This window comes from Pseudophryne corroboree, chromosome 6, assembly GCF_028390025.1.
Source record: "Pseudophryne corroboree isolate aPseCor3 chromosome 6, aPseCor3.hap2, whole genome shotgun sequence".
Taxonomy (NCBI): Eukaryota; Metazoa; Chordata; class Amphibia; order Anura; family Myobatrachidae; genus Pseudophryne; species Pseudophryne corroboree.
The window spans coordinates 803656219-803800397 of record NC_086449.1 but is presented as its reverse complement, the minus strand read 5'-3'; the positions used below and the strand labels follow the sequence as shown (position 1 = coordinate 803800397).

The window sequence follows — 144179 nt, the reverse complement described above, 5'->3', positions numbered from 1 at the left end:
ATCGACAAGCCTGAGGAACCGCGTCCCTCTTTTGTCCTCACTATAGGGACCCTTTGCTGAGGAGACCAGACAGTCTATGAGACAGGATTAGCAGCCGTCTGCCTACAGTCACCCCCTTCATCTCCAAGTCACATAATCGCCATTATTGGGGTTGAGTAGAATTTCCTGGTAGTCAGCTCAAACTGCTGACAGACAGAGGCCTGCATACACTTGGCCCGTGTGTGGTCCGGGCTCTTTCATGAATAATACTCATTGGATACCCGCGGCTAGGAAGGGTATCTAACCAACAGTTACAGACTAGGTTCTATATTTGCAAAACAGATTCTCTTTGTCTGCTTTGCACATGTAAAGGTGTTTTCGCTCTCCCCATAAATAACGCTTGAACAAAGCAAGAGATTAGTAATTGTGTCATTTGTAACCTTGATTCTTTGCCTAATGCTGTTGTTAGCAGTGGTATCTAAAATCTGTTTGGGTTAATGTGTAATCTGTTAGCATCATATATAAACCATCTGGAAGATAGAATGTCATGTAGCCCAAATACACCAAAGCAGAGTCCGGGTCACACCTGTACTGAGACTGCTGAGGCCCTGTAGTGATGCTGGTGATACTACCTCTGCTGCTGGGGGTCGCTGCCGCGCTTGCAGCACCTGAAGGTAACAATGGCATTTACTAATATATATATATATATATATAATATATATATATATATATTGGCTGCTGTATCCCCTCCTGTATATTATGAAAACGATGAGGATATAATTGCCTGAGTGTATTTATACAGGTCATGGATCTCCAAAGTGACTCATCTAATACGATCTGATAAGCATTATAATCTACAGTAGGCTATTACGTTATTCCATATAATGCTCATGTTTTCTTCATGAACATAAGCGGTGACATCAGAACTCACTGATTATACAAGCAAAGGCTTCACAACTTGATGTTCATTGTTATACAAATATTAGCATCCCCTGTAGATTATATTTATACGGGGGATGGATATATTATATATTAAACTTTAAAGCCTTGAATCCAATGTCACATTACTTGTAAAGTGGTCTGTGTGCAAATCACCACAGTACTCTGGAGAACTGCAGAAGTGTTTCTTTACTCACTGCATCTGTATATCTCAGGCCCTAGGTATGCCTACACATGCTGGGTCCTAAGAGAGATATATACTGTACATGTAAAGATATGAATAGATTTACATTATATACAGTGTTAATATTCATATTGATGTTGTTTATTTACTGTGCTGGGCAGAAGTGAGTGATGGAGGGGTGGGCCAGCAGCGGTCACATGACATAGAAGCTGCTGGAACCAGCAGCAGGGGGCGGAGGGGTCAGTTAGGGCAGTTACAGAGTCTATAAATAGCTGCTCTCCCCAATGGCCGGAGCGCAGTCTGTGGTAACTTTCTGTGGGGAGAGGCCGTGACAATGGAGATTATTTCCCTTCTGAGAGCCTCCCAGTGACTACTGATTACCCGGGGGAAATCAGCTGGAGCATTGGCGTTTCTACCATGGGTGAAATGTGTGCAGTGCACACGGGCCCCAGGGGGCCCACACCGCACACACTGCACTCATACTGTGTTAATACTCATCTTTCCGGAGTCCCGGGACGGGTGCTGAAGCCGCAGCAGTCGCGGGAAAAATCAGTCACAAAATGGCTGCCGCGCCTGTGCAGTAGAAATTTAGTCTCCAGATCATGCCGGGAGCCATGTTTATGGAGACTTGTGAATGCGCAGTGGACTCCGGCTCACTGACAGAGCTTACAGCGCCGTGGAGAGAAGAGGGACCACCCGGAGTCTGCCCCCTTACTTTCCCCACTCACTGATTGCACCTCTAATTCCCATTATTACACCACTCAGTTATTTCATTTCAGATCAGTGTTGCCCTCACGCAGGGGCGGATCCAGAAGAAAATGATAGGGGGGCACCATGGAAGGGGCAAGTACATTTGATTGCGGCTTCGGTGCATGTGAGGTGGCGCTTCTTATACAATGCCCACAGTTGTAGCGCTCATTATGCAATGTCCACTGTACTGGTAGTGCCCCTTATATAGACCCCATAGTAGTGGTGCCCCTTATGCAATGCCCATATTGCCCCCAGTAGTAATGTTGCCTGTAGTAATGCCCCCAGTCATTTAGCGCCCTAGTAGTTATGCCCCCAGTGGTAATGCCCCTGCAGTTATGACCCCAGTAGTTTACCCCCCCCCCCCTTTAGTTTAGCCTCCCAGTGGTAATGCCCCCAGTAGTTTGTCTGCTTGTAGTTTAGCCACCAGTAGTAATGCCCCCCTGTAGTTTGCCCCATTGTAGTTTAGCCCCTGTAGTTATGCCCCCCTTGTAGTTTAGCCCCCAGTAGTAATGCCCCCAGTAGTTTGGCCCCTGGTGTTATCCCACAGTAGTTTGGCCCCTGTAGTTATGCCCCCCTGTAGTTTAGCCCCCAAGTAGTAATGCCCCTGTAGTTACGCCGCCAATAGTAATGCCCCTGTAGTTACGCCGCCAGTAGTAATGCCCCTGTAGTTACGCCGCCAGTAGTAATGCCCTCCTGTAGTTTGCCCCCAGTAGTTAGCCCCTTTGTAGTTGGCCCCCAGTTTTAATGTCCCCCAGTAGTGTGCCCCCAGTAGTAATGCCTCCCCCAGCAGTAATGCCCCCAGTAGATGCACCCCAGTAATAATGCCCCCAGTAGTTTGCCCACAGTAGTAATGCCCCCCCCAGTAGTAATGCCCCTTGTTGATGCCCTCCAGTAGTAATGCCCCCAGTAGTAATGCCCCTTGTTGATGCCCCCCAGTAGTAATGCCCCCAGTAGATGCTCCCCCAGTAATAATGCCCCCAGTAGTAATGCCCCCCCCACGCAGTAGTAATGTCCCTTGTTAATGCCCCTCAGTAGTAATGTTCCCCCCGTAGTTTGCCCCCAGTAGATGCCCCCACTGCACTGAGGAAGAGAAAACAGAACATACTTACCAAGCCCCTTTCCCGCTTCCAGACCGCTGCAGTCCTCCTCCTCCCTGGGCGTCCGCTCCTCAGTCAGCACTATGAATGAGACGCAGAGGCGGATTTAGACCTCATGGGGCCCTAAGCGAAATACCGATTTGGGGCACCCCTACCTCAAACAATCCATAGCACTATATTTTTGTTCTAACTTATGCCCCCTTACATTACAGATGGAGTTCCGTCTGTGCCTGGGCCTATCACCGCGTCTGGGGCGCGCACGTGTCTGTGACACGCACACACCCCATTCACTGGAATGAGAGCGTCTGTGTGCACTCCCGGCGGGGCTAAGCGGCGACCAATCAGACAGAGAGTGCCCCATAGAGGTACTGTGCCCCACGGCGCGCGCGCGCCAAAAAAATGGGTGTGGCCAATTAAAATGGGACGTGAAACATAGACATATGCCCCCAATAGTGCAGTGCCAGATCCACAATTGCCCCCACAGTGCCAGATCCACAATTGCCCCCACAGTGCCAGATCCACAATTGCCCCCACAGTGCCAGATCCACAATTGACTCCACAGTGCCAAGTATACAAATGCCCCCACAGTGCCAGGTATACAAATGCCCCCACAGTGCCAGATCCACAAATGCCCCCACAGTGCCAGGTATACAAATGCCCCCACAGTGCCAGATCCACAAATGCCCCCACAGTGCCAGGTATACAAATGCCCCCACAGTGCCAGATCCACAATTGCCCCCACAGTGTCAGATCCACAATTGCCCCCACAGTGTCAGGTAATACCTGACACTGTGGGGGCAACTGTGGATCTGACACTGTGGGGGCAATTGTATACCTGACAGGTATACAAATGCCCCCACAGTGCCAGGTAAACAATTGCCCCCACAGTGCCAGGTATACAAATGCCCCACAGTGCCAGCCAATTGCCCCCACAGTGCCAGGTATACAATTGCCCCCACAGCAGCCAGTGCTGCAGCTGCTTACCGCTGCTGCACTGCTGCTGCTGCTCCTCCTCCGGGCTCCGGGTGTGAGGGACGGGTGAGTCAGGAGAGGAGAGCGCCCGCCAGCGCGGCTGTGTCTGGCGCGGCGGCGTATAGCGGACTTCATGCAAACCAGCCGCCGGTTCGTGAGCCAATCAGAGCTCGCGGACCGGCGGCTTCTGATTGGCTGCTGGTCCGCGAGCTTTGATTGGCTCACGAACCGGCGGCTGGTTTGAAGTCCGCTATACGCCGCCGCGCCAGACACAGCGCTCTCCTCTCTTGACAGCTGAGAAACGCTACCGCCGGACTGAGCGGCAGCGTGTCTCAGTGACACAAGCGGGGGGCCCGCTTCGGGCCCCCTGACCCGGTGGGCCCTAGGCAACCACTTAGGTTGCCTATCGGCAAATCCGCCACTGGTGAGACGTCATGACTGACGTCTCTCCCATAGCGCACGCACAACAGTGACAGCGCTGGAAGCTGGAGCTCAGTACTGAGCTCCTGCCTCCGGCTGCCGCTGTGCAGGGAGACGGGCGCCCGCTGGTAACACAATCTCAGCGGGCGCCCGTCATCTCCCTGTGCGGTGCCGGCGCTGGGGGGGACGGAGGCCACAAATGACAGGGGGGGGCACGGGCCCGAGTGCCCCCCTGGATCCGCCACTGCCCTCACTGAATGTAGCAGGCAGTGTCATACTGGAACATGAAGGGCCCACCAGGGAATGCAGTAGTAGAGGCCCAAGCTTAAGGGGTGTGGCCAGCCACCAGAGGGAGTGTGGTCTGCCTCCAAAGAGTGAATTGGTCAGCTAATAGAGAGGACGTAGCCTGCAAAGATAGCGGACCCTTTATAAAGGAGACGACATGGGTGTGTCAGGACCGCCAACTTTCATTGGCAGGAGGGCTACTATTGGTGGAGTTTCCATAGAAGTAAACCAAGCACCTAAGTTCATCCATGGTCCTGTTTCACCATGTTACTGACCCTCTAGTAGAGTAACAATGTCTACAATGTCTAATTTGAGTGTAGGGTGTCGAACCTGGCTTATAGAGGAGGGGCCCACAGACAGTGGGGCCCACTGGGGATTTCCTCTGCACACCTGTGGGCCAGTCCGATGCTGGTAGCAGGTCCCCATACCCAATTATTACATCCTCACTCACTGACTGTATTGTATATGAATGATCCAGGCTTACTGATTGCAGCAAACCACATCTAAAATACTCATTATTATCCCCCCTCACTCACTGACCGCATTTTATAACAGCATTGTAAAATACCCATTATTACACCCCTCAGTCAGTGACTGTATTGATTATACATCAGTGCCCCTCTCCCCCTCACTGATTGTAGTGCCTGCTACAATCAGTGAGGAGGGGGGAGGGGGAAGCACACTAAATGTGTGGTACCCCTGTCCCAGCAGGGACCCCTGCAAGATTGCCTTAGAGACATCAGAGATTCCCTCAGACTATTCAAGATCCTGACAACACAGGGTTAATGGAACAAGAGGGGCACTAGGGCCCAGGGAAGGCAGACTCAGCTCTGTAAAGCAGGAAGGAAAAAGCCTGCTGTTATGATAACCTCTGACCTGTGTGAGGAGTGAGCTGAACAGCGGGAGCAGGACATGTGTGCAGAGGAAAGAGCAGGAGCTGCAGCGTGGAGAGCGCGCAGGAGAGCCAGTGTGTGGACACACGTGGCGCAGACCAGGAGTGATGCAGCGGCGGTGTTACCAGAGCAGGACAAGGGGTCAGAGCTGAGTGCGGTAACGCATAGCGCCCACACTAGCGTGACTCGGGATTGGAGACAGCCAGGAAGCGATCGCTTCCACAGAGGCCTACTACGCACAGGCAGCTGCCATGTGGGCATGTCTAGACGAGACTACAGTGACCAAGGGATACTGTGTGAGTCAGGGACCGCGATATCCAGCTGGAGATGGCAACTGGGGAAGTTACTGGGCACCCTCACGACCACAGCAGGTTTGGGCCAGGGACACTGGGCATCAGTACTACCACCACAGATTTGAACCAGAGCTATTGGGTATCCTCTTAGCCACCGCAGAACTGAGCCAGGGCTATTACAAAGACAAATGTGCCCCCTTCTGTCCTTCCATATCTCACATTAACACTGGGTTACCTGCCCAAAGGCAGATTCTGCTACCCAGCAACGGTGAATGGGACAGTGACTGTGGGTGTAAACCCTATTTACAGGAATAGAGACTTAGGCCCTCATTCCGAGTTGTTCGCTAGCTGCTTTCATTCGCTGAGCAGCGGTCAGGCAAAAAATCGGCACTTCTGCGTATGCGGCGCAATGCGCACGCGCATCGTACTATTACAACGAATGATGTAGTTTCACACAAAGTCTAGCGTAGCTTTTCAGTCGCACTGCTGGCCGCAGAGTGATTGACAGGAAGAGGGCGTTTCTGGGTGTCAACTGACCGTTTTCAGGGAGTGATCGGAAAAACGCAGGCATGCCAGAAAAAATGCAGGCGTGGCTGGCCGAACGCAGGGCGTGTTTGTGACGTCAAAACAGGAACTGAATGGTCTGAAGTGATCGCTAGCACTGAGTAGGTCTGAAGCTACTCTGAAACTGCACAAAATTATTTTGTAGCCGCTCTGCGATCCTTTCGTTTGCACTTCTGCTAAGCTAAAATACACTCCCAGTGGGAGGCGGCATAGCGTTTGCACGGCTGCTAAAAACTGCTAGCGAGTGAACAACTCGGAATGAGGGCCTTAAATCCCTGTGCACAGGTCGGGTTTTGTTTACCACACACTTGCAAGTGTTAGTGATAAAAGGTATACCATTGCTAGCCTAAAATAGTGATTGGGACATACTAGTATTAATCGCACTGTTGTGATATGTTATTTTAAGCTATAGATAAAGTAACTCACTTACTGTTGATGAGACCACTGTACTAGACGTGTTGAGTTTGTTACAAGTGCAGAAGCATTATTGAAGTGACCTGTTTATTAACCAGATATCTGACAGCATAGAGAAATTTAGGGGTTCTCGCCCCAGTGACGTAGTACACATGCAGATTGTAACAATTCTGGAATAATAAAAGACCCTGATTGCATAGCTTTATTGTTACTTGCTCCTTGAGTCCCCAGCAGGTGTCTCTGAACTGCCAGGGGTTTCCCCGCACCGATAAGGTAATTACATCTACACTTGGGTCGTGTGCACCACATCTCTCTTTTGGCATCACGAACAGCATCCGGAGCCCAGTTCAAAGAAGTAACCCGGGAAAACATTAATGGAACAACAACAACCACAGGCCGGGTATGGAGCACCAATAGGTGGAGCACCAATAGGAGAACAGAGGGCAGAACAACAAAAGCCACCTGCCATGGCAGCAGCCACGCCGATCATGCTCCCATACTACTTTGGTGCCCCGTGGCTACCTACCCACAGCGGAGATACTAACAAGCCGCAAGGAGCCACATTCCTCGAATTCAAAAATAAACTGAAGTCGATGTTTCGGTTATACTCATTACAGGAACATCAGAAAGTGGAGATCCTGATAGGTCAGCTAATGGGGTCTGCCCTCCGCGAAGTGATATTGTGGCCCCCAGACAATAAGAAGGACGTGGAACAAATATTGAAAAGACTATCTACCACCTTTGAAACAAAGTCTCTCCCAGAATTAAAAATGAAGCTTTACGCAAGGAAGCAGCAATCAGGAGAGACGCTTCGAGATTGTGCTCTTAGTTTACAAGAGACCCTGAGGGCAATCCAGGCCATTGACCCAGAAGAAGCTAAAAACTCGGACGAAGTGTTGACGGTCCAATTGATAGAAGGGGCATCGAGAGAAAATGTGCGAGCACAACTTTGATTATTACACAGACAGATGACATGGAAACCATTCCTGGACTTCAAAGAAGCCGCTATCGCAGTAGTTGGCACACAAATAGAACGCGAAGAAGAACACCCAGAATTGCTGGGTTTCCGCAAACATCAAAACCCACATGGACCAGGGCCTACCAGTCCTGATAGGATGAAGAGAAACAAGGATACAGTGATACAAGGTGGACAGAACCCCTCCGGGGACCAGTTACAAATGTTGCGGAAACAAATGGAGGAACTAACAGCCGGAATGGCAGACATGCAAAGAGAGATGAGTCAGATGGCAAGGCAACCAACGTACAACACCGGAGAGTACGGATGGAGAACAGAACGGCGTAGGCCAACTGGGAACCGATGGGACCCTCAGAGAGAGTCTGGAAGGCAACCCACCGACCAGTTCGATGGACAGGGACGTCCTATTTGTAGGCGGTGACAAGAGGCCGGTCATGTCGAGAGAAATTGTTACCGCTTGGATCCTTTAAACTCCAATGCCCCGAGGATGGAGACCGAACCTCGGGGAAGACAACAAGAGTAAGGTCAAGCACTGAAGACTGGTGGCCCTACTATAGTAGATAATGCCATACAAAGGCAGACGGGTTTAGATAATGCCATACAAAGGCAGACGGGTTAACCCCCAGAGTAAACACTGACACCCCAGTTTGCGCAAGGAAAATTTCGGGGAAGGTTGTCTGGTTTCATGTGCATAGCGGATATGGATTCATCAGCCGTAATGACACCAAGGAAGATGTGTTTATTCACCATACGGCCATCAAGAAAGACAACCCCAGAAAATATTATCGAAGCTTGGAGGATGGGGAGACCGTGGAATTTGATGTCATCAAAGGAGCAAGAGGTCTACAGGCAGCAAATGTAACTGGTCCTAGTGGTACTTCAGTTAAGGGGTGCCAACATGCAGCAGGTCGCAGGCGTTATTGGCGCAGGCCACAACGAAGAGGCTTACCGCAGCACTACCAGGAAAATAGCCAATACTGTGCAATCAGAATAAACCCCAAAGAAAGGGAAGATGTGAACGAAAAAGCGCTAATCAGAGGTCTGATGGATGTGATCATCTGTGTTCTGATACCCAAATGTTGGATGAGTGGTTGAAAAGAACAGCAGAGCTAGAGGGACTGAGTGTATATACGTGGCGACAGCACCGGGAAGAAATCATCAGACCACTACTTTCTCAGGAACTATCGTCTCAGTGTGAACCTACATTGGACAATACCGACCGCAATCAGGCAAGTTCAAGTGCAGTTAATGAGAAAAAGGACACCCAGAAAGTGTTCCATATGGTTGCAGCAGGAATTTTGGGGGTCCCTCCTCAACTGGATGGATCAGAGTCAGTTATGTCGATGTCTGAACCTCTAAGATCCTGTGAAGTCCTCGAGTGAAGCTACAAAGGACGTGAAATGGCTTTACCCAGAAAGGCACCAGCCAGACAAAGAGTATGCCACGATGAGCAGTCCAAATTTCACCTTACTATTGCAGCAGGCATTTAGACGGTCAGAAAAGAGAAGCCAAGGGATTTCAGCCCGTTAGACCTCCTGTTTCTAGATATGTTGCCTTTTCTTGTGTATATATTGCATACGTTATGTTGATATGTTCACTGTTTATACTACACAAAACGGGGGCAATGCACTTCCCGTCCCCACCCACCAATGTCAATCAGGCTGTGGCTTAATGGGCATTAGGTCCGGCAATGCGGGACCCGTTCTACATATGAGCAGTACTGAAACCATCGGAGGTGTACGTAAACCATGGATTTGCATACATCTCTGAATCAGGCCCCATGTTCAGAAATAACCCCTACCCTTCAATAGAGAATTGTGTATTTTCTGTGTTATACAGTATACTGTAGTGCTAATATAATAATATATAATATATATTTTCTTCCCTTTAGAAAAATGGGTCAATAATTATGTTCCAGTGCCAACGTCACCAGAGCATTAGCCTAATTATCAGGTAATAAAAATGGGTTTCAGAAAACTATCCTCTTATTTCCACACAGTGGATTTCAGCAGTCATTTTATGGGCTGAACCAATATACAGATGTGTCCTCTTGCCTGTGGATTCAGTCACGGCAAACAGCCCCTCTCAGCAACCCTGGTCTCTGGGGACTCGGCAGAACCGTCTTAACAGCAGTGTAGGCCCCTGGGCACAGCAATGCACTGGGGCCCCTACCCATCCTCCAGCAGTAGGGGTGGGGGGTACTGGCAGTGGCAGCTTTGATGTCCCGCGGGCGGTAGGGGGTGTTCTATCTGTCGCTCAGCTTGTAGGACCTGGAGAAATAATTTCTGCTAATTACTCCTTTACTGCACAGATGGGGCAGGAAGGAGAACACTAAACTGTAGAAGGGGACATTGGGCTGAATGAAAGGGCCCTGGTACATGACTTCCAGGGTAGTAGGGGATGTTTAATACATAGGGGAGGGGTCGATAGTGGAGTGGGCTTAATATTCATAATTTTCTGGTGGGAGGGCAGCTTGCTTGACTGCAGATATCTCAAGTTCCTGAAAATAGATTTCTTAGCTTTGGGATAAAAAGCTAGAGAGTCCCGCCTTTCAGTAGGTGCTGGGGACTTGGGGATCAGAGTTCAGGAGCCAGAGTAATCCACCAATGAAAATTTAAAACTGCATATTGGGCATGTCGAGCTGGAGCAGGGACCAACTACTGGAAGGGTGATATCTCTGGTTCTGGGCATAGTATAGACAAGCTGCCATTGTGCACCGAAAGGGGAGAGTCCCAGCTTTTGGAATATACCCTCATAAAAACTCTAAGTCAGACAGAACCTGAGATATCTGGCTGGGAAGAACAATTATCAGGCTAGGATGGGGACCACTGCTTTGAAGTCGGATATCTCCGGTTCCCCAAGGCCGATTTTCAAAAATCTGGTACCCCTGAAAAGAGGGGACCATCAGCTATCAGCCTAGGGCCCTTTTACTCTTGGGGCCCTTGGGCAAGAGCCCATTGAGCCCATACGAAAATACAGCCCTGGGACTCGGTCATGTAGAGCATCTTTCTCACTCAAATTGTGTGTCTTATTCGCATAAAACTAAAACAACTGGAAGCAACAAAAATAAACTTAGGTATATGAGGATACATCTGTATGTCAAAAAGCAGCTGATCATTCCACTAAGAACCAGTGACACCTCTAAGACATGACAAATGATGTAATTGGTTCAGTCTCAAAATGGCCGCCTCACCTGTGAGACAACGCGTACACATTAAATTACAGTTTTGACTCCTATTATTCTAATTTTTATGTTGGCATTTTAACAGTGTAACACATTGAACAGACCTGCGTAATTTCAGGGCCAGTTTAAGTGTGGTGGCGGCCCAGGGCAATAAAAGGTGTGGGGGCCACCACTATTAAAATTGTATATTTCCACAGCAGATCTTCTCACACACACCAATTTAATTATTTGTATTATAGTGATGTATGCAATGGGAATATAGGCTATAAAATATATTTTTCTGTCATTCTTTATCTTCCTACAGTAATCATGATAATACATACGAAGATCGTGTCTGGGACTTCAGCTGTAAGAACACTTTTAACAACCCAGCGACGTGTGCTTGGACAAACTATGTCAATTGCTTTGATGACGAGTTCACCTTTGTGTGTCCATTCGGCTCTGTCCTGAGCGGCATGCAAAGTTACCATGACAATAATACAGAGGACAGGAGGTGAGTGAGCCTAGTAAAAATAGGATTTAAGGTTTTTACTTGTTAAAACCTTTTCTCATCCATGGGGGACACGGGAGACCTTGGGTATAGGGTGAGCCATGGAGTCTGGGCACTAAAGGGTTAATTTGTTTGAAGAAGCAGCAGCAGCAGCACAGGTCCTGCCTCCCTTATAGCCCCTCCTCTGCCCCAGCAGCCAATTAATAGCAAACCCAAGGAGAATGGAAGAGGAAAAACAAGCACACAGATAAAACAGGAACACATTGTGAGCCCTATATGTGTAGGGCTACAACCCTTAGTAAGCACAGGGTGAAAGGATGGGAATCCAGTGTCTCCCATGGACGTCGAGAAAATGAATAACAGGTAAAAACAAAAAAAACTATTTTCTATAGCATCCATGGGGGATACTGGAGACCTTGGGACCTCCCAAAGCTATCCCCATAAAGGAGGGAATGCCCCTGTGCTGAGCTGAGGACCCATTGCCCAAAACTAGCATCATTAGAGGTGAAGGTGTCCAAGTGGTAGAAACGATTAAAGGTATGCGTAGACGACCATGTGGCCTCCTGGCAGAGTTGCTCCGCAGAAGCACCACGGCGAGCCATCAGAAAACCCCTTAGCTTTCAATAGGGCTGTTTCAATAGGCACCCTGTCAAAGCTAGATGCGCGAGGTCTGGGTGGAGGCAAGGATCTTGAGAAGGAAGGTCCCGCCTGAGAGAAAGACACCAAGGAGGAGCCACCAAGAGACAAAGAAGATAAGCATACCAGGCTCAGTGTGGCCAGTCCGGAGCCAATAGGATGGCTGTCCCTCCCTCCAACTGCAGCTTGCAGGGAAGCACTACTATTGAAAAGAAGAGGTAAAGGAGGGGAAACCCTCCATGGAATAGAGAGGGCATCTACCAGAGGAGCTCCTGGACCTCGAGTCTCGGAAAGCTTGTGATTATGGTGGGAGGCCATAATGTCGATGTCGGGATGACCCAAGCGTTTTACCAACATCTGAAAAACTGCGGGGTGGAGAGACCATTCACCTGCCTGACGTCCTGGTGGCTTAGAAACAAGTCCCCCTGCCGGTTTTGGACGTCCGGGACATAAATCGTGGCAAGAAAGGGAAGGTAATGCTCCGCCCACAGCTGAATGCGAAAAAATGTATATATATATATAAGGATGTTATGTGTATAGCATTATCATATTTTTAAATATATGTTTGCAGGAGTCAGCTGTAAAAGACTTGTGCCAGCTGACAATGGCCAGGAAGAGCAGCTGCAACAGGAGGAGGAGGAGCTGAGGATCATCCTCAAGAAGAGGAAGAGGAGGAAAATGTGGAGCAGCAGCAACAGGAGGAGGAACTGAAAAGGATCCACAAGAAGAGGAAAAGGACGTGCTCATTTCACTTTCCCCAGCCAATCTTCAAATTTTAGTCCACAAACCATCAATACACCACCTATTCCATCATCACCAGTATCCCAACAAACCATGGTGATTTGTACCCACCACCTAGCTCAAGATGGCCTCCATTATTGTCCCTGATTAGCACACACCTTCCAAAGAGAAAGCACAGTCATTGTGGGGAAAAAGGAAATATGTTTGTGCTGGAAAAGTATATAAAGAAGGTGCATCAAGAAAACATGCAGTGCCAAATATTATACAAAGCATGGTGCAGTGAAAGGAAAACACATACCTTACAATATGTAAAGTCTTGAGTATTGTGTGTTCCCTTTAAAATCATGAGGTGGTGAATTTGCTTATGTGCCTTTTAAAGGGATTCCATGTGCGTGCAATTAGGTGCTTTTGCGTATATTCATACACAACTTGCTGCGTATGTATGCAACAGCAAGTATAAGGGGCGTCAGAGCCACTATGCAACATTCGCCACAATATGGACCCCATACAAAAACATTTATCCAGGGCACCGAATGGATTCATGCAGCAGTCACCAGACGTGCCAGGGAAGCCGAAAATGCTCCACAAGTGCCCACTAATGAGCAACAGCAGGAAAGGGATGGGAACGACAGTGTGGCCGAGAATGTGCCTGAGATGCCTGGGACAAGCTAGTCCACTCATGACTCCATTCCATAACAGCACAGAAAAGAAGAAGACAAACCTGTTTCAGCAGGAAGGAGCTTGATATTCTGGTGGGATTGGCCATAGAAAAAATTCATCATGCATTTGTTATAGGTTGGTGACTTATTTTGTACTATCTTGTGCTGCTTCATTTTGCAGTGCCATTGGAGGATTTGTTTTTTCTAAAATTCATCATGGGCCCAGGAATATGGGTGCAGCAGCCAAAGTCCATCTCTGTAGGGATGGCCATCGTGGGTTAGCCATCGATGGTCACCCCTGCATACTGTAAAATGAACTGCAGGCCAATCAGCGCCCAGGGGTATGGCTTCATGGGTGTCAGGGGGCGGGGCTAAGCTCAGTGCCCTGACACTGTTGAAAAATAAAATAAAATCGGTAGCACTGAACCATTGATGGCGGGGAACCATCTGGTTCTCCCCCATCAATTTTAAAAGTATTCGACATCGGTCATATATCATCGATGGCAGGTGATCACAGAAGCAGTTAACAATGAGGACCCCATTGTCCACACAGTCAGTGAGGTGCACAGGCGGTGAGTTACATTTAGCATTCTTCAACACTATAATACATTCGTTTTTATTTGTCCTATGTAGCAAAAAAATTTATAAAAATGTACTGTTGCTGTTATCCTAAATGGAAATGTAGGTAATGTTATTACGCAAAGGAATATTTGCAACAACATAAAGATGCAATGTGATAAAATTTATTTAAAAAAACATGGAAAATGTTTATAAATGTAGTAAAATAAGGCTTTTGGAATTTTGTTTATGATTTTTGCATCCTTACAGATGGGCAGACTTCTGATGCAGGCTGAAGCTGAAAATGAGAGCCCGCTGGATATATACAAGGGGGACTGGTGGTGGCCCAATCCCTCAATCCTTAGTATACACCCCTTTGGAGGAGCTAGCATTGAGGTGTATTGAAGAGAAGGTGGTGGTAGATGTAGATAGTGACATGCCTACCATTGAAGTCAAGCATGCTGTTTCTGGTATTTAAAAAAAAAAAAAAACAATTAACAATAAAAAAAAAATTGCATGCAATTTATGTATTTTACATTACAGATGTTGTGGGATGGGTTTCTGAGAAGCATGTGGCACCAGCAACACCTCAACAGCCAGCAGCAACACAAATGCCAAGCTCTGAGGCCGTACTTCAAGGGATTAGAGCAGAAGCCATAAGAAAGTTGGCAATTATTTGAAGAAATTGCAAGTTCACTGAAGGAGCTCATTCTCCACTGGGAGGAGACCAACATGCTCAAGCGGAAAGAAATCAACATAAGAGAGAAAGACATGCGGGAAGTATCTGCCCTTCACCAAGGATTGAGGGAGATTCTGTCCAGGTTGTCATCACCTGGACCTCCAGCAGCTTCACCAGTTGGAGAGGCCACCACTGCAAGTCCCCAGGGCACTAATCTACTGTAGGTGGGGGTCTTGCATAGAATCAGCTCAGCCTGCCGGGAAGCTGCCTAAAAACAAATAAGGGCATCTGTGATCTCTTGCCACAAACTGACCTTGCCAGCAGCCCCCATATTCCTGACAGCGTGATGCATTTGGTCCATGGCCCTTTCCACAACTATAGCAAGTTCATTTCTGCTGTAACGTTTTTTTGAGAATGGAAGATATATTTGAGTTAGGGGTTCATACATGTGCATTTGTGTTGTGATTAATATTATTCATGTTTGTGCTGAAAATAATCCAAAAGCAGTATAAAAGAAGAATACATTTAACTAAAAGAAGAAGAAAAACATGATTGGTAATGTAACAAACGTGTGTGATAAACCAGTGTGTGCATATAAGGGGTAGACTTTTGGTTAATTGTACATTTTACAAAACACATCCAACCAAAATTTACCAAACCATTAGTAGTGTGTTTTATGGTCATTTAGGTTTGTGTTTAGGTTAATCATGATTTAAAAAATAGCTGCATTCCAAAACAGGGCCTATTCATGAGGAAGACCAGAAGTCCAGACGCAGAAGTTTAGGGATTGAACAAAATCACAATGCTATTTGATAAATTATACTTTTTAAAAATTTTTTATAACATTGCCACTGTATCACTCTTATTGATAGGGGCCCCACAGACCTTAGGGGGTCATTCCGAGTTGTTCGCTAGCAGATTTCGGTCGCTGCGCAGCGATCAGGTAAAGAATCGGCACTTCTGCACATGCGTATGCGGTGCAATGCGCACGCGCGTCGTACTATTACAACGAATGATGTCGTTTTACACAGGGTCTAGCTAAGCTTTTCAGTCGCACTACTGGCCGCAGAGTGATTGACATGAAGGGGGCGTTTCTGGGTGTCAACTGACCGTTTTCAGGGAGTGTTCGGAAAAATGCAGGCGTGCCAGGAAAAAAGCAGGCGTGGTTGGGCGAACGCAGGGCGTGTTCGTGACGTCAAAACAGGAACTGAACAGTCTGAAGTGATCGCAAGCGCTGAGTAGGTTTTGAGCTACTCTGAAACTGCACAAAAATTATTTTGTAGCTGCTCTGCGATCCTTTCGTTCGCACTTCTGCTAAGCGAGAAAATACACTCCCAGTGGTAGGCGGCATAGCGTTTGCACGGCTGCTAAAAACTGATAGCGAGCGAACAACTCGGAATGGCCCCCTTAATCCGGCCCTGCCGAGGACTTACTCCTACAGTGCGATACAAACAGGCTGATCGGGGCTGGAGTTGACATCACACACCCGCCCTGAAAATGTTTGGGAACGCTTGCGTTTTTACTGACACTCCCAGAAAACGGACAGTTACCACCCCCAAATTCCGGCTTCCTGTCAATTACCTCGCTTGCGCCAAGCGATCAAAAAAGACGCAGGATTTTTTAGCAGTTTGGTCTTGTGCGTGCACACTACTATCCGTACGCATACGTAGTCGATCGATGAACGGCCGCCTTGCAAATTCGCACAACAGCAATCAGGTCTGAATCGGTCCCCTAACACAGCTGAATTGTTTGCAATCAATACATCAATGGTGGTCATTCCGAGTTGTTCGCTCGTTGACGATTTTCACTACGGAGCGATTAAGGCAAAAATGCGTATGCGCATGGTACGCAGTGCGCATGCGCTTAGTAATTTTACTAAGAACTTAGTAGATTTACTCACGGCAGAACGAAGATTTTTCATTGTTGAAGTGATCGTAGTGTGATTGACAGGAAGTGGGTGTTTCAGGGCGGAAACTGGCCGTTTTCTGGGAGTGTGCGGAAAAACGCAGGCGTGTCAGGCAAAAACGCGGGAGTGTCTGGAGAAACGGGGGAGTGGCTGGCCGAACGCAGGGCGTGTGTGTGACGTCAAACCAGGAACGAAACGGCCTGAACTGATCGCTATTTGTGAGTAAGTCTGGAGCTACTCAGAAACTGCTAAGAAATTTCTATTCGCTATTTTGCGAATCTTTCGTTCGCTATTCTGCTAAGCTAAGATTCACTCCCAGAGGGTGGCGGCTTAGCGTGTGCAATGCTGCTAAAAGCAGCTAACGAGCGAACAACTCGGAATGAGGGCCAATGTTTGCTATTCCTAATGCTGCTGACATCATTAGTAACATAGTCTGTGTATAGGTTTACCGTACTATCCCTTTAAACCAGGAGGCTCATGGATTACACAGATTCTGTGTCAGATTAAAACCAGGTCAAATTCAGGCTTGCAGACAGCCACAGAACCTGTGTAATTCATGCTGTGTCCTGGTTTAAAGGGATAGTATGGTTGGTAAGCCTACCTAAATCTGTCCGGTCCAAACAGAGGCGTATCTAGAGAGGAGCGGACACGTGTGCAGACTCCGTGTGTGGGCCCCCTCCTCTCCCGTAACCGTCACCGCCGCTGCTCGCGCACTGAGCACTAGAGACTCTGGCACAGTGCCAGAGCCTACAGCGCATGTGCAGAACTCCGGAAAAATGGCCGCCGCACCATTTTTTCGGTGTCCTGCGCATGCGCTGTAGACTCTGGCACTGTGCCAGAGTCTCTAGCGCTCAGTGCGCGAGCAGCGGCGGTGACGGCTACAGGAGAGGGGGGGGGGAGGCCCGCACACAGTCGCCGATGGATGCCGGAAAAGTAAGTATAGCCATACCGGAACCATATCAACCTTGCGGGCAGGTGCTCCTGTGTCTTACAAACAAAAGGTCAGAAGTTGTGTTGACTAATATGCATGTTTGGACCCAGTGGTGTATCTATATTATAATGGGTGCAGTGTGTGTGATGCACACGGGCCCCTGAGTCCAGAGGGGGCCCACGCAACACACACTGCAGCAATTTCGGTTCCGGTATGAAAGATAGATAGTGTCTAGTTAGACAGTCAATAGATAGACACCATATGTTAGATGGACATTAGGTCGACAGGGTCAAAAGGACAACAGGGTCAAGAGGTCGACATGGAAAAGGTCGACAAGTCAAAAGGTCGACAGGTCAAAAGGTCGACATGAAAATGGCCGACATGAAAAAGGTAGACACCATGTTTTTTGTGGTTTGTGTGGATAGTTTTGTCATCTGGGACCCCCAATTGTAGAAAGGCATACCCTCGCGGGGCTTGCTGCGCTCGCCACTAGGTTTATAACCAACTCTATGCCGACATGGATAGAGAAAGTATGAAATAATCCAAAAACATGTTACATAAAAAAAAAATTGTCTATCTTTTTTATGTCGACAATTTTCATGTCGACCTTTTGACCATGTCGACCTTCTGACCTGTCGACCTTTTGACCCTGTCGACCTTTTGACCCTGTCGACCTAATGTCTGTCTAATATATGGTGTCTATCTATTGACTGTCTAACTAGACACTGTCTATCTATCAAACGGATAGGGGTTGATATGATGTTGTTTAGCTATTGCCCTGGATAATAGATACTGCACAGCGGCCACGAGACTGACTGGTCCTCTCCCCCCTTTTCCAGTGCTCATTCTGTGTTACCTGTTCTGCAGCTGTTATCAGGAGTGTCTATGCAGGCTGCAGGCAGTTGTGATGATGTCACATGGAAGACAGGAAATTATTTATGAACAGTTTCTTATATAGCGCAGCATATTCCGCTGATCTTTACAATTGGAACAACAGTAATAGAACAAAACTGGGTAATAACAGAGAAATAGATGTAGGAGGGGTTGGGGCTGCGTGACCGGGATCCTGGCCGCAGAATCCCAACTACCGAGAATGCTGACAGCCACTTCAGGGCTATTCCCACCTGTGTCCGCAGTGTGGCGAGAACAGCGAGAACACAAGGGGCTTCATAGCGCTCGCCCCACTGCCGGCATTCTGGTGGGCGGGATGCCGCTGTCGGGATAATGGCAGCCGGCAGGCCATCCTCTGGGATTTCATATCCAACCCGTCCTGAGATAGGGCCCGATTCAGTATGAGTTGTAGGTTTGTGAAAAATAGCAAAATTACAACTCCTCCCACTAACATGCGGGGGCCCGCCCAGCACAGGGCAAGGCCGCCCCACAGGCCGGGTCCTATCCCTCCCGCTAAAATGCGAGCGCTTTGCTGTTGCTCGCATCTTTAGGGTAGCCCCCTACCTTCGCTGCGAAGACATGCACAGGGTCGCCATGTTTTGGGTGATGTCATGCAGCCGCCGCGGCCCACCCTGCAAACGGTTCAGGCACACCTCAGTTGTCTGGACCACACACACACCCCCAATGCCACTACGCCACCGCCTCCTGCTGTCACTTTGACAGCGATTGCTAGCAATCGAAATCTAAGTCCTTGCACATGCGCAGAAGTGCAGAAATTGACGAATAGCGCCCATGAAGCTGAATCAAGGCCATAATACACAAATCATCTATATATTAATAGCAGAAGTACAACTTCTGAGAGACATATTTCTATGATGCCATTATCTGAGCAGTGCACATATACCAAATTAAAGGTCTTGATCCATAGATTTGAAGGAAAATATTGGTGTTGGTTACGTCGTTTCGGAGTTATGCAGCAAAAACATTACCATTGTGCTCTGGAAAATGTGACAGTTAGTGAACTCTCCCTGTGCACCTGCTGAGTGACCTGGAACATGTGACCTGCTGGGTGGTCTGGAAACTGTGACAGCTATTTGCAGCCACCACTAAGCAGAAATTTTTCTAAATTTGACTCCTAAGGGGATGAAAAGGGGTTAAATGTTCTGCCCGGCAAACCTTTGCCTGGTTGAAACAGGACACATGAGCTAGTTAAGATTAATTATAACAATTATTGTTAGAGTTATTTTAAAACTTGATTCCCCCATTATGTAATTTCTAGGTGGAAGTTTTATTGCTGCCAGGGAGAAGTGCCGGTATCACGCAACTGCAAGTGGAGCGACTACGTCAATGACTTTGATGAGTACCTGAGATGGGACGCACCCACTAATCAATACCTGACTGGGGCTCAAAGTTACCATGACAACATAAGAGGGTATGTATTCTACAGCAATTAGTTTCTGCAACAGAGTGTGCATTGTTACACCAAATGTAACTGTTTCTTTACATTAGATCTTTAGCCGCTGTGGGATACGGTCGTTAGGTCAACTCAACTTAGGTCGACAGTCATTGGGTCGACCACGATAGGTCGACATGTGTTAGGTCAACAGGGTAACTAGGTCGACATGGTCGTTAGGTCGACCTGCACTAAGTCGACAGGTGAAATGGCTGACATAAGGTTTTTTTTTGTTATTTTCTTCATAAAGTGACGGGGAACCCAAACTAGTGCACTGTTTCCCCTCGCATGACTGTCGACCTAAGTTGAGTCGACCAATGACCCATATCCGCCTCTGTTTAGGAAATGTTACAGTGACCAAGGGAAAACCAAAGAATGATTTTGGCTCTGACATTTTTTTTTCTTTGGGAAGATTTACATTTTGTTTGATGTAGGACCCTATTCCTTTGCCTTGCATGCTGGGGGCCGCCCATCGCAGGGCAAGGCCGCCCAGCATGCCAACAGCCGCACCCCCCCCCAATCTGCGCCCCACACTAATTGCGATCATGCCGCAATTAGTGTGTGGTCACAGAAATTAAGGAAGCTTCCTGACGGCGCAGCCTGTCTGAGATGGCTGGAGGCCCACCGCCATCTTTTTGATCGGAGTTGCTGCGTGTGATGTCACGCAGCCGCCCCATTTTACGCCCTAGCTGCACACCATCATCCACACACCACCCAGTTTCCCTGCTGCCACCCCTGCAACAACTGGCCTCTGCTTGGAAACGGAGCGTTGCCGCCCCCGAAAACTCCTCTGCCTGTCAATCAGGCCGAGGCATTCGCATTTACTGTGGGTAACTCGCAGTAAATGCGGGCGCATGTGCCTGCTGGGCGATTGCAGAAATTCTGGTTGAATAGCAATTTGCGATCCAACCTGTATTAGTCCCGTAGTTGCTTTGGGATACTGTAGAACACCAGCTGACGCAGTGCCAGTTATAGTCAGTAGAGGGCAATACAAAACCAAAGTCTAGACTTGATATCTGTAAGATGCCGACTCTTTTAATAATACAATCAAAACTTTATGTATAATATCCTCCATGGTCTGCGTGTATTTCGTATTAAATAAAGTTGCCAATGTTACTGTAGAGCAGGGATGGGGAACCTTTGGTTCTCCAGCTGTTGTTGAACTTCACATCCCAGCATGCCCTGCTACAGTTGTAGCATGGCCAAATGGTAAAACTGTAGCAGGGAATGCTGGGATGTGTAGTTGAACAACAGCTGGGGTGCCATAGGTTCCCCATCGCTGCTGTAGAGCCTCCCTGTATACAATATTTGTTGGTTTTGTGATGTTAGTGTATTAGAATGCTTAATATTTGTAGACACTCCCTTACTAACATGTGTAAGCCTGAATCTTCAGTGATGGTCCCTGGGACCAGGGGGATGCTGAGAAGTGGGTGGTCCAGTGTGCAGTGTGTCTGGAGTTGGTGATGGAATAAACAGCACAGCAGTGAACTCACATGTCTCTGTGTCCTGATGACTGGATTTACAAACATATGAACAAAACATGGTGTCAGAAGAAGTTTAACTTGGACTGCTAGTGCTCTCAGAGTGTGAAAGAATTTTGCAGAAGTCTGTAAGGCTGTGATACTCAGTGTCTGCAAAGCCTGCCGTGTGCTCCTCTCTTCAAACAGTGAGTAACCATGGATAAACTGGCTCCTCCAACCGGCATGCTGATGTATGGTAACTTGTCTGAAAACTGGAAAAGATTTAAGCAAAGGTTTAATATATATCTCGCTGCATGTGGAGCTGATTCAGAGGCTGACAAAACGAAGGCATCCATTTTCCTCCATGTGATAGGAGAGGATGTGCTGGACATTTATAATAGTTTTCAGTTTGATGAGGGGCAGAATATGGTACTATCTTCTATAATTCAAAAGTTTGAAGATTACTTTGTGCCAAGGAAAAATGTGACATATGAAAGATATAAGTTTTTCACATGTGATCAGAAGTCTGGAGATGGATTTGATCAGTATGTTACAGAGCTGCAATCACTCAGTAAAACCTGTGAGTTTGGTGATTTAAAGGATTCACTAATTAGAGATCGTATTGTCTGTGGAATACCTGATAATGGACTCAGAGAGAGACTGCTGAGAGAGCAAGTCCTAACACTAGAAAAGGCAATGACTATGGGGGTCATTCCGAGTTGTTCGCTCATTATTTTTTTCTCGCAACGGAGCGATTAGTCGCTACTGCGCATGCGCAATGTCCGCAGTGCGACTGCGCCAAGTAAATTTGCTATGCAGTTAGGAATTTTACTCACGGCATTACAAGGTTTTTTCTTCGTTCTGGTGATCGTAATGTGATTGACAGGAAGTGGGTGTTTCTGGGCGGAAACTGGACGTTTTATGGGTGTGTGCGAAAAAACGCTACCGTTCCTGGGAAAAACGCGGGAGTGGCTGGAGAAACGGAGGAGTGTCTGGGCGAACACTGGGTGTGTTTGTGACGTCAAACCAGGAACGAAACTGACTGAACTGATCGCAGATGCCGAGTAAGTCTGGAGCTACTCAGAAACTGCTAAGAAGTGTCTTTTCGCAATTCTGCTAATCTTTCGTACGCAATTTTGATAAGCTAAGATTCACTCCCAGTAGGCGGCAGCTTAGCGTGTGCAAAGCTACTAAAAACAGCTTGCGAGCGAACAACTCGGAATGAACCCCTATGTGTAGATCTGCAGAAATAACTAGATTTCAAGCCAAAAAGTTACAAAAGGACGCTGATGCTGCTGTATATGTAGTGCAGAAAACAGAGCAAAGCAAACCTCCATTCTCAAGAATGAAGCCGTCTAAGCCACAGTCTAATAAGGAAATGTGTAGTAGATGTGGAAATGCTCACAATCCTAAAATGTGCCCTGCTTATGGTAAAACCTGCATGAAATGTGGTAGACTTAATCACTTTGCCAAATGCTGTAAAATTAAAAGTAAAACAACCAAAGTGCATGCTATTAAACAAACAGAGGAATTCTTTGTGGATTGCATTGAACTTTGCAGTGCAGATAAGAAAGAATGGATTGTCCCTTTAACTGTGAACAAGATTGTCATTCCCTTTAAGCTTGATACTGGTGCGCAGGTGAATTTAATATCATTTCAAGACTATAAGACTTTTAGAGTAAAACCAAAAATTCATCCAGCCAAAGTGAAAGTTACAGGGTACACTGGGGAGGAAATTCCTGTGAAAGGTACATGCTTAGTGACACTGAAATATAAGGGACAACAGTTTAAAACATCTCTACTGATTGTGGATAAAAATGTGCAACTGATTCTAGGATTAAGTTCCTGTGAGAAACTAAGCTTGCTAAAGAAAGTCTTTATGGTGAAATCACAAGTAGAAGATGACTGCAAATCGATGTTTACAGAATACAGAGACTTGTTTGAAGGTCTAGGTTGTTTGCCTGGAGAGCATAAAATAAATATAGACACGAAAGTTTCTTCAGTGATACACCCCTGTAGAAAAGTGCCGTTTGCACTGAGAGAAAAACTGAAACAAGAGTTAAATTGCAATGAAGCCTTGGGTGTGATACAGAAAGTTGATGAGCCTACTGAATGGGTAAGCTCCTTAGTAATTGTTGAAAAGAAAAATGGACAACTCAGAATGGCCCTCATTCCGAGTTGTTCGCTCGTTCTTTTTCTTCGCATCGGTGCGATAAGTCGCAAACTGCGCATGCGCAATGTTCGCAGTGCATCTGCGCCAAGTAAATTAGCACAAAAGTTTGGTATTTTACTCACGGCTTAACGAAGATTTTTCTTCGTTCTGGTGATCGGAGTGTGATTGACAGGAAGTGGGTGTTTCTGGGCGGAAACTGACCGTTTTATGGGTGTGTGTGAAAAAACACAGGCGTGTCAGGGAAAAACGCGGGAGTATCTGGTGAAACGGGGGAGTGGCTGGGCGAACGCTGGGCGTGTGTGTGACGTCAAACCAGGAACGAAACTGACTGAACTGATCGCAGTGGCAGAGTAAGTCTCGAGCTACTCAGAAACTGCAAAGAAATATCTAATTGCTATTCTATTCGCAATTCTGCGAACCTTTTGTTCGCAATTCTGCACAGCTAATATTCACTCCCAGTAGGCGGCGGCTTAGCGTGTGCAAAGCTGCTAAAAGCAGCTAGCGAGCGAACAACTCGGAATGAGGGCCAATATGTCTAGACCCCAGAGATTTAAACAAAGCTATTAAACGAGAACATTTCAAACTACCAACCAGAGATGAAATCATGTTGCAATTTGCGGGAACAAAATGGTTTAGTAAATTGGACGCATCTTCAGGATTCTGGCAAATGAAGCTAGATGAGGCCAGCTCAAAGCTTTGTACATTTAATACACCAGAAGGTCGATACAGATTTCTTAGACTACCATATGGAATTTTGTCTGCTCCAGAAGTATATCACAAAAAGATACACATGATTTTTGAACATATTCCAGGTGTTGATACAATGATGGATGACATTATTGTCTGGGGATCTACAAAGGAAGAACATGATTCTAGATTGAGACAAGTAATGGAACTTGTCAAGAAAGTGAATCTAAAGCTAAACAAGGACAAATGTGAATTTGGCGTGAATACACTTACCTTTATGGGCGACGTGGTCTCGGATCAAGGTGTGAAACTAGACCCAAGGAAAATATCAGCCATAGTGAACATGGAACGTCCTAACAACAAAGACGACGTCAGAAGATTCCTAGGAATGATTACTTACTTAGGAAAGTTTATTTCTCAACTCTCTGAATGAACAGCCTCTCTTAGATGGTTGTTGGACAAAGATAACGAGTGGATGTGGTCACATGAACAAGAAGAAAGTTGGCAAAACTTGAAACAGATCATTACAGAGCAACCAGTGCTAAAATTCTTTGATCCTGCGAAAAGAATAAGAATTTCAGCAGATGCTTCGCAATTTGGCCTAGGCTCAGTGCTGTTACAAGAACATGAGGATACATGGCAACCAGTAATCTATGCATCAAGAGCACTGACAAGTGCTGAAACAAGGTATGCTCAGATAGAAAAAGAACTTCTAGCGATCACATATGCATGTGAGCGATTTCATCAGTTTGTGTATGGTCAAACATTTACAGTGGAAACTGACCACAAGCCATTGATAGCTATCATGACTAAATCATTGCATGACTGTCCCATGAGAATTCAACGAATGCTTATCAGACTACAGAAATATGATGTACACTTGCTGTACTGTCCCGGCAAATACATGTACATTGCTGATACACTTTCTCGTGCTGTGGACAAAAGTGAAGGTTCCAAAAGTCTGATGGATGAAGAGATAGAAGCCTATGTTAAGTTGATCGTAGCTTCTCTACCAGTGTCTCTTGCAAGACAAGAACAGATTAGGAAAGAAACTAAGACAGATGACACAATGAAAGTGTTGAAAGATATCATTCTGAAAGGTTGGCCAGCAGAAAAACATGCGTGCCCGCTGTCTAGCCATGATTATTGGATGTACTGCAGTGACCTTACAGTTGTCGATGGTATTATTTACAAAGGCAATAGGTTTGTCATACCTGCACGACTAAGAAAAACTATGCTGTGCAAGATACATGAAGGCCACTTAGGAGAAGAAAAATGTAAGCGGAGAGCGCGTGAAGTTATGTATTGGCCAAGAATGAACCAAGACATAGCACAGACTACAGCTACATGTGAATTATGTCTTACGTATAGACCGAAACAACAAGTCGAGCCACTGAGTCCTCACGCAGTGCCACTCATCAGCAAATTGTCTAAATTCAGCACTGGAAAACCATTGTCAGTGAACACTTCCATAGGAACACCATGCCTTGCAAAGATTGACCGTACCAGAAAGTTGGTGCAGATTTGTTTGATTGTAATGGGAAAACGTACATTGTCGTGACTGATTATTACTCTAACTACCCTGAGGTGAAGACACTACATACAACTACTAGTAAAGCCGTAATCAATTGCATGAAGTCAATCTTTGCAAGGCATGGTGTTCCTATGGAAGTGTTCACTGACAATGGTCCTCAGTTTTCCAGTGCTGAATTTAGACAATTTTCTGATGAGTGGGAATTTGTCCATACTACGTCAAGTCCCCACTATCCACACTCAAATGGGTTGGTGGAAAGTTCAGTAAAAACTGTAAAGAGTCTCATGAAAAAAGCTCAAGAAGGTAAAGAAGATTTCTACAAAAGTCTTTTAATCTACCGCAGTACACCTTTACAGAATGGACTTTCTCCTGCACAAATGCTGATGGGAAGTAGGATTAGAGCAAATCTCCCGATACATGATGAACTGCTTAATACACATAACTCAGCATTGGTCAGACTGAGTAAGGAACGTCAACAGGCGAAACAGAAACTGTTACATGACAGGCGAGCAAAAAGCTTATCTGATCTAAAATCGGGTGACCAAGTCCTTCTCAGAGATCACGAGAAAGGTATTTGGGCGCAGAAAGGTATTGTGCAAGCACAAGTAGCACCAACATGACCGAAGAATACCCTATGAGGGGCCGTTCAAGTCAAAATTACAGCTTTCTGGATATAACGTATAGCTAATTTTTGCTTTATGGATATGATGTATGACGAGATGGATATGCCGTATGCTGAGATGGATATGATGTATGCTGAGATGGATATGACATATGCCTAGATGGATATGATGTGTGTTGAGATGGATATGATGTATGCTGAGATGGATATGACGTGTACTGAGATGGATATGACATATGCCTAGATGGATATGATGTGTGCTGAGATGGATATGACGTATGCCGAGATGGATATGACATATGCCAAGATGGATATGACATATGCTGAGATGGATATGACATATGCCGAGATGGATATGACATGTGCTGAAATGGATATGATGTATGCTGAGATGGATATGACGTATGCCAAGATGGATATGACGTATGCCAAGATGGATATGACGTATGCTGAGATGGATATGACATATGCTGAGATGGATATGACATATGGTGAGATGGATATGACATATGGTGAGATGGATATGACATATGGTGAGATGGATATGACATATGGTGAGATGGATATGACATATGGTGAGATGGATATGCTGTATGGTGAGATGGATATGACCTGTGCTGAAATGGCTATGGATTATGCTGAAATGGATATGACATATGGTGAGATGGATATGACATATGCTGAGATGGATATGACATATGGTGAGATTGATATGCTGTATGGTGAGATGGATATGACATATGCTGAGATGGATATGACATATGGTGAGATGGATATGACATATGGTGAGATGGATATGACATATGGTGAGATGGATATGACATATGCTGAGATGGCTATGGATTATGCTGAGATGGATATAACATATGGTGAGATGGATATGACATATGGTGAGATGGATATGACATATGGTGAGATGGATATGACATATGCTGAGATGGATATGACATATGGTGAGATGGATATGACATATGGTGAGATGGATATGACATATGGTGAGATGGCTATGGATTATGCTGAGATGGATATGACATATGGTGAGATGGGGATATGACATATGGTGAGATGGATATGACATATGGTGAGATGGATATGACATATGGTGAGATGGATATGACATATGGTGAGATGGCTATGGATTATGCTGAGATGGATATGACATATGGTGAGATGGCTATGGATTATGCTGAGATGGATATGACATATGCTGAGATGGATATGACATATGGTGAGATGGCTATGGATTATGCTGAGATGGATATAACATATGGTGAGATGGATATAACATATGGTGAGATGGATATGACATATGGTGAGATGGCTATGGATTATGCTGAGATGGATATGGATTATGCTGAGATGGATATGACATATGGTGAGATGGGGATATGACATACACTGAGATGGCTATGGACTATGGTGAGATGTGGGGATATGACATACACTGAGAAAAGCACATGATGCAGCCAGCCAATCACAGCTCTCCTATATAAGCAGTGGTGCTGGCTGGGAGGAGGATCAGTATAATGTGGAAGAGCTGAGAAGTGGAGCTCTCCCCAGGTGCCATTGTCAGCAGCAGAGCAGTGATACTGAGGCACATTGCAGAGCAGCTCATCTCCTGCCTCAGGCTGCCTGTCCCCTTTCTAGGTACTGTACTACTGGGATGGGTGCAGGGGGGAATATCTGGTCACAAACACTGCCTGGGGGGAGAAGGTTGTGAGTCAGTGCTCAGCTCACACAGGCAGGGAGTGTGTTACTTTCACTTTCTGTGACAGTAAAAAGATGAAGATTCAGACCCCATTGAGCTACAAGACCCTGACCCAGTGCAGCAGCCTCACAGGATAAAGCAAGGTTAGATAGGGGAAGGTGGCTAATGACACTGCTATAGGGGGAGACCTATGGAAAGTGGGGGCACAGGGGGATATGACACTGTTATTGGGCTGTGGGAGCTGATTACACTGCTATTATGGGGGAGGGCAGAGACACATGGAAAGTGATATTGGGAAAGGGGGAGATACATGGGGAGTGGGGGCCCTAGGGGCTAATAGCACTGGTATGGGGAGGAGGGGGCATACACATGTGCACGGGGGGTGACTTGTGCGCACAGGCACATCCTAATGTCAGGCACCCCCCTCATGCCTGGTCAGATACTGCGCAGAAAGTTGAACCACCCCGCGCCAGCACTATCTGACCAATTCCGCATAATACACAGTCAGACTGGGGGTCATTCCGAGTTGATCGCAGCCAGCAACTTTTAGTCCACGCCTATGGGGGAGTGTATTTTAGCTTAGCAGGAATGCGATCACTTTTGTAGCCCTGCTAAGCTAACATTTTATAAAGCAGAACATGACCAGCCCTGGACATACTTACCCTGTGCGACGATATCAGCGATGCTGGAGCCGGCTATGACGTCAGACATCCGCTCTCCGTTCTCCTGGACACGCCTGCGTTTTCTTCTCCACTCCCCGAAAACGGCAGGCAACGGTCTGGTGATGCCCAGGAACGCCTTCTCTCTGTCAATCTTCTTGCGGTCGTCTCTGCGACCGCTTTCTTCGTACTCCGCTACGTAACTCGGCGACCCCTGTCACCAGCAACGCTGCGCGTGCACAGTGCGGCTGCCGCACATGCACATCCTGGACCCGTTCGCACCGCAGCAACAAACCGCTGCGTGCGAACGAGTCGGAATGACCCTCATTGTGCAGGTGCCGTCTCAGCCCGGCTCCCATTCTGACACCCACACTGTGAGTGATTCCTAACCTACCACCAGAGGTGGATATAGACCTCATGGGGCCCTAAGCAGGATACCAATTTGGGCCCCCCTCCCTCAAACAATCCATAGCATATTTTCGTTCCTGATACAGTATATGACTCTTAAAATATTTGTTGTTTTTCCTCCTTGTATGCTATGGGTGGTATTCATGTGACCGGCGATCAGGAGACCGATGGTTACATGACCACCCCTCACTATCCCGATGGTCGGCATGCCGACCAACAGGGACTATTTCCACTTGTGGGTGTACTCACCCCCCGCCGGGATCCCTGCGTCGGTATGATGACCGCCGGTCAGCCATACCACACCTGTATTCTATGACAGTATATTACTTTCCCCCTTCACTGATTGCACCACATCCACTTACTGACTGCATTTCATAATAGCCATTATTACCCTCTTCAGTCAGTGTAACTGTATTGATTATATATCAGTGACCCCACTGATTGTAGCAGGCAGGTCCCAATCACCTATACACATAGGGGGTTATTCAGGTTGGATTGCAGAATCTGCTAAAAAGCAGAATCTGCAATCCTTTCTATCACATGCTGGGGGCCGACCAGCGCAGGGCAAGACCTCCCAGCATGCTAGCTGGCAGACAGCGATCGCAAAGGTTGTGCATCATCAGATCGACAGTGTCTAGGTCGACAATGTTTAGGTCGACCACTATAGGTCGACAGTCACTAGGTCGACAGGGTTTGAAGGTTGACAGGGTTTCTAGGTCAACATGTACTAGGTCGACAGGTCAAAAGGTTGACATGAGTTTTTTCTTGTTTTCTCTTACGTCCTAGACGATGCTGGGGACTCCAAAAGGACCATGGGGTATAGACGGGATCCGCAGGAGCTTGGGGACACTGAAAAAACTTAAGACTGAGTGTGAACTGGCTCCTCCCTCAATGCCCCTCCTCCAGACCTCAGTTAGACTTTGTGCCCAGGACTGACTGGACACTCACAGGGGAGCTCTCCTGAGTTTCTCTGGAAAAGACTTTATGTTAGGTTTGTTATTTTCAGGGAGACCTGCTGGCTACAGGCTCCCTGCATCGTGGGACTGAGGGGAGAGAAGTCAGACCCACTTCTTCTTAGTTAAGGGCTCTGCTTCTTTGGATACTGGACACCATTAGCTCCAGAGGGTTCGATCACTTGGTGCGCCTAGCTGCTTGTTCCCAGAGCCGCGCCGTCACCCCCCTCACAGAAGCCAGAAGACAGAAGCCGGGTGAGTATTAGAAGAACAGAAGACTTCAGTGACGGCAGAAAACTTCAGTAACGAGGTACAGCGCAGCGGTAGCACTGCGCTCCATGCTCCCACACATGTCACCAACGGCACTTGCAGGGTTCAGGGCGCTAGGGGGGAGTGCCCTGGGCAGCAGTTACTGGGGTTGGTGGTTGGCAAAAAACGTGATATACGGTGCCCGGGCACAGTATAGAGTACCCCTACCCCCGCCAGTGTACATAAATTAGAATTTTAGCGGGCTACAGCGTGCCGGGAAGGGGCTGGGCTTGGCCGCACATTGCTCACCAGCGCCATTTTCTCCTATATCTACAGTGCTGCAGAGACGCCGGCCCTGACCTCCAAGCTCCCGCAAGTAAAAGGGAGGAAAACCAGGGGGAGGGGGGGGGGGGGGAGGCACATGAAATTTGGTGCTTTCATCTATGTTTAATCAGCGCTGATCAAATATACAATTACTTTAGTGTATGGGCGCTGGGATGTGAGCTGGCATATTCCCTCTGTGTTTCGTGTTTCTCCCTAAGGGCTTCTCTGTGGGTCTGTCCCCATGCTTGTGGCCTGTGTAAGTGTGTCGGCACTCGGTGTCGACATGTCTGAGCCTGGGTGTTATGGGGGGTGCAGAAAAGGATTTAGGTATGTCTCTGTCGGCACAGCCTACTATCTAAGAGACTGTATAAATCTGATTCTCAGACACAAACATGGAGACAGTCCGTGAAGGACGCTTTGTCTCAGGTACAGAGAGTCTCAGGGTCTCAAAAGCTTGCTTTTACCCAGATGGCAGATACAGGTACCGACACGGACTCTGACTCCGATGTCGATATTACTGAGGCTTCTTTGCATCCAAGGGTGGTCAAGAGTATTCAGTACATGATTATAGCCATTAAAGATGTTTTACATATTTCTGAGGAACCTGCCGTTCCTGACACAAGAGTTGGTTTATTTGAGGGGAAAAGACCTGAGGGAAAATCCCCCCCCTCTCATGAAATGAAGGCGCTTTGTGAAAAGGCTTGGGAGACCCCTGAAAAATGGTGGCAGATTCCTAAGAGAATTTTGATGGCATATCCTTTCCCCTCTGACGATAGGGAAAATTGGGAGTCATCAAAGAGGGTTGCAATTACCTAAAGGATAAAAAAATTGGGCAGACTAGATGGGCCAAGTGGTTCTTATCTGCCGTCAAATTCTGTTTCTATGTGGACAAGGCTCTCTCGCGATTGTCCAAGAAGGTGGCGCTGCTGTCTCCTGACACGGCTGCTCTCAAGGATCTGGCGGATCGCAAGCTGGAGACGACATTGAAATCCATTTTTGTCAATACTGGTGCATTGCTCAGACCTGCTGTGGCGTCGGTATGGGTGAGTAGTGCTATTGCTAAGTGGGCTGAAAATTTGGCTTCTGATGTGGATGCTCTTGATAAAGATAATATTCTTTTGACTCTTGGTTATATCAAGGACGCTGCAGATTACCTAAATGATGCCAATGCCATGGCGATTTCAGCCAGGAGGGCGCTGTGGGTTCATCAATGGAATGCTGATGCAGACTCCAAGAAGAATATGGAAGCTCTCCCTTTTAAAGGTAGTGTCTTGTTCGGAGACGGCCTGGCTGACCTGGTGTCGACCGCTACTGCGGGTAAGTCATCTTTTCTTCCCTATGTTCCCACACAACAGAAAAAGGCACCCCATCAGCAGCCTAATAAATACAAAAGAGGAAAGGGCTCCTCCTTCCTCGCTTCAAAGCGTAGAGGTAGGGGAAGGAAGTCGCCTGCAGTGTCAGGCACCCAGGACCAAAAGTCCTCCCCCGCCTCTACCAAGTCCACCGTATGACGCTGGGGCGCCCCTAGGGGAGTTCCTACCGGTGGGGGGGGCCGTCTCCGATTCTTCAGTCAGGTCTGGGTTCGTTCCGCTCTGGATCCTTGGGTCTTAAGCATAGTGTCCCAAGGGTTCAGACTGGAGTTTCAGGAGATACCCCCCAACTGGTTTTTCGTGTCGGCCTTGCCAGCTTCTCTTCCCGAAAGAGAGGGGGTAAGGGTGGCGATACAAAAGTTGTGTCAACATAGGGTCGTGGTGCCGGTTTCCCCGTCAGAACGGGGGAAAGGGTTCTATTCAAGCCACTTTGTAGTGCCGAAGCCAGATGGATCGGTCAGACCGATTCTGAACCTAAAATCCCTCAATCCATACTTGAAAACTTTCAAGTTCAAGATGGAGTCGCTTCGAGTGGTGATCTTCAGCCTCGAAGGGGGGGGGGGGGATTTTATGGCGTCAGTCGACATAAAGGATGCTTTCTCTGGCTAGGTCCACAGGATAACATTGGGATATTGTCGAGCGACAGCGAAAATGGCACCAACACGGTCATGAGCTTTCCAGCCTCCCAGGATGCATTGGGGCCTCCACTCTATAGTCCCGCCACTGACTGAGTCAGATCAGTTTTTTGCTTGGTGCGGCAGGAAGCCGCATGGTCGCAGGGCTGCTGTGAAAGCAGTCTAAAGCTTTTATTATTTTATTTTTAGACTCACTATATTTTTAGAGCGACTTATCTTAACAGCGTCTTAAACGCATATTAGAAAGAGTCGATCCAAGAACTCCCCACCGGGTCGCAACAGCGCTTACCTTCGCGGTACAGTGCTGTCTCGACGGGCGTTTGTGTCGGATGTTCTAGCAGGTCCAGCAGACGTAACCAGGCTGTGGCCGGAGCATGGGGAGACAGTGAGTATATGGACTTCCTCTTATTAGAGGGGTCAGGACACAGCTACGCTGATTTGGTGGAGACTACAAACAGCGTGTTGATGCGCCGAACATCTCGAGTGTGACAGCGCTACGGTCCGGGGGATCATAGGTGCCAGGACTAGGTAGAGGCCGCGATCCTGGGAGTTTAAGTCAACAGGGGGATTCAGACGCTCTCCTGGCCATCCCTCCTCCCAGTTCATGGCCAGTTCCCGCGGGTCTCTCGTTTCATGAACTAAATGACCTCACTTCTGGCTCAGACGCTACCACGAGGGTACTCTGTAGCAGCTTAGACGCTGTGGTTGTGTACACTGGATATAAACCCGCCCAGACAGAGTCGCAGGCCTTTAGCATCTGCATGCACGTGGAGTCACTCAGCGTCCGTGTCCGTTGGTGAGCGTCCGTGTCCGTTATCAGTTACCAAGAGCGGCAGTGTACACCACTAGCGTCTGAATCCACTCAGCGTCTTACGAGCGTCTATGCTTGAATATGGAAGTGTGGTGAGTCTCCCTGTATCCCGCTCTCTGAAGGCATGGTATACAGTACTAAAAATTCCTTCTACTTCTTAAAGTTTGCATTGTTAATTTTTAGTACCTATTGCATATGAGACCTGTATATTACTGTGTTTTCTGCATATTATGTTGAAAAAAGAACCAGTTTAAACAGAAGTACAATGTTCCTACTTATGTATAAGTTATTATGGAGATTGTATTCTCATATGACAATGTCTAATGCTTTAACATGTGACTGACTGCTAGTATGTGTGCTGACTTTTCTGTGTAATGTCAGTCCTGTACTGACCCTCAAATCAGGTGCACTGTGGTCAGATTGATCTCACCTCTATATATTGACATATAGGGTGTTTTTTCAGTCACAAAGTGTGTAGTCGATAACAGGTTAATACCATGTCTATGAGCGGCAAAAGTGATGAAGAGAATTTACCTAGTACTCCTATCATGCTTATCTTCTAAGTCAGGGGTAATTGATATGAATCAATTGGTCACTTATGAGGGTTTGTGTGCAAACTGTTTCGCTTTTCAGCGAAGTAAAAAACAGGTGTTAGTTCAGCCTCCAGTGGAGCCACCATGGAATATGTTCGCAAAGACTCTGTCTTCAATAGCGGACAAGTTAAATACAGTAGCACCCCCTCAAGGGTTAGGTTACACTATGAACCCATACATGCAGCTCTCTTCCTATGGTTTGGTTCCTGTAGCCTCTACAAGCAACCAAGGTGTAGGTAAGACTAAGACAGATACGTCTGTATGGCATACTACACAAGATGATACATCGGATGATGATGCGGATACAATAGATTCAACTCCGTATGATGATCAGTCGCAGAGCTTTAGTTCAGATGATGTAGCTGAACTTATTAATGCAGTGAAGGCTGTGCTTTCTCTGGAAGAACCAGCCAAAACCGCGTTAAAAGCAAAAGCACCTGTATTCAAACGAACAAAATCAGTGAAAGCTGAATTTCCAGCATCAGATGAGTTGACAGAAAAGATGGATGAGTCTTGGGTAGCGCCCAGTAAAAAGTATAAGATTCCTAAGAGATGGGATTCTTATTATCCATTTCCTGCTGGGGATTGTTCGAAGAGAGAAGTTCCTCCGAAAGTAGATGCGCATGTTCTGCGACTCGTGCATAAATCTGCTTTACCACTGTCATCTACCTCTTTGAATGATGTCACAGACAGAAGGGTAGAGAGCCTATTGAAAAATATTTTTTCTCTTGTAGGAGCAGTGGTAAGACCTGCTATGGCTTCGGCCTGGGTAGCAAAGGCAATGGGCGAATGGATAGAGGAACTAAAGAACGACATACCCTCTCCTACTAGGGAGCAAGAGGATCGTTTTTGCCATTTAAGACAATCTGCCCAGTATTTCGAAGAAGCAGCAATCGATGTAGGCACTGTTGCTTCTAAAGCTTCAGCCCTGGCAGTAGTCGCTCGCAGAGCAGTCTGGCTACGGACCTGGAAGGCAGATGCGGAATCCAAGAAGGAATTGGAAGCATTGCCTTTTGAGGGTAATATATTATGTGGAAAACCTTTATCGGATATCCTAGAATCAGAGGCTGAATCAAAAAAGGTCAGATTTCCGGCTGCTTATAACCCTAAGTCCAAGGGTTTAAAATTTCGCTCTTTTCGTTGGCAAAGTAAAGCGAAAGCTAGAGAGGAGCCTAAGCAACCCCAGTTTAAATCTAGGGGTAGGAAGCAGTGGGCTAGCAAGAAGCCAGCTTCCAAACCTGAACAGAAACCCTCAGCCCGAAGAGACGGGCCTCCGCCTGGAGGATTCCAGGGTTGGGGGCCGACTCCTGCAATTTGCACATCAACAACAGATGCCTGGGTGCAGAAGGTAGTATCTCAGGGGTATGGGTTCCCATTCAGGAGGCAGCCTCCTGAAAGATTTTTTTGCACCAGCCCGTCTCGTATAGAGTCGAAGGCCAATGCCCTGCAAGAAGCAGTCCAAAAATTACTGCAGTCAGGTGTGATTGTCCCACTACCTCCATCACAAAAGGGACAGGGGTATTACTCCAATCTATTTCTAATCCAGAAACCAAATGGGTCACATCGACCAATTCTAAATCTAAAAATGTTGAACAACTACATATGGATCCCGAAGTTCCACATGGAGACGTTACGCTCCATAATGTTGGCTATGGAACCGGGAGATTACATGGTATCTCTGGATGTACAGGATGCTTACCTACATGTACCTATAGCACTATCACATCAGTGTTACCTCAGGTTTGCCATCCTCAAGGAACATTTTCAGTTCCAAGCTCTGCCCTTCGGGCTAGCTACAGCACCCAGGGTGTTTACCAAGATCATGGTGGTTATGGCAGCTTGTCTGCGCAAACAAGGGATAAGAATATTCCCATACCTGGACGACCTGTTAATCTTAGCACAGCCGCAAGATTTACTGTTGAGCCATCTCCAACAGACGATAGTTTGTTTACAGAGACACGGGTGGCTCATAAATTGGGAGAAGTTGTCCCTGAATCCGTCACAGCGGGTGGTTCATTTGGGAGCCATATTGGATTCAGACCTACAGAGAGTTCTCTTGCCAGAGAAAAAGATAATCAAGGTGCAGGTCATGGCTCATAAGGGTTATGTTATATAACATAACCTTACATAAGGGTTATGTTATAGTTGCATCAGGGTTGAGCTGATGCTCTATTGTTGTTCATACTGTTAACTGGGTAAGTTTATCACGTTATACGGTGTGATTGGTGTGACTGGTATGAGTCTTACCCTGGATTCCAAAATCCTTTCCTTATACTGTCAGCTCTTCCGGGCAGTTTCCTTAACTGAGGTCTGGAGGAGGGACATAGAGGGAGGAGCCAGTGCACACCAGTACCTAAATTCTTTCTTAGAGTGCCCTGTCTCCTGTGGAGCCTGTCTATTCCCCATGGTCCTTACGGAGTCCCCAGCATCCACTACGGACTACGAGAAATAGATTTACCGGTAAGTAAAATCTTATTTTTGACTATACTATGTACTAGATTGTACACAATGTGCAGGCTAGTCAATCTTAAAAATAGTCTTTCATTTCTTGCAATACCGAACCCATGGGGCCGCGCATCGGTATTGCAAGCTGTGTGCACACGGTGTGATTTGCGCTAACTTTCCTTACAATTTTGACTATATAATCCAAATCGTAAGGTTACATCGCACCGTGTGTATGCACATTAAGTTTGCAAGCAGGGCCATCCTATCTCTGACTGCATGTTCTTAGGTTTGGACCACACATAGCAGCCAAGCGGGTCCCGCTGAACATGACCCGCTTAGCCGGGAGTGTGGCTCTGTGTTCACACGGATCCTGTTCTGCGGGATTCCGCAGAACATGATCCAGCCAGTGACACACACAGGATTTTAATGGAGACACAGTGCGGCTGAAATTTGTGTTCACATTGAAATCCTGCTGCCCTGTCATCTGACCCGACCGCAGCATGCTGCAGTCAGATCCGGTGGCGGCAGGACTGCCGCACATGTAGGCGCCCATGTGCAGTCTCCTTGCGGCCAAGCAGGTTCCCATTGGCTGCTATGTGTGGCCCCACCCTTAGCCATTTTGTTTCAATTCTGTTTCCATTTGTAAAGGGCATCGTATTTTACTGTTATATAATAAACTTAAGAATTAAATAAACAGATAATTAAACTGCATTCTTTTTTATTCATTGAACTTTATATTTTTATTAAAATGTATGTATTAAACCAGAGATTGTTTAACTATAATAATTTAGGTGTGCGTGCTTGGTGGGGAGCCCAGTTATTTGGAATGTGAGAGACATATGGACATTTTTAGAGGTGAATTATCAATAGCAGATTCGGGTTTTGTCCTGCAGCCTGTTTTCAGCACAACCAGTATGGGTCATTGGGTCAACACAACTTAGGTCGACAGTCATTAGGTAGACATCAGTTTTTTTTTTCTTTTTTTGGTGTCATTTTCTTTGTAAAGTGATGGGGAACCCCAATTAGTGCACCGTGTCCCCTCGCATGGCGAGCAAGCTTCGGGCAAGGTTCCTCGCTCCGCTACTGCTGTGCTCGGCGCAGGTTACTATTCCCATTCGTAGTCCACGTGGATCGTAAGGTATGAAAAAGTCCAGAAATTTTAAAAAAGTTAAAAACTTATGTCGACCTTTTGACCTGTCGACCTAGTACATGACAACCTAATGACCATGTCAATCTAGTGACCCTGTCGACCTAATGCATGTTGACCAATAGTGGTCGACCTCAGTGGTGTTGACCTAATGACCGTACCCTTAACATGGTAATGACTGTGAATATGACACATCTCCAGCCTCTAGGGGGTGAGCATATTTCCTTATCTGGACAACAACAGAATCAGCACTCCTTAGTTATAAAATATTTTGATTCAGTTTTTCATGACGCACCTTAGGGCTAATGTAGACCTGATCGCTGCTGTGCATTTTTGCACAGCAGGCGATCAGGACTGAACTGCGCATGTGCCTCAGTGTGCATGCCAGAGATGCAATCGGCATCTCAGCCCAGCGATCACCTCTGCCTGATTGACAGGCAGCGGCGTTCGCTGGGCGGCGGCGTTAGCCTGCCGTTTTGGGGGCGCAGTCCCGGCAACGCATGCATGCCCAGAACATGTGGGAGGCGGGCCGTGGCGGCTGCGTGACGTCACATGCAGCCGCTGTGACCTGGGACATGGTGAAAATTCACCTACCAGCGCAGCAATGTGGTGGGGGTAGGGCTAGACATGCGGGGTGGACTAGCCCTGTGCTAGGAGTCCCCCCGCATGTCAGGGTGGCTGATCGTAGCCGTGCAAAATTTTGCATGGCTACAATAAGGTCTGAATTAGCTCCCTGGTTCTCAGCAACCAATGCTGGACTGTTTACTTCAAGATATGGGTATATTTACTAAAGTGTGTATTTTAGAAATTGAGATGTTGCCCATAGCAACCACTCATATTCCAGTTTTTATCTTCTAGAAGCAGCTAGATAAATGTTAAGTAGAATCTGATTGGTTGATATGGGCAACATCTGCACTTCTAAAAAACTCATACTTTAGTAAATATACCCTTAGCCACCATGTATTTGTTTATTATTAACTAAATATGATCTCAATGTGTGCATGGAACCCACCCAGGGCATATTACAGTACATCTATTCCAGACATTCTCACACTCAGGTGCACTGTGTATTCACAACTGTCACAATTTTAAAATCCATAGGTGATTTGAACAACTATAACTGTGAGAGCTCCAAGTCAAAGAACCTGCGATCTATTCCCTGATAATGGTCAAGGGTGCCACTGAGACATCTTCATGTGCTAAGGGATGCCAAGACATGCTTTAGTTATAGCATTATGGAAATTAATTTCTCACATGGTTATATATTATCTTGTTATAAACAAATTGAAGCACCCTGTACACATGCATTACTGCTTTTAAAAAATATGTATACTCATTTTTTTTTTTTTATTGCAACACAATCATTAACATCATAAACAGCAGAATTGAGATGTATAACATGCTGTGAGAGAAATTGTAATGATCAAAATACTATATTAAAATTGTATATGAATAATGGGGGTCTTTCCGAGTTGATCGCTCGTTATTTTTTTTACGCAACAGAGCGATTAGTTGCTAATGCGCATGCGCAATGTCCGCAGTGCGTCTGCACCAAGTAAATGTTCTAATAAGTTAGGTATTTTACTCACGGCATTACTAGGATTTTTCATTGTTCTGGTGATCGTAATGTGACTGACAGGAAGTGGGTGTTTCTGGGCGGAAACTGGACGTTTTATGGGTGTGTGTGTGAAAAAACGCTGCAGTTTCTGGGAAAAACGCGGGAGTGGCTGGAGAAACGGGAGGGTGTCTGTGCGAACGCTGGGTGTGTTTGAGACGTCAAACCAGGAATGAAACTGACTGAACTGATCGCAGTGTAGGAGTAAGTCTGAGCTACTCAGAAACTGCTAAGAAATTTCTACTCGCAATTTTGCAAATCTTTCGTTCGCAATTCTGCTAAGCTAAGATTCACTCCCAGGGGGCTGTGGCCTAGCGTGTGCAATGCTGCTAAAAGCAGCTAGTGAGCGAACAACTCGGAATGAGGGCCCATGTAAAGAGAAGAGTCATTTTAAAGGATGCAAGTTGAAAATCCACATAGATTCTTTGTGTAATATACATTGATAATGTTTCAAACAATGCTTTACGGCCACAAATACAATTTTTACACTTTTTAATTCCAAATCACAACAAGAGTGCGAAACACGTTATTAAAACACTGACATTCCAGTGGTTTGTCTTATTTTCTCCAAGAAATTGTTTTGGATTACAACATACTAAAAAACATGAGATCATATACAGGCCAAAATTTATCAAGCCTTGGAGAGTGCTAAATTGCAGTGAAATAAGAACCAACCAATCAGCTTCTGTCATTTTTCAAACACAGCCTGTAACACCACCAGTTAGGAGGTGGTTGGTACTTTATCACTGTGCAATTTATCAATCTCCAAGGCTTGATAAATCTAGCACTTGGTATTATTATCAGCTCTGCTATGCACTCAAAATTGAAATTGTTGGTTTCGCCGATGAGCTGCTGCAGCCAATGATCTGTGAGAGGATCATCAATGCTGGGAAGTTACTCACAACAGGATTGGCACACAATTTCCCCAGACTAATCATACATGAACAGCCAAGTCTTGACTCTGTTGGTTAGGAAAATGTGCCAGACCATGACAAATAGCTGCACTGATACTTATGAAAGTGATGGGCAGCTGTTGTGGAAAAGTGCGGAAAGAAAACTGCAGTTTAAAGGGTGTTCTGTATAGTGCGGTCCGAGGCTCAAATAATTAGCAGTCTTGCTTGCTGATAAGTGGTAAAGTTGAGAGTGATATCTAGTACTGGCAAATCCACTTGCATCTGTCATATAACAGGCTGTTTCTAAACAATGGGGTAGAGGTATGATGCAGTGAAAAGAAGGGAGAAGTGAGCCAGTGGAGAAGTTGACCATGGCAACCAATCAGCACTGACGTAACATTTATCATTTGGGCACCTTCTCCACTGGCTCACTTCTCCACTCTTTTCCCTGCTTCATACTTCTACCCAGATGTCAGTTATGAGTGGCATGTCTAGAATTAGTGTTAGCCTCTGGATATTTTTATAGTTCAGCAAGACATTCAATGGATGGCTGTGGGTCAAACCCAATTGGAGGAATCTGATTTGCACCTGCTACAAATTACAGAATATCTTGGTGTTGGGTGCTGCATTCTTTTTCTGAAACTGATAAACCAAACATTAAAACATTAAAAAGTACTGTCAATTAGATTTTTAATGATGTCATTTCTGTATATATAATCTATCTTTATACTGAAAAAGAAATTTAAAGACAAATAAATATAAAATATATAGGAATGCGGTCAGTGCCAGCATCCTGGATTTCAGCGCCAGAATCCCAACGCTGCTCAGAAGACTGGCATAGGAATTACAATATTGCTTTCAATGCCAATGCAGGAGTCCCAAATTACATCATCTCTATTGTAAGTATGCCAGGGTGGTCAATGGTTAAGCCGAGGGGGAGGGGGAAGGGGGGTTAGGTTTTGACACTAGGGGAAGGCTAATACCCCTTTTCCACCTAAGTACCGTGTCCGATCCGGGATGTTTAACACGGCTACAACCCGTGTCGGCCACCCCGTTTCCACTACACTTCGACACGGGTTACTCCCGTGTCTGATCTGTTTCCACCTAACCCGGGTAAGCTCTGTAAAAGCCTATTGCTGTCATTACAAATGGACTTTTTACTGTCTCATCAAGAGGATGTCATCAAAAGGACCAAAAGGGAGGGGTGGGGTGTTTTGTTTGCAAGCTGCCTCAATGCCTGCATGTGCCCAGCGTAGTGTTGTAGCTGCTGCAATAGATGTGCATCCGGGTTTGTTTGCTGCTGCGGTGCCTGCATGTGCCCAGCGTGTCTCCCAGGGATGACATCATCTTCCAGTGCCCCAGAAGCACCAGTCAGCGTCTCAGAGCGTTACTCGGGTCTGAAAACACGTGTAATGACCGTTTACACTGCACCGTTATCCGTGTCATTACCGTGTTCTACCCAGGTAAATAGCCGGGTAGGATTCCCGGGTCACTCAACCCGTGTTGACCCGTTTCCACCTACTAAAAACCCGTGTCGATGAGCGCCCCCGTGCAAAAACACGGGTAAAAACAGCTAGTGGAAAAGGGGTATAAGTGTTAGGTTAAGAGAGATAGAGGGGATCGAGAAAAAGTTGGGGTCAAGGAAAGAGAGGTAGAGACAGAGGTGGTCATTCCGAGTTGATCGCTAGCTGCCGCTCGCAGCGCAGTGATCAGGCAAAAAAGCGGCACTTCTGCGTATGGTGCGCACTGCGCACGTGCAACGTACATTCACAAAAGCCGATGCAGTTTCACACAAGGTCTAGCGATGCTTTTCAGTCGCTCTGTTGACCACTGAGTGATTGACAGGAATGGGGCGTTTCTGGGAGGTAACTGACCGTTTTCAGGGAGTGTGCTACAAAACGCAGGCGTGTGAGATACAAACACAGGCGTGCCTGGGGAAATGGGGGAGTGGCTGGCCGAACGCAGGGCGTGTTTGTGACGTCAAAACAGGAACTAAATAGTCTGAAGTGATCGCAAGGTAGGAGTAGGTCTGCAGCTACTCAGAAACTGCTTGAAAAGATTTTGGAGCAGTTTTGCGAACCTTTCGGTCGCACTTCTGCTAAGATAAGATACACTCCCAGAGGGCGGCGGCCTAGCGTGTGCACAGCTGCTAAAAGCAGCTAGCGAGCGAACAACTCGGAATGACCACCAGAGTATCAAGGAAAGGGAAACAGTGTAAGGGAAAGAGAGAGATTGGGCGAGAGTGTCATGGACAGAGAGACATTGAGGCCCCTTTATCAGTCAATATTTACGGCTATGTACCCGAAAACACCCATTTTCTTTGGCTAGCACACAATAGTATCCACTGAATGTGAGAAGGAGGGATCATAGTACATATCTCCAATACCAGCTGTGATCCCTACATTACCGCTGGCAGCCACATCTCCCTTAGGTTTCTATAGAAACCTATAGGGGATGCGATGCTGCCTTATAAATCAATATTGGGCCTGATGCACTATGTATTGACATTGGGCCTGGCTGGACTACACTTTGGGGCATGTAGTTCTAACAGGGTTCCCTGGAAACCCTCCGCTGGAAATGGACCCGGTGCATGGCGATCACAGTGACCACACATGCGCAGAGGCCCGGACTCCGCTTTCAGCACTTTGCAGGGATGGGCTCCTTTCTGAGCCCCTGTTCCTGTGGGTGCCGGGTGATACATTCACCTGATAGGATCATATATTGCAATGTGATCCTCACCACTTATAATGCGCCCAGATAACATTGAATATGTGACCCTTGATAAATGGGGCTCATTATCAGGGAAAGAGAGAATAATAATTGAATAGCGCACAAAGTGTCTAATTTACCATCTACACGCTGGAAATTTTATTTGATAAAAGTTATCATTTAACCCCCGTAGGTATTACAAAGAAACTATGGACATGCAGTCGGGTAAAGAGCCTTTCCTGTCATACTAACGTATATGCCAGAGTTTTGACTGTATAAAGTATATAAAAAATACAAAGAATATATTATAAACTAGGTGATTCATCGCGCCCTACGGGCGATCTTCACACCGTCGGTTGGGGCTACGCCCCGTTAACCCCTGCACGCCTTTGAACATACACAAGCCAGTAGATAGGTGGTCAAGAGGTGCTGCGGGTGGGGAAGGGAAGGGTGTGGTAGGTCCGCGAATGGGGGAAGGCAGAGCCGGATTAAGACCATGGGGGGCCCGGGGTGCTTTAGACAGTGGGGTTCCTATTGAAGAGAGGGGTGGGGGGTGCACCTATTAACGGGGCCTAATGCCCACCATGCGCCCTCGGGCCGGGAGGGCCCGACTATAAATGTCCACGGGGCGAGAGGGCCCGACTACATACCCACAGGCCAGGAGGGGCTGACTGTACCTACGGGCCTAGTGCCCGATCCCTGACGGTCTAGGGAGGAAAGGGGGGGTGAGTGAGAAACCAGCTCACTGAGGCCTCACCTGGTCCGGGTCATCTTCCATCAGGAGCACGGCGTCTTCCGGCCTTTTCAGCGGGCACCAGAGCTCTTCTCCCTCCGTCCGGCTGTTCACCGCTCTTCAGCGCGGCCTCCCTCTTCGGCTCTCGCTCGGTGTCTTCTGCACTCTTCCGCGCGGTCGTCTTCTTCGGCTCCCGTCCGGCATCTGAAGTCAGATGGCGTGGGCGGGGCCAATGACCCGGCGAGACAATCTGATTGGCCGGCGCCCCGCGAGCCATGATTTACATCTGAAGTCAGATGGCGTGGGCGGGGCCAATGACCCGGCGAGACAATCTGATTGGCCGGCGCCCCGCGAGCCATGATTTACTGGCGGATGGCGCCGGAAAAGAACTCCCGCCGCCAGCGCTTCAGATTGGCTGGCAAAACGGCGCCAAGTTTGAAGCGCCGCTGCTCGTCGCCACTTCCAGTCTCGTGCAAGGAAACACCTGGTCCCTGCACCGGAGCTCTGATGTGCCCTGGAACACAGGTCACATCTCTACAGCACTACAGATCGGATCGGAAGAGAGATCCGATCTGTGGTGTGGCAGGGGGCCCTTTTGGACCCCCCCCTTAATCAGGCTCTAGGGAAGGTGTGGGTGGGGGCCGGAGGTGCTGTGGTTGGAGGAGTGGCGGCTGCGGGGGTCCGGATGCGCTGCGGCAGGGGAGGGGTGTGATGCGGATGTGGGTGATACGGATGGGGGAGGGGGTGGGAATGCTGTGGGTGTTGGAGGGACGTGTGTGGGGGGTGGATGTGGTGGATGCTGTGGGTGGGAGGGGGGGCGTATGTGGTGGATGCTGTGGGTGTCACGGGTGGGAGCCGGCCGGGTGGGGTGGAGCATGGGGGGGGGAGGTGGGTATGGTGGGGGGAGGTGCAGGGGCGCTGCAGGTGGGGGAGGGGTGTGGGTGCTACGGGTGGGGGAGGGGTGTGTGCCGCGGGTGGGGGACGGATGTCGTGGATGCTGCGGGTGGGGGAGGGGCTGGTGGGGTGTGGGTGTAGCGAGGAGGAGAGGTGGGTATGGGGGGAGGTGCTGTGGGTGGGGGAGGGGGGGGGGTGCTACGGTTGGGGGAGGGAGTGCAGTGGGAAGGAGGGGGGAGTACCGCGGGTGGGGGGCGGATGTGGATGGTGTGGGTTTGGCGGGTGGGGTGGAGGGTGCGTGGGTGTAGGGGGGGGAGATGGGTGTAGGGGGGGGGTGCCGCGGGTGGGGGAGAGAGGGTGGGTTTTTTGGGTTGTGGGTGCTACGGGAGGGGGATGGATGTGGTGGGTGCCACGGGTGGGGGAGGGGTAGGGGGAGTTCTGCGGATGAGGGGGGGTGCTACAGGAGGGGGCGGGAGTGCTGCGGGTGGTGGAGGGGCGTGTGCCGCGGATGTGGTGGATGCTGTGGGTGCCGCGGGTGGGGGAGGGGTGGGGGGTGCATCAGGTGGGGGTGGGGACGGGAGTGCAGTGGTTGGGTGAGGGGTGTGTGCCGCGGGTGGGGTGGATGCTGTGGTTACCGCGGGTGGGAGGGTGCGGGGTGCCGCGGGTGGGAGGGTGCGGGGTGCCGCGGGCCATGTGGTGCAGGTGGGAGGGGGGCGTGAGCCGTGTTTCGCGGGTGGGGGGCTGATGTGTTGGATGCTGTGGGTGGAAGGAGGGGCGTGCGCCGCGGGTGTCGCGGATGTGGTGGATGCTATGGGTGCCACAGGTGGGGGAGGGGGGGTTCTGCGGGTGGGGGAGGGGCGGGGGAGTGCTACAGGAGGGAACGGGAGTGCTGCGGGTGTTGGAGGGGAGTGTGGGGTGGAGGGTGCGGGGGGAGAAGTGGTATTGGGGTGGTGCCGCGGGTGGGGGAGGAGTGGGGGGTGCAGCAGGTGGGGGAGGGGACGGGAGTGCAGTGGTTGGGTGAGGGGTGTGTGCCGCGGGTGGAAGGAGGTCCGTGCGGCGCGGGTGGGATGCGGTGTGTGCCGCGGGTGAAAGGAGAGCCGTGCGCCGCGGGTGGGGTGAATGCTGTGGGAGGGGGGGCCTCCGGACTGTGCAGTGACGGCGAGTCCGGCTTACAGTCCCCGCTCCCCGGCTGCAGGATCACCAGGGTACGTACAGGGAGTGTACGGGGAGGAGAGAGACAGGGCACTGGGCGGAGATGGGCGGACCGAGGGAGGGGACTGTTCCTGCACTGCATGCAGCCACTGTGACTCCGCCCAGCGTTACAGGCACAGAGTCACAGACTAAGGCAAATATATAGATGTGCCCCCAGTAGTAGTACCGTCCTTATACATAATGCCCCCCCCAGTAGTAGTAGCATCCTTACATGTAATGCCCTCCCAGTAGTAGTAGCACCGTCCTTATACATAATGCCCCCCAGAAGTAATAGAGTCCTTATACATAATGCCCCCCAGATGTAATAGAGTCCTTATACATAATGCCCCCCCCAGTAGTAGCGTCCTTATATGTAATGCCCCCCAGTATTAGTAGCCTGCTTATACGTAATGCCCCCTATAGTAGTAGCGTCCTTATACGTAATGCCCCCCCATAGTAGTAGCGTCCTTATACGTAATGTCCCCCTATATTAGTAGCGTCCTTAGACGTAATGCCCCCCCTATAGTAGTAGCGTCCTTAGACGTAATGCCCCCCCTATAGTAGTAGCGTCCTTAGACGTAATGCCCCCCCTATAGTAGTAGCGTCCTTATACGTAATGCGCCCCCTATAGTAGTAGCGTCCTTATACGTAATGCCCCCCCTATAGTAGTAGCGTCCTTATACGTAATGCCCCCCCTATATTAGTAGCGTCCTTATACGTAATGCCCCCCCTATAGTAGTAGCGTCCTTATACGTAATGCCCCCCCTATAGTAGTAGCGTCCTTATACGTAATGCTCCCCCTATAGTAGTAGCTTCCTTATACGTAATGCCCCCCCTATAGTAGTAGCATCCTTATACGTAATGCCCCCCTATAGTAGTAGCGTCTTTATACGTAATGCCCCCCTATAGTAGTAGCGTCCTTATACGTAATGCCCCCCCCTATAGTAGTAGCGTCCTTATACGTAATGCCCCCCCTATAGTAGTAGCGTCCTTATACGTAATGCCCCCCCCTATAGTAGTAGCTTCCTTATACGTAATGCCCCCCCTATAGTAGTAGCATCCTTATACGTAATGCCCCCCTATAGTAGTAGCGTCTTTATACGTAATGCCCCCCTATAGTAGTAGCGTCCTTATACGTAATGCCCCCCTATAGTAGTAGCGTCCTTATACGTAATGCCCCCCATAGTAGTAGCGTCCTTATACGTAATGCCCCCCCTATATTAGTAGCGTCCTTATACGTAATGCCCCTCCTATAGTAGTAGCGTCCTTGCATGTAATGGCCCCCCCAGCAGTGGCGTCCAATAAAGTGCGCACATACAGACATATCTCACACACACACAATTCACACATATATACAAACACACACACACCACCATATATATACACACACACACACACACACACACACACACACACACACACACACACACACACTATATACACACACACACTATATATACACACACACACACACACACACACATTTCTCTCTCACCCTCCACTTACCAAGTCTGACTGGCCGTCACTGCAATGCTGATTCCACCACTGTTCAGCTGTCTGGTCCCGTGTAGCTCCGCCCCTCTATTCCGTGTAGCTCCTCCCCCTCGTGGCACCGAAGCTCCGCTGTCACAGGTGATTGGGGGGGGGGGGGGGGGGGACAGGAACAGCAGCCGGCAGCCTCACCTCCTATACTGTAAGGTAGGGTCTTGCACCTGACTGCTGCTGGCACTGGGTATGGGGTAGCTCCCTGCAGCAGATGCAGTTGACTCCGCCCAGCTCTGTGACTCCGCCCAGCGTTACGGGCACAGAGTCACAGACTAAGGCAAATATATAGGAGATATCTTCTTTGTATTATTTTAATCATTTTGATAGTCACAACTCTGGAGTAAAAAGTCTATGGCAGATAGGGTTACCACCTCATCCCTTTAATTCTGGATCATACTGTATTAATTACACAGGTTCTGTAGCTGGCTGACTTCAAGACTATTTCACCTGGTTTTAATCAGCCACAGAACCTGTGTAATTAATATGTGTCCAGAATTAAAGGGATGAGGTGGTAAGCCTAATAGCAAAGCCTACCTTTTCCACACATCTCTGATCAAAACTCAGCAAAATTCCAGTATGCTGCACCTGTGTATAATGCACGCACGAACGCTTTGGCTCACACATTGGCCCTCCTTCCGAGTTGTTCGCACGCAAGCTGCTTTTAGCAGCATTGCACACGCTAAGCCGCCACCTTCTGGGAGTGAATCTTAGCATAGCAAAATTGCGAACGAAAGATTCGCAAAATTGCGAGTAGAAATTTCTTAGCAGTTTCTGAGTAGCTCGAGATTTACTCTGTCACTGCGATCAGTTCAGTCAGTTTCGTTCCTGGTTTGACGTCACAAACACACCCAGCGTTCACCAAGACACTCCCCCGTTTCTCCAGCCACTCCCGCATTTTTCCCAGAAACGGTAGCGTTTTTACACACACCCATAAAATGGCCAGTTTCCGCCCAGAAACACCCACTTCCTGTCAATCACATTACGATCACCGGAACGAAGAAAAATCCTCGTAATGCCGTGAGTAAAATTCCTAACTGCATAGCAAATTTACTTGGCGCAGTCGCACTGCGGACATTGCGCATGCGCATTAGCGACTAATCGCTCCGTTGCGGAAAAAAATAACGAGCTAACAACTCGGAATGACCCCCCTTGTGCGTAAATCTGTCTTCACGTTTCTGAAGAAACATATAATTTGATGGCAGATAAGAACCATGTAGGTCATCACAAACACATCCCTCCTTCCTGCAATCAGTGTATGTACCTGCGCAACCCCCCGCCTCTGGAATTATATTTCAGCATACACCCCTTCCCCATGGTCAGTGTATGTCACCTTACACTTACCCTCCCACCTGGCATTGTATGTCAACACAAACACCTTCCCTCCCACCTTCCATCTCTCACACCTGCACCTCACTCCCACCTTCCATCTCTCACACCTGCACCTCACTCCCACCTTCCATCTCTCACACCTGCACCTCACTCCCACCTTCCATCTCTCACACCTGCACCTCACTCCCACCTTCCATCTCTCGCACCTGCACCTCACTCCCACCTTCCATCTCCCGCACCTGCACCTCACTCCCACCTTCCATCTCCCGCACTTGCACCTCACTCCCACTTTCCATCTCTCACACCTGCACCTCACTCCCACCTTCCATCTCTCACACCTGCACCTCACTCCCACCTTCCATCTCTCACACCTGCACCTCACTCCCACCTTCCATCTCTCACACCTGCACCTCACTCCCACCTTCCATCTCTCACACCTGCACCTCACTCCCACCTTCCATCTCTCACACCTGCACCTCACTCCCACCTTCCATCTCTCCCACCTGCACCTCGCTCCCACCTTCCATCTCTCCCACCTGCACCTCGCTCCCACCTTCCATCTCTCACACCTGCACCTCACTCCCACCTTCCATCTCCCGCACCTGCACCTCACTCCCACCTTCCATCTCCCGCACCTGCACCTCACTCCCACCTTCCATCTCTCACACCTGCACCTCACTCCCACCTTCCATCTCTCGCACCTGCACCTCACTCCCACCTCCCATCTCTCGCACCTGCACCTCACTCCCACCTTCCATCTCTCGCACCTGCACCTCACTCCCACCTTCCATCTCTCACACCTGCACCTCACTCCCACCTTCCATCTCTCACACCTGCACCTCACTCCCACCTTCCATCTCTCACACCTGCACCTCACTCCCACCTTCCATCTCTCACACCTGCACCTCACTCCCACCTTCCATCTCTCACACCTGCACCTCACTCCCACCTTCCATCTCTCATGCACCTTGCTCCCACTTTCCATCTCTCACACCTGTACCTCGCTCCCTCAGACAGATCACTTCCCCCTAGTACAGTGGGTCCCCCCCTTCCCCTCAGACACATCATTATCTCCCCTTACCATAAAAGAGCCCCCTCCCCACAGACAGATCATCATCTCTCCCACCTGATACAGAAAATTCTCCATTCCCCTCAGACAGATCTCCCCCTATCAGCCAGTGCAGCGCACACACACAGAACCTTCTCCTGGTGGGTGTAGTATGCTTGACCGGCGGTCAGCATACCGACGCCGGGATACCGGCAGCAGAATCCTGACAGAGTGGGGTGAGTGCAGCAAGCCCCTTGTGTGCTCACTGCGGTTGCTAAGGGTTTTATTCCCACTCTATGGGTGTCGTGGACACCCACGAGTGGGATAAGTCCCTGTTGGTAGGCATGCCGACTGTCGGGATTGTGAGGGGACAGGATGTAGGGGGGAGGTTATGTGACCGCCGGTCACATGAATACCTCCTTTCCTGGTATATGGGGGTAAGCTCCATTGGTTCTGGTGGGCAGCGGCAGGCAGAGAAGGATTTTACACAAGGCAACCAAGGCAGCTGCTTAGGGCCCTGTGGTTCCCAGGGGGGCATGCTGATAAGGCTGTATGGAAGGCATTTCTGGTGGACTGCAACCACTGCAGAAATTGTCAGAGCATTGGGCTGGCTGAATACTCCAGGCTGCCAGTGATGGGTGCCAGATCCAATGCATGCCTGTGTCTCCAGTACTGCAGTATTGTGCGTGTGACCCATCACAACACACGTGTTTATGACGTCAGACGAGGAGAGAGGAGGCGCAGAGAAAAACATGAGCTCTTCCAGTGTATAACATCTGCCTACTTCAAATTCCAACCAGGCGGGATGGGGTGGGGGAGGGGGTTAGGCTGTACAGTGTATAACATCCGCCTGCTACAGTCAGGGTGGGGAAGGGGGGGGGTACACTGTCTGATTATATATCAATATGCTATTATACTCTATTATAAGTACTATGGTGGATATTCAGGTAGGATCGTAGTTTGGAGAAAATCGCAAGCAGTCACAGTGCGATCACAGTTTGAGTGATAGCGGTGGGTGGGAAGGGGCTGGCGTTTCGCTGTTGTGGGAGAGCGGTCTGTCCAACGCAGATGTGGCTGGACCCTTTTCGGGGGAGCTGCGTGATGTCACATGCAGCCAGTCTGATTAAGAAAATGGCGGCTGACCTCCTGCATACGCAGCCTACCTGCGGATGCCAGGTGTCCTCATTCATTATTGCTTCAGCGATGTGATCACAATTATTTTGCAATGGGATCTGGTCTGAAGGTCGACAATGTTTAGGTCAACCACTATAGGTCGACAGGTCAAAAGGTCGACTTGGGTTTTTCAAATATTTTTTTTTTTACTTTTTCAAACTTAAGAATCCACGTGGACTATGATTGGGAATAGTAACCTGTGATGAGCGCAGCGGTAGCAGAGCGAGGCACCTTGCCCGAAGATGCGAGGGGACACAGTACACTAATTGGGGTTCCCAGTCACTGTACTGAGAAAACGACACCAAAAAAACATGAAAAACTCATGTCGACCTTTTGACCTGTTGACCTAGTACATTTCGACCTAGAAACCCTGTCAACCTTCAAACCCTGTCGACCTAGTGACTGTCGACCTATAGTGGTCGACCTAAACATTGTCGACCTGGACATTGTCGATCTGATGATGCACAGCCTTTGCGATCGCTGTCTGCCAGCTAGCATGCTGGGAGGTCTTGCCCTGCGCTGGTCGGCCCCCAGCATGTGATAGAAAGGATTGCAGATTCTGCATTTTAGCAGATTCTGCAATCCAACCTGAATAACCCCCTATGTGTATAGGTGATTGGGACCTGCCTGCTACAATCAGTGGGGTCACTGATATATAATCAATACAGTCACACTGACTGAAGAGGGTAATAATGGCTATTATGAAATGCAGTCAGTAAGTGGATGTGGTGCAATCAGTGAAGGGGGAAAGTAATATACTGTCATAGAATACAGGTGTGGTATGGCTGACCGGCGGTCATCATACCGACGCAGGGATCCCGGCGGGGGGGGGGGGTGAGTACAGCAAGCCCCTTGTGGGCTCGCCACGCGCTGTGCTCGCCACGCTGCAGGCTCAGTGGTGATCTGCGGTCGCCATGAGTCTTATTCCCACTCTATGGGTGTCGTGGACACCCACAAGTGGAAATAGTCCCTGTTGGTCGGCATGCCGACCATCGGGATAGTGAGGGGTGGTCATGTAACCATCGGTCTCCTGATCGCCGGTCACATGAATACCACCCATAGAATACAAGGAGGAAAAACAACAAATATTTTAAGAGTCATATACTGTATCAGGAACGAAAATATGCTATGGATTGTTTGAGGGAGGGGGGCCCAAATTGGTATCCTGCTTAGGGCCCCATGAGGTCTATATCCACCTCTGGTGGTAGGTTAGGAATCACTCACAGTGTGGGTGTCAGAATGGGAGCCGGGCTGAGACGGCACCTGCACAATGAGGGTCATTCCGACTCGTTCGCACGCAGCGGTTTGTTGCTGCGGTGCGAACGGGTCCAGGATGTGCATGTGCGGCAGCCGCACTGTGCACGCGCAGCGTTGCTGGTGACAGGGGTCGCCGAGTTACGTAGCGGAGTACGAAGAAAGCGGTCGCAGAGACGACCGCAAGAAGATTGACAGAGAGAAGGCGTTCCTGGGCATCACCAGACCGTTGCCTGCCGTTTTCGGGGAGTGGAGAAGAAAACGCAGGCGTGTCCAGGAGAACGGAGAGCGGATGTCTGACGTCATAGCCGGCTCCAGCATCGCTGATATCGTCGCACAGGGTAAGTATGTCCAGGGCTAGTCATGTTCTGCTTTATAAAATGTTAGCTTAGCAGGGCTACAAAAGTGATCGCATTCCTGCTAAGCTAAAATACACTCCCCCATAGGCGTGGACTAAAAGTTGCTGGCTGCGATCAACTCGGAATGACCCCCAGTCTGACTGTGTATTATGCGGAATTGGTCAGATAGTGCTGGCGCGGGGTGGTTCAACTTTCTGCGCAGTATCTGACCAGGCATGAGGGGGGTGCCTGACATTAGGATGTGCCTGTGCGCACAAGTCACCCCCCGTGCACATGTGTATGCCCCCTCCTCCCCATACCAGTGCTATTAGCCCCTAGGGCCCCCACTCCCCATGTATCTCCCCCTTTCCCAATATCACTTTCCATGTGTCTCTGCCCTCCCCCATAATAGCAGTGTAATCAGCTCCCACAGCCCAATAACAGTGTCATATCCCCCTGTGCCCCCACTTTCCATAGGTCTCCCCCTATAGCAGTGTCATTAGCCACCTTCCCCTATCTAACCTTGCTTTATCCTGTGAGGCTGCTGCACTGGGTCAGGGTCTTGTAGCTCAATGGGGTCTGAATCTTCATCTTTTTACTGTCACAGAAAGTGAAAGTAACACACTCCCTGCCTGTGTGAGCTGAGCACTGACTCACAACCTTCTCCCCCCAGGCAGTGTTTGTGACCAGATATTCCCCCCTGCACCCATCCCAGTAGTACAGTACCTAGAAAGGGGACAGGCAGCCTGAGGCAGGAGATGAGCTGCTCTGCAATGTGCCTCAGTATCACTGCTCTGCTGCTGACAATGGCACCTGGGGAGAGCTCCACTTCTCAGCTCTTCCACATTATACTGATCCTCCTCCCAGCCAGCACCACTGCTTATATAGGAGAGCTGTGATTGGCTGGCTGCATCATGTGCTTTTCTCAGTGTATGTCATATCCCCACATCTCACCATAGTCCATAGCCATCTCAGTGTATGTCATATCCCCATCTCACCATATGTCATATCCATCTCAGCATAATCCATATCCATCTCAGCATAATCCATAGCCATCTCACCATATGTCATATCCATCTCACCATATGTTATATCCATCTCACCATATGTTATATCCATCTCAGCATAATCCATAGCCATCTCACCATATGCCATATCCATCTCAGCATATGTCATATCCATCTCAGCATAATCCATAGCCATCTCACCATATGTCATATCCATCTCAGCATAATCCATAGCCATCTCACCATATGTCATATCCATCTCACCATATGTCATATCCATCTCACCATATGTCATATCCATCTCACCATATGTCATATCCATCTCACCATATGTCATATCCCCATCTCACCATATGTCATATCCATCTCAGCATAATCCATAGCCATCTCACCATATGTCATATCCATCTCACCATATGTCATATCCATCTCACCATATGTCATATCCATCTCAGCATATGTCATATCCATCTCACCATATGTCATATCCATCTCACCATATATCATATCCATCTCACCATATGTTATATCCATCTCAGCATAATCCATAGCCATCTCAGCATATGTCATATCCATCTCACCATATGTCATATCCATCTCACCATATGTCATATCCATCTCACCATATGTCATATCCATCTCAGCATATGTCATATCCATCTCACCATACAGCATATCCATCTCACCATATGTCATATCCATCTCAGCATATGTCATATCCATCTCACCATATGTCATATCCATTTCAGCATAATCCATAGCCATTTCAGCACAGGTCATATCCATCTCACCATACAGCATATCCATCTCACCATATGTCATATCCATCTCACCATATGTCATATCCATCTCACCATATGTCATATCCATCTCACCATATGTCATATCCATCTCAGCATATGTCATATCCATCTCAGCATACGTCATATCCATCTTGGCATACGTCATATCCATCTTGGCATACGTCATATCCATCTCAGCATACATCATATCCATTTCAGCACATGTCATATCCATCTCGGCATATGTCATATCCATCTCAGCATATGTCATATCCATCTTGGCATATGTCATATCCATCTCGGCATACGTCATATCCATCTCAGCACACATCATATCCATCTAGGCATATGTCATATCCATCTCAGTACACGTCATATCCATCTCAGCATACATCATATCCATCTCAACACACATCATATCCATCTAGGCATATGTCATATCCATCTCAGCATACATCATATCCATCTCAGCATACGGCATATCCATCTCGTCATACATCATATCCATAAAGCAAAAATTAGCTATACGTTATATCCAGAAAGCTGTAATTTTGACTTGAACGGCCCCTCATAAAACATGGTGTCAGAAGAAGTTTAATGAATAAAACAGGTTTGGCTCTATTGCTGAGTGCGAATAGAAAGATATCTGCTTGTACAGACTCGGGAACAGGCTGAAACAAAGTGTGGGATATTCTTAGGAGTTTCCACTGCAAAATATTTTAATGAAAATCGATTCACTAGTTTTTGTGCCAACATGGAACAGACAGACACAAAGGGGTAAATTTACTAAAACTTCTAAAACAGAGAATTGTTGATGTTGCCCATAGCAACCAGTCAAATGCTGTCTATCATTTCTCTATTGCCTTTTAGAAAATGATAGACAGAATTTGATTGGTTGCTATGGGCAACATCGCCAATTATCTGTTTTAGAAGTTTTTGTAAATTTACCCCAATGTTCTTATTATATTAGTATAGATAGAGGGGAGGGGCGACTGTGGCTATTCCCCCCCCCCTCTAGTGCCTAACCCTATCCCCCCGGGCCCTAACCCTAACAGTGACCCTGATACCTTCATTGTGAGGGCTTGCATTTTAAAGTGATAGCTTGGATTTTTATGTGTATTGAGAGTTGGAAACAGCAGCAGTGACACTGCCGGCGGGGGAAATAGCCTACTGCTGCTGACAGCAGGTACTACCAGGGACACACAATCGGCCTGCAAGGAAGACTGCTGCTGCAGACATCAGAGGAAGGGGACGGAGACTGCTAAAAAGAAGCGAAGGAACCGGTGACTACTGCGGCATAAAAGCGAAGGACTAGGGGTCGCAAAGGATAGATAAGTATAAGCTTAACTTCATTATTCAGTGTTTTGCCTAGATTGCTTTGCTTCTCTATTTCTTCTTGGGTAACAGGAAGTTAGACCTTACAAAAATATGGGTGGGGCTGGGATTGGGGATGTCACTCAGTGCATGTCCTGCAAGAAATACGCGCACCTGGAGCAACCGTCCCAGTGTGAGTACATCTGCACGAGGTGTGTGCGAACGGTTGCCCTGGAAGCCCAGGTAACTGATCTAGAGCAAACCGTTACGCGACGAAGGATATTCACAATCTCGTGCGAAGTTTAGATAGAACGGTGGAGGAGTTGCAGGAGGGGTCACTGGTAGAAGAGGATGGTGATCAGGCAGCTAGCTGGGTCACAGTTAGAAGGAAGAAAAAGAGGGGGAGGCTCGACATCTCTGAACTATCAAACCCGAACAAATTTGCCCGACTGGACGAGGAATCGGAGGATGATAGTGAGGAAATGACGGTGCCGGAGGGGACTGCTCCCTCTAGCATCCAGAGGTGCGGTCCCTCTGGCGCAGTTGAGATAAAAGATAGTGAGGTACCTAGTCAGATTGTGGTGGTAGGGGATTCTATCATCAGGAAGGCAGATAGGGCAATCTGCTACCGGGACCGTGATCGCCGTACTGTCTGTCTCCCGGGTGCTCGGGTATGGCACATCGCGGACCGCGAAGTTAGCGGAAGGTGGGATGTCCTTAAGAAAGACTATAGGGACTTAGGAAAGAAACTTAAGGCAAGGACAGCTAAGGTAATATTCTCCGAAATATTACCCGTGCCACGCGCTAGTCCAGGGAGGCAGAGGGAGATTAGGGAGGTAAATGTGTGGCTTAGGGATTGGTGCAGGAAAGAGGGGTTTGTGTTCCTGGAACACTGGGCGGACTTCTCAGTCAGGCGCCATCTCTTTTGTCGTGATGGATTGCACCTGAATGAGGAGGCGTTGCTGGGGGGAAGGATGGTTAGAAGTTTGGAGGAGATTTTAGACTAGGAGCCTGGGGGGAGAGTTTAGCTAGAAACTACGGGTCATGCAGTGAGAATAGTGGGGATGGCGGTAGTAAACGAAATGGGGGAGAAGTTGGGGGGAGGGTAAGAGCAGCCTAACATGAGTACTAAAAGAGATTTTACCAAAGCACTAACCAATGACAATTACAGGTCATCATTGCTACATAAGGTGAAAGATGTCCCTAACGCAAGGGAAAATACTTCTCTTAGTTGTATGTATGTGAACGCTAGAAGCATTACTGGTAAAAAGGGGGAACTAGAAATACTTGCAGCAAGCAAACAGTATGATATTATAGGCATTACTGAAACTTGGTGGGACGAATCTCATGATTGGACTGTCAATCTAGAGGGCTATACGCTGTTTAGAAGAGACAGACTAAATAAACGGGGTAGAGGGGTATGTCTTTACGTAAAGCCGTTTTTAAAACCTGATATACGGGAAGATATTCAGGAGGGGACTGTAGACACTGTTGAGACGTTATGGGTAGAAATTGCATGCGGGGATAAAGGAATAAAAAAGTTGGTATTGGGTGTAAGCTATAGGCCGCCTGGTATCAATGTATCCGATGAGGAATTGTTACTAAATCAAATTGAAAGAGCAGCAGGAGTAGGAGACATAGTAGTGATGGGAGATTTTAACTACCCAGAGATAAAACAGGATTTTGGTACTCACCGTTAAATCCTTTTCTCTTAGTCCGTAGACGATGCTGGGGACTCCAAAAGGACCATGGGGTATAGACTGGATCCGCAGGAGCTTGGGCACACTAAAAAGACTTAAAACTGGGTGTGAACTGGCTCCTCCCTCTATGCCCCTCCTCCAGACCTCAGTTATAGGAACTGTGCCCAGGAGAGACGGAGAGTACAAGGAAAGATTTTTGTTTTAACTAAGGGCTACCAAACTACCAGCCCACACCATAAACATACCGTACAACCGGAATAACGCCAAACCAGATAACAGTGGGGGTCATTCCAAGTTGTTAGCTCATTATTTTTTTCTCGCAACGGAGCGATTAGTCGCTAATGCGCATGCGCAATGTCCGCAGTGCGACTGCGCCAAGTAAATTTGCTATGCAGTTAGGTTTTTTACTCACGGCATTACGAGGTTTTTCCTTCGTTCTGGTGATCGGAATGTGATTGAGAGGAAGTGGGTGTTTCTGGGCGGAAACTGGCCGTTTTATGGGTGTGTGCGAAAAAACGCTACCGTTTCTGGGAAAAACGCGGGAGTGGCTGGAGAAACGGAGGAGTGGCTGGGCGAACGCTGGGTGTGTTTGTGACGTCAAACCAGGAGCGACAAGCACTGAACTGATCGCAGATGCCGAGTAAGTCTGGAGCTACTCAGAAACTGCTAAAAAGTGTCTATTCGCAATTCTGCTAATCTTTCGTTCGCAATTTTGATAAACTAAGATTCACTCCCAGTAGGCGGCGGCTTAGCGTGTGCAAAGCTGCTAAAAGCAGCTTGCGAGCGAACAACTCGGAATGACCCCCAGTATGCATAAAACTCCAGCAACCAGCTGCAACAAACCAATACACAACTCGTCTATAAACTAACTTAACCAGTAAGAAAACACACTGCAAGAAATAGTCCGCACTGGGATGGGCGCCCAGCATCCTCTACGGACTAGGAGAAAGGGATTTAACGGTGAGTACCAAAATCCTGTTTTCTATTACGTCCTAGAGGATGCTGGGGACTCCAAAAGGACCATGGGGATTATACCAAAGCTCCAGAACGGGCGGGAGAGTGCGGACGACTCTGCAGCACTGACTGAGCAAACGCCAAGTCCTAATCGGCCAGGGTATCAAACTTATAGAACTTAGCAAAAGTGTTCGAACCCGACCAAGTAGCTGCTCGGCAAAGCTGTAGTGCCGAGACACCTCGGGCAGCCGCCCAAGATGAGCCCACTTTCCTGGTAGAATGGGCTTTAACCGATTTCGGCACCGGCAGTCCGACCGAAGAATGAGCCTGCTGGATCGTACTACAAATCCAGCATGCAATAGTCTGTTTTGAAGCGGGATGACCAACCTTGTTGGCCGCAAACAAAACAAACAACGCTTCAGTTTTCCTAGTAATAGCTGTCCTAGAAACATATACTTTTAACGCTCTTACAACATCCAGAGATTTTGGAATCGCCACCTCTTCCTTAGCTACCGGAACCACAATAGGTTGGTTAATGTGAAATGAAGAAACCACCTTTGGTAGAAATTGTTGACGAGTCCTCAATTCCGCCCTATCCGAATGAAAAATCAAGTACGGGCTCTTATGAGATAAAGCTGCCAATTCCGACACTCGCCTGGCAGATGCCAGCGCCAAAAGCATAACGACCTTCCAAGTGAGAAATTTCAACTCAACCTTACGCAAAGGTTCAAACCAGGAAGACATGAGAAACCGTAAGACGACATCAAGGTCCCATGGAGCTACAGGAGGCACAAACGGCGGATTGATATGCATTACACTCTTCACAAAGGTCTGAACCTCTGGAAGGGCAGCTAACTCTTTTTGAAAGAAAATAGACAAAGCCGAAATTTGCACTTTGATGGAACCCAATTTCAGGCCTGCATCTACGCCCGCCTGTAAAAAGTAGAGAAAACGACCCAAGTGAAAATCCTCCACAGGAGCCTTTTTAAGCTCACACCAGGAAACATACTTCCTCCAGATACGGTGATAGTGTTTCGCCGTAACCTCTTTCCTAGCCTTAATGAGAGTTGGAATGACATCCCTGGGAATACCCTTACGAGCTAAGATCTGGCGCTCAACCTCCATGCCGTCAAACGCAGCCGCGGTAAGTCTGGAAACACGCATGGACCCTGTAACAACAGATCCTCTCTTAGAGGAAGCGGCCAAGGATCTTCCACCAGCAAGTCCTGAAGATCCGGGTACCAGGCCCTTCTTGGCCAGTCTGGAACGACGAGAATCGCCTGAACCTTTGCTCGACGAATGATCCCCAGCACCTTTGGAATGAGAGGAAGTGGAGGGAACACATACACCAACTGGAAGACCCACGGAGACACCAGGGCGTCCACTGCAGTGGCTTGTGGGTCCTTTGACCTGGAACAATACCTCGGGAGCTTCTTGTTGAGCCGAGACGCCATCATGTCTATCAACGGAATTCCCCAGCGTCTTGTCACTTCTGCAAATACCTCCCGTGTGAAAGGTCGTGTCTGCTGAGGAAATCCGCTTCCCAGTTGTCCACCCCGGTAGGAAAACTGCTGCCAGTGCGCTGACGTGTTGTTCCGCCCAGCGAAGGATCTTTGTGGCCTCCGCCATTGCCGCTCTGCTCCTCGTTCCGCCTTGCCGGTTTACATGGGCCACCGCTGTGATGTTGTCTGACTGTACCAGGACCGGTCGATCCTGAAGAAGACTTCTTGCTTGGAGCAGGCCGTTGTAAATGGCTCTTAACTCGAGAATATTTATGTGGAGACAGGCTTCCTGGAGCGACCATTTTCCCTGGAAGATTCTTCCTTGGGTGACTGCGCCCCAGCCCCGGAGACTTGCATCTGTCGTCAGAAGTACCCAATCCTGGATACCGAATCGGCATCCCCCCAGGAGGTGATGAGCTTGTAGCCACCACAGGAGAGAAATTCTGGCTCTGGGAGATAGACTTATCTTCCGGTGAATGTGTAGATGAGATCCGGACCATTTGCTCAGCAAGTCCCACTGAAACACGCGGGCGTGAAATCTGCCAAATGGAATGGCTTCATACGCCGCAACCATCTTTCCCAGAACCCGAGTACATTAATGGATCGACACATTCGTCGGCATCAGATGTTCTCTGACCATCGTCTGCAGTTCCCGAGCCTTTTCTTCTGGAAGGAATACCTTCTGTAACTCCGTGTCCAGAATCATGCCCAGAAAATGAAGCCGAGTGGTCGGAATCAACTGGGATTTCGGCAAATTGAGCACCCAACCGTGCTGTCGCAGAACCGATAGTGACAACTCTACACTTCTCAGCAATCGTTCCTTGGACCTCGCCTTTATCAGGAGATCGTCCAAGAACGGGATAATTGAAACCCCTTGTTTGCGAAGAAGAACCATCATTTCTGCCATGACCTTGGTGAAAATCCTCGGAGCCGTGGAAAGCCCAAACGGCAACGTCTGAAATTGGTAATGAGACTCCTGTATCGCAAACCTGAGGAAAGCCTGATGTGGAGGATATATCGGCACATGTAAGTAGGCATCCTTTATGTCGACTGACGCCATAAAATCCCCCCTCTCCAGGCTGGCAATCACCACTCGAAGGGATTCCATCTTGAACTTGAAGACTTTTAAGTATGGATTGAGGGATTTTAGATTTAGAATTGGTCTGACCGAACCGTCCGGTTTCGGTACCACAAAGAGGCTCGAGTAGAACCCCTCCCCCCGCTGTGACGGAGGGACGGGAACAATGACCTTCTGTAGACACAATTTTTGAATCGCCGCCCGGACCACCTCCCTGTCCGGAAGAACCACTGGTAATGCCGAAATGAAGAACAGGTGTCTCCTGAAACTCCAGTTTGTATCCTTGAAACACGATTTCTAACACCCAAGGATCCAGGTCTGATTGAATCCAGACCTGGCTGAATACCTGAAGACGGCCCCCCACCGGTCCAGACTCCCCCAGGGAAGCCCCAGCGTCATGCGGTGGACTTGGTAGCAGCCAGGGAGGACTTCTGGTCCTGTGCGCCTGAGGCTGCAGGAAGTTTTCTTCCCCGTCCTCTACCTTTTGAGGCGAGGAAAGACGAACCTTTCCCACGCCTGTATTTATTGTGACGAAAGGACTGCATTTGTTGATGTGGTGCCTTTTTCTGTTGTGTGGGAACATAAGGAAGAAAAGAGGACTTTCCCGCAGTCGCGGTCGAGACTAGGTCCGCCAGGCCATCCCCAAACAAGACAGTACCTTTAAAAGGTAGAGCTTCCATAGACCTCTTGGAGTCGGCATCAGCATTCCATTGATGGATCCACAAGGCCCTCCTGGCAGATATCGACATGGCATTGGTCCTTGATCCCAAGAGACAGACGTCCCTTGCCGCGTCCTTTAGGTAATCCGCAGCGTCCTTAATATAACCGAGAGTTAGAAGGACATTATCTTTATCAAGAGTATCCATGTCACTAGCTAAATTCTCAGCCCATTTAGCAATAGCACTATTCACCCATACCGACGCCACAGCAGGTCTGAGCAATGCACCCGTATTAGCGAAAATGGACTTCAGACACGTCTCCAACTTGCGATCCGCCGGATCCTTGAGAGCTGCCGTGTCAGGAGACGGAAGCGCCACCTTCTTAGACAAACGGGATAGAGCTTTATCAACAGTTGGAGATGTCTTCCATTTTTCCCCGTCATCAGAAGGGAAAGGATACGCCATATAAATCCTCTTGGGAATCTGCCATTTCTTATCCGGTGACTCCCAAGCCTTTTCACAAAGAGTATTAATTTCATGAGAGGGGGGAAACTTCACCTCAGGTTTCTTTCCCTTGAACAAGCAAATCCTTGTTTCCTGTACCGCAGGTTCATCAGAAATCTGCAAAACATCTTTTATAGCCACAATCATGTATTGAATACTCTTAACTAATCGTGGATGTAACGCAGCCTCAGTGAAATCGACCTCGGAATCAGAGTCCGTGTCGGTATCCGTATTTCCCACCTGAGTAAAAGGCCTCTTATGGGACCCGGATGGGGTCTGTACCTGAGATAAAGCCTCCTCCATGGACTTTTTCCACACCTGCGTCTGTGACTCAGACTTATCCAACCTCTTAGATAAAGAAGCTACATTGGAATTTATTGTATTAAGGAGTGCTAGTAAATCAGGAGTCGGCTGCGTCAACAGTGCTACATCTAGCCCCGCATCTCCACCTCCCATAACCTCCTCTGGTGAATAACATTCAGGCTCCGACATATCAACACGTAGTACCGACACACAATACACACAGAACCATCCCAGCAAGGTGACAGGCCCACAATGCAGCATAGAAGAGGAGACAGAGGGAGTATGCCAGCTCACACCCCAGCGCCTGTATATTGGCAGTGGCGTCACAAGGCGGGTGCGGGGGGTGCGGCCCGCACCCGGGTGTGACACCTGGAGGGGGTGACACCAAATGTCAGCTCCTCCGTAGTGACAGGAGCCAGGTGCTGCAGTGTGAAATTCCGCTACAGCACCCGGCTCCTGTCATAGCAGAGGAGCCGACAGCACACTGAGACCGTCTCTGGGGGAAGCCCAGCATCTCCGGAGATGCTGGGCACGCCCCCAGAGTGACGATGCCAGTATCCCCGCGAAGCCACGCCCCCTAGCTGTAAGGCCACGCCCCCTTTTTTTGCCGCGATCGCGGCAGTACATCAGGGGTGCGCACCGGGTGTCACCACACCTGGTGACGCCTCTGTATATTGGTACACGAATATATGTACCCAACGCTGCCTTATTATCAAAAAGACTGGTACCCCACTGCGGCTCCCCTCTGGAGATGCCCCCTTTTACTTGAAATCAGCGTGGAGGTCCCGGCAGCGTCTCTCCCTCCGTCTGGTGCAAGGAGAAAATGGCGCGTGTGAGCTGTGGACCGAAGCTCCGCCCCCTTCCCGGCGGCTTCGGCCCGCCAAATTCAAACTCATGTAAAATGCCGGCGGGGGTCTGTAAAAGGTGCCTCGGCACCCACAATCATATGCCGCCCTTACAAAACTTCAGTAACATGCCTCCCAGGGCGCACCCCCCCCCCAGCGCCCTGCACCCAGTGACAACTGTTGGTGATATGTGTGTGGGAGCATGGAGCACAGCGTTACCGCTGTGCTTTACCTTCCATCACTGAAGTCTTCTGCCGTCCTGAAGTCTTCTGGTCTTCTCATACACACCCGACTTCTGCCTTCTGGCTTCTGTGAGGGGGTGACGGCGTGGCTCCGGGAACAAGCAGCTAGGCGCACCAAGTGATCGAACCCTCTGGAGCTAATATTGTCCAGTAGCTGAGAAGCAGAGCCTTGAAACTCACAGAAGTAGGTCCTGCTTCTCTCCCCTCACTCCCAGGCTGCAGGGAGCCTGTAGCCAGCAGGGCTCCCTGAAAATAAAAAACCTAACAAAAGTCTTTTTCTAGAGAAACTCAGTAGAGCTCCCCTAGTGTGCATCCAGTCACTCCTGGGCACAAAGTCTAACAGAGGTCTGGAGGAGGGGCATAGAGGGAGGAGCCAGTTCACACCCAGTTTTAAGTATTTTTAGTGTGCCCAAGCTCCTGCGGACCCCGTCTATACCCCATGGTCCTTTTGGAGTCCCCAGCATCCTCTAGGACGTAAGAGAAACTGGAAAAACAATTCATGTGACACTGCTAGGGGCAATATGTTTTTAAACATGCTAAATGATAACTACTTAGTTCAACTAATTGAGGAACCTACCAGGTACAATGCAATCTTAGACTTGGGCCTATATTTACTAAACAAATCGAGTTGGTCCGATTTGTGTTTTTTTTTTTCAAAGTCCCAATCCGGGAATTCACTAAGCACAAATCTCGGCAGTGTCTGGTCTATTCCTAATGGATTTAACGGCAAAGTTTTGAAATACGAATGAATAGACCATCGGTCAAACGCGGCTGTTATTTCATACAATACGGGTATTCACTATTCATTCGTATTTGGGTGTTAGTCTCTGAGTGCTCAATTGCGGTCGTATTTTTTTGCGAATCGTTAAAAAAAGCGGCAAAAAAAAAAAAAAGACCTGCTTTTTTCAGGCGTGTTTACATGTGTTGCAAATAACAAATCACTCACACCTGAATTAGGATGCCTATAAAAGGCTCTTAGGCCCATCTCAATACACCTACACTCAGAAATGGCAGCAGGACTGTGGGCCAGTGATATTTTGTGTGCTGTGGGATTCCTCAGACTCAGACATCAGCCTGTAAGTACCCAGGGCCAAGAAACTGAACATGGTCAGGTTGCACAGGTTCCGCGGAGGCTGCGCAGGCCTCGTTTTTTTAGGGGGCGTTTAAACTTGAACGCATTGTCCGATGATACGGTCATACAGATGTTCCGTCTAAATCGTAACAACATTTTCCGTCTGTATGACCTTGTCAAACAGGGCCTAGACCCTGAGACAGCACGCTCTCGCTCTGTCTCAGGCCTGCACAAACTCCTGGCTGTGTTGCACTTTATGGCTACTGGCAGCTTTCAGGCTGTGTCTGGGGATGTCATAGGAATCTCACAGCCCTCATTTTCGAGAATATTAACACAGGTGATGTAGACCTAACTACCTCCTCTGTTTTTGCTTGGTTTTAATTACTCGGTGGCCAGTTCTGAGCTAAAATCTCATGTTTAATTTTCTATCAAATATACACACAGGTGTTGGGTGTTTTGAAGCCCCACATCGATGCCTCAATCTGCTTCCCTACCCAGGAGTCTCAGTGGCATGCCGTCAGGGTAGATTTCTATGAACTGGCTGGCATGCCCAATGTGCTTGGAGCCATAGATTGCACACACATTCAGCTGAGACCACCTAGGGGCAGGCAGCACATCTATACTAATCAACATCTAGAGCACTCCACAAATGTGCAGGTGGTTTGTGATGCAAAGCTCAAAATAATGAGTGTTGTTGCTGGTTACCCTGGGGGCTGCCATGACTCCTTCATCCTCAGTCAGTCATCCCTCTTTGATAAGTTTGAGGACGGACAAATGCCAGATGGATGGCTGCTGGGTATGTAATTTGATATGTGTAGGCCTGTGTCTACTTTGTCAAAATACAGGGGCAGATGTATTAACCTGTAGAAGGCATAAGGAAGTGAGAAACCAGTGATATGTGCAAGGTGATAAAGGCACCAGCCAATCAGCTCCAATATGTAAATGATTATTTAGGAACAGATTGTCCGCTGCCTTTATTACCTTGCACATATCACTGGTTTATCACTTCCTTATGCCTTCTACAGGTTAATACATCTGCCCCACAGTGTGTTACTTATGTGTTGCTGTATCTTAACATGAATCACGTTACTATATCTGTCTTTTAGGTGATGGAGGATATGGCTGTTTCTCTTGGCTTCTAACTCCATTGTCCCGACCTGATACCCCTGCTGAACACAATTACAATCATGCACATAAGTCCACGCGGAATGTGATAGAAAGATGTTTTGGTGTGCTGAAATCTAGGTTTCGGTGTCTGGATAAGTCTGGTGGCCTTTTGTTGTATAGTCCCTCGAAGATGACTCAAAAATGTGTTCTGCTGCTGCTTTCTTCATAACATGTGTTTGCAACAACATCTGCCACATGTTGAGGAGGAGGAGGATGAAGAAAGCAGCCAGCAAGCAGAGGAATTAGAGACATCTGGTGATACTTGGAGTACAGATGTAGGGAGGCAGGTTAGGCAAGACCTCATCAATCGTTATTTCTAAGGTAAGTTTTGTTTGCTTATTTCATTTGTTGTGTAAGGCTAAATATATGTTGCCCCATTTTTATTTTAAAAACCATTACTCAGAATGTGTCTGTCTCCTTGAGACATACAAACATACCCTCGCTTTATGCAAAACAAATGTAGCATGTGTATTGTGTTTATTTTAAAACTCAAAACAACAGATTATGAGTGGCATGCATTAAGTCTGGATAAGTGTTCATAAACTTGCACTGATAATTTATTACAAGCACACATAATCCACATAGTAATATATTTAGTATTTTACTTTATGATTGTGTGTAACATCCTAATGCACAGGTTCTCAAACTCGGCCCTCAGGACCCCACACAGTGCATGTTTTGCAGGTAACCCAGTAGAAGCACAGGTGTATGAATTACTCACAGACACATTTTAAAAGGTTCATAGGTGGAGCTAATTATGTCACTTGTTTTTCTGTGAGGAGACCTGCAAAACATGCACTGTGTGGGGTCTTGAGGACCAAGTTTGAGAACCTGTGTCCTAATTAAACACTCCTCCACATATAATATGTTATCCTTGAGGAATACATGTGTCCCTATGTGTGATGCTCCATCGTATTTAAGGGACACAAACTTAGTATCATCAAAAATAATTTATTTCGTAATGTTTGCTGCAGTAAACTTGCTGATTTGTAAGTCAATACACAGTTTTCCACATATATCCATTATTATACACATTATTTATTTTTATTTTAAAAAATTACAATTTCTTGCATTCTGCATCATGTGTAAGAAACTTATTAATCATTTTTAACACACACAAACATGGACCAACAATAATGACATTAATTTTGCCACAGAATTATCTAAATTCGAACACAACATATTAGGACCTTTTTAGCCAACTCAATTGTGTTATTCTTGTAATGGCGTATAGAGAAGAAAGGTAAAAGAGTTAACAATGACATTGTAATTTGTATTGGTCATGGATGAATCTGCCTGGCTGCCAATTAGTCTGCCTGCAGGATCTGAGAATGATTGGAATCTAGAAAGAGTAATGATTAGAAAAAAATCAAGTGGTCTGGTTACTTCCTGCTAAACATATTCTGCCTGGCTGCCAATTATTGTGTCTGCAGGATCTGAGAATGATTGGAATCTAGAAAGAGTAATGATTAGAAAAAAATCAAGTGGTCTGGTTACTTTCTGCTAAACATATTCTGCCTGGCTGCCAATTATTGTGTCTGCAGGATCTGAGAATGATTGGAATCTAGAAAGAGTAATGATTAGAAAAATATCAAGTGGTCTGGTTACTTCCTGCTAACATCTATGTGCAGCTCAAACAACATTTTACCTCCTCCAAAAAAATTCAAAGATGGTAAAGAATAAATGTGCGTACAAATTTCCTGGTGTTGTTTGTACCACTTATAATTAATGATGTTGTACAAATTGTCAAGGAGCTAAGTGTTATATCTATTATGCCAAACATACACTTACTAAGTATTTTGATTTACTTTTCTGAAATTAAAGATGTGAGGTTTATTTGTTATTTTTTTTTTGGGTGGCTGCTTGGCCTGCCCTTTGCCTTTACCACTGTCATGTTGGCGTGCTCTGGTGGAGCGTCTTGGTGGTGATGACAGTGGCGTGATATTTGGAGTAGTCGTACCAGAACTGCTGTTTGTTTGCTGTTGGTGCATATATCTGAGTGTTTCATTGAGGTTTGTGAGGGTGGCATTGAATTCACGTGTAGCAGCATTTTGATTGTCTACAATTCGGAATAAAGATTCATTTATCTTTTGATTGTTTTGAAAAATGTTGATATAGCTTTGCTGTTGTCTGTGCTGTTCTTCCATTAGTCTGTGCTGTTCTTCCATTATGCGCTGTAAGTTTCCCATGACCTGTGTAATGTCTGCACGCATGAGTTCCATGGTATTGCCAATTCTCGTGGTTTGTTCATTTTGTCTACTCATATTTCGGATAATTCTTCTGAGGTGATATGGTAGGCTTGCAAACATTTGGGTCTGCCTACGCAGGCAATCTTCATTAGTGGCCTGAGGTCTAGCCCAAATGTTCCAAAAAACACGTGATCAGGGCCTTATGTTACTGGTGTTGTTGGGCTGTGTTGTGCTGGTGGTGTGCTTTGCTGTGGTGGTGTACTCACAGGTGCTGGGGGGGCTCATTCCTTGGCTTAATGCCTGCATTTCTAACATGATTGTCTCATCCATGTCACTGTGTTGCTGTTGTTGCGGAGGGATGCTGTTACCAGGACTAGAAGCTGTAATTGTAAAAAAATATCCGTTAGTTATCCATGTTTGATAAATTATAACAAATCACTAAACATGGAACACATGTCATTGACTGTTGCTTTCAGATATCCTGCCTAGCAATATCGTCACTCATAACTTAAATACATACATATGCCTGTTTGTGGCCAATGTGTCTGGTTACTTCATTGTGAAAGCAAACACATGAGTTTTATTGTAGATCAGACATACTCCACCATAAAAACACATCTTAATCCATAATGTGTTACCTTATAGCTTTTCAAAAACAAACATAGTAATGTTTTTATATGTATTTGGCAATGTTAGGGCAAACACACATGTGAAAATGTGCTAAACAACCTTACTTTTTTCCAAAATTACACATGAGTTTCTGTTGCAGCATCTTCAACACAATGTGCTACTGTATGGCTGAAGTGGACATATATCTTTACAGGATGTGGACAAGGCCATTTTGCTAGGATTCCATTTCATGTTTGACTGACTTCGGTAAGTATATCAGACTTTGATGTGTTTTGACTTAATACGTTTAAGTAAAAGTTTGATTACTATCTGAAATTTATTATCATTATTTCAGTTTGATACTAACAATCAAGATGAGGGGAGTGTGGTTCGCGTCTTGGAGGTGTGTCCAAAATTTGTAGTGGGGGGACCGAACATACTGACGATAATCTTCGTTGCGGGGTAGCCTGCTGTGGCTGGCCCTGGACATCAGACCTTGCTTTCTTTGCTGCAACATGTTTTTTGGGTTGTTGTGTTACAGAAGTCCGCCTTCTGCTGCTCCAGACTTCTTTTGATGGACCTAGTATTGAAAGTTAAATTTTGTTATGGCCATTCCTTTACAACCATACCCTATACTACAATGGACACTTTACCTGCTTCCGCAGCGTCATCATCATCAGATGTCATGGGAGTTACTGTAGGACGACCAGTACTGCTTTTTTCCAACACTGTAAAACAAAAATAAATAAACATGTATTCATGCTATTGTTGATACATCCACCTATTATGCTTATAAACATTTTTTTTTTAAATGCTTTTTTTTTTATTACAAAACATAAGGACCGTAAACCAAAAATCCACTACATAAAACAATAAACATTGTCCAATAGCCATATGCACTATGGAAAGTGAAACACAGGAAAACATGTACAGGACACAGACATAGGACACAATTAAAAATACATACACTAACAACCAAAAACACACACATCTTCATTTTGTAATGAAAGGAAAAAATTTACAGATGCAATATAGAAATTGCTCTGTGATGTGCCACTCCAAACACACATTAGCACAATGTGAGCCAAACACAACCAAACACAAAATTTAAAACAAATGAACTTAAAAAATTAGACTGCAGTGTTGTGTCAGGGTACAAATACACTTTCCACTACTCCAGCCTCTAACATGACAACCACTGTTTTTGCAACATTGCACATGGATAACCTAAATATAAAACATAGTCCAAATTAAAGAAATAACAATGTGCAAAAGGGAAACATTATTGGTGGACTATTCAATGACACACCAAGTCCAAACTACACATGAAAAAGATACAGGAAAAACACTCAGGACATACAATAAAGTAAGATGTTACATTGCCTTTTGTAGAAAACATTACCAAAAACAATGTATTTGCTGACACACACTTGAAGATGGGAGTAATATGCAACGTCACATGACACACATTTGAAACACACAAAAAAAACAGAAGTAAGGTCACAGAATGTTAATGCAAATACACATGCTCACCATTCTTCCTGGGCCTATCTGAATCCCGGACATGGGTTGCAGAGACTACTTCAGGAGGTATTACACTCCGCATGAGCTCCTCATAGTCCAGATATCTTGCAATATAGGGCTGCCCACCACCGGTTTTTCGAGCCGACTTCGCCTCCTTGGCCATTTTGGACTTGACACGTCGCTTTATGTCATAGTACCGTTTGCGGCACGTGTCCTCCGTCCGCTTGACCACCCCCTCACTATTGACAGCAGCAACAACTTTCGCCCACAACACCGACTTGTTCCGTGTTGGCACCTTGGCGGACTCAGGCCCAAATAGCTGCCGCTAATACTTCATCAGCTCCCGCACCAATACCACATTTTCTGCATAACTAAACTTGACATTCCGCCCAGTCTTAGTAGTGGTGCGTGGCTGCGGAGCTCTCTGACTGTCACTATCACTGTCACTTGAGGCTGCTGCAGCAACCTCACCCACCTCCTCCACCTCACTAACCTCACTCACACTCACCTCCTCCACCTGACCAACCTCCTCCCCCTCACTCACACCCTCCACCTCACCCACCTCGGAGTCACACATAATTGTGTGTCTAAACACTTAACACAGAAAAAAAAATGACAAACACACTCCTCCACTACCACTGCACAACTCACACACACACACACACACACACACACACACACACACACACACACACACACACACACACACACACACACACACACACAAACACTGACAAGGGACTATAAATAAAAAATACTTGGACAAAAAATGAGACAAAACCACAAAAAACAAAACTACAAGAATGACAAGACTACTTTCAAACACAATACTACACCTCACCAAACCAAAAACTCACCTACCTCCACAGCACAACCTCCCTCCTCACCACTAACTAAACCCACGAGGTGCGGACGGTTTGGGGCGTATTTATATGGTTGCGCACAGACACTCCTACCATCTGAAACACAACCAATCACGAACGGGGATGAAAAACGAAACTAAAAGTGAAAATGCGGCCGGGGTTTAAAAAAAACACTGCCGCATTTAACTTAGAAAATAACCCAGAAAAAACAACAAAAACACGTATGCAAATGACAATGACGGCCGTAAATGTGCCAAAAAACAACGACTGGCATCGACATCGGAAAACACGAAAACCATAAAGTCGACTGCTTCGTAACTTGGCGTATATAGTTTCAAAAAGTTGCATGAAAATGCACCCGATACAAAACGAGTTTAAACACTACACAAACCGACTCAAACACGAATTTTAGTAAATATAGGCCCTGGTATTACCAAACAATGGGGATTTTGTATCAGGTATTATAGTAGGGGAACCCATAGGAAACAGCGACCACAATATGGTCACATTCAATATCAGTTTTCATAAACAGTCCTATACTGGCTCAACTAGGACTCTAAACTTTAGCAAAGCGAATTTTGAAAAGATGAGGGTATTTTTCAGGGATATTGAATGGGAAGGTTTGTTTCTAGGAAAAAATACTACGGAGAAATGGGATGTACTAAAATTCCTGCTAGCTAAAAATACTCTCAAATTTATTCCTACGAGCAGCAAAAAAAGGAATAAAACTCATAAACCGATGTGGCTTAACAAAAAGATAAAGGAATTTATGGGCAAGAAAAGGCAAGCATTTAAAAAATACAAATCTGACGGGGAAGCAGAGTCATTTCAGCACTATAAGGACTGTAACAAAATATGCAAAAAGGAAATAAGAGCTGCTAAAGTAGAAACTGAAAAACTAGTAGCAAAGGAAAGCAAAGCGAATCCCAAAAAATTCTTTAAATACATTAACAGCAAGAGATTAAAGAAGGAGAGTATAGGCCCTTTAAAAGACAAGTTGGGAGTCTTAAGCAAAAATGATAATGACATAGCGGACACACTAAATGAGTTTTTTTTCAACAGTATTTACAAGAGAGGACCCAATTCAGGGACTAACACATAATCTCAATAATGAGAATATCCCACTGACAGGTACTTATTTAAGCGAGGAAGTAGTCTGTGACCGATTAAAACATTTAAAGATTAAGAAGTCACCGGGTCCCGATGGTAAATTCACCCAAGGGTTCTAATGGAGCTTCACTCTGAACTTGCAAAACTGCTATTTTTGATCTTTAAGGATTCAGTAATATCAGGTATGGTTCCCAAAGACTGGCGTATAGCGGAAGTAGTGCCTATATTCAAAAAGGGAAGTAAAGCTGAACCAGGTAATTATAGACCAGTTAGTCTTACATCTATAGTGGGGAAAGTATTGGAAAGTATTCTAAGAGATAGTATTCAGAAGTTCCTTGAAGTCAATAAGGCCATTAAAAGGAATCAACATGGGTTTATGAAGGACAGATCCTGTCAAACCAACTTACTTGGCTTTTATGACACAGTAAGCGCAAACCTAGATCAGGGTAAAGAGGTGGATGTAGTCTTTTTAGACTTTGCCAAGGCTTTCGACACTGTACCGCACATGAGACTGATCTACAAGCTACAAGAAATAGGGCTAGGTAGCACAATATGCACTTGGATTAAAAATTGGTTAGATAATAGAGAGCAGCGCGTTGTGGTTAATGGATCTTTTTCAAATTGGACTGAAGTGCTAAGTGGTGTGCCACAAGGCTCAGTATTAGGACCGCTATTGTTCAATATTTTCATTAACGACCTAACAGAAGGTCTAGAGAGCATGGTGTTAATTTTTGCAGATGATACCAAATTGTGTAAAGTTATAAATGCGGAGGGGGATGCTGAGTCGCTTCAGAAAGACTTAGTTAAATTAGAAGCTTGGGCAGCGAAATGGAGAATGTGCTTCAATACAGACAAGTGTAAGGTAATGCACTGTGGTAACAAGAACAAAAATAACACCTACATACTAAATGGGGTAAAATGAGTTGATTCTGTACTGGAAAAGGACTAAGGTGTCCTCATAGACAGCAAACTAAGCAGTAGTACCCAAAGTAGGACTGCAGCAAAGAAGACTAATAAGATATTAGCATGCATAAAACAGGGAATTGATGCTAGGGACGAGAGTGTTATACTCTCGTTATGTAAATCACTAGTGAGGCCACACCTTGAATACTGTGTACAATTCTGGGCACCATACTACAAAAATGATATCCTGGAGCTAGAAAAGGTTCAGAGGCGGGCGACCAAACTAATTAAGGGTATGGAGGCGCTGGAATACGAGGAAAGGCTTGCAATACTAGGCATGTTTACACTGGAAAAGAGGATACTAAGAGGGGACATGATAAACATCTACAAATATATAAGGGGACAATACACAGATCTTACGCAGGACCTGTTTTTGGTTAGATCAACACAGAGAACTCGTGGACACTCGCTCAGGTTAGAGGAGAGGAGAGTCCGCACAATACGGCGTAAAGGCTTTTTTACAGTAAGGACGATATGTGTTTGGAATTCCCTGCCTGAGGGAGTTGTAATGGCCGACTCAGTCAACACCTTTAAGAATGGGTTAGATAAATTCCTAATGGATAAGGATATCCAGGGTTACGGGGCATAGTCACGCACTATGGTTATTATAAAAAAGAGGGGTAAAACGTAGCGGCAGTCATCAACTTCAGTCAAAATTTTATACCAAATAATCCTGCATATGATAAAGCTAAATATTTATCTTATAACATTCACTATATGTGGGTAAGAGACTCAGTACGCAATTGGCGTATGGGGTACCGTAAGGGTACGCACTTAGTGTAGCAGACGCTTATCCGTGGTCGAGACGCACATGCAGCACGCTCGCTAACAGCTTAACGCTTGGTGTCGAGTACGCTATAGGCAGCCGACTACCGTAATGCTACGCTACCAGCGTAGCGGACGCTCGTGACCACGAGGGGAACACGAGCGGCGCAGACGCTCACGGGATGACACTCAGTAAACCTTGTATGCAACACACTGAAAGATTGAGTTTGTACTGTAAACCTTACTACTGAAATACTGTAGCGATATAACGCTGCTTAACCTTGTTAATACAACAGCTGCTTGAGCGATTGAGACGCTCCGAATACCCTCAGTAATATAATAAACACACAATACCTTGCTAAGGTTCCAACACCTTTACTAACAATATCTAGCTATGTAAAAAGGGGAAAACAGTTAACAGTTCATACACTACAGACTAACATCAATATCTAAGCAGAATAACTACACATAAATATACAATAGCGTCTTAATTGCAAACAATAACATACAATGAGAAAGAGTAAAAGAGAGAACGTGGCAAAATACAAACAGAGAACAAGTTGGCTACAGAGAATAACTTACACACTGGGAATGATCGCTGCGCCGTCCTGGTACCAGCTCTCTAGTTAGTCAATGATGAAAACCGTTGTGGAGAGAGAGAGTGTGCTGGCCAGGCTGGCTGTTCTTATATACACTGCGTACAGTACACTACAAAGGGACCTATAATCTCATTGTTCATTGGACACAGGAATGTCTCCCCGCATCATAACAAAAGGTCATAGGTTAGTTTGAACAGGTGGGCTGTGACTATATCGAACTGCTCAGGTGGGAGGGAATCTCAGGATTCCCGCCGCATGGATAATGAACCGTAAACATAGTAAATGTCCAGAAACTACTAATAGACATAACTATACGCAGGAGCGATTAATCTTTACCTAACCAGCACCGGATTGTTTCTAATAAAATGTTCTTTAGTTAGGTACCAAACACCACTGCTCAAACCCTGTCTGACCCTTCGTATCATGCAATGAGGAATTCCTCTGTCCAGCGACCAGTTACAATAAACAAACTTACAGTTATAATTAAGGGGAACATTACCTATAAAACATACTATTTGGATTTACTATGTAACGATTGAGTCGCCCGCTAGACGCACACAAACTCTACCGTAAATGCACATACTATGCGCTCGAGCGCATGGCCGAGGAGGCGCCGTAACGCAACTGCGAATATGCGCACGCACGGGAAAAAATGTGCATGTGCAGCGGGCAAGCGCATGGGGTGAATATATGGAAACGTGTAGCATGATATTTTTCTGACTTTGACAGTCCACCCTTTGGCAGTCACCAATAACTGCCACTTCCTAAAACAGTTAAAAAAAAAAAATATATATGTCATCATGAAAATACCTTTTTATGATTGGGTAAAGGGAGGAGAGGAGAAGGTGGGAAAAAGGTATGACCTAGTGAGATAGTAGAAGCATGTGTGTATGAATCCATGTTTGAGGGGTCATGTATCATCGTGCCGTACGTGTTTTAAATCAAGCTTCGAGGTATTGCGAAGTATACATTTGAATCCTTCTTATCCCGTGTTAAGGGTCTGTGGATGGGCTGTCAAACTTTACCGAGCTCTTTTCGGCTTTTGGTTGCAACAAATGGGGGAGCACATTTAGTTGATGATACATGAACGGGGGGATATGTGAGTGCTGATATCTGTGTCTATATTCCCTATCGACTATGTGTCATTACCTGAAGGTTGTAGAAATGAAGATAAGAAACAATCGTTATAAATGCAGTCGTAAACTATGTGAGTTTAATATGCATTCGCCGATTGAGGTCTTGTCTGATGTCTTGTCTTGATGTACATGTTGTCTGATGTCTCTCTGTGCTTTTGCTATAAATAGCGAGCAAAAGTTGTTCCATTGTCCATAAAATTACAGTCTCTAAAGTATTGGGCTATCGTAAAAGTTAAAGTCACTAGGGATATTGGGGGTCTGTGGCATAGTCCATCAGTGGTCTGTATAAAAGAGGTTGTCAAATTCTTCTTCCAAGCGGATGTCTTTGTACCTTGGAGGAAAACAAAGGAGAAACGGGTGAAAGAAATGGACCGTGGAATCACATTTTCATCACAACATTGTCTCTATCGTTGGGTCATAAATCAGATTAGTTGTTGTTAGTACAGTGTCCTCGCTCCTCAGACTCATCACTCTGTTACTACCTTTACACTTCGTTAAAGTCCGAACGCATCTAAATATCAGGCCAACCAATATGACGACTCCCAGAATACACAAAAGAAATTTCCCTACATCCATAATAATACCTTGGGTCCATTCTCCTAAACCAGAGAACCAATTTCGTGGGTTCAACCATGACACCCAACTGGTCAGCTCATTACCCACAGCAGCGAGTGTGAGATTGTGTTTCCTTCGAAACTCCCACTTTAATTGTAAAATGTCATCCATCTTTTGGTCTATGACCTCGGCTGGGTCCTCCGTGCTGTTTGTAATGTACGTGCAGCACTTTATTCCATATTGAGTTGCTAGGGTAACACAATACCCGCCTGTCACAGCTGTGAGGTAATTGAGAATCATCCTATGCTGAACCAGTTCTGTTTTGTAGGCTTGTAACTCTTTCCCAGTGTACCTGAACGTGTCGTCATACATTTCGGTGATATTGTCTAACAAATTTGCAAGCGCAGATATATATTTATAATTTATCACTCCTCTGGCGGTACGAGTGATATCTAACGCGAGTAGGAATTGAATCCCGGTGGATTCATGGATCAGATCAGAGGCCGGATGCTCTGTCCTCTCTATCAGGTGCCTTTTAACGACGTGCTCGTAATGAGTGTGAGTATAAGGAGCTTGGGCACCGCGGTGAATGTCTTTCATTTTGTTATGGGTTACAGTCATTACTTCAGGCAGTACTTTTCCGATGTAACACAATCCCTCTGAGTTTGGGGCAAGCCACTTATACGCCTTTCTCCCGCATATGAAATATGCATCATCGGGGAGAACATACGGGACAGAGTATGACATTACCATGTTACAAATTTTCCCTGTGAAATCTCCTAACCCTAACTCTCCCATCTGTCTAGTACACGTATCAGGTTGTACGATATGTGCACAGTATCCTGGTGATACTTCTCCAACTCGCATGGTCCTACTTCCTAGAGTGTACCTATACCGGAAAAATCTTCCATGGTCGGCTATCTGGCGTATAAGTTCTGTGTCTATGGGCATTCTATCGGCTCTATATGAAAATGTCATGGTTTGATTACTCCATGACACTTCCCAATTTCCCGGCTTTCGGGGATTGGAAATGTTAAAGCATACTAAAGATCTATCCACATGATACTGGTGGAGCTTCAAACTAGGAGGACTAGAGATATTAAACCTCTTGTCCACCGGCCTCCCACCACTTAACTCAAGTACCTCTGCCTTTTGAGAAAGACGCCCTGCTGGCATTGAAACGCGTTAAGGAATACAGGATACTCTATAAGGATCAGTACCGCTGCGTACTCATATCTCCCATCAGAGCCGTGCACAGGAGCCCAGATTGACCGCTGCGGCTCGGAGATCCCAGCCCGCAGTTTCCTACCCACACGGCTCCAGCCATAGCCACTTCTACACTGCCTGGCAGCACGAACGACAGGCGGGCTACTGGTCAGTGCATTCGGCCTGACCCCTGCTATCGTTCCGGCCTCAACAGTTGTCGGTCTCCGTGTGGGGGACACAGAGCTCTCGGATGCGGCGGCGTCTGGGTGAGGACGGCTAAAACAAGTTCCCTGTGCGCCGTAGCACCGTTCTTCATTCATCGCTGAGGCTCTGGTGTTCAACATCTCCTTGGCCAACGGGACAACACCAGGGAGCAGGCATCGAAAGCTCCTGCCCAGCGTTAACAGGTGCATATATTTCCATTCATTTAATATTTGTTCATACTGGCTGAATAACGCATTCAATCCGTGCTACATATAAAATTCCACGAGCATACCACTGTGAGCTATCCATTTGGATATTACCTTACAGCTGTACATCTCAGTGTACATATTGAACTCTGCATTATTTGGGACTCCCGCGGTAATATCGGTAATTGAATCCTTATTATTCGTTTTAACTGGTGGTATAATTATTAAATACCAGGTGTTCAGCTATATCACATTGTTTATTAATATCACTGTGATGTTTTAACATTGTATTATACCCCCGGGAGGTTGTTGTATTGTATTTCATTTTTATTAAATGTTTCATATCATATGATTGTCAAGCGCCACTTGGTTTTTTGTTTGGTATTTCTGTGTGTTAAGGGATAGGCAATTCCCTTTTACAAGAGGCTGCTGACAATCACATTGCAGTTTCATTCACCTGAGCGCTGAGTGTCCCATTTTTTTTACATCCTGGGACCCTGATAGGCTTTCTGGACAGTGTAGGGTGTAGGCGCTGGCTCAGGGCGCCCCTCACAGCGCCGCACTATGTACCGCTGAGCCCCGGAGCGCAGTTAGTACTGCGCTCCATACCCTGTTGCCGCCATCTTCTGGCTCTGTAAGGAGGTGGCGGCATGCTGCTGGGGTGAGCAATCCCCTGTGGCGGGGAACGTTCGATCCTCTCAGGAGCTCAGTGTCCTGTCAGCGGAGATAGTGGCTCAGACCCCGCAGGTAAGACACTGCTCCCCCCCTTAGTCCCACGAAGCAGGGAGGCTGTTGCCAGCAGCCTCCCTGTAAAATAATAAACTCTAAAAAAAAAAACTTTACTAAAGAAGCTCTGTAGAGCTCCCCTAGCTGTGACCGGCTCCTCCGGGCACATTTTCTAAACCGAGTCTGGTAGGAGTGGCATAGAAGGAGGAGCCAGCCCACACTCTCAAACTCTTAAAGTTTGAATGGCTCCAGCATAGCTCACGTATACGAATGTAGCAGGAGGCGCCTGGTATAAGTAGATGCCTCCTGTACATGTGTGACCCGCTGCTGCAGATCACTTGCGACACCATCGGCCGGATGAGTGACCCATTAGGTCACGCAGGCCGGCAGCCGCAGCTCCTTCTAAGAGGCCAGGAAATCTCAGTTATACGACAGAGTCCCTGGCCTTGGAACTCCCACAAATGTCATCACTGCAGCCATTTTGCTTCCGATGACACAGGACTAGTCCTGCACATGTGCAGTATGCACATCCGACTAACATGATTGTATACACAAGATCAAATGACCGTGCATTATTTCCCAACTATCGCACACTTGAACAACTTCCACCAAAACCTCATTACAAAGCTACAGCTGTATCACTTTACTACTGTAACACTAGCATCATTCACAGAGACACTACTCACAGAAAAGGAGCACATCCCCGCCTCACTCACAGTGGCGCATCCCCCCCCCCTCACTGCCAGCGGCGCCTCCCTGACTCACTGGCAGCGGCGCATCCCCGCCTCACTGACAGCGGCGCATCCCCGTCTCACTGATACCCCTTTGAGACATGTGACCCAGGAATTTGACGGGTCTAGCAGCAAGCGATTTTCCAGGTCTCAGCTCCATGACCCTGGTCGGGAGCAGGGTCAGGGACCAGGACTTAGTCCCGGGTTGTGTCCTTTCACACATGCAGAAACCCTGGGTTGGGCGTGGTCTGGATGTGGTGAGGAGAGGAAGTGCTGGGCCCGGGCTCCTGCAGTGAATAGCTTATAACCCCATATCGGCCCCTAATTCAGCCTCTGGACTCTCACCGCTGCTGAAGGTGGGGTGGGTTGCGGAGCCGGCGGGTACCCCCAGTGCCCGTGCAGGTAGCGGCCTACCCGCCTGGAAGAAGCCGGGGGCTGAGGCCGAGCTACACCCGGACCGGAAGTGACGCAGCGGGGGCCTCGATCGGAGCGGAGGTGCGGGACTTGCATGAAAACCCCCTCTTAGCGGTCTCCTTTCTTGCTCTGCTCCGGCCACCCTGTCGGGCTCCCCTACCGCTGCCCTCGATCGCAGCTGAGAGGCTCGCTGGAGTGGGGGAACGGGCCCGCGGCCGCGCCGCCCGTGCCGCCCGCAGTGACCGCTGCTGCCCGCCTCAAGTCCCGATACACACCCGTAGCTGACGGGGACCCGGGGCTCCGAATATACTTACCACTGACACCACCAATGTGCTCGGAGGGCGCTTTCTCCTGCAGCTCCAGAAGTCTGTACTGAGAGACAGGCGGCGCCATCTTGCTCTCTGGCACACAGCCAGCACAGTGGCACATATCCTGCTGCTTAGCTCCTTCATCCCTGCACAGCTCATCAGTGACTGCCTCTCCCTATATGAGTCTTCTCTCAGTTCCCTCACAGGTTCCTGCTCCACAAGATTACAGGGAGCCCTCCTGGCAATATTGGTGGGACACTTCAGGCGCTCCCCCTACCCTGCATATTTCAATGGCTGCTCTCCCCGGCGCCGCACCCGGCCACTGGGTACTGCGGGGAGCTATGTCTCTATAGGAGCCATGTTAATGTGACCTGTGGTGTGATGTCTGGAACCCTCCCCCACTCCTGATGCTGTGATCCCGCTTCGGGCACGTAAATCGAGCCGACATAGGTTTTCTTAACCTCCTACTTTCGATTCCTCTTGTCAACAACTACCGCGGTGGGGGATACCCTCTGGGATAATGCCGCCTAAACGCCAAAAAGACCCGACCCCGGTCCGCCCGGTCGCCTTCTTCAAGCAATCTCCGGCCTCCCAGAGCCAGAAAAATCCTGTTGTGTCGGATTCCCTATCCAAGCAATTCCAGGGTTCTGAAGATGCATCTATGACTCCCCGTGTGAATCCAGCAAAACTCTCTCATCTGGATGATGACGCACCCCTCACACTCGGCTCTATGCGGCAACTCCTGGCTTCTTTCAAAGGTGATATTACGTTGGAAGTCAAGACGGCGCTCCAAAGTTATCAGCAGTCGGTTGACGCTATAGGCCAACGTACGGACCACCTCGAGAACAAGTGTGAGGAGGTGGTGAAGTCTCATAATGAGGTGATTAATCAACTTGAAGAGCTACAAGCCGAGGTCGCGGACCTTAGACGGAAGACCTGTGACCTTGAGGACAGATCACGCCGTAACAATATAAAACTTCACGGCATCCCAGAAACGGTCTCCAACTCAGAGCTCAAGCAATTCGTGACTGATCTCTTCATGACTCTTCTTCCAACCAGCTCTATTGATGATTTTCTCACTGACCGCATCCACCGTCTACCGAAAGCTAGAAACGCCCCGAAAGACGCTCCGAGAGACACTCTGATGAGGATGCATTACTTCCATGTCAAGGAACAAATCCTACGGGCTGCTATGCGCCCGGATCTGCCCGCCGAGACCTTGGGAGATGTCCAAGTGTACGGAGACCTCTCGGCGGCTACCCTAGCTATGAGGCGCTCGTTCTACCCAGTGACTTCGGCTCTGAAGAAAGCTGCTATTCTATACCGATGGGGGTTCCCGACGAAGTTACTGGTTAGATGCAACGGTATCATGCATGCGATAATCACACCAGAGGCTGGTTTGAAATTGTTGGATTCCTGGCGGAAGGAGGACTTACCTGAAAAAGCACCTGCAACCCTTGAATTAGCCCAGGAGTGGTCGTAAGCCGGCTAATGACTCTAGAGGTTATTAGCCTTACCCAGGTTGTATGTTGTAGTCGGTCTTGATCTCCCTGTTTCTCTTTACGTTAATGTAAGCCTTTATTGCACCCTCCCTGACACTGCTTCGGATAGTCACGGAGCATGATTTAAAGATTTATATTTATGCATACGTAGTGTTCACTCTAGGATTTTTTTAGGGCAGGGTGCTGAGCATTGAAGAGGGCACATTTTTATTTTGAAGGGCACATTTTTGATGTGACGCTTTGCGCGCAATGCATAGCGCATAGGTTTATAGTTTTTGTACATACATTTTGCCCTTAGTAAATCATATACCCATGCATACATGTAAGACACCTAACATCTGTACTGAGAAACATACTGTATATGTCCAGTCTTCTTGAAAGATCGGCTGTAGCATATACATAAGTTAGATAATTATAAATGTCTTTTCCAGTGCTGAAGTAGTTATAATCCATATGTGTTATAAAACAGAAAAGTTAAACAATGGGTTAAAATATATAGGAAAAAAATAAGTCTGTTCTACTAGGGAAATACTGTAAGCAGTACATGCTCACTGCTTGCCTTGTTCTTTCCTTCTTTATCAGAGTCCTGTTTTATTTATAGTGCCTCCTCTGCCATCCAGTTGGCTAAGGATAGAAATTGTGTTCCAATTTCAGAGGTGGGCAAGGAATAGACGACAACATTGTAACATGCACTCTGACTGTTGCATTCTGTATACAAGGGGGCAATTTATGGTCCTGCAGGGTGCACTGAAAAAGGGCAGGGTGCTTTTTCACATTTCAAAAATGGGCAGGGTGCAGCACCCTGCTGAAACAGCCTAGAAGGAACACTACATACGTGTGGTATTAGTTTAGTTTGGGATGCTTATATTGTAATATTCATGATATTACCGTTGCCCATTGCCCGCCCTGCATTCCCTCAGCGAAATATCTTTGCTCCTTATAATGTTTTCTGTGTGAATTCAGGAGTAGTCCGGGAGGAGACGTATCCTCTATGTCTCCTTGATGACGTATTTCCTTTTTTTTCCCTATATTGATTGTTCTAGGAGTGGGGGGGGGGGGGGGGGGGGGGCGGTCTCCCCGCACCTCACCCCGACCCCATGTGTTGCCTAGCTGGGCAACCCTGTTTGGCATCCCTGTGGTGCCCGTTCTGTTTTCCTCTCCTACTATTTCACCTTCCCTGTCTTTCCTACCTCTCCAAGTTTTAGTACACAAATTCCCTCTTGGGTTCCGTTACATAGAATATGTATGTAGATTGATTTTCGCATTGTTCACTGTTATGCCTAATGGTTAACGTTCTCTCCTTAAACGTGAAAGGGCTGAATTCACCAAATAAACGGCGACTGGCCTTGCGCCATTTTGCAAAATGTAAGGCGCACATAGTGGCCTTACAGGAGACCCACTTCATGTCTTTGTCACCTCCCTCCCTGAAAGATAACAAATTCCCCACAGGTTATATGTCCAACGGCCCGAAGAAAAAGGCTGGGGTCGCTATATTATTCTCCAGTTCATGTGACTTCTCTCTAGATCAGAGGTTCTCAAACTCGGTCCTCAGGACCCCACACAGTGCATGTTTTGCAGGTCTCCTCACAGAATCGCAAGTGAAATAGTTAGCTCCACCTGTGGACCTTTTAAAATGTGTCAGTGAGTAATTAATACACCTGTGCACCTGCTGGGTTACCTGCAAAACATGCACTGTGTGGGGTCCTGAGGACCGAGTTTGAGAACCTCTGCTCTAGATCATCAAATCGCAGATAAAGAGGGTAGATATCTTATCCTGACAGGTAAACTGGAGGATAGGCCGGTCACTATAACCATGCTGTACGCTCCCAATACCAAACAAATACCTTTCTTTAGGAAATTTTTTAAACTCCTCCAGATGCACGTATCGGGCACTTTGTTATTGCTGGGGGATTTTAACATGGTCCCTGACCCAGTGGTAGATAAATCCTTAGCCCGACCCTCCCCCAGAGCGAGCGCGCAGCGAGATAGCTCCTATGCCTTTAGGAATATTCTACATGAGTATGACCTCTACAATGTCTGGAGAGCGAAGAACCCGACCTGCAGGGATTATTCGTTCTTCTCCCCGGTACATGGCTCTTTCTCTAGGATCGATTTAGCATTATCAGATAAGTGGACTCTCCAACAGGTTTCAAAGGCTTCTATCCTGCCAGTATCGTGGTCCGATCACTCTGCCCTCTCTGTCCATTGGAGTCCCCGCAGCGTGCGATCCTCTCCTACCTTATGGCGCCTTGGAGACTATCTCCTCTCGAATGCGGATGCTCACCGGTCTATTACACAGGCCCTCTCCCTGTACATCGAAACCAATATCCCAGCGTACACGTCCATCTTTATGCACTGGTGTGCCCTTAAGGCGGTAGTCAGGGGATCGGCTATCCAGGCAGCAGCCTATATTCGCAGGACCTCCCGGGAAAACAGTTAGAACTCGAAGTCCGCCTTAGGGACTTAGACGCCCTACTCAAGCTGAACCCCACTAATAAGAAAATATATCGAGACCTGATTCGGGTCTGGGACGAGATGAATAAATTGGCTCTAATGGAGGTCCACAAAAACCTTTTTCGACTGCGACAGAAGTTTTATACGCAGGGGGACAGGGCGGGCAGAATGCTTGCGCGCAAATCGAGGGGGAAAAATGCTAAAGAGTAAATAATATCAAGATAACCTATCCAGCAGATATTGCAAATTCCTTTGCCACATACTATGCCTCCCTATATAACTTGAAAGACGACGTATCGGTCTCGCAGCCCACACCAGCCGATATAGCGGCCTTTTTGAAAGATGTTCACCCCCCCTCCATAGACCCGGCTACGCTACAGACTTTAAATCGACCTTGGTCCCAGATAGAAATCGCCCAAGCTATAGATTCACTCCCATTGGACAAGGCTCCAGGTCCCGATGGATTTATAAATAAGTTTTATAAATGCTTCAAGGACACCCTTACACCTATCCTGGACGAAGTCTACAATCATGCTTCCTCCGTCGGGAATATCCCAGTAGAAATGCTAGAGGCTCGTGTAGTCGCTTTCCCTAAGCCTGGGAAGAATTCTGCCATGATGTCTAACTATCGCCCTATAGCTCTATTAAATACTGATCTGAAAATCTATGCAAAGTTAGTGGCCAACAGGCTCAACCCCCTGCTCTCCTCGCTCATCCATTGTGATCAAGTGGGATTTGTCCCCGGCAGGCAGTCCCCCGATAACACTAGGCGGGTAATAAATGTGTTGGACGCCTTTTCTTCATCTGATTCTCCTTTATTGTTACTTTTATTAGACGCGGAAAAGGCGTTCGATCGCCTCCACTGGGGGTACCTACAGGCGGTTCTTTGTAAGTTTGGCCTTACAGGTAGGGTTCTCTCCTCCATTTTGGCTTTATACTCCCAACCCTCAGCAAGAGTGTGTGTGAATGGTCTCCTCTCCTCTTCTTTTCAGATCACGAATGGCACGCGCCAAGGGTGCCCCCTATCCCCGCTAGTATTTGCTCTGGCAATAGAAACTTTGGCTGAGAAAATACGATCTTCGTCATTGATTAAAGGAGTGGAGTATCTGGGACATTCTCATACGATATGTCTATTCGCGGACGATGTCCTTCTGACTCTTACTGCTCCCACTACCTCCCTGCGAGCTTTACACACACTCTTGTCTGAATACTCAGCTGTATCTTATTATAAACTCAATGGTACCAAGACATAGGCACTTCCTATTAACTTCCCGCCCTCCCTTTTATCCGCGCTGAAAACGTCCTACTCGTATTCCTGGCAGGATAGAAGCCTCAAATATCTGGGGATCCACATCACCCAGAAGTTGGACGATCTAATCTCCGCTAATTACCCCCCCCCTACTGCACAAATTTACAGCTCTGGTCTCGGACTGGATGATGCATCGTGTCTCATGGTTAGGGCGAATAGCTGCACTTAAGATGACGGTCCTCCCCAGGCTCATGTATCTATTTCGAGCCATCCCTTTCCTCCTACCCAACTACCTTTTGTCCAAATTTAATGCTATATTCAACTCTTATGTTTGGAAAGGTAAGAAACCAAGGTTAGCCAGGAAAACAATGATCCGACCCAAGCGAGAGGGGGGTCTGGCGTATCCGGATTTGCATTCCTACCAACTGGCTTGCCGACTAGCGCAGATAGGGGCATGGTGTTTACAGTCTCCGTACAAATCATGGGTCCGACTCGAACAAGGGCTGATTGCCCCGTTACCCGATTGATGTTTTGTTACTTCCGAAGTCGGAGGGCAATCTTTTAACCAATAGATCTCTCTCTGTTCAATCCACACGGAGGGCTTGGTTGGAGGTAGTGCGGGGTGGAGGCGCCATAACCTTCCCTACCCAGGCTCTGTCCTTGACGGGCATAGCCTCCCTTATCCCAGACTTACGATTCATGGATATTGAAGGGAATCCTGTCTTTACAGGATATAATGGTGAATGATACTCTTCTCTCTTTTGCCCAGTTTCAGGAAAAATTCCTGTTGCCGCATGGGGAATTTTATAAATACTTGCAACTCAGACACTGGCTCCACTGGGTCTCAACGCCCCCCTACATCCTATCCTCCTTACCTAAACTTGTTCAATAGTTCCTGGATACTGGGGAAGGCATCACTAAATGGTATACTTACATTGTTAATCCACAACCCCCACAGAAAGCCCCCTTTCAAGTGAAATGGGAGGCGGACCTTAGGAGCTCAGTTTCAGAGGAGGAATGGGAGATGGTATTTAGGTCCTGCTACACAGTATCTAAATGTATATCACATGTAGAACTATCATATAAACACCTCCATCGCTTATACTTCACCCCATCCCGCTTGCATGCGATGCGGCCCTCCACTTCTAATATGGGTTGGCGTAACTGCGGTAAGGTCGGCACCTTAATGCATATTTTCTGGGACTGCCCAGTGCTTACCCCGCTGTGGACCTCTGTCTTTTACCTCTTAGAACTTGTGTTGGGCCTTTCGGTAATCCCCCACCCACGTCTGGCTCTCCTTCACATATATTATGGTGGTTTATCGCCAGGCGATCGATACATCTTAGGACATATACTTATCTCAACCAAACTACTAATTGCTCGCCAATGGCGCTCCACAAGGATTCCCCATATATTAGCGATAGAGATGGCCGTACAGACGCACTGCGAATTTAAGACAGCAGGAGTTGGCTATACCACTAACCCATCATGCCCACTGTTCCGCTGGTATTCGTGGTCTAACTATTGGCATAATCGCTCACCAAACCCCACACTCCCCCACGACACTTAGGAATATTTGTTATCATTTTCAGATGTATTTACTGTTGGTTGGATTTAGCCTCACGTGATTTTCCTGTACAATGTTCTTCTTATTATCCTCTATGTAATTCTGTTTGTTTTTTGCTGAACAGTCTGTGTACCCCCCTCAATCCTTCCCTTCCTTCTTTTCTGTACCCCTCTCCCTTTTGCTTTGTTTACCCACAAAATAATAAAAATTAATATTGAAAAAAAAAAGAAACCCTGGGTTGATGCGCGTTCACAAGCAAAAACCCAGGATTAAGCTGCATATCTGAAAGGGGTATGACTGACATACAAATTTCTGACAGAAAAATTTCAAAATTACTAAACAAGTCACAGGACCTGAAATGCAAGCGGAGCTCAAACCCCCAGAATTGGGTTTATACAGGCAACTTGCAACTCAGTGAATCTCACCCTTCAAATCAAATGTAAGGTTAATAATAATTAGTTTATAGCTCCATTATTGCAAACATACTAATCCTCTCGTATCAGACACTGGAATATCAGACAGCCATACACTCCAGAAGACTGAGGCACAAGGTTGAATGAATGAAACACAAATATACGGTGAATAGCTTTGCAGCAATTCCATAGTGACACCGCTAGTTACTACAGACTAGGGACGGGACATCGAAAGGACACTTCAGTAACACTGGTCCAAAAACATTGTTTAGTACTAAACATTGGTTTGGAAACATTGATTGGCTAATGTCAAAAACAATGTTTCTACTTGTTAGAAGTACTGTAAACGGGATCGGTATGATATCCCGCCAATCATAATCCCGACGGTCTATATACCGACACCCATTGACCGATGGTCGAAATCCCGACAAGGTCTAAATACCGACACGGACTAAATACCGACATGTAAAATACCGACAAGGTCTAAATACCGACATGTAAAATGCCGACAGGTCGAAATACCGACATGCATTTTTTTGATGTTTTTTTGTGTGTATGTCGACATAAATCAACATGGACACCATATAAAGTGTACCGCTGCGCTCGCCATGCTTCGGGCACGGTGCCTCGCTGCGCTCGGCACACTATTATATTCCCCCTCCAGGTCCACTGGGACGGTAAAGTATGAACAAGTCGGTTTTAATAAAAAAAATCATGAAAAACTTGTGTCGGTATTTCGACCTGTCGGCATTTTACATGTCGGTATTTAGACCTTGTCGGTATTTTACATGTCGGTATTTAGTCCGTGTCGGTATTTAGACCTTGTCGGGATTTCGACCATCGGTCAATGGGTGTCGGTATATAGTCCGTCGGGATTATGATTGGAGGTAAAGCGACTGCATCCCCTGTAAACTAGCTACTTAACACCCCAAGAAAGGGATATGAACTCGAAACTTGTTCGTTTCCAAACTTTATCCGGATCCGAGTGATCATCTGCTTGACATACATGATCTGAAAGTGCTTTGCTTGCAATACACTCACATAAACTTTATCCTGATCCGAGTGATCATCTGCTTGACATACATGATCTGAAAGTGCTTTGCTTGCAATACACTCACATAAACTTGATCCGGATCAGAGTGATCATCTGCTTGACATACATGATCTGAAAGTGCTTTGCTTGCAATACACTCACATAAACTTGATCCGGATCAGAGTGATCATCTGCTTGACATACATGATCTGAAAGTGCTTTGCTTGCAATACACTCACATAAACTTGATCCGGATCAGAGTGATCATCTGCTTGACATACATGATCTGAACATGTTTTGCTTGGTTCAGTATATTTTCTTTTCTACAAAACCTCCTATACCATATTCCTGCACTTAACTTGTGAGCGATCAGTAACAGTGTTATTTATACCTTGTCATTCAGTTAAATTGCCCTGTAGTTAAAATATAAATTTGTCAGCGAGCCATACCCAGGACTCAAACTCTCAACTTTGTGCACTACAGTCAGACACCGGCCACATGGAGCTATTTGCTCCTGCATAGGAAGTCTCGTAGTTTTAAGTATATGAATCCAGTTTTAATGACCATTGCAGCAGAGCAGATCTATGTAGTGAGCATAAACACAGAGGGAATTAACAGAAGGTGCACATACTGTATTGCCTGTGTGTATGGGCTTAGGTGCAGGAGCCAAATGAGCCTGACTCCTCTCCCCAATACATTGGTACAGTGCTGGAAAAAATGTGCAATGGTGAGGACGTCAATGGATCCTCACCACTGCAGGGTTAGCCATGGCACAAAGCCTTCGATGGTCCCGCTGAAACATCATTCTATTCCCATACCTACTACAGACCATAGAATAGACTTTGTATTTGTTGTCCTCGCGCATTTCATTACAATGCCTGTGACAGGGGGATATAGCTTAACAACAGTGGCTGCAGAGGCAACAAAAGAACCATACGTTTGGATCAGTTTCACAGGGACTTTGGGGAAAGCACAAATTCAGGTTTTAGTGGCTGAACTCCATCCTTAATGGTCATTCAGCGACATACATTAATTTTTACCAAAACCAGTATAGCAGCCACACAGTCCCACTGAAGCGTGATATAAGTGTTTTGGGGACAGTTAAGACTCCATAAAAAACTCTCTCAGGTTAGTGTCTATTACGCAGACAGCCCATAACACAAGGAGATGCACCCAATTCCCCAGATCCCCTTTATATTTACCATATAGGATTTTTAATTTTTTTGCATTATTAATAGAATCTGGGCCCTCTTTATAAAGGCGCTGAAAGAGCTTTGCCCAGGGCCCACTGTGCTAGGGATCAGCCCCTTACACTTAAATTAAAGCTACTATGTATTTTAAAATGTCATTTCTTCACCAATATCCACTATGGCTGGGGGGAGACTGCAGTCCACTTGCAATGCAGAATCGCTTACAGAGGAATCCACGGAATGCCACAGAAGAGAAGTAGCCGTTACCTACAGCGTGGTGCAGTGTTCCGCAAGGATGAAAGCGAAAGGAAGTTGCGATATCTCCGTAATCAAAATAATTTATTTATACATAGGCCATTAAGAAATCCCCTGGCAGTAGTCGCCCTCATTACTAATCATGAACATCTATGGTCACAAAAGATGGCCGACCTTCTGCGGACATGTACATAGGGAATACAGAATAATCCCATGCATCTTGGACTGTCAGTAACTGGAGCACGTTGTTATGATGTTGTGTCTTAGAAGTAGGTGACAAGTACTACAAGATACCAGATATATCCTTAATCTTATTGTGCAGGGCTTTCTATTTTGTGGGGCAACATTTCAAATAGACAAAATGCCCAATCGATAAATATTTCCTGAGAAACTCAAGATATGTGTTAGCGAGGCTCAATCATCCCAGAAAATTATTTTAGTCTGTTTTAAAGTTAAAAAAAGAAAGAATAAACCAGAGATGTGTGTAGTCTTCATGTATTTATTTACAGTAAGCATCCAGGGCGACGCACCAGCACAAGGTCTCCTTACACCTGAGAAGAGGAAGAACACATCAGAGGTAGAAGTTTCACAGGATACAGTCAGAAAAATGAAAAGTAAAAAATAAAAAAAAAGTTTGCCATTTATAATGAGTGACATGAATGCCTGAGTAATGCTCCCTCCACATTCTTGTCATAGTAAGGGGGGTCTAAGCCAGACATACGCCCTGGCAGATCCAGACGTCCGGGTGGATCACTGGGCATCTGGATCTCTCAACAGGCCGGACATTTGGCTCAAACAGGTTGATGCTGTCAGTCAGCGACTGTGTATAATCATCCAACCATCTAATATATTTGACGTCTGAAAGCTCACAATCAGATTTAGATTGGGACCTGCGGCCTTCTCTTGTCCATATGCTTGGCAATTTAAGTTAATCAGACAGTTAGGCCTAAAATGATCTAATCGATGTATAATTTGCCCGTTAACCTTCATCCCGTTGGATGAAGGGACCCGGAATTAAAAGGAAAACGTATATTAACAAGGAAATCCAGAATAACACAAGACAATACGTAGAAGTATGTGGAATAGCTGCAAACAAAGGGCCTAATTGAGACCTGATTGCAGCAGCAAAATTGTTCTCTAATGTGCCAACCATGGCCCTCATTCCGAGTTGTTCGCTCGCAAGCTGCTTTTAGCAGCATTGCACACGCTAAGCCGCCGCCTACTGGGAGTGTATTTTAGCTTATCAAAATTGCGAACTAAAGATTCTCAAAATTGCGAATAGAAATTTCTTAGCAGTTTCTGAGTAGCTCCAGACTTACTCCTACACTGCGATCAGTTCAGTCAGTTTCGTTCCTGGTTTGACGTCACAAACACACCCAGCGTTCGCCCAGACACTCCCCCGTTTCTCCAGCCACTCCCGCGTTTTTCCCAGAAACGGCAGGGTTTTTTCACACACACCCATAAAACGGCCAGTTTCCGCCCAGAAACACCCACTTCCTGTCAATCACACTACGATCACCAGAACGAAGAAAAAACCTCGTAATGCTGTGAGTAAAATACCAAACTTCTTAGCAAATTTACTTGGCGCAGTAGCAGTGCGAACATTGCACATGCACAATTAGCGGAACATCGCTGCGATGCGAAGAAAATTACCGAGCGAACAACTCGGAATGAGGGCCCATGTGCACTGCAGGTGGGGCAGATATAACATGTGCACGAGAGATAGATTTGGGTGGGAGGTGTTCAAACTAAAATCTAAATTGCAGTATAAAAATGAAGCAGCCAGCATTTACCCTGCACAGAAACAAAATAACTCACCCAAATCTAACTCTTCTCTGCACATGTTACATCTGCCACACCTGCAGTGCACATGGGGGGTAATTCCAAGTTGATCGCAGCAGGATTTTCGTTAGCAAATGGGCAAAACCATGTGCACTGCAGGGGAGGTAGATATAACATGTGCAGAGAGAGTTAGATTTGGATGGGTTATTTTGTTTCTGTGCAGGGTAAATACTGGCTGCTTTATTTTTACACTGCAAATTAGATTGCAGATTGAACACACCCCACCCAAATCTAACTCTCTCTGCACGTTAAATCTGCCTCCCCTGCAGTGCACATGGTTTTGCCCATTTGCTAACAAAAATCCTGCTGCGATCAACTTGGAATTACCCCCATGGTTTGCCCTTTAGAGAACAATTTTGCTGCTGCGATCAGGTCGGAATTAGGCTCAAAATGCCAAGGACCATTATTCCTAAATACATCTCTGCAACACATATATATTACTTATAACTGTATGGAAAACATTACTGGCTGGTTGGATATTATTCAGCGTAAGGACGTTTCTCCCAATATACAAAGCAGCTCCCGCTTACTATGCAGAAGAGGAGGTTTATTCCTCATCTTCCGGGAGAATTCCCAGCTCCTCATCTGTCCATTGTGACGCGTCAGGATAAGGAAAATGACCCTACAAAAATAAAATTTAAAAAATATAGAAAATTATAAACTATCCATGAATGGTAGTCTCAAAGATTTCTGGCATCAAGTTACTAATTGTTACAATCAACCAACTTTTATATATAGGATTAAAGCAGAAAACTGAAAATACGTTCTAAAAGTGGATGGGAACGCCTTTTCCCATGCTCCATTAGGAGACACTGAACCACGGGGATATAGATATATAGATATTGCACGACCTGCATGGGATGCTGCTTCTCTGGAGCTTGCATTTATTAAAGCAGTAGAGGTAAGGCTATAGTACAGTAGAATTCCTTCTTGTTCTACTATGGTAAGGCCACGACAGAATTCCTTCTTCCCAGAAAGGGAGGTTTGCCCTGTCCACGCATTGCCAGTGTGAATCTGACCAATGTATTTTCCAGGGAACCTGCTTCAGAGTCCTGCAACCACTCCAATCTACAATCGGCTCCAAAGGGCTGGCAGTCAGACCTCAGGGCAGCAGTCTCCCTGCTACCAACATTGGATCTCTCCAGACTCCAGTGTTAGGCGTCACCTCTTGGAACTCCAGGAGACACCATGAGAAGGTTCTCCAGGGGTGTTTCTCTACAACTGCCAGCTGGGACTAAAGTGCTGTGGGTAGATGAATGTGCTGTGCCACCGCTGCACCTCCACTGGACCACAGGGGGTGGGGGAACTCTCCACCACCAATCCAGAGCTCTAGACAATATGTTTAAATATCCCCTTCAGTGTATGTGGACGAAAGGTAGATCCGGTCACCCCAACCGCATCCGCCCTATTTATTTAGTAACAGTTACTTATATGCCGCTAGCATATTCTGTTGCACTTTACAATGGAATATGGCTGGATAACATTTTTTTAGACTTATTAATAAACAGTTAGTGCAGTGGCCTGACGAACACATTTTCAGCCAGGAAAATAGTAATTGTTATCTATCACTGGGGAGAAGCACAGAGAAGCTCTGAGATAATAATAATAATTATTATTACATTTTATTTATAAGGCGTCACAAGTGTTTGGCAGCGCCGTACAAAGGACAGTACAGGTAGACAAAACTTAGCATTACAGTAAATAACAAAAATCGAGTACAGGTAACAAAGAGCACCACAATTCTCAATACATAATACAGCTTAGATGTAAGTAGTGAGGGAGTAATCACTGTACTACTTGGGGCTGGCAGCCATAGATAGAGATGAGTCTTTACCAGCAGGAGAGAAAGCGGGTAAAGATGGTCGCTGAGTAGGAGAGGGCTGCGAGTGAAATGTGTCGAGAAGAGGGCTTTGACAACAAGAGGAAAGAGGGCCCTGCTCTGAAGAGCTAACAACCTAGTGGGGAGGGGAGACAGATGGATGACATGAGGTGCAAGCAAGCGGGAGGAATTGTGGCCTACATTAGCTAACCTGGCTGTGGAAAGCCCCATACTGACCAGCCTTAGGCCATACATAAAAACAGTGCCACCTTTGATGTGCTTTTTAAATGCTAAGATAACTGATCCAATGTAAGAAATGATTGGTCTATGCGGAAGCCCTTAACAATTTACATTGCCACTTGCTTTGCAGAGACGTTTTTTTTTTTTTTATTGAATGCTTCTTGATCCAACTAGAGCTCAGGTTCCCAAACAGTCCAGATGGTTAAATCAAATTGACTGAGGTACTAATTAAGTCACTTGTGCTTAAGTATGGAGAGGCTTAAAAATCTGTATTGTAATGGCAGAGTTTGGAAGCCTCTGAACCAAACTATGGGCTCGATTCAATTCAGCGCGGATTAAATAGTGCTGGGAATTAGCTCCTGATGCTACTCAATTCAGCGCGCTGTCATTTCGGTGAAGTCGGTTCTCGCAGACTAAACAGGGTGTTTTGTCACGAGAACCGGCATTCTCCGACTAAATTGCCCGATGCAATGCTGTTTCCGCTGCACTAAGGGCAGAAATCAGCATCACGCCAGCACTTTTGTCGGATTTCTGCTCGCACCCCTCTGGGTGCGAGAAGAAACCCTCTTGTGGGGCGTCACATTGTGCTGAATTGAATAGCACTGGAAGCTAATTTCCGGTGCTATTGAATCCGCGTTGAATTGAATAGAGACCCATAAAAGTAAAGTGCCAGTGGGTATGTAGCCTTAGTAGTGCCTTTATAGAAGCTAGAAAATGTACAAGAATCTGCATTTGTGGAAAGGAAGTGAGTCCCTGGGGACTGATCTCACCAAGACTGCATCTGGGTCATGCCAAAAATGCCACAGGATCCAAAACCACATGAAGCCGCCGAGTAGCTCTGCCTGAAAGCACTGAGACTTAGTCAACTGGACCATCCCTCTGTAACGAGTTTCTATGTGGACTTCGGTTCCAGCACTAGAATGCACACACAAAAAAAGCTATGTATAATAGAAGCTCTGCATTATTATTTTACCCAAAAACAGTGTTGAAAAAATAGGGATTTTTGTTTACTTACCGTAAAATCTCTTTCTCTGATTCCATCTGGGGGACGCTGCGCAGTTACTTGTGGGTTAGAGGTGTGTGGTTGTGGAGTTTGGCACAGAACTATTAAAAACTGACCCCTCCCCCCTCTAACCCCTCCCATCTCCTTCCTGCCCAGCCAGCACCTCAGTTAATGTTTAGCCAAGCCAAAGGAGATAGACCGAAAAAAAATTACTGGTTAAACCAGACAACCATATGGGAGGGATCGCAGCGTCCCCCAGATGGAATCAGAGAAAGAGATTTTACGGTAAGTAAACAAAAATCCCTATTTCTCTTTCATCCATCTGGGGGACGCTGCGCAGTTACTTGTGGGATTTCCCAAAGCAAGCTAATGAGAGGAGGGAGAAGTAGACGGCATAGCCGTCCGTAAAATTTGACGCCCAACAGAGGCAGTTTCCAAATTGAAAATATGAAAAAAACGGTAAACCCTTTTTGAACCGTATGCACAGGCGACCAAGTCGCCGCCCTACATAGCTGCTCAATAGATGCATTCCCGCGAGCAGCCCAAGAAGCTCCAACTCGAATGAGCTGGAATCGATTCAGAAACTGAAATATCAGAAAACTGTTTTTATGGCGAAATCACCCAACGAGCCACTGTGTTCTTGGAAGCCGGCCAATCTCGTTTGGGCGCATCAATTAAAAACTAACAATGCAGCCGTACGACAGACAGGATTTGGACAAGATAAATAAATCCGTAAGGCCCTGAGCATATCTAAGAGAGCCAAATGGGAATCCTCCCCGGAAGGAGAAGGAGTAAACGCTGGAAGGACAATGTCCTAATTTAGATGAAACGCTGACACAACTTTCGTAAGGAAGGAAGGTTTTTGTTCGCAGAATCACCCGGCTATCATGAAACCTCAACAAGGGTGGTCTGCAAGAAAGAGCTGTCCATGCAGACACTCGCCCTGCGGAGGCAATTGTCAATAGGAAGACAACTTTTGAACGTTAGATACCGCAATTTTACAGATTCCAAATAGCTCAAATGGAGAATACTGAAGAGCCCTAAAGACTAAGTTACAGTCCCAAGGAGGAACAAAAGGTGGCTGAATCCGAAGAACTCCCTGAAGGAACGTCTGAACTTCTGGAAAGATAGCCAGTCTCTTTTGAAAGAAAGAACCGATAAGTCAGAAACTTGACCCTTCAGTGAAGAAGTCTCAGACCCTTATTGAGACCCTCCTGAAGGAAGTATAAACCGACGAGGAATACAAAACAAATCCGGTGTTAAACCACGCTTTTCACACCAATCAATGTAAATACGCTATACTCGGTGCTATACTCTAGAAGTAACTTTTTTTTTTTTTTTTTGCCTGAGCCATCGTTTACACAACAAGATGAGAAAAAAACCCTTTTCCCTTAAAAGGTTGGGTTCAAGAACCAAATCGTCAAAGCCAGCCGACCCAACCTGGGTGGTGACCTGGTCCTTGAATCAGAAGATCCGGACACAGAGGGAGTCGGAATGGTTCCTTGACGACCATATTGTGACGCAGAATGTACCACTGTCAGCGTGGCCAAGCTGAGGCTACCCAAATGATTGGGAGACCTTCTTACTGAATGCGTTTAAGCAGACGTGAAATCAGTGGAAATGGTGGAAACACATATCCCAGTTGAAAGTGCCACGGTGCTGTCAGTGCATCGATTAGAATTGCTTGAGGGTCCTGAGTACGCGACCCGTAGAGAGGAAGATTATTATTGAGACGAGACGCCATCAGATCTACATCGGGCAACCCCCACCGGGCTACTAGAGTCAGAAACACCTCCTGGTGAAACTCCCACTCTCCCGGATGCATCGTGTGACGGCTTAAGAAATCCGTTTCCCAGTTCTCGATTTCTGGAATATGAATCGCGAATATGGCCAGGAACCAATGTTCCGCCCATGTGAGAGTCTGAGCGACTTCTTTCATTGCAGATCAGCTTCGAGTACCTCCTTCCTTGTTTATGTAAGCAACTGCTGAGGCGCTGTCGGACTGAATCCGCACTGGATGACCTTGAACCATGGTTTGAATCCGAAGTAGTGCATACCGGATTGTCCGTAACTCCAAGATGCTGATCTGCAACTTTAACTCTTGACTGGTCCAGAGTCCCTGAAAGTGATGAGTCTGAAACACCGCCCCCCAACCTCTGAGGCCGGTGTTTGTGGTGACCATCACCCAAGACCAAATTGTGAACGGAACTACTTTGGTCAAATTGTATCTGTAAAACCCCCAGCGAAGCGACTGACGAGTCTGTACAGACACGCGTACCAACAGTAATTCAAGATGAGGCCCTGTCCGAGTCCAACAGTTGAGAATCTGAGTCTGAAAAGAGTCGAGTCTGAAACGTGGCATATGGAACTGCCTTGAAGGTTGCCACCATCTTGTCTCACTTGCATGCAACGGAGAACTGAAACCACCGGTAAATGTAGCCGTGTTCGAATTCTGGACTGTATGTCCTGAATCTTGTCCTGAGGAAGAACCACTTTTCTGGTTGTTGGTGTCGAATAAAAGTCCCAGAAACATCATCTTCCGGGAAGGAAGCAAAGATGACTTCAGACAATAAATTATTCATCCGAATGACCGCAGAGACTCCATAGCGAGACGCAAGTTCTGATGAAGAATCCACCCTGCCTTGATCAACAGATTACCCAATACAGAATAATGTTGATTCCCTGCCTGAAACTGAAAATGTCAAGGCCGACCGCGAATCTCAGAAGAGATTGATGACCCGTCCAAATAGAAACAAGCAGATAGGCGTCTTACGTCCAATTAGGCCAAATATCCCGTTTCCTTGGCGACAATACCCGAGAGGATGGATTCCATTTTGAACTTTTGGGTTGAAATGAACCCTCCAGTTTGTCCACGAGTAAAATCCCGACCTCACTGCCGAGCGGGACCTAGAAGAATTACTTCATTTCGTAAGCAAAATGGCTGTTGCATGATGAAGAGCTCGACGTCCGAAGGAACCATTTGAAAGAGGTGTGATGAACACCCGATATGGGACTGGGTCCTCGTGATCTAACAAATATTCTCTGGATATGACCTCCGTCACCCACCGATCTGGTCTCGATAGGAACCACCCTTCTTTGAACTGTAGTAACCGAGTCTCAACCGTCACTGACTCCTCCGAGGATCGTGAACCGTCATGCAGTAGGTTTGTTGGCAGGCTTACGTCTACCTCTGAATGCCTCCCTTCGTGGGTATCCCCTGTATATGAAAGTACCAAAACCTTGTAGAATGCGGTTTCGGAGGAGCAACTGGAAGAAAGGGGTTCCTTCTGTAGAATGTGAGATAATCTTCTTTGATTCCGACCTAAAGAGTACTCACCTTCAAAGGGTACCGCCGACAAGGTCTGTTTGGAGTCAAAATCGGCATTCCAAACCAGAGACCAAAGAGACCGTCTTGTTGTCACGGTCAAGGCAGAAATACGGAATTGTAGTGCAGCAGGATCAACCAAGTCCTCACCCACATAAGTAAGAACCTTCTGAAATCTGTTCTGTTAATTGAATGGCTTCCGATGGATCGTCAGACTACCTTCCAGAGATGACCTGTGCTAGTCAGTCATCCGCGGCCTTGAGGACCCAAGCGCCAGCTAAAAGTGGTTGAAGAGAAACACCTGATAAGGAAAACAGATTTAGGCATTGCTTCAATCTGATCTTTCAACGTCACAGACTGTACAGAAGGAATAACCGTAGTTCCTGCTAAATTTGAAATGGGAACGTCTACCTTTTAGCCTGTTTCCCAAAATCTGATATCCTCTCTGTAAAAGGATATAGAAATTTTTTATGCCGTAGGGGCTTGGAAACGAGAATCCGGCTTAAGTCAGGCTCCTTTAAAATATCCCTGTTATTAAGGTGACGGATGGAGTCTATCAGCAATCTAACAGCTGAGCTAGTAGAAAAGTCATCTTCCCAGACCGAAATCTCGCCCCACTCTGGGTCTACTTCCCCTTTTTATAAAAACTACACCTGAACATTGATCTAGGTGCATGCAGACAGCACATGCGCTGTGTCAATCAGAACCCCCCAGAAAGTTATAGCGGCAACGGCTATGGCCGTTTTGTAGCAGAAGAACTGCCGGCAGAGTTTACAAACTTGTTTTGGGATTGAATTAAATCAGCAAAACATCTGCCCATATTTTAAGCCCACACCAGATGTCTCTGGTCCAAGCAGACATAGACTGATCCGCGGAAACTCCCTGTTGGATCACCACAGATGCACCAGAGCATGAAGCACAGAGGGTATCAGCATCCGCTTTACCCTTAGCTAGCCTTGACTCACATTGAAAGCAGAAAAATAATCACCGAGGATGTCTTTCCTCTTTGTAGATCCTTCTGACGTATTGACATAATTAAACTTTATTTTATTTATTTATTTATTTATTTTCTTTAAACAAGTGCACTACAAACGAACTATAAGCTCAGTAGAGTAATTTGTGCAAAAATTAAATCTGTTAACTCTCATTACAAGTGTAGAGTAACACTATGCCCCCAAAGTATACTTGCTGTTAGGTGTGTGCTGCACAGCGCCCCTCGTACTGTCTCCGTAGAAGATGGCGCCCGGTGCTTTGCAGACGCTGGCCGGGAGGGCGCGCAAGGCAGTGCAGGGCGGGAATCCGTCCTTTTGAAGTAAGCGCCGCGTCCCGCTGCTATAGCCGGAAGCCTGCGTCTCCTGCTCACTGCTACATCCAGCGGCTCTGATCGGGCAGTGGCTCCCGCACACCGCTATATACAGCAGCTGTATTCGGGTAGCGGCTTTGTTCGGGTAGCTGCTCCCGCGCACCGCTACATACAGCGGCTCTGTGCGGGCAGCCTCTAGCGATCCCCCGGAGAGTGACTCACCACTCTCTTCCCCTTTCCTTCAGTCAAAACACAGTGGAATATGTTACTGCACTCCAACGCTCACCTCCGGAGAGAGAGCGGAGGGGGAGGAGGGGGGGGGGGGGGGAAGAGGCACACAAATAGGAAGGACATAGTAATAAATATATATTCTATATTATATATTCTATATTTTATAGGGAAGGATAGACCAATACTGTCAGAGACAGATTGTGTCTATCCTGTACCTCCTCACTGCCGACTTCTTAGGAACAGGAATCCAGCCCCAGTGACCGAAGTGTGGTGGCTTCCAGCGGCAGAACAGAGTGGGAATCTCTAGCTAACCCCACTCTAGTAGCACCTGTCACCTGTATACAGGGACTAGGCACTCCAAGTGATAAAATAATAAAATACCTAACTAAAATCTTCAGAGAGAAAAATCTGTGTCTGTACTCCACAGGCACAAAACTAAAACTGAGGTGCTGGCTGGGCAGGAAGGAGATGGGAGGGGTTAGAGGGGGGAGGGGTCAGTTCTTAATAGTTCTGTGCCAAACTCCACAACCTCTAACCCACAAGTAACTGCGCAGCGTCCCCCAGATGGATGAAAGAGAAAAATAAGAATTTACTTACCGATAATTCTATTTCTCGTAGTCCGTAGTGGATGCTGGGGACTCCGTCAGGACCATGGGGAATAGCGGCTCCGCAGGAGACAGGGCACAAAAGTAAAAGCTTTAGGATCAGGTGGTGTGCACTGGCTCCTCCCCCTATGACCCTCCTCCAAGCCTCAGTTAGGATACTGTGCCCGGACGAGCGTACACAATAAGGAAGGATTTTGAATCCCGGGTAAGACTCATACCAGCCACACCAATCACACTGTACAACCTGTGAACTGAACCCAGTTAACAGCATGATAACAGCGGAGCCTCTGAAAAGATGGCTCACAACAATAATAACCCGATTTTTGTAACAATAACTATGTACAAGTATTGCAGACAATCCGCACTTGGGATGGGCGCCCAGCATCCACTACGGACTACGAGAAATAGAATTATCGGTAAGTAAATTCTTATTTTCTCTGACGTCCTAAGTGGATGCTGGGGACTCCGTCAGGACCATGGGGATTATACCAAAGCTCCCAAACGGGCGGGAGAGTGCGGATGACTCTGCAGCACCGAATGAGAGAACTCCAGGTCCTCCTCAGCCAGGGTGTGCCCCTGACCAAGTAGCAGCTCGGCAAAGTTGTAAAGCCGAGACCCCTCGGGCAGCCGCCCAAGATGAGCCCACCTTCCTTGTGGAATGGGCATTTACATATTTTGGCTGTGGCAGGCCTGCCACAGAATGTGCAAGCTGAATTGTACTACACATCCAACTAGCAATCGTCTGCTTAGAAGCAAGAGCACCCAGTTTTTTGGGTGCCTACAGGATAACAGCAAGTCAGTTTTCCTGACTCCAGCCGTCCTGGAACCTATATTTTCAGGGCCCTGACAACATCCAGCAACTTGGAGTCCTCCAAGTCCCTAGTAGCCGCAGGTACCACAATAAGCTGGTGCAGGTGAAACGCTGATACCACCTTAGGGAGAAACTGGGGACGAGTCCGCAGCTCTGCCCTGTCCGAATGGACAATCAGATATGGGCTTTGTGAGACAAAGCCGCCAATTCTGACACTCGCCTGGCCGAGGCCAGGGCCAACAGCATGGTCACTTTCCATGTGAGATATTTCAAATCCACAGATTTGAGCGGTTTAAACCAATGTGATTTGAGGAATCCCAGAACTACGTTGAGATCCCACAGTGCCACTGGAGGCACAAAGGGGGTTGTATATGCAGTACTCCCTTGACAAACTTCTGGACTTCAGGAACTGAAGCCAATCTTTTCTGGAAGAAAACTGACAGGGCCGAAATTTGAACCCTAATGGACCCCAATTTGTGGCCCATAGACACTCCTGTTTGCAGGAAATGCAGGAATCGACCGAGTTGAAATTTCTTCGTGGGGCCTTCCTGGCCTCACACCACGCAACATATTTTCGCCACATGTGGTGATAATGTTGTGCGGTCACCTCCTTCCTGGCTTTGACCAGGGTAGGAATGACCTCTTCCGGAATGCCTTTTTCCCTTAGGATCCGGCGTTCCACCGCCATGCCGTCAAACGCAGCCGCGGTAAGTCTTGGAACAGACATGGTACTTGCTGAAGCAAGTCCCTTCTTAGCGGCAGAGGCCATGAGTCCTCTGTGAGCATTTCTTGAAGTTCCGGGTACCAAGTCCTTCTTGGCCAATCCGGAGCCACGAGTATAGTTCTTACTCCTCTACGTCTTATAATTCTCAGTACCTTGGGTATGAGAAGCAGAGGAGGGAACACATACACCGACTGGTACACCCACGGTGTTACCAGAACGTCCACAGCTATTGCCTGAGGGTCTCTTGACCTGGCGCAATACCTGTCCAGTTTTTTTTTTTTTTTTTCAGGCGGGACGCCATCATTTCCACCTTTGGTCTTTCCCAACGGTTCACAATCATGTGGAAGACTTCCCGATGAAGTCCCCACTCTCCCGGGTGGAGGTCGTGCCTGCTGAGGAAGTCTGTTTCCCAGTTGTCCACTCCCGGAATGAACACTGCTGACAGTGTTATCACATGATTTTCCGCCCAGCGAAGAATCCTTGCAGTTTCTGCCATTGCCCTCCTGCTTCTTGTGCCGCCCTGTCTGTTTACGTGGGCGACTGCCGTGATGTTGTCCCACTGGATCAATACCGGCTGACCTTGAAGCAGAGGTCTTGCTAAGCTTAGAGCATTGTAAATTGCCCTTAGCTCCAGTATATTTATGTGGAGAGAAGTCTCCAGACTATATCACACTCCCTGGAAATTTTTTCCCTGTGTGACTGCTCCCCAGCCTCTCAGGCTGGCATCCGTGGTCACCAGGACCCAGTCCTGAATGCCGAATCTGCGGCCCTTTAATAGATGAGCACTCTGCAGCCACCGCAGAAGAAACACCCTTGTCCTTGGAGACAGGGTTATCCGCTGATGCATCTGAAGATGCGATCCGGACCATTTTTCCAGCAGATCCCACTGAAAAGTTCTTGCGTGAAATCTGCCGAATGGAATCGCTTCGTAAGAAGCCACCATTTTTCCCAGGACCCTTGTGCAATGATGCACTGACACTTTTCCTGGTTTTAGGAGGTTCCTGACTAGCTCGGATAACTCCCTGGCTTTCTTCTCCGGGAGAAACACCCTTTTCTGGACTGTGTCCAGAATCATCCCTAGGAACAGCAGACGTGTCGTCGGAAACAGCTGCGATTTTGGAATATTTAGAATCCACCCGTGCTGTCGTAGAACTACTTGAGATAGTGCTACTCCGACCTCCAACTGTTCTCTGGACCTTGCCCTTATCAGGAGATCGTCCATTTTCTTTGAAGAAGAATCATCATTTCGGTCATTACCTTGGTAAAGACCCGGGGTGCCGTGGACAATCCAAACGGCAGCGTCTGAAACTGATAGTGACAGTTCTGTACCACGAACCTGAGGTACCCTTGGTGAGAAGGGCAAATTGGGACATGGAGGTAAGCATCCCTGATGTCCAGGGACACCATATAGTCCCCTTCTTCCTGGTTCGCTATCACTGCTCTGAGTGACTCCATCTTGATTTGAACCTTTGTATGTAAGTGTTCAAATATTTCAGATTTAGAATAGGTATCACCGAGCCGTCTGGCTTCAGTACCACAATATAGTGTGGAATAATACCCCTTTCCTTGTTGTAGGAGGGGTACTTTGATTATCACCTGCTGGGAATACAGCTTGTGAATTGTTTCCAATACTGCCTCCCTGTCGGAGGGAGACGTTGGTAAAGCAGACTTCAGGAACCTGCGAGGGGGAGACGTCTCGAATTTCCAATCTGTACCCCTGGGATACTACTTGTAGGCTCCAGGGGTCCACTTGCGAGTGAGCCCACTGCGTGCTGAAACTCTTGAGACGACCCCCCACCGCACCTGAGTCCGCTTGTACGGCCCCAGCGTCATGCTGAGGACTTGGTAGAAGCGGTGGAGGGCTTCTGTTCCTGGGAATGGGCTGCCTGCTGCAGTCTTCTTCCCTTTCCTCTATCCCTGGGCAGATATGACTGGCCTTTTGCCCGCTTGCCCTTATGGGGACGAAAGGACTGAGGCTGAAAAGACGGTGTCTTTTTCTGCTGAGATGTGACTTGGGGTAAAAAAAAGTGGATTTTCCAGCTGTTGCCATGGCCACCAGGTCCGATGGACCGACCCCAACTAACTCCTCCCCTTTATACGGCAATACTTCCATGTGCCGTTTGGAATCTGCATCACCTGACCACTGTCGTGTCCATAAACATCTTCTGGCAGATATGGACATCGCACTTACTCTTGATGCCAGAGTGCAAATATCCCTCTGTGCATCTCGCATATATAGAAATGCATCCTTTAAATGCTCTATAGTCAATAAAATACTGTCCCTGTCAAGGGTATCAATATTTTCAGTCAGGGAATCCGACCAAGCCACCCCAGCGCTGCACATCCAGGCTGAGGCGATCGCTGGTCGCAGTATAACACCAATATGTGTGTATATACTTTTTAGGATATTTTCCAGCCTCCTATCAGCTGGCTCCTTGAGGGCGGCCGTATCTGGAGACAGTAACGCCACTTGTGATAAGCGTGTGAGCGCCTTCATTTAATTTATCTGATTCAGGAAAAACTACAGGTAGTTTTTTCACACCCCACATAATACCCTTTTTTGTGGTACTTGTAGTATCAGAAATATGTAACACCTCCTTCATTGCCCTTAACATGTAACGTGTGGTCCTAAAGGAAAATACGTTTGTTTCTTCACCGTCGACACTGGAGTCAGTGTCCGTGTCTGTGTCGACCGACTGAGGTAAATGGGCGTTTTAAAGCCCCTGACGGTGTTTGAGACGCCTGGACAGGTACTAATTTGTTTGCCGGCCGTCTCATGTCGTCAACCGACCTTGCAGCGTGTTGACATTATCACGTAATTCCCTAAATAAGCCATCCATTCCGGTGTCGACTCCCTAGAGAGTGACATCACCATTACAGGCAATTGCTCCGCCTCCTCACCAACATCGTCCTCATACATGTCGACACACACGTACCGACACACAGCACACACACAGGGAATGCTCTGATAGAGGACAGGACCCCACTAGCCCTTTGGGGAGACAGAGGGAGAGTTTGCCAGCACACACCAAAAACGCTATAATTATACAGGGACAACCTTTATATAAGTGTTTTCCCTTATAGCATCTTAATATATAATCATATCGCCAAATAAGTGCCCCCCCTCTCTGTTTTAACCCTGTTTCTGTAGTGCAGTGCAGGGGAGAGCCTGGGAGCCTTCCCTCCAGCAGTTCTGTGAGGGAAAATGGCGCTGTGTGCTGAGGAGAATAGGCCCCGCCCCCTTTTCGGTGGGCTTCTTCTCCCGTTTTTCTGACAACCTGGCAGGGGTTAAATACATCCATATAGCCCCAGAGGCTATATGTGATGTATTTTTAGCCAGTATAGGTACTTTCATTGCTGCCCAGGGCGCCCCCCCCCAGCGCCCTGCACCCTCAGTGACCGTTGGTGTGAAGTGTGCTGAGAGCAATGGCGCACAGCTGCAGTGCTGTGCGCTACCTCATGAAGACTGAGAAGTCTTCAGCCGCCGATTTCTGGACCTCTTCTCTCTTCAGCATCTGCAAGGGGGTCGGCGGCGCGGCTCCGGTGACCCATCCAGGCTGTACCTGTGATCGTCCCTCTGGAGCTAGTGTCCAGTAGCCTAAGAAGCCAATCCATCCTGCACGCAGGTGAGTTCACTTCTTCTCCCCTAAGTCCCTCGTTGCAGTGAGCCTGTTGCCAGCAGGACTCACTGAAAATAAAAAACCTAATAAAACTTTTACTCTAAGCAGCTCTTTAGGAGAGCCACCTAGATTGCACCCTTCTCGGCCGGGCACAAAAACCTAACTGAGGCTTGGAGGAGGGTCATAGGGGGAGGAGCCAGTGCACACCACCTGATCCTAAAGCTTTTACTTTTGTGCCCTGTCTCCTGCGGAGCCGCTATTCCCCATGGTCCTGACGGAGTCCCCAGCATCCACTTAGGACGTCAGAGAAATAAGATTTTAAACCTACCGGTAAATCTTTTTCTCGTAGTCTGTAGAGGATGCTGGGGACTCCGTAAGGACCATGGGGATAGACGGGCTCCGCAGGAGACATGGGCACTTTAAGAAAGAATTTAGATCCTGGGTGTGTACTGGCTCCCCCCTCTATGCCCCTCCTCCAGACCTCAGTTAGAGAAACTGTGCCCAGAGGAGACTGACAGTACGAGGAAAGGATTTTTGTTACGGAATACGAGAAAAAGATTTACCGGTAGGTTTAAAATCTTATTTTCTCTTACGTCCTAGAGGATGCTGGGGACTCCGTAAGGACCATGGGGATTATACCAAAGCTCCCAAACAGGCGGGAGAGTGCGGATGACTCTGCAGCACCGAATGAGCAAACAGGAGGTACCCCTCAGCCAGGGTATCAAACCTATAGAACTTTGCAAAGGTGTTTGAACCCGACCAAGTAGCAGCTCGGCACAGCTGTAGTGCCGAGACCCCTCCAGCAGCCGCCCAAGAAGAGCCCACTTTCCTAGTGGAATGGGCCTTGACTGATTTAGGCAACGGCAAACCAGCCGTAGAATGAGCCTGCTGAATCGTGCTACAGATCCAGCGAGCAATAGTCTGCTTTGAAGCAGGGGCACCAATCTTGTTGGTCGCATACAGGATAAACAGTGCATCTGTTTTTCTGACTCTAGCCGTTCTGGCTACGTAAATTTTCAAAGCCCTGACCACATCAAGTGACTCTGAATCCTCCAAGTCACGCGTAGCCACAGGCACCCCAATAGGTTGGTTTATATGAAAGGATGAAACCACTTTTGGCAGGAATTGAGGACGGGTCCGCAATTCCGCTCTATCCATATGGAAAATCAGATAGGGGCTTTTATGTGACAAAGCCGCTAATTCCGACACTCGCCTAGCCGAAGCCAAGGCTAATAACATGACCACCTTCCAAGTGAGATATTTCAACTCCACCGTTTTAAGTGGTACAAACCAGTGCGACTTAAGGAACTTAACACCACGTTAAGGTCCCAAGGCTCCACCGGAGGTACAAAAGGAGGCTGAATATGCAGCACTCCCTTCACAAAAGTCTGAACTTCTGGGAGAGAAGCCAATTCTTTTTGAAAGAAAATGGATAGGGCCGAAATCTGAACCTTAGTGGAGCCTAATTTTAGGCCCAAATTCACTCCAGTTTGTAGGAAGTGAAGGAAACGGCCCATTATGGAATTCTTCCGTAGGAGCATTCTTGGCCTCATACCAAGAAACATATTTTCGCCATATACGGTGATAATGTTTAGATGTCACGTCTTTCCTAGCCTTTATCAGCGTAGGAATGACCTCATCCGGAATGCCTTTTTTGTTTTCGCTAGGATCCGGTGTTCAACCGCCATGCCGTCAAACGCAGCCGCGGTAAGTCTTGGAACAGACATGGGCCCTGCTGCAAGAGGTCCTGCCTTAGAGGAAGAGGCCATGGATCTTCTGTAAGCATTTCCTGCAGATACGGATACCAGGTCCTTTGTGGCCAATCTGGAACAATGAGGATTGTTCTCACTCCTCTTTTTCTTATTATTCTCAACCCTAGACTGACTGGAAACCCCCACAGTGTCACTAGGGCGTCTACCGCTACTGCCTGAGTGTCTCTTGACCTGGCGCAATAACTCTGCAGCTTTTTGTTGAGGCGGGACGCCATCATGTCTATCTGTGGCAGTCCCCACCGAATTGCAATCTGTGCGAAGACTTCTTGATGAAGTCCCCACTCTCCAGGACGTATGTCGTGTCTGCTGAGGAAGTCTGCCTCCCAGTTGTCCACTCCCGGAATGAACACTGCTGACAGTGCGCTTACATGATTCTCCGCCCAGCGAAGAACTCTGGTGGCTTCAGCCATCGCCACTCTGCTCCTTGTGCCGCCTTGGCGGTTTAAATAAGCTACTGCGGCGGCGTTGTCTGACTGGATCAGAACCGGTTGGTCGCGAAGTAAGGTCTCTGCTTGACGTAGGGCGTTGTATATGGCCCTTAGTTCCAAGATGTTGATGTGAAGACAAGCCTCTTGACTTGACCAAAGACCTTGGAAATTTCTTCCCTGTGTGACTGCTCCCCAACCTCGGAGGCTCGCGTCCGTGGTCACCAGGATCCAGTCCTGAATGCCGAACCTGCGGCACTATAGAAGTTGAGCACTCTGCAGCCACCACAGGAGAGATACCCTGGCCCTGGGGGATAGGGCGATCAACTGATGAATCTGTAAATGTGACCCGGACCACTTGTCCAGTAGGTCCCATTTGAAAGTCCTCGCATGGAACCTGCCGAAGGGAATGTTTTTCCCAGGACTCGAGTGCAGTGATGCACTGACACCTGTCTTGGTTTCAATAGGTTCCTGACTAGAGTCATGAGTTCCTGGGCCTTCTCTATCTGAAGGTAAACCCATATCTGGTCCGTATCCAGAATCATACCCAAGAAGGGCAGACGAGTCATAGGAACCAACTGTGACTTCGGGATATTGAGAATCCAGCCGTGTTGCTGTAACACCTTCAGCGAAAGTGACACGCTGTTCAACAACTGCTCTTTTGATCTCGCCCTTATTAGGAGATCGTCCAAGTATGGGATAACTGTGACTCCTTGCTTGCGTAGGAGCACCATCGTTTCTGCCAATTACCCTGAAATTGGTAATGACAATACTGTACCGCAATTGTCAGGTACGCCTGATGGGGTGGATAAATGGGAACATGAAGGTATGCAGCCTTTATGTCTAGATAAACCATCAAATCCCCCCCTTCCAGGCTGGCGATGATCGCTCTGAGCGATTCCACTTTACATTTTGAACCTTTTCCAGTATAGGTTCAGAGATTTTAATTTTAAAATAGGTCTTACCGAACCGTACGGCTTCGGGACTACAGCCAAGGTTGAGTCATATCCCCTTCCTTGTTGCAGGAGGGGAACCTTGAGCACCACCTGTTGGAGATACAATGTGTGAATTGTATTTAATATTATCTCCCTTTCTGGGGGAGAAGCCGGTAGGTCCGATAAGGAAAAACCGGCAAGGAGGCACCTTTCGAATTCCAGCTTGTAACCCTGAGAAACAATTTTTATTGCCCCGGGATCCACCTGTGAGTGAACTCAGATGTGGCTGAAGAGTCGAAGACGTGCTCCCACTGGGCCGGACTCCCTTAGCGTAGCTCCAGCGTCATGCGGTGGATGTAGTAAAGGCCGGGGGGGGACTCCTGTTCCTGGGAACTAGCTGTGCCCTGGGCCCTTACCTCTGGTAAGAAAGGACGCTCCTCGTACTTTGTTATTCTGCGACAGAAAGGACTGCATTTGATAATGTCGTGCTTTCTTAGGCTGTGAGGGAATATAAGGCAAAAGATCAGAATTACCAGCTATAGCTGTGGAGACCAGGTCCGAGAGCCCCTCTCCACACAATTCCTCAGCCTTGTAAGGTAAACCCTCCATATGCCTCTTTTAGTCGGCATCACATGTCCATTGCATGTTCCACAGGACACGTCTAGCAGAAATCGACATAGCGTTGACTTTAGAACCCAGTAGACTAATGTCTCTTTGGGCATGTCTTTATTTATTTATTTATATAAAGACCTGAGGAAAATGACACAATAAACGTCATTGAAACGTTGTTCACCACTACCTGCCTATTACGAGTTCTTATTGATTCAGACACCAGGAGTGCCGCGTCTATTGCCTGTATGTTTCATTCATCACGAGGGCACCCGGTGCAGTACCGTATTTTAAAGGAGAGCCGGATCACATGGACAGTGTATGTATATATATATATATATATTATATATATCTCTCTCTCTATCTATATAAGACAGCATATTATATATATATATATATATATATATATATATATATATATATATATATATATATATATATATATATATATATATATATATATATATATATATACATACACATACACACACACACACACACACACAATAGGGTCAATAACATGGTATCCTTATCTAGGGTTTCAATCTCCGCTGATAAGGTATCTGTCCACGCTGCTACAGCGCTATAAACCCATGCCGACACAATCGCCGGTCTGAGTAGTGTACCAGAATGTGTGTAAATGGACTTCAAAGTACTTTTACTGCATGCTATCTGCAGGATCCCTGAGGATAGCTGTTAAGTCAGCGCTACCTTTTGGGTAAACGTGTCAACGCCTTGTCCACCCTAGGGGAAGATTCCCATCGTATCCTGGCCCTAGTAGGGAAAGGATACTCCCTGAGAATTCTTTTTGGGAATCTGCAGTCTCTTGTCTGGAGATTCACGCTCTTTTTCTTCATGAGAGGAGGGAAATTTACCTCAGCTTTCTTCCCCTTAAACATGTGTACCCTCTTGACAGGGACAGATGAGTCATCAGTGATATGCAAAACACCTTTTATTACAATAATCATATATTGAATACTTTTCTGCCAGTATTGGCTGTACTTTGCATTATCGTAGTCGACACTGGAGTCAGACTCCGTGTTGATATCAGTGTCTATTATTTTGGATAGTGAGCGTTGTGAGACTCTGAAGGTCTCTGCGACATAGGGACAGACATGGGTAGATTCACTGTCTGTTCTCTAATCTTTTGTGCAATAAATTTACCTTAGCATTTAATTTCACATATCCAATCAGGTGTCGGCGTTGTCGACGGAGACACACACATTTGCTCCATCTCCTCCTTAAGAGAGCCTTTTACTTCAGACATGTCGACACACACATACCGACACACCACACACTCAGGGAATGCTCTTCTGAAGACAGTTCCCCCACAAGGCCCTTTGGAGAGACAGAGAGAGAGAGAGTATGCCAGCACACACCCCTGCGCTATACGACCCAGGAAAAAACACAGCAATTTAATGTTTACCCAGTAGCATTGTTATGTGCCCCCCCCCCCCCCCTCTTCTTTAAAACCCTCTCTTCCACCGTGGTATAAGCAGGGGAGAGTCCGGGGAGCTTCCTCTCAGCGGTGCTGTGGAGAAAAACATGGCGCTGGTGAGTGCTTTGGTAGAAGCCCCCTCGGCGGCGGGCTTCAGTCCCGCTAAAAGTGTAAAATTGGCGGGGGCTCATGCATATATACAGTGTCCAGCTGTATATATGCTGTCTTTTGCCAAATAAGAGGTTTATATTGCTGCCCAGGGCGCCCCCCCCCTGCGCCCTGCACCCTTACAGTGACCGGAGTATGTGAGGTGTATGGGAGCAATGGCGCACAGCTGCAGTGCTGTGCGTTACCTCAATGAAGATCATGAAGTCTTCTGCTGCCTCTGAAGTCTTCTTTCTTCTCATACTCACCCGGCTTCTATCTTCCGGCTCTGCGAGAGGGACGGCGGCGCGGCTCTGGGACGGACGGCTAGGGTGAGATCCTGCGTACCAAACCCTCTGGACCTAATGGTGTCCAGTAGCCTAAGAAGCAGGACCTTGCAACTCACAGGAGTAGGGCTGCTTCTCTCCCCTCAGTCCCTCGATGCAGGGAGTCTGGTGCCAGCAGTGCTCCCTGAAAATAAAAAAACCTAACAAAATACTTTCTGTCAGAAAGCTCAGGAGAGCTCCTGAAAAGCACCCAGTCTCCACTGGGCACAGTAGTAAACTGAGGTCTGGAGGAGGGGCATAGAGGGAGGAGCCAGTGCACACCCAGATCTAAAGTCTTTCTTAAAGTGTCCATGTCTCCTGCGGAGCCCGTCTATCCCCATGGTCCTTTCGGAGTCCCCAGCATCCTCTAGGACGTAAGAGAAACAGAGTTAGTAGAAATAACTTCAAAACACAATATGCATAATACAATACAGTTACTAGGTGCTAAATTATCCTCCGTTATGTCATTTAACATTAGCAGTGAGCAAATATTACGGACATTTTTATATCTGCCTTTTATTTTTCTAAAGCACCGATATATTACGTTCTACTGTAATCTGCATCAGTCATGATACAAAAGTCCTCTATTGATATGTACACCCCAAATTTACTCTTTTCTCTTGAAAAGCACCTCCCAACGTCCCTGTTTACCTTGGCGGGCACCTCCTAAACCAATCTAATGACAGGTCCCCAACCACCCCTCTCATAACTGATCCCTCAACACCCCCCATGACAGGTAGCCCCCCATCACCACCGCCCCCTTTGACAGGATGAACCTCACACCTAATGACAGGCAGCTCCCCAAACACCCCCTAATGACAGGCAACCCCCAAACCACCTACCCCCCCTATATCAATGACAGGCAGCCCCCCATCCACCTCCCTATTGACAGGCAACCCCCCTAACACTAAACACCTGGCCCACACACACACACAGTAGCACTCCAGCCACCCCCCCCCCCCCCGCCGCGCAGCCAACCAGCCACCCCCCCTAATGACAAGCAGCTCCCTTCCACCCACCAATGACAGGCAGCCCCCAAACAGTCCCCCCTTCCCCTGACAGGCTGCCCCCCCCCCCCCCCAAACCACACACACACCCTAATGACAGGTAGCGCTCCAAAACCACCCCCCAATGAAAGGCAGCCCCCCAACCACCCACCCCCTAATGACAAGCTGCCCCCCAACCAACCACCCACCCTCTATTGACAGGCAGCGCCCAAACACTCCACCCACCCCCTGACAGGCAGCCCCCCAACCACCTATCTATCCCCTGACAGGCAGCCCCCCCAACCACACACCCCCTAATGACAGGCAGCCCCCCAACCACACACCCCCTAATGACAGGGAGCCCCCCAACCACACACCCCCTAATGACAGGCAGCCCCCCCAACCACCTACCCCCTAATGACAAACAGCCCCCTAATGACAGGCAGCCCCCCAACCACACACCCTCTAATGACAGGCAGCCCCCCAACCACCCCACCCCCCCCCTAATGACAGGCAGCCCCCCAACCACCTACCCCCTAATGACAGGCAGCCCCCCAACCACACACCCCCTAATGACAAGCATCCCCCCTAATGACAGGCATCCCCCCAACCACCTACCCCCTAATGACGGGCAGTCCCCCAACCACCTACCCCCTAATGACGGGCAGCCCCCCAAACCACCTGTCCCTGTCAAAAGTCCAGCTCCTTACAATACATCACACTACAGTTTCTCGGTATCACCCTCTTACTTGCGGACCCCCGCCTTGCTCCGCACTACTCCCGCAAAGAGGCGACTCCCAGCCCTCAGAGCACCTCCGAGCCGTCCCAGCGCCGCCATGACACCGGAGCAATGTCACCTCCCGGCGCTGTTCCCGTCGTACTAACCGGCTATCGCGATACTTCCAGGTGGGAGGACGAGCCCACTCGCATATGGGGGTGCACTACATCAAACCCACATAGGATAAATGTTATATATTATCAACACATTTTACCACTACCACTAATTCAGCTGGTATATAGCGTTATTTAACTTAATTAATCCTTGTACCTATTGTTTGGTTACTATTTTAATAATAGAAAGCTTCCAATACAAAAATAAATTATAATGACTGAAAATGTCTACTCTAGTCATTTACTTAGATAGATATTTATTAATTAATTAATTATATACATATTAATGTTCCCATAAATACAGACTAGGCACTGTTACTAGGTAGCATAGCACCCCCCATTGCGCCAAATGGTAGCGTCGGTTACCATGGTTTCGCCGTACACACTTCTCAGTACACAGCGTGACTGCGCATCTCCGGGGTCCTAGTGCAGCTCTCCACATTCTATCAGCAGCCTAGCAGGTGAGTATATTATAAAATGAATTAAATTGTGATTATTACTGTTTCTGTGTCCAGGATGGATGATATATAGATAGATAGATAGATGCAGTGCACTTGGTAATGTTATAGATATATATAGATCACCACCAGCTACATAGTTGCCAGCATTGCACAGTATCCCAACACTATGTTGCTGAGTTCATGGATCTGAGCCTGTCATGCTTTATACATACTTGCCTACCTGACCCTCTCCATGAGGGAATGTTCTGTTCCTGGACTTTCCTGGTAATGTATGATTGCCATCACCTGTGGTGAGCTAGTTAATTGATAAGAAAGGTGTTTCACCACAGGTGATGGCAATCATACATTACCAGGAAAGTCCAGGAACAGAACATTTTCTCCCTCATGGAGAGGGTCAGGTAGGCAAGTATGGCTTTGTATTCTGGCTTTGCAGACCCTGTAGCGCCACAATTGCATATAAACAAAAAGGGAAAAGACAGGGAGGGAAGTCGAAAAGTAGTTGCCTAGTAGGGCGCACTGATATAATTTATATTGTGATATATTGTTTAAAACTTAGCTTTTATTGCTTATGCCTTCTAAAAAATCCCTTTTCTCTGGGGGTTTACACAGCAAAACATAGAGGTTAAAAATAATGGACATATACAAACATGTAGTGAGTGAGAAGAAATAAAGATACGTGTAAATAGATTTAAAAAGTAGCACTGCCACATATAACTCCTAATGTGGTGTAGAAATAGAATTTATGGTGCCCTTATGGATCCAAATATAATATCCAATCAGATCACTCAGTGCTGACTATTCAATATTAATGCAGCTTATTTCAAACATATGACATATTACAAAATAGAAAGGTGTATGTCCAATTGCAACCTAGTGTTGTGAGATTGTGATGTAAAAATTCACTTATCCCAATAAATCTCTTTTGCAGATGTGGTGTGTGTTTATTAAATGAACATATATCTACAGGTTAGATGATAACACACACCGAGACCTCAAAGGACCCAATCACGTGATCTATTTCTACACCACATTAGGAGTTATATGTGGCAGTGCTACTTTTTAAATCTATTTACACGTATCTTTATTTCTTCTCACTCACTACATGTTTGTATATGTCCATTATTTTTAACCTCTATGTTTTGCTGTGTAAACCCCAAGAGAAAAGGGATTTTTTAGAAGGCATAAGCAATAAAAGCTAAGTTTTAAACAATATATCACAATATAAATTATATCAGTGCGCCCTACTAGGCAACTACTTTTCGACTTCCCTCCCTGTCTTTTCCCTTTTTGTTTATATTCAGTTTGAGTTGTAATTGGGCTGCACCCCCATACAGTGAGATCTATTAATAGACTTATATTTTCTTTATTGGGGTTCAAACATCAGATAAGATTCAATCAATTTATAGATTATTAAGTGTGCAGATACATTTTCTCTTCCTGTACACAGCGCCACAATTGCACCATGCTTGCTACATTTCACTACAATGCACATTTTTCTTACACAAATATTAAGTAGCCCAGAAAATGAGAATCAATGGTACGAATTTCATCTAGGAGGCCTGGTTCCGAGTCGCACGCAAGTCTGAATGCGCCACGTCTGGTGATTCTTCGCAGGCTGCGTATGCGCCGCAGGGTACGTATGTAGGTCCTAATTCCGATCTGATCGCAGACACAAATTTGTTAGCTAATGGGCAAAACCATGTGCACTGCAGGGGGGGGGAGATGTAACATGTGCAGAGAGAGTTAGATTTGGGTGGGTTATATTGTTTCTGTGCAGGGTAAATACTGGCCGCTTTATTTTTACACTGCAATTTAGATTTCAGTTTGAACACACCCCACCCAAATCTAACTCTCTCTGCACATGTTACACCCCCCCCCCCCCCCCCCCCTGCACTGCACATGGTTTTGTCCATTAGCTAACAAATTTGCTGCTGCGATCAGGTCTGAATTAGGCCCATAAGCCGTTACTGGGGGGGCTGCTAAATAGGGCATTTCTGGGTTTGCAACAGTGCGAGCACCTGCAAGAGAAACACTTGTGTGCATGTCAGGGTGAGGTCAGCCTGCGCTGTTCTGAGTCGTGTATTGTGGACACCAAATTCCTGCTCAGTGCATCTCCTGCACCTAGTGTGGGTTAGCAATCCGCTCGTATTCCATTTGCATTCTCTGGCCCATTTATCAAAAAGTGATAAAACTCGTTGTGTATTATAAAACTCGTTGCGTATGATAAATGGTGCTCCGGCCAATCAGCTCTTAACTGTCATGTGTTTGAAAAATGACAATTGGGAGCTGATTGGCTGGACCACCGTTTATCATACGCAACAAGTTTTATCACTCGTTGCAAAGTGAGCACTCTGGCCCAGATTTATCAAGCCTTGGAGAGTGATAAATGGCACGGTGATAAAGTTCCAACCAATCAGCTCCTAACTGTCATTTTTTTTTCAAACAAACACAGCCTGTAGCATGGCAGTTAGGAGCTGGTTGGCTGGTACTTTATCACCATGCTATTTATCACTCTCCAAAGCTTGATAAATCTGGGCCTCTGGAGTTGCACTTGTGATGGAGAGTCACTCTCAATATACAGAGGAAGAGGCGTAATATAGAGTGAAATATAGGGACAATACTTTCCAGGGGCAATTCTTTATTACCCGGGTCTGTCCCTGTTAATTGGGTACAGATGATAAATATGTAGCTGTAGTAAGGTTGTGTGTGGTTTAATCAGCGTTGCAGTTCTCTAATATTCACCTATTTAAATATATATATCATCATGTATTTATCTGTTCAACTCCAAAATCACCTACTCAAATAAGCAGCGTTAGGCAAGTCAACCTATGGATTTCTCTGGCTGTTGTGGAACTACAGGTACCAGCATTCCATCCAGCCTCTGTGAGCCGCAGGTTGCCTTGGCTGCGCTAGTATAGATAGATAAAAGAAAAATACATATATATTTTAATGTACCTGATCAGAAGCACAAACTGTATTGTTACATTGTAAGATTATTTTATTTCTTACCAGTTATTTATAAAGAGCACATATATTAGTGCTTTATAGAGAATATCTGCCCATTCACATCAGCCCCTGCCCCAGTGGAGCTTACAATCTAGATTTCCTGCTACATGTACACTAGGGTTATATTTTGTTGTCAGAAGCCAATTAACCAACCAGTATGAGTGTGGCAGTGTGGGAGTAAACCGGAGTATTCGGAGGAAACTCATGCAAGCACAGGGAGAACATACAAACTCCGCACAGATCAGCCTTTGTGGACCATATGTAGAGGAGGATGCTGCTTGTTGTGTATTTCCTTCTGCGTTACTGTTTTCCTTGTCCTCCTAGTAACATGCTTAGTATGAGACATTATTTGCATTGCTGTTCTGTGCTCTTATCATTAGACACACAGGCGGCAGACATGTGCAGTCTCTACCACTCCAGCTGTTCTCCTGACGAACACACGGGGGCAGTGACGTTCATTGTGGGCACTCTGGATGGAGACCCTGTGAATTTAAATCTCCTGAAGGACTATGTCTCCAGAACTATATACAACCTTGTTAGTAGCCTGAGAGTACCATCATTCAACATTATCCACTGTTCCCACAAGGTAAGTTCATCTTTCTGCCCCAAGATCATAAAATCATTTGAAATGTAGTTGATAATGCCAACTTCCCCTTACACCAAATCACACAGATAAATAAGCTGTTTAGTAACTAGACACCAATATGTTGATATCTCTAGTAGGCAGTACTGAGGGCATATACAATTTATAACAGAAATGTACAAAATACCGTATATACTCGAGTATAAGCCGACTTTTTCAGCACGTTTTTTTGTGCTGAAAAAGCCCCCTCGGCTTATACCCGAGTCAGTGGAAGGAGGGACACGGAGGGCACAGCGTGCACTCTCCTGTGTCCCTCCTGCGTCTCCGTCTCTGGCGGCGCGCCTGTTTGTTTGTTTGTGTGTGTGTGTGTGTGTGTGCGTGTGTGTTAAATGAACTGCCCGTTCGTGAGCTCTGATTGGTTCACGAACCGGCACTTCATTTAATACACACACGCCGCAGGAGGGACACAGGAGAGCCGCGCGCTGTGCCCTCCGTGTCCCTCCTTTAGAAGACAACGCGGGAGCGATGGAGGGTAAGTACCCTTCCTGGCACTGTGGGGCATATCTGGCAGCATGAGGGCACATCTGGCACAGTGGGGCACATCTGGCACTGTGGGGCATATCTGGCAGCATGAGGGCACATCTGGCACTGTGGGGCATATCTGGCAGCATGAGGGCACATCTGGCACTGGGGCATATCTGGCAGCATGAGGGCATATCTGGCACTGTGGGGCATATCTGGCAGCATGAGGGCATATCTGGCAGCATGAGGGCACATCTGGCACATCTGGCACTGTGGGGCATATCTGGCAGCATGAGGGCATATCTGGCACTGTGAGGCATATCTGGCACTGTGGGGCATATCTGGCACTGAGGGCTGTGTACGGCTAGAGCTGCATTTCCCACCCTAGGCTTATACTCGAGTCAATGAGTTTTCCCATTTTTTTGTGGTAAAATTAGGTGCCTCGGCTTATATTCGGGTCGACTTATACTCGAGTATATACGGTATGTGCTATAGACAGGTAAAAGTGATTAAAAAGGGCTGTGGCATGCATTCCTACCAAAAGGGAGGTTCACTAATAGCTCAAAGTCAGCGACTTGAGCTGTGAGTCTCTTCTCAGGAATATATGGCAGCTGAGAATAAGCAACTGTTCTTTCTCGTGGATCCTTGCAGAACATCAAACAGATGGATTTATTTTTCTGTTTTGGAGTGGGTCCCAGTTTACATCGGTGCTCTTTGTGGAACCGAGCGCCACTTTATCGTTGGCTCTTGTTCCATTTTCTCAACTTGATGAGTTATCGAATGTAGTTCCCTTTGCTGTTACTGTTGAACGCGTGTTTACATTTTTGTATTTGTTGTTGTTTGTAAGACTAATATACAATGTTATTACTAATGTAGTATCTTATCTTTTATTTTGGGATATGAATTTTAACTGCCTGTTGATTACCTGGATACATATATCACATAAAATGATTTATCGAAAGAAGAAAGCAGCATCCACTTGTGTGAGATCAACGGAATGTAAAATAGATACAGTGATTATAAAGCACGACAGATAACACCCTATTTATTTCTTATTAAACATAAGATTAACAAGTTTTGTGACCGGGCCGTGACTTGGAGTCCGGAGGCGGCCTCACAAGCTGTTTTGTGGATCCGGAACCTTGTCTGCGATTCTGGAGCCAGCCTTACTGATGCCCTGGCTGCAGCATTTGAGGACCCATCGTGCCAGGCTGTGTACTTGGTGATAGACGCCCTGCCGCCCAGCGTGCTGCAGCATATCTACAGCTTTCTGGACAGAGAGGAGAATACCCGCTCGGTAAACGTAGTGTACCTTTTGGAAAAGCCACGCGATAGTCAGGCGGAAGGATCTTTCCGTATGATTAATCTAGAACCTCTTGGATCATCTAATAAGGCAAGTAATAAAGGTAAACCTAGCTGGGGACTTTTATCCAGGACTATTTACGTGATACGAAGGCTGCAGGGCATGGCTGAGTTATTTTCAGAGGAGGAAAGTTTGGTGAAAGGTTCCCCACCTACTTTGCCCTCACCGCATTTTATTAGGTGTCGTTCGGAGATAAGAATGGTTTTCATGGTGTCGTCTGGGGCAACTAATTATAATGTAAAAATGTTTTCATATAAAATATGGTAAATGTTTGGGTACAGTAGATGTTGGACATCTTTAAAAGACCTATAGATTTTTTCGTTTGTTTGTTTTTTACGTGTTTTAAATAAGAGCCACGTCCTTCCGGATCTAGATCAGGATTGATGGTAATCAAAGGCTCAGCCGCAGCTGCTCGTCTACGTCATCCTGCGTATCATCCTACAAATCGCCTTGCACGTCATCCTGCGTATCATCCTACACATCGCCCTGCACGTCATCCTGCGTATCCTACAAATCATCCTGCACATCGCCCTGTACTTCATCCTGCGTATCATCCTACACATCCTCTACGATACTCTCCTCTGAACCTCAGTATGTACAGTGCCAAGAGCTAAGTATACATTGCAGGAGTCCAGATAACAGCCTGCATATATGTACACCAAATATGTCTTAAAGGGGTGGATACCTGCAGCCACATTGCAGTATTTATTGGGATGCAGACAGTAACATGGTGGCAGAGTGGTTAGTATGACAGCACTACACAATTCCCGACCAGGGTCCCTATCTGTGCGGTGTTTGTATGTTCTCCTCATGTTTACATGAGCTTTATCTCCTCCCAGTGCTGCATAAAATTGGTGGCGCAATATAAATAAATAATAATAATAACAGCTTGGTGGAGAGGATGTCCCAGTATTGGATACAGGTGATCACATCCAAGCCTTGAATGACCATTTTGGCCAGGTCCAACTGGGCTCCTGTACACACCACTGTGGTGGGATGGCCATACCTAGCAACATCAAAGCCATGTGCTTTGTAAATGAGTGCCATAGTAACACAATTACAAGTCACTGCCTTTATTTGTTGATCGCATGGCTCGCCCTTGCATTCTGCAACCAGAGGCAATGGTCTTTCCGCCCTAATACATCTCTCTGTTACCCTGCTACATCTGTTATGGTCTTATATTCCATAGGTTGCCACCATTCAGCTACAATTTGTCCTCCAAAGAACCTCCAGTGACTTGTGAAATGAATGGGAGCCTTGTGACTGTGACACCGGAGGCGCTGAGTCTGCTGAGAGGAGCAAGGGTATTGGCTCGCAGAGACACTGACAGTCTGTACTACCTGGGGCACATAGCCTGCGAGGTGGAGGTAGGTGGCTTTGCGTGCAATCATTCGGCTAAATCTGTGGATCTCAACTCCAGTCCTCAAGTAACCCCAGAAGATCATGTTTTCTGGATTTTATTAATTAAAAATTAGTGTTATGGGAGGAGGACATGAATGCAATTTTGTTGTCCAGGGCTTCCATTAACTTAATAGCACTGTGGATGCGGCGCTATTAAGTTAATGGAAGTCCTGGGCAACAAAATAGCCAGCAGTGGGTGACAGGGAGAGGGTGACCCCAGGGAGAGAGTGACAGCAGTGGGTGACAGGGAGTGAGTGACGCCAGGGAGAGGGTGACAGGAAGAGCGTGACGCCAGGGAGAGGGTGACAGCAGTGGGTGATGCCAGGTAAAAGGTGACGGGGAGGGTGACAGCAGTGGGTGATGCCAGGGAGACAAGGAGGGTGACAGCAGGGAGAGGGTGACGCCAGAGAGAGAGTGACAGCAGTGGGTGATGTCAGGGAGAGGGTGACGCCAGTGAGGGGGTGACAGCAGTGGGTGACGCCAGGGAGAGGGTGGCAGCAGTGGGTTATGCCAGGGAGAGGATGGCAGCAGTGGGTTATGCCAGGGAGAGGGTGACAGCAGTGGGTGACGCCGGGGAAAGGGTGGCTGTAGTGGGTGACAGGGAGAGGGTGATGCCAGGGAAAGGGTAACAGCAGTAGCAGCGGGTGAGAATGTAAAAGAGAGAAGTAAAGGGTGATGGGAACAGACAGTGAATGACAATTATATTGGTATTTACTTACATGGACCTGGGCCTAGAACTGCAGGGATCGCCGGTGACAAAAGCAGCCTGTACAGGAATCCGGGGTCAATAGAAAGAGTGAGAGAAGAGGGGAGAAGCGGGGGATCGTGGCCCCTCTCCCCCTCTGGCCAGACTGGACTGACTGGGGTATATTTATTAAGGTCCCGATTTCATTCGAGTTGGCTTTTTTTTTTTCTAAGTGTGATCTCGGGAATTTACTAAACACAAATCTCGGCAGTGTTGGGGCTATTCGTATTGAGATACACTGCCGACCACACAATGACCGATGGTCTATTGATTCGTATAACACGGCTGTTATTTAATAGAACTCAGTAATTTACTAAGAATTTGTATTCTCAACCACTGCCGACAATAGACAAACACTGCCAGGAAAGTATGGAATTCGTAAAAAAATGGAGCTTTCAAATAGACCTGCTTTTTGATGGCGTGTTGTGATGGTTATGCATGGATCACTGAGATCTGTGCATGCTTATCTGTGGAAAAGGGTGCGAATGGGTAAAAAGTAAAAAAAAAAGAAATGCGTGGGGTACCCCCTCCTAAGTATAACCAGCCTCGGCTCTTTGAGCCGGTCCTGGTTATTTAAATACTGGGGGGAAAATTGGACAGGGGTTCCCCGTATTTAGACAACCAGCACCGGGCTCTTAGTCCGGTCCTGGTTCCAAAAGTATGGGGGACAAAAGATGTAGAGGTCCCCCGTATTTTCAAATCCAGCACTGGGCTCCACTAGCCAGGGAGATAATGCCACAGCCGGGGGACACTTTTATATTGGTCCCTGCAGCCGTGGCATTACCCCCCCCCCCCCCCCCCCCTCAACTAGTCACCCCTGGCCAGGGTTCCCTGGAGGAGTGGGGACCCCTTTAATCAAGGGGTCCCCCCCTCCAGGCACCCAAGGGCCAGGGGGTGAAGCCCGAGGCTGTCCCCAGCATCCCTGGGCGGTGGGTGCCGGGCTGATAGCCATAAGTGTGTTTAAAAAAAAAGGATATTGTTTTTTGTTGTGGAACTACAAGGCCCAGCAAGCCTCCCCCGCTTGCTGGTACTTGGAGAACCACAAGTACCAGCATGCGGGGAAATAACGGGCCCGCTGGTACCTCTAGTTCTACAACAACAAAAATACCCAAATAAAAACACAACACACACACCTTGAAAGTAAAAATTGATTAAAACACACTTACGCACTCACACATACTTGCCTACATCCAACGCCGAGAATCACGTCCACTTGTCCAGTAGAATCCAATAAGGGTACCTGTAAAAATGAGAGAGAGATTACTTACTTACATCCCACGCCGATCACGTCCACTTGTCCAGTAGAATCCAATAGGGGTACCTGTAGAGGAGAGAGGGCACACAATTTGCTCTGTAGAAGACTTACCTACCTATACACTCAGGACAGAACTGTATGCATTTAGGAGTTTGTTAATGGCTGTCTAGCATCCTCTGCAGCCTGCTGTCTTCCTGGTGGCACTTGTAAGTGCTTAATAAAAGTTTACTTTATTTTAATTATAGTACATATATATCCATGTGCATACATATATACACATGTATATACATATAAACACACACACACACAATATATAAACATGTATATATGTGTACTGTATGTATATATAAATATATATATATATATATATATGCATGTTTAATATGCTATGTATATATATATATATATATATATATGTGTGTGTGTGTGTGTGTATATACGGTATATATATGTGTAGATATGTATATGTATATATATATATATATATATATGTACATACATACATACATACACACACACACACACTAGTTTTATGGGCGAGCATATACTGGGTCACTTCAGTCCCCACCCCCGTGCTTGGCTCCACCCAGTTCTGGAAAACTCCCCCATCCAAATCCTGCATTTCCCACTGCCAGGAAGTGGCCGCCCCGGGTCACGGAGAGGGAGGTGAGCACTCATGCATCAGCTTATGGGTGATTGGCCAGGGGATCCAGCCGTGGATCCACTGTCCAATCACATCTGGCCCTATCGACGAGGCACTTATGATAGTGCCGCTTTCTCGTCGCTTTTCATTGGGCTTTTACAGCCCAGTGCTTGGCCCCGCCACCCACTTTATCCTCAGTCCCATTCACAACGGGAGGCACGGTTATCAGTGCCTCCTAACCTACTTTCATGTCTTACAATGAATATAATAATATAACGAAGATACTTATGACACAGAATATGTGTCATAAGTATCTTCCTTCTATTATTTTAATCATTAATGACAGGGGAGTCACTGCCTCCCCTGACTGCACGTCTCTGCCTGTTGGAAGTACTTGAGGACTGGAGTTGAGAACCACTGGATTAAATCATTGTTGATTTGAGAGCCCATTATTTTGGAGTAGGTTGCAGAGCTAATGTGTCATTCTTCATTTTTCCCTCAGGGTTCCTGTGATCGTTTCCTTGTGGAGTTTGAGAAATGTCGCTCTCCGAAAGGCAAAGGTCAGTTCCGCATGCAGGAAACATCCGTTTGCGACATCATCCACTATGAGGATGCAAGGTGGAGACCTCTCGTTCCTGGAGACCACGTGCTGGCACCGGTGGATGGAAACATGGATAAGTATGGGCCTGGAACCGTCTTACAAGGAGGAGAAAGCCGGATCTGCGGCTTAGGTATCATGACATCATCTTAAAACTATTATATCCTCTTACGGTTTTCTGTGCAACATCTAACGATATAGATTAGTGACCACACTCTTCACATTAAAGGAGGTATTTACCCACATTGCAGATTTCGCCAACTTCAGCAGATACGTCCTTTGACAACCTTCTTCATGGTGCAGTTGTCAGCTCCACCCCCTTCTTTACTATTTTACATTGTATCGTTGTGTGGGTGTAGCTTCAGAGTATGGCCAATGCTAGTGTTTCATTCTTCCAAGCTTCACAGGACACCGTAGGCCAGTATTTGCCAGGCTTCACGGTGTCCCATAATTAAGCTGTATAGTTGGAATATTAGAAATGTATAATTATATGCAATAAGAACTTAATGAATGGTCTACGGCACCTTCAGTGGTGAAACACCAGTAGACCATGGTGTTGAGAAAATGATGGGACCTTGGGTGGTAGGTTGCATACAGAATTTCATTGTTTGCCATTAGGTTTTTGATACATCGTAACTAATGTCTGACGCTCTGTAGCTTCTGACAGCAATGGGGTTCTAGTAACTTTCTGGAACGGGAAGACCAAGCAAGTCGCTCCTGGCCTGGCCATCTGGATCCCACAGAGATTAAGTGACCGCATCACCCTGGAGCTGCACGTTCCTCTGGAAGCCAGGAAGAAGCTCATGGAATCCTGCCCTGGTTTTCCCTTCATAGGGTCTGCCAACACACATCCCGTGTGCACGGCCAAAGAGAAAGTTGGTGGACCTGGATCTCATACCTGCTTATACTGTAGCCCCAGTGGTGGTACCTGCCAGACATGCTATGTGCCGGAGGAGCTCTGGGCAGCGCTGAGGAACTCACTGAGCCATGTCAGTCAAATGACTTCCTCCAAAGAGAAACCTTCCAAGAAGGTGGCGAAAGATCAGGTGCCAACAAAAGACATTGCCTCCAAGGAGAAGAACAAACGTCAAAGCAAGATCATAAGAGACCAGAGAGCCCACCAGGGAGGGGACCAGATAGGTAGACATGTAAGTTACTGTTCTTTGCTGAGTGGAAGTATAGTACATTGTGCTACATACAAGTGGCATCGTCTGTATTTATTATCCCACTTAGATGACGTATTGCCTATGTTGCAGAAGGATCATATGGTCTGTAGCAGGGACACTCAGACTGACAGAACCAGCGGCCCCTACACCCCAATCAAATCTAATGTTAAAGCAGCACAAGGTAATAACAGGTACCTTCTCTGTATTTGTTATTTTAGTTTGGCGGTGTGCACAACGGGTAATAGTGTCATCAATCACAGCCGCTCTATGGGTTTAGGAATGCTCTGCAGTGTGTAATCTGTCCTGGTACGGGGAGGGACGCACCGCACAGACAACGCTCAATGTAACTCTGGCTGTAAGGGTGCTGCACGACCATGCTAATTCAGGGAATGGTGACCCCCACCTCCCACCAAAGCGTTGTTACTGTGGCAGCAAATTGTAAGGATGGGTCGGGGCTGATATGCTGGTGTTCGGGATGCCGGCGGTCAGTATTCCGATGGATAGAATCCTGACAGGGGTCAGATAAGTATGTCAACCTTTCCCCCCTAAGGGCTGTAACACACACTCCGGTTTTTCCCGGATGGCAAAAAGCCGGACAAACTTTGTCCGGCTTTTTGCCATCCAGGAGAAACCGGCAGTGTCTGTCACACAGGACGGCTTTGAGCCAGGTGTGATGCTGTGCGCATGCGCAGCATCAGACACGGCTTCAGAAAAAAACGTTGTGTGTGAAAGCTCCCCTTCACACACACGGTTTACTGGCTGCAAAGACGGCCCGGCGGCCGCCCGGCAGCCGGACCTTCCAGTGGTGAGACCCGGCTGCAACCCGGCAGCCGGGCCGGGGCCGTCCAGTGTGAAGGGACCCTACCCCTCACACTGTTAACTACAATGCCGGCACGGGAAAAAGCCGGGCCGTCTTTGCAGCCAGTGAACTGTGTGTGTGAAGGGAAGCTTTCACACACAACGTTTTTTTCTGAAGCCGTGTCTGATGCTGCGCATGCGCACTGCATCACACACGGCTCAAAGCCGTCCTGTGTGCGAGACTCTGCCGGTTTCTCCCGGATGGTAAAAAGCCGGACAAAGTTTGTCTGGCTTTTTGCCATCCGGGAGAAACCGGCCAGTGTGTTACAGCCCTAACTCTACCTTCTAGCAGCCTAAACCTTACCCCTCCCCCCCCATCCACAGCCAATCCCTGACGCTGCCCGGTGGTGAATAACCCCCCCCCCCCCCTCTTCCCCTGCGCGGCGTACCTCTCTGATGGCCCGCCAAACAGACGTTCGTGATCCTGGCGGTCGGTATTCTACCGCCCGGATCGTGATCCTATTCGGGATGGTGACACCGGCTTTCCGAGCATTGGTATTTCGACTGCCAAGATCTCAACCCCTGGATCCCATAAGGATTGGCTCACAAATACTACTGTAGTGGATAAGAATATGGAGTGGAAAGGGAATATATTGATCATCTAATCAAGCTTTCTTGATATTTGTTGGATGAAATTTGAAGCTCAAAAGTATATAGGTTAAAAACATTTAATAAATAGCAGTGAAATGTTACTTTATTCTTAGCTGTAACGTTGCAGCATTTAATGACTTCATGATTGGTTCTATAATCTCAGTGTCTGCAGCCTGGGAGCCGTCACACACCGTTCCGTGATAATGTATATCCTATGTACAATTATGAGCGGGTTAAAAAAAATTACAGCTGGATTATATAAAATGGCTATATATCCTATATAATAAAAGGCTAACACTGTTCCTCACCTGTATAGGTGGAATTCAAGTGTTTTGCACGCCTGCGGCCACTGTATTGCTCCATCATTTTGATGGGGTGGTTACTAGTATTATTTATAAAGCATAAGTAACAGTTTCAGGCAATTATCCGGAGTAAATATATTTGAACCACAAATATCATGGGGTGGGGGGAGGGAGGGGTGTCAGTTGTCCTACGTATATCAGACTTAGGGTGTGTACACACGGTAAGATCCGTGCTATGCCCGATTTTCACTTCCAATTTCCCTTGAACTCCGCAGAGCCCAGATAGCACAGATTTTGACTAACTTTTCTTGAGATATGGACTATGTGTGCTTACGATTTTGGCTTATGTGAGATGTCATTGACATGTGAGATGAACTAGATCAGAGGTTCTCAAACTCGGTCCTCGGGGGCACACACAGTGCATGTTTTGCAAGTCTCCTCACAGAATCGCAAGTGAAATAATTAGCTCCACCTGTGGACCTTTTAAAATGTGTCAGTGAGTAATTAATACACCTGTGCACCTGCTGGGTTACCTGCAAAACATGCACTGTGTGGGCCCCCGAGGACCGAGTTTGAGAACCTCTGAACTAGATAGTACACCGATCTAGCAAGGATTGACTTGCCTGCACAGTCTATCTTTTCTTGCGCTTGCCGACCTGGCGGGACCGCGCATCGGGATCGCAAGGTCACTTTCACCTTGCGATCTGCACTAACTTTTCTTGCGATTTTGACTATATAGTCAAAATTGAAAGAAAATATCTCACCGTGTGTACACACCCTTACTGTCAGTATTCCCATTGAAAGATAATATATTGTAGACTGTCTCTACTCAGCCTTAAATATATGACAACAGAGAACAATAACTGTCCACTGCATTAAAAATGTAAAAGATAGATCTTTAAATCTGTGTTCTTCTTAAGGTGACCCAATGAAGTCCTCGAACAAAACCTCAACAAGCCTGGACAACATGACCCATCTGCAGGCAACGCTGCACCGTATTGATAAGGCCATGAAAGAAGATCGCTTAGCCATGGAATCTGCGATACTGGAGCGCACTCCTCTAAGGCTGGTGAGCTACCTGGGAGCTGGTATGCTTTACTCTCCGTGAATAGCAAAGTAACAGTGTAAAGCTGCCACCACTGTCTATAACGAATTAAGTTAATTAACTGTAGACCCACTATAAGCCAGGTTCAGAGTTACACACATGTGGACTGATTTTATGACCTTTAGCAAGCTGCTATGCAGGGGTCCATCAGACGTTACAGCAATCTCCTGCACAAAGGCTGACGCAGAGAATGGTGATGTCAGCTGCACTCACACGCGGAGCGTTTGCACAGCTGACTGAATACAGGCGACTGAGCACGTGGATTTCCTACGGCCGGAAGCAGCGCAGTTCTGACTACTTTACCCTTGATTCTCAAGCAGATCTTATTTATAGAACTTAATTAATTAGATTGAATCCAGATAGTAAAGGAATAGAGGTGGGGGAGACTGATTATAAACATTAATTAATTGCCGATGATGTAATGCTCACTATATTAATTCCTCATTTCTCTCCCAAGGAGTCAATCCAATTGGCTGCGATATTATCACAGCTGCGAATCAGCTCGGCAGCGGACGCACTTTTTACGGCGGGCCGAATTTGCACAAAACTGCTTGCCACCCAATGGAGGTCCGAGCAATTTTGTGCGAATTGGGGCTGATGCGCGAAGGGTGCAAGACCGGGTGCCGTTGCCAGCGTTTAAATGCCGTTGCAATGGCACTTCGCACCCTTCGAAGTTAATTGGATTGACCCCCAAGTCCTTAACCCTTTAAATTCATATGTACGGTTATCAGGCTATAAAATACAGATGTATCAAGCTTTGTATAGATAGATAAAGTACCAACCAATCAGCTCCTGTGATGTTACAGGCTGTGTTGGAAAAAATAAGATTTTAAACCTACCGGTAAATCTTTTTCTCCTAGTCCGTAGAGGATGCTGGGGACTCCGTAAGGACCATGGGGGTATAGACGGCTCCGCAGGAGACATGGGCACTGTAAAGCTTTAGAATGGGTGTGCACTGGCTCCTCCCTCTATGCCCCTCCTCCAGACCTCAGTTAGATCCTGTGCCCAGAGGAGACTGACAGTACGAGGAAAAGGATTTTGTTATCTCTGGGCGAGATACACACCAGCCCACACCATACAACATGGTATACAATAACCAGTTAACAGCATGAACAAAACAGCATCAGCCAGAGGCCGATCTCAACTGTAACTTAACCCTTAAGTATGCAATAACTATATACAAGTCTTGCAGAATGTTTCCGCACTGGGACGGGCGCCCAGCATCCTCTACGGACTAGGAGAAAAAGATTTACCGGTAGGTTTAAAATCTTATTTTCTCTTACGTCCTAGAGGATGCTGGGGACTCCGTAAGGACCATGGGGATTATACCAAAGCTCCAGAACGGGCGGGAGAGTGCGGATGACTCTGCAGCACCGACTGAGCAAACACGAGGTCCTCATCAGCCAGGGTATCAACTTGTAGCACTTAGCAAAAGTGTTTGACCCCGACCAAGTAGCTGCTCGGCAAAGCTGTAATGCCGAGACGCCTCGGGCATCCGCCCAAGAAGAGCCCACCTTCCTAGTGGAATGGGCCTTTACTGAATTTGGTACCGGCAGTCCAGCCGTAGAATGAGCCTGCTGAATCGAGTTACAGATCCAGCGAGCAATAGTCTGCTTAGATGCATGAGTGCCAACCTTGTTGGCTGCATACAGGACAAACAGTGCATCTGTGTTCCTAACCGTAGCCATTCTGGCTGAATAAATCTTTAAGGCCCTGACTACATCAAGGGACTTGGAATTCTCCAAGGTTCCCGTAGCCACAGGCACCACAATAGGATGGTTCATATGAAATGACGCAACCACTTTAGGCAGAAATTGAGGACGAGTCCTCAACTCTGCTCGATCCGCATGGAAACTCAGATAGGGGCTCTTGAAAGACAAGGCCGCCAACTCGGACACCCGCCTCGCAGATGCCAAGGCCAATAACATGACCACTTTCCAAGTGAGAAACTTCAATTCAACTGTTTGAAGCGGTTCAAACCCGTGTGACTCAAGGAAACTTAACACCATGTTAAGGTCCCATGGTGCCACTGGGGGCACAAAAAGAGGTTGGATGTGCAACAATCCTTTTACCAAAGTCTGGACTTCTGTGAGAGAAGCCAATTCCTTCTGAAAGAATATGGATAAGGCAGAAATCTGCACCTTAATTGAGCCTAACTTTAGGCCCATATCCACTCCTGTCTGTAGAAAATGGAGAAAAACGTCCTAGTTGGAAATCCTCAGTAGGAGCATCCTTGGCTTCACACCAAGACACATATTTTCTCCAGATACGGTGATATTGTATCGCCGTAACATCTTTTCTAGCTTTAATAAGAGTAGGAATGACCTCCTCTGGAATACCCTTTTAGGATTTGGTGTTGAACCGCCATGCTGTCAAACGTAACTGCGGTAAGTCTTGGAACACGCACGGCCCCTGTAGTAACAGGTCCTCCCTGAGAGGAAGGGGCCACGGATCTTCTGAGAGCAGTCCCTGAAGATCTGCATACCAGGCCCTTCGAGGCCAATCTGGAACAATGAGTATCATCTGCACTCTTGTACGTCTTATGATTCTCAATATTTTTGAGATGAGAGGAAGTGGAGGGAACACATAGACCGACTGAAACACCCACGGTGTCACCAGGGTGTCCACCGCCACTGCCTGAGGGTCCCTCGACCTGGAATAATACATCCGAATCTTCCTGTTGAGGCGTGATGCCATCATGTCTATTTGAGGAAGTCCTCAACGACTTGTTACCTCTGTAAAGACTTCCTGATGAAGTCCCCACTCTCCTGGATGGAGATCGTGTCTGCTGAGGAAGTCTGCTTCCCAGTTGTCCACTCTGGAATGAAGACCGCTGACAGAGCGCTTACATGATTTTCCGCCCAGCGAAGAATCCTGGTGGCTTCTGCCATTTCTGCTCTGTTTTTTTTTTGTCCCGCCCTGGCGGTTCACATGCGCCACGGCCGTGACGTTGTCTGACTGGATCAGAACAGGTAGGTTGCGAAGAAAATTCTCCGCTTGTTTGAGGCCGTTGTAAATGGCCCTCAATATCAGCACAATGATGTGTAGGCAAGCCTCTTGGCTTGACCATATTCCCTGAAAATTGTTTCCCTGTGTGACTGCTCCCCATCCTCGGAGGCTCGCGTCCGTGGTCACAAGAACCCAATCTTGAAAGCCGAACTTCGCACCCTCTAGAAGGTGAGCACTCCGGAGCCACCACGGGAGAGAGACCCTGGCCCGGGGGGACAGGGCAATCTTCCGATGCATGTGCAGGTGGAACCCTGACCACTTGTACAGAAGGTCCCACTGAAAAGTCCGTGTGGAATGGCCTCTTAGGCCGCCACCATCTTTCCTAATACATGAGTGCATTGATGAACTGACACTCTTTTTTTTTTGGCTTTAACAGGTCTCTGACCATGTTCTGGAGTACTTGGGCTTTTTCTTCTGGGAGAAAGACCTTTTGTTTTTCTGTGTCCAGAATCATGCCCAAAAACGCCAGTCGAGTTGTTGGGACCAACTGCGACTTTGGTAGATTTAGGATCCAGCCGTGTTGTTGTAGTATTCTCAGGGAGAGAGATACGCTTTGTAACAATTTTTCCCTTGAACCTTGAACTCGCCTTTATCAGGAGATCGTCCAAGTACGGGATAATTGTGACGCCTTGCTTGCGCAGGAGCACCATCATTTCCGCCATTAACTTGTCGGGGCCGTGGAAAACCCAAACGGCAACGTCTGAACTTGGTAATAACAATCCTGTACAGCGAATCTCAGGTACGCCTGATGAGGAGGATAAATGGGGACATGAAGGTATGCATCCTTAATGTCTAGTGACACCATAAAACCCCCCCCTTCCAGGCTGGAGATCCCTGCCCGGAGAGATTCCATCTTGAATTTGAACCTTTTCAGATATAGGTTCAGGGATTTTAGATTCATAATGGGCCTGACCGAGCCATCTGGTTTCGGGACCACAAAAATAGGATTTTGGTACTTACCAGGTAAATCCTTTTCTTTGAATCCATAGGGGGCACTGGAGTACTCTTGGGATATGGACGGCTTTAGCAGAACAAAGGCACTGAATATTTAAATTTAGAACTCTCCACCCCTCCATATCCCGGAGTACTTCAGTGTTTTTTACTGAGCTGAACAGGAACTATAGAGAGGTTGACAATGGAGAATTACCTATAACATAACGTACAACAATAAAGTTGACACATAACGTTACTGACAACGAAACAGTTGACACCATAACCGATAGAACCTTATAATTTGAAACAGTCTGTGAAAATGTGTTACCATAAGATCCCCTGAGCTTAATACAACCCAGGTAAAACTGCTCTGGGTGGGCGTCCAGTGCCCCCTATGGATTCAAAGAAAAGGATTTACCTGGTAAGTACCAAAATCCTATTTTCTTTTTCATCCACTAGGGGTCACTGGAGTACTCTTGGGACGTACCAAAGCTTCCCCTGTGGGCGGGAGAGCTGTTTGACACCTGTAACACTAGGCGGCCAAAGCTAGATGCTGATGCCGCAAACGTATCAAACTTGGAAAAGCGCACAAACGTGTGCACTGAAGACCATGTAGCCGCACGGTCAAGCTGCGTCGTAGAAGCTCCACGACCAGCTGCCCATGACGTTCCCACAGAACCTGTGGCATGAGCTATTACTGATGTAGGCGACTGTAACCTAGCCTTAAGGTAAGCCTGACGTATAGTCAGTTTTATCCATCTGGATAAGGTCTGCTGAGAAGCTGGCCTCCACTTGGCAGCATCATAGAGAACAAACAACGTATCCGTATTACGAACTGTAGACGTTCGGGACACAAACGCGTAATGCGCGTACCACATTCAGAGTTCCAGAATGTGCTGTCAACACAGGAACTACTATTGGTTGATTGATGTGAAAAAGATGACACTAGCTTTGGTAAGAAATCGGGATTCGTCCGAAGTTCCGCTCTGTCATCATGAAACACCAAATACGGTGGCTTGCATGAAAAGGCACCCAAATCTGAAACACGCCTTGCCGAAGCTAAGGCTAGAAGAAAAATTGCTGTCCAAGTGAGAAACTTTATATCCACTTGCTGTAAGGGTTCAAAATATGAAGACTGTAAGAAATCTAAAACCAGATTCAAGTCCTATGGCGCTGTAGGTGGAATGAATGGAGGCTGAACTCTGAGGACACCTTGGAGAAAGGTGTGTATAGACGGCAATAGAGCCAATCGTCTTTGAAAGTAAATTGACAAAGCAGATACCTGCACCTTTAGTGTAGATAAACGCAGTCCTCCATCTAAACCTGTCTGTAGAAATAACAAAAGACGGAATAACTTGAAAGATGATGTTGGAAACTTCCGAGCTTCACACCAACCTATATAGGCACGTCAAATTCTGTAATAATGAGCTGCCGTAACCGGCTTCCTAGCTCGTAACATGGTTGGTATAACCGATACTGTAATGCCCTCTCTTCTTAAGAGGGCGGTCTCAACAACCACCCCGTCAAACGTAGCCGCGCTAAATAGGGGTAAAAGAACGGACCCTGTTGTAACAGGTCTGAACGTAGTAGGAGCGGCCAAGGATCGTCTGCGAGTAGTCCGCGGAGATCCGAGAACCAAGCTCTCCGAGACCAATGAGGCATCACCAGTATGACTGTGACGGACTCTCTTGTGATCCGTTTTAGCGACAGAGAGCAGCGGAAAACGGTGGAAACAGATACACGAGGCTGTACGGGCCCGCGATTGTGAGAGCATCCACCGCCACTGCCCTTGGATCTCTCGTTCCGGACACATACTGGGGCGTTTGTAATTGTTGCGAGATGCCATCAGGTCCACCTGAGGATATCCCACCTGTGGACCAACTTTTGAAACACCTCTGGATTTAATGCCCATTCTCCTGGATGAAAATCCCGACGGCTGAGATAATCCGCCTCCCAGTTGTTCACTCCCGGAATGAACCCTGCCGACAATATCACCTGGTGGTATTTTGGTCAATTGAGGATTCGAGCTACTTCCCGCATGGCTTTGCAGCTTCTCGTTCCTCCTTGTTTGTTGATGTATGCGACTGCAGTCGCGTTGTCTGACTGCACTTGGACAGTCTGAGAGGGAAGCATGTGTAATGCTTGTCGTAGTGCATTGTAAATTGCGCGGAGTTCCAGGCCATTTTTAGACAGCAATTTGTCGTGATCCGCCCAGAGACCCTGTCGCTGACAATTTTGAACTATAGCTCCCCAACCTCTGCGACTCACGTTCGCCGTTAGAATTATTCAATTCCAGCCGCCGCCTGCGGTTAAATTGTGAACCTTGAGCCCCAGAGTAGAGACACCCTCGCCCTTGCCGACAACCTCACCCTGTGGGAAATCTGCAGAATGCGAGGCCGACCACTATTGTTGAAATGGACGAGAGGGAAAACTTCCGAACTGAAGCGCTTCGAAAGCCACCACCATTGTTCCTAATAGGGGAATACACAAATGTACCGAGAGTGTGCGTGGCTTGAGCACTTATTGTACCAGATGAATAATCTGTACTTTCTGTTGTAGTAGGGAAATTCTTTGATTTACCGTATCGAGAATCATACCTAGAAATTGAAGTCGTTGAGACGGAAATAGATGCGATTTCTTGAAATTGACACTCCAACCGGGGTGTATGTTAGCAGCGCAAGTTGGAGGAGCATCTGTTGAGACGGAGTTTTCATGAGCAGATCGTCTAAGTACGGAACGATAGTCACTGCCAGGGATCTGAGATGAGCTATTATCACAGACATCACTCTGGCGAATACCCGAGGCGCTGACGAGAGGCCAAACGGTAGGGCCTGTGTGGCGTATTGCAAAACGCAAGAACCTCTGATGAGGTGACCAAATCGAAATGTGTAAGTACGCATCCTTGAAATCAAGCGCAATCATGCAATCTTGTGGCTTCAAATCTGCAAATACTGACCGCAGAAATTCCATATTCAATCTGTAGTAAGTGACTTACTGATTGAGACAGACGGAGCCCTCCGAAATCGGTACCACAAACAGATGGGAATAATAACCCTGACCTTGTTGGTGTACCAGGCTGGAATTAAAAACTGCTGAATCCAGCAGAGACTGAATGGCAATCTGCCAAAACGCCTTCTTGTCGTCCGACAGAGACAGTCCAGTTTTGAAAACAAAAACGCAGTGGCGGAAGTCTTTTAACACTAAATTGCGGATACATCCATCAGTGGATGTCTGGAATCCCGGCAAATGTAACATCTGAAGGCGTGCTACCACAATTGGAAATCCAAAATGGCCTGGGAGCCCGTCAAGCCACTGGCTTGTTGATGATTTTAGCGCCCTGGTGTTACAAGGCGTGGCTGTACCACAGCCTTGACAGGACTGAAGTCTAAAGTGAACGCCGGACCAGAGTATTTCCGTCTTGGTACCAGTGGAGGCAATAGCAGGAAGCTAGACTCTCTCCCCTCCGCCTTGGCCTGAGAAATGCATCTGTCAATTTTAGGACCAAACAACTTCTGGCCACCGTATTCTTTTGACCTCTGACTCCGCTTGCCAAGAATGCAGCCAGAGAACCTGTCGTGCTGTAACTAGCGACGATAAAAGGCGAGAAGCGAGCTAACAGGCGGCAGCAGAAGCTGTACATAGCTACTTAGCAGCTTCTCCGATTTGATTAACGATAAGTATAACGTGATCGTCATTGTTTCCATACAAAAAGCGCCTTAGTGACCCAAATCTAACTTACGTCTGAAGGGTCTTTATAAGGTTTGACACAGACGAATCCACCAATGGCGGATTCTCCAATGTAGATGTCACTGTGTGGAAACGGGTAAATAGAATTAAATCTGGGAGGTATAGAACTGGTTATTCGGTTATTTTGCGTTTCTACTAACATCTTATTAAGAAATCCTAAATAAGAGCCCGATTGCTCCTTAGTCTCTGTAAACTTCAGAGACTGACGCACTGGTCATTATCAATGTCTGGGCTGTCAAAAATCGCACTTCTGACTGCTGGTCTAATGTGCCCTCCTCACCCTTATGTAGCGTCGTGAGGTTTGGCATAGAATTGTCAGACCGCAACACAGCAGAAACGGTTAAAGTATAAGACCAATTAATTAATATCCGTTAGATTTGACGGTCTTCTCCGAGACTCGGATCTAGCCGCTCGTGTCAAACGGTGGCCAATTGTAATTGCAACCCAGCCATTACATTTGCGTAGCATAGGAATGAAAACCTGGTTCCGGAGTGGAAACCACACAATAAACAAAGACCGACACTTGCACGCTCAGTAAAAGCGTTACTTAAGGTGTGTAATATACCTATATATATATATATATATATATATATATATATATATGGCCGAAATGCATTCACTTGGCCAGCCTATATAAAAGCTGAAGCAAAAATTCCCACTAACACCCCTGCGCCTCCGGTGGAGTAGTGTTGTAGGACAGGAACGTTCTGGAATTAGAAAGAGGAAGAAACAGGAAGCATGGTTAAAATGGCCACCATGCCATGCTTACACTGATAATCCCAGATTAGGTTACAATACATTCTGTGTGAATATAGGCTCAATAGTCTATTATACAGGGAGAATCACAGGTTAGGTTATTAATATAACCTATATGAATGTGGCAGCCTGTCATATTTTACTAACATATCTTCCCCTGCAGCAGCGCTGCCTGTGGCTTGTCCCCCCCACCTCCCCCTGTGCTCCGTGTCTCAGCGGGGAGCGGGTGCCGGGAAGCTGATCTTGCAGGGAGGCAGGGGACGTTGTGAGAAGAGCGGCCGAGTGTTCGGCTGGCTGGAGTGGCGCGTAGCGGCTTCCGGCGGCTCTAGTGAGAGCGCTGTGCTGCGGCGGTCTCCCTGGCTTTGAAGTCCGTACCGCGCGGACGGAGCGGCTAGGGCGGGCGCTGGTATTAGCGGCGGGTGCGGGCGGCGGTAATGAAAACGGACCCCGCACAGCGGGGCAGCAGCGCGCGCTGACCGCCCCGTCCCCCCCAGCATACCTTGTCTCGTAGGGAGGGCTGCGACGGGGCTTCTATCTGTAAGCTCCATCCAGCTCTTGTTCCTGGCTGCGATGGGGCTTCTATCTGTAAGCTCCGTCCAGCTCTTGTTCCTGCCAGCTGATCACTCCTTCATGGCTGCGACGGGGCTTCTATCTGTAAGCTCCGTCCAGCTCTTGCATCAGGTCATGGCTGCGACGGGGCTTCTATCTGTAAGCTCCGTCCAGCTCTTGCATCAGGTCATGGCTGCGACGGGGCTTCTATCTGTAAGCTCCATCCAGCTCTTGTTCCTGGCTGCGACGGGGCTTCTATCTGTAAGCTCCGTCCAGCTCTTGCATCAGGTCATGGCTGCGACGGGGCTTCTATCTGTAAGCTCCGTCCAGCTCTTGCATCAGGTCATGGCTGCGACGGGGCTTCTATCTGTAAGCTCCGTCCAGCTCTTCCAGTGTTGCAGTAGGCAGTGGGCTGCCTGTGGCTGTGAGGGTGCTCTTTGTGAGGACCGACACGCCATGCGCGGCTCCGTGCAGCGGCACGATCCCGGACCCATGTTTTTACAGAAACTGGGAAGGGATGTGAAAAAGTAAAAATGTAAAAGTAAAAATGAAAAATTAATAAAATCTTCAACTAAGTGTGGGAACTCCACACAAGCCTTGTTAGTGCAGTGAGCACAGAAAAAACACTGAGGTACTCGGGGATATGGAGGGGTGGAGAGTTCTAAATTTAAATATTCAGTGCCTTTGTTCTGCTAAAGCCGTCCATATCCCAAGAGTACTCCAGTGACCCCTAGTGGATTAAAAAGAAAAGGCTTGAATAAAAACCCTTCCCCTGTTGTAGAAGGGGAACCTTGATAATCACTTACTGATGATACAGTTTCTGTATGGAAGCTGCCACTGTTTCCCTCTCTGGGGAGGAAACTGGCAATGGATTTTGTAGAGGACGGGGAGGACTTTTGTCCCTGGGAACTAGCCGTAGCAGGCGCTCTTTTCCCTCTATCTCCACCTCTGGTGAGGTAGGAAGAGCCCCGACCCTTTCTGAAATTATGTGACCGAAAGGACGCATCTGATATTGAGGTGTTTTCTTTTGCTGTGGGGGAACATAAGGCAAAAAAGATTTACCCGCGGTAGCTGTGGTAACCAGATCCGCGAGGCCCTCCCCAAATAAAACTTCACCTTTGTAAGGCAAAGTCTCAATATGTCTTTTTGAATCAGCATCACCAGTCCATTGGCGGGTCCACAGGGACAGTCTAGCAGAAATTGCCATGGCATTGGCTCTTGAACCCAACAGCCCAATATCTCTCGCAGCTTCTCTCATATATTTATGCTGCGTCTATAATGTGACTCAAGGTCAACAAAATGGTATCTTTATCTAGGGTGTCAATGTCAGATGACAAGGTATCTGCCCACGCTGCAACTGCGCTACCCACCCATGCAGACGCTACTGCCGGCCTTAGTAGGGCACCCGTATGTGTATAAATTGAAATTGATTTCAAGCTAGTTTCCTGTCTGCGATCAGCAGGATCCTTGAGGGCTGCCGTATCAGGGGATGGTAGCGCCACCTTTTTTGACAAGCGCGTTAAAGCCTTGTCCACCGTGGGTGAGGATTCCCACCGTAACCTGTCCTGGGAGTGGAAAGGTTACGCCATAATAATTCTCTTGGGAATCTGCAGTTTCTTATCTGGAGTTTCCCAAGCTTTTTCAAACAGGGCGTTCAGCTCGTGAGATGGGGGAAAAGTTACCTCAGGATTCTTTTCCTTAAACATGCAGACCCTTGTGTCAGGGACAGAGGGGTCCTCAGTGATATGCAAAACATCTTTTATTGCAACAATCATATATTGAATACTCTTGGCCACCCTTGGGTGCCACTTATCATCATCGTCGACACTGGAGTCGGAATCCGTGTCGGTATCAGTGTCTACTACCTGTGAAAGGGGACGTTTCTGAGACCCCGAAGGGCCCTGTGACACAGTCAAAGCTATGGATCGACTCCCTGCTTTTTCTTTGGACTCAGCTTTGTCCAATCTTTTGTGTAATAAAGTAACATTAGCATTTAAAACATTCCACATATTCATCCAATCGGGTGTCGGCGGCGCCGACGGAGACACCACAATCATCTGCTCTGCCTCCTCCCTAGATGAGCCTTCCACCTCAGACATGTCGATACACACGTACTGACACCCCCACACACACTGGGATAACTAATATTATGGGGACTGACCCACAATAAGGCCCTTAGGAGACACAGAGAGAGAGAGTATGCCAGCACACACCCAGCGCCACTGTACACTGAGACAAAATCCCAGCCTGTCAGCGCTTTATATATATATATATATATGTGCTTTACAGTGCCCATGTCTCCTGCGGAGCCGTCTATACCCCCATGGTCCTTACGGAGTCCCCAGCATCCTCTATGGCAGAGGTTCTCAAACTTGGTCCTCATGGGCCCACACAGTGCATGTTTTGCAGGTCTCCTCACAGAATCGCAAGTGAAATAATTAGCTCCACCTGTGGACCTTTTAAAATGTGTCAGTGAGTAATTAATACACCTGTGCACCTGCTGGGTTACCTGCAAAACATGCACTGTGTGGGCCCACGAGGACCGAGTTTGAGAACCTCTGCTCTCTACTTAAGGCGATATTTATCAAGCCGTGAAGAGAGCAGAGGTTCTCAAACTCGGTCCTCGTGGGCCCACACAGTGCATGTTTTGCAGGTAACCCAGCAGGTGCACAGGTGTATTAATTACTCACTGACACATTTTAAAAGGTCCACAGGTGGAGCTAATTATTTCACTTGCGATTCTGTGAGGAGACCTGCAAAACATGCACTGTGTGGGCCCACGAGGACCGAGTTTGAGAACCTCTGCTCTCTTCACGGCTTGATAAATATCGCCTTAAGTAATGTACCTAAACTGACAAACATAACAATATTCAGGCATAGGAAGTGCAGGCAGCGGCTATACTGTATATTGGAGATTTTTCACTGATGATGTAAAATCTGTAATGATTTCAGCAAAAGCTAGTTGTAAGGTTTCCTTTAATGCTCCCTTCTATACATCTAGTGTCCCTGTTTTGTAGCATGCTTTAATTGTGATCTTTGCAGAATGCTGAACCTAGAGCGCCCAAATATCAGGAGCGGAGAGAGAGAAAAGAAGTAGGACAAGCAGAAGTGTGGAGGATTCAGGAGGAGGAGAGAAAGAAAAGGAGAAAGGAGAAGACCTGGGAAATGGAACAGAGAGAACTGATGCTTCAAGATAGCAGGTATATGATCAGCTGGCTGCAGTGTTTAGTGTCATCTTATAATTTACCGTGTAGGTGTCTGTTCTTTCCAGTGGTGCCGAGAGAAGGGGGGTGGTACAAATTACCCAGGCCCATGTCTGATGAAACGGCCCAGGGGGGCCCCTCCCCATCTCCTAGCAACTCTTATCCACAGCCCAGCACACTCTGCTGTATGCTGGGCTGCAGCGTGGCCAGGGAGGTGCTTAAAATACCAATTTTTCAGTATTTTTTTCTATAAGGGTGCATGACCACATCTCCTGTGATTAGGCCACACCTCCTGAAAAGTACCTGGGCCCAGCCAGGCTCTGTACTGCCCTGGTTCTTACAGTGTTATGGTTTCCTCTGTAAAGTACACCCATTATTGTTATAGTATGGTGGGCTTACAGGTAGCCTTCGGGTTACTTACATGAATACAAACAGGAGTTATAGAGCCTTAAAGCCATAGTCAAAACATTGCCGGCACCATAGAATAATAACGGGGCCACAGATGTACTGGCCAGGGATAAAGAAACCACATACTGTATATTGAGAACATTTTCAGGGTTAGTTAAGCCCTAACCAGCTGCCAGCATCAAAGCACTGGCTCCCCCTGCTGGTAGTACAGGTTGAGTATCCCATATCGGAATATTCCGAAATACAGAATTTTTTGAGAGACTGAGATAGTGAAACCTTTGTTTTCTGATGGCTCAATGTACACAAACTTTGTTTAGTACACAAGGTTATTAAAAATATTGTATTAAATGACCTTCAGGCTGTGTGTATAAGGTTTATATGAAACATGAATGCATTCTGTGCTTAGACTTAGGTCCCATCGCCATATCTCATTATGGTGTGCTGTTATTCCAAAATACGGAAAAATCCGATATCCAAAATACTTCTGGTCCCAAGCATTTTGGATATGGGATACTCAACCTGTAACAACTTTTTTTCCCATAAAGACAACCTGCATTTCATAAGGATAATCTGTATTATGTTATGATCTTGTTAAATCGCCTCATCAGTTGAAGATATGGATAAAAGGCTTCTGCCTAATAAGGGTGGTAAAGTGCCACACAAATTCGCTGCGGCGCTTGTGCAGATTGTGGAAACTCATTATATACAGACACATGCGAACTTGTGGGCGACTTAGAAGCAGACCCTTAATCGGGATGTACCGATAGCAATCAGGTCCTAATAGCCTTTATAGACTATATGTTTTATTATTATTCATTTGTCGCTATACTATTCCAGGCTATGCTCTGAGCAAAGAATCCTGCTTGACCTGGAGAGAAGACAGGACCGCGAGGGCTTAGAAGTGCAGCAGGCGGAATCCCGCAGAGGTCACAGGAAAGAAGAGAACATGGAGAGAGAGTACAGGAATGAGGGGCAAAGAGTCCAGTTCCACGGTGACCTTCAACAGCAGAGAGATGATCTAGCTCTGGGAAAGAGAAGGAAACAGCCCAAGCAGAAAGAGAAGAAAGACAAACATAAGGTGCGTTTATAACCTGTGAAATGAAAGATTTCTGTTCTCAATCTCAGCAATCTAGTGTTGTAGACTTTAGCAGGATACTATATTGCTGTGGATTTAAAGAGGTGCTTTAAAGGGCGTTCTTTGTTTCAGGACCTGGTGCAGAACAGGGTGATGGTGCAGCAGGAAGAGGATCTGCAGGACTGGCGCAGGCACCAGCAGCTGCAGACAGGGTCCGTGCACAGAGTCTCCAAGAGACTGGAGCAGTTTTACCACCAGGCGGAGAAGGAGTCTAAACCAGACACCGACCTGCAGCAATACCTGAAGGAGCACAACCTCCAGGCTCTGCGTTCAGTCATGGTCCTGTGATAACTGTAATGTGTGCTGGGCTGTATGTGTAGGAATGGGTGCACGCAGGAGTGTGCAGTAGCATTGCAGCGGTTATACATATAGTACTGAATGTGCATTTACAAATGGACGCTGCACTCAGTGCCCACACACAGTAAGGTCATTGCACCTTCATTTAGTTCTATGGTTATTTAAAATCTTAGGTCTATAAATCTTATGTACAATGGTGTTCCAGACCCCTATACTGCCGGAGTATTACACCCCGTCCCCTCCAGTCCCTCCTTCCACATGTACCGACGTATGTACACTGGGATGTGTGATGGGGTTAGGAATGGAGGTGAACCTGGCCTCCGTATCCCCAGCCGCCCCTACGACAAGGTTATGGTCTTGCCTCATGTAAGGCCGACTCTTCCTATGGAACACACCTGATGCAGGCGGCAGAACAGGAGCGTTGGTACAGTGCAGCTGCTCGGTTTCCCACCAATCAGGAGCTTTGCTAGGCTCATACACTGGCAGCCCCTCTACAACTGTGTTTCGTATGTGGTAATAGTATGAACTGTGCATTTTCATTTAAAACATCCTTTATCCCCGACACGGATTTAAAAAAAGTTACTATATTTAAAGCCCTAAAATGAAACATTTTAATTCTATTTAATCCCTTAAACTATCGTCAATGAGAGGAAGTACTGTTACAGTACTATTAATAGGAGATGTTATCCATAAAAATTAATAAATTACCATGAATTAATGATAATTGTCTTTGGAATCATGTTTTGTATTTAAGTATTCCAAAAATGATAAACAACCTATACCCAATAAATATGTAAACAGTGACAATTGTGTTATTTAAAAGCGTTTGTGGAATCCCTAAAATCTCCCTGCGAGAGATAAAGTCTGCGTCGTACAATGTTTAAAAAGGCATTTCATACTGTAAAATGATTACAGTAAGGCAACGGACACAATCTCCTGCATAAATAAAACATACATCGGTAGTAGGCAGGGGGAAATTGGGAATATAAGGGTCTATTTATTAAGCCTTGGATGGAGATAAAGTAGCAGCCAATCAGCTCATAACTGCCATGTCACAGGCTGTGTTTAAAAAATGACAGTTAGGGGCTGGTTGGCTGGTACTTTATCTCAATTCAAGGCTTAGTAAATAGACCCCATAATATGGCCTGGGAAAGTAGTCTGAAAGTGCGGCCTAGGTGGTAGGTGTGGATGATGTGTGAGGTAGTGGGGTGGGCCGCCGTTGTGAGTGTATCCTGCGGCTGGAGGTGGAACTAACCACGATGTAAGGTATAAGTCAGGCAGTGTCAGGCCGTTCTCCAACAGAATGACTACATTGCACACATCACTATTATCTTGAAAAAGTTCCCATCTAATCAGGAACGAAACGCGTTGATTGATCTACAATTGCCTTCAGAGATGACCCCATAGTGACCCACTGCACTGGATTCTCAGGCACACAAACTCCAAGCACCAGCTCTATATGCTATTTAAACCGCCTTAGTGACCACAGCCTGTGTATCTACGACAAAACAGCGCTACAGCATCACAAGCATACCGAGCATCTTAGCAGCTCCTGAGGCAAGGTACTTCCAGTCACTTAAGAGGGGTACACACGGAGAGATCCGTGCTTAAAATCTAAGCAATCTTGCTAGATTGCTTAGATTTTAAGCACGGATCTGCCGTGTGTATGCCCTCCAGCGATAGCGATGCGCGGCCCCGCGCATCGCTATCGCAGATGCTAGATTGAGCCTGCATGCAGGCTCAATCTAGCGGGTCGCTCACTTCACCGTTGTGTGAAGTGAGCGGCCCCCCGTCGGCTTTTCCCCCTCGCTCAGCACATCGCGCTGTGCTGAGCGGGGTGAGAGATGTGTGCTGAGCGGTCTGTGTTAAGATCGCTCAGCACACATCTCTCCCGTGAGTACCCTCCTTTAAACAGCGTGCAACACGGGGCCCAGCATGCGCTCCCTGTCTGACGGATTCCGCTATTGAGCGGTAAGAGGCACAGACTGTGAGCAACTCGCTAATCTACTTTACAGCCTCAACGACAGTGCATTCTCAGCTGCCAGCACAAACGGCATTACAACACCCTGCACGGCCGTCAGGATCCTGCTATTGGGGGTAATTCAGACTTACGCGTAGGGGTGCTTCAGTTTCACAGACTAGTCCGCCCCGCACGTCAGGCCCTACCCCCCCCAGTACAAAAGCGTCGCACAGCTGCATGGTTCAGTGAGTTTCTAATTGGATTGCAAAATGTAAATTTGCGGAGAAAAGTCAACTCAGACCTAATTCACACATAATAGGATTGACTCCTATGAATGGTAAGTCTCAAATAAATGTATAAAATTAGTCAGTTTTTGGGATTAGTTCAGGGAATGGTGGGGCCCCTGGGTTGGTGTGACCTGGCTGCTTTGGCTTTAACATTGTAACACTTAGGGCAGTATTCAATAAGAGTCGGAAACTAGCGTCTTGTCGGAAAGACGGCAGTTTCCGACTGGAATAGGTCAGAAGGAATTCCGACCTATTCAATAGTGGCACATTTTTTCCGACTTGTCCGAAAGCAGGTGGATCGGCGGAATACCCGCCGATCCACCTGCTGCTGTCAGAAACGGGGCCAAATCCAACAGGTTTTGGCCCCCTTTCCGACAAACTCAATCAGACTTGAAAACAAGTCGGATTGAGGTGAGGCGACGTGGAGTGGTGCGGCGGGCTACGCCGATGACAGTACCTGCAGTGCCTCCTCCGCACAGATCATTCCCGCTGCCAGCTCCGCCCGCCGGCCGCCGCACACTGCTCCCCCCCGCCGCTGCTGTCAGCAGCGGCAGGACAGGACACAGAGAACGGCCAGATCAGACAGTCAGATTTGGCCGCTCTTTGAATAGGGGTTTTCGGGTCCATTCCGACAACTGCATGTCGGAATGGACCCGACTCTTAATGAATATAACCCTTAGGGGGATATCCAATTATCCCACAGTAAAACATTGGGTCTGAAAAATGGTCATTTTCTGGCTTTTTCCGATGTTTCATCAATTTTTTTTATTTTTATACAGGTTATCCAGATTGATCGCCTGCAAAAAAAAAAAAAAAAAAAAAACACACACAACCCTCTCTCCCGAAAACACACAGATTCAGTGAAACCTGTGCGTTTTCGTGTGAAACAGCCCGGACGAAAACAGGGCTGTTTTCGGGGATTCTGCTTTGCACACGCCAGCTTATCGGGGCAA

At 47.1% G+C, this 144179-nt stretch overlaps 3 protein-coding genes across 5 annotated transcripts; 2 read left to right on the top strand and 1 right to left on the bottom strand.

Moving 5' to 3' along the window:
* Positions 1–5513: 5513 nt before the first annotated feature.
* Positions 5514–39041, top strand: LOC134933617 (hemagglutinin/amebocyte aggregation factor-like). 2 transcript variants are annotated; one of them, XM_063928960.1, is made up of 5 exons: positions 5514–5660; positions 9658–9719; positions 11255–11443; positions 19721–19873; positions 38774–39041. In XM_063928960.1, the coding sequence occupies exons 2-5, from the start codon at positions 9676–9678 to the stop codon at positions 38775–38777; spliced, it is 390 nt and encodes a 129-aa protein (XP_063785030.1). In that variant the 5' UTR covers positions 5514–5660; positions 9658–9675; the 3' UTR covers positions 38778–39041. The 2 variants fall into 2 exon arrangements, with proteins under 2 accessions (XP_063785030.1, XP_063785029.1); XM_063928959.1 differs by having other exon boundaries at positions 5514–5815.
* A 50738-nt stretch (positions 39042–89779) lies between these two features.
* Positions 89780–112346, bottom strand: NDUFB2 (NADH:ubiquinone oxidoreductase subunit B2). Its single transcript, XM_063928958.1, has 4 exons — positions 112202–112346; positions 93966–94110; positions 91667–91758; positions 89780–89845 (listed from the first exon to the last, which is right to left on the bottom strand). The coding sequence occupies exons 1-3, from the start codon at positions 112288–112290 to the stop codon at positions 91684–91686; spliced, it is 309 nt and encodes a 102-aa protein (XP_063785028.1). The 5' UTR covers positions 112291–112346; the 3' UTR covers positions 89780–89845; positions 91667–91683.
* Positions 112347–112673: 327 nt separating this feature from the next.
* LOC134933615 (trichohyalin-like) lies at positions 112674–141786 on the top strand. 2 transcript variants are annotated; one of them, XM_063928956.1, is made up of 12 exons: positions 112674–112804; positions 116191–116396; positions 117982–118308; positions 118652–118869; positions 119468–119645; positions 122825–123053; positions 123578–124068; positions 124177–124267; positions 126758–126906; positions 138979–139136; positions 140385–140625; positions 140755–141786. In XM_063928956.1, the coding sequence occupies exons 2-12, from the start codon at positions 116208–116210 to the stop codon at positions 140968–140970; spliced, it is 2487 nt and encodes an 828-aa protein (XP_063785026.1). In that variant the 5' UTR covers positions 112674–112804; positions 116191–116207; the 3' UTR covers positions 140971–141786. The 2 variants fall into 2 exon arrangements, with proteins under 2 accessions (XP_063785026.1, XP_063785027.1); XM_063928957.1 differs by lacking the exons at positions 116191–116396; positions 117982–118308; positions 118652–118869.
* The last annotated feature ends 2393 nt before the right edge of the window (positions 141787–144179 follow it).

Coding starts and splice junctions, on each gene's coding strand:
- NDUFB2 (XM_063928958.1), bottom strand. CDS start 112,290: ATGGCGGCGCTGGGACGGCTCGGAGGTGCTCTGAGGGCTGGGAGTCGC. Junction 94,111..112,201: donor AGCAAGGCGGGGGTCCGCAA/GTAAGAGGGTGA, acceptor TGTGCATTCTAG/TGCTGGAACCGAAGTCCACA. Junction 91,759..93,965: donor ATGACCCAGATGCAGTCTTG/GTGAGATCAGTC, acceptor TTATTTTTGTAG/GGTCATTTTCCTTATCCTGA.
- LOC134933615 (XM_063928956.1), top strand. CDS start 116,208: ATGTGCAGTCTCTACCACTCCAGCTGTTCTCCTGACGAACACACGGGG. Junction 118,309..118,651: donor CTCTTGGATCATCTAATAAG/GCAAGTAATAAA, acceptor TTCCGGATCTAG/ATCAGGATTGATGGTAATCA. Junction 139,137..140,384: donor CTGATGCTTCAAGATAGCAG/GTATATGATCAG, acceptor ATACTATTCCAG/GCTATGCTCTGAGCAAAGAA.
- LOC134933617 (XM_063928959.1), top strand. CDS start 5,771: ATGTGGGCATGTCTAGACGAGACTACAGTGACCAAGGGATACTGT. Junction 5,816..9,657: donor CAGTGACCAAGGGATACTGT/GTGAGTCAGGGA, acceptor TCTTCCCTTTAG/AAAAATGGGTCAATAATTAT. Junction 9,720..11,254: donor AGCATTAGCCTAATTATCAG/GTAATAAAAATG, acceptor ATCTTCCTACAG/TAATCATGATAATACATACG.